Raw genomic sequence first — 144,179 nt, forward strand, 5'->3', positions numbered from 1 at the left:
GCGTATTAACTACGATGTTAAGCTTCTAACTGGAAAAAGAAGAATTAACTCGTTGCTGGAGTTATCGCATAATTTAATAACAGCGATATAAAGCTATTTGTATTAGCTTCGTGTACATTCGCTTTCTTAAATGAAATTACGAGCACACTTATGCTCTTGACAAGTGCGTGTTCGCTCGTATTTATAGCGTGTGTTATAAGTTTATAATATATGGAGAATCTCGCCGTTCCCAAGTCGTACGTAATACGACTGTAATCTCTTGCTTCGTTATGGATCGTTTCCAAATTAATTCACTTTTACGCTCGAAAAACATTAAATCAAAATCGGCAAATTTCATTCGCGATTAACCTTTCGCTTGATAATGTCACGCACATGGCATGGATTACGATTTCGATTATACATAAAACAGGAAAGTTTAGTTTAAACCGCGACTTTAGTTTCAATTTCGTAGTTCGAGAATTGTGTTCAAGGGAAAATAAATCGGAAATTGTAAACGTCTGCCACGTGAAAAGAAGAATATCCATGGTCGATGCGCGAAAACACGTTGCGATTTTGCGAAAATCTTTGTCAGCGATCGGCAAATTTTTAGCCACTCGAACGACCTCGTTATGATATCAATTAGTTTGTTTAATTGACGTTTCATTGTACATCTGTCAACGTATCAATCAACGTATCAGCGGCAATGCATAACCGATCGATCCTCCATCTGGTTCCATTGTTCTCGATACGCGATTTCAGTTACACAGCTCTTTCTTAACAAACATTTCTATCCTGACGTCGTAACTTGTTAACGTGGCTCCGTTCCAACTTGTTCGTCCTTTCTCGCCAATCTTTTGTCGCTTTTTTAATTCTAGCCAGTCAATATGGTCAGCGTATTTGACACAGAAGACGCTCTTACGTAATGTTAATCGAGTTCCTTTCTTTCACCTACCTTTACATCCGGAGAAAGGAATTAGCTGAAAAACTGATACAGACGCGTCAACGATAACGAGAGAGAGAGAGTTGCATTTGCGATTGTTCTGAATAATTCCGGAGAAGATGATTTAACATTTTCACGCAATCTAAACGGTAACATTGAAAATTGCAATGTTTTAAATATCATTCGCAAGTAAAATTGGAATTTGAAGAGGACGAGCTATCGAAAGTGTACTGTTTGAAAATAAACGAAGCAATTATGGCAGATTTTGAATAACGTAACCAGATATACAGCTCGACTATGTTAATTACTGCGAAGATAAATATCGTGTATTTTGTTTTAATTTGAAATTTTAGTCGATCTTCGGGGTGTCGCGAATCTATAGCCAGCTCGCATTATTTATTCACTCGGTGTATTAATTTGGAACGAGGCCAAAAAGGGTCTACGAAACAAGTAGCCTTAAAATTACAAAATAAATTCTTTATTTCCCGCTATGCTGCAATCTGATAAAGCATAAATATTTAGCGAACGAGTGCCTCGAGCGATAAAATGGCTTTTGATAAAAAGAGAAACTTCAAAGTTGCCGCTACGTCGCCTGTCGGCTTTTACACGGAATAATACGTTCGGATGAAAAAATTGGACATTTTAGGTATATTCGATGTATCTGAACGCATTGAAATTAGAATAAAAAGAACCGTCGACAGAGAGGATTTATTAATATTTACCACGAGAGACGCTAATTCGGAATAAATGAAAGAATAATTCCTATGATAGTCTACTTTGAGCGTGAAATACGTGTTCTCACGTGCAGCCATCGCCTCTCTGCTTAAAATCTTAAACAGCTTTGCGTTGTTCAAAGAGCTATGTTTTATTTGGCGTTTAGAATTTTAGAGTCGGCAAGACGTTTATATATTCTGTGTGAGCGTAATCGAAAATACGTGTGGTGGTACGGTGTGCAAGAAACCGCTATTAAACAACAGACTGAAAATTATGTGCGTATCGTGGCGCACATTGCCTAAAACTGGGTCCTTGGCTAATTGCCCATCCTGGTCGGCTAGGTCAACGCAAAGAAATAAAAAGGAAAAGGTAGAGACAAAAAAAAAATTCTAATTATTCATAAACTTAGCCACAAATTGCCAAATACAAGCTACGATTACTTCCACCTACTTATCTAATTAATTTTTGGATTTTATCCAAATATCATCTCGTTGCTCGAAGAATTTATCGAAGCGGATATCGATCGTATCGAACATGGTACTTCATACAACTCGTGGTAATTTATGCGAGTAAAATAATTTACTTCGATTCGTTCGGATATGTTTCTTAAAATTTGTATTTTATTTTACCCGGTTTGCCTGGGTTCGCGGAAAAATAAAATTCCATTATTTTCACTAATTTCCTTTGTTATTGATTTATCAACGTATACGTTGAAACTTGCGCCGGACTCCACGCATTATCCAGCAAAACTTTTCGTTTACCATGCGATCCTTGCTCCTCTAAACCGATCGCTTTACTTTCTTATTCGCCTAATTCCAGTCTCCCTTTTGTCGTCAAAGTTCGCTCAAATATATGGAAAAGTGAAACAGCTACTCGTGGAAGAACGGAGAGCGCTGGAAAGCAGAGAGAAAAGCAGCGCGAGGCTGAAAGATGGGGCGGCGTGCAGTGGTCGGTGGTAAACGTGGAAGCGAGAATCGAGGAATCGTTGAAAAGCGTGAAAGATTCGATTTGAAATATCCACGAGGCATCGATACACAACGCGTTTAGTAGAGCACGTGGTGGCCCGTGCCGAACGGACGAAGAAACCGAGTGGACGAAGCTTAAGAGGCCGATCTGCGCAAGCACAGGTGCAAGTTCGAGGGTATAAAGAGGAGAAGCTGGAGCTCGCTGCGCGCACTTTGTGCTTCATCTGTCCGTCAATCGCGTCGTGCGCTCGTTCGCTGTTTGTGATCAGCCCGCTCGATTCGTCTTTTTTTTTCTCTTCCACTCGATCGCGAATCGGCCAAGTTGCAGCTTCTCCTCGTTGTCTTTGTCATCGTCGCAGCATCGCCTTGTCGTCGTTGTCGCCCTCGTGTGTTGACTCCTTCGTTTCATCGCGACTTCCACTTCGACGATCCAGCTCGTCTCATCCAGGTAGGTGCAGAGAATACTTTTATCGAAGCTTTTGAGGGACGTTCGTTCGATGCTTTCGCGTGGAAATCGCGCAAACGATTCGAATTTCCAGACATTTGAAATCGTACGCGGATCAGTGATTTTGTGGTTCCGAGTGATACAACGGGGAAAATAGGTTTATCCTAGTTTCGCACGATCGGCGGAGAGAGTGACGTTGAAGAAATCGAGGAAGCGGAGGGATTATAGTCGGGGAAAGATTTCTCGAACGGTTTTAACGTGGTGATACGTTTGTTGGTAAAGAATGGAAGCTAGTTTTATCTTTTGTTGAACGCAGCGGAATTAATTTGATTTATTACCGAGCTCGTTTTGAATCGAAAGGTGAGAATAGCGTTAGGATAGCCGTAGAAATGGACGTTGAGTAGCGAGCAAAGACAGGAAGATATTTGAAAAGCGTTTAGGATAACAGACGGACATGTTCTTGCGTTATATTCGATCGAGACGAGCTAAACTTATAATAAGTCTTATCCTGCTGTTTCTTACATGTTATATACACGCCGGTGAATTATTACTTTGATATTTAAACGGTTCTTTACCGTACTTGAAGTAATTGTATACCTTTTCCATGCGAGCGAGTATACTCGTCAAACATAGTTGAGTGGTCTTGAGATTACTTTATTGCGAAGAAAATTGAAGAACTCTGCAACGTTAAAGCGCATTCCACACAATTTAACCTTGCAATTGGTTAATTAGCCGGTTTATTAAGTCGAGAAATCATGTTTGCTGCGTGACGGTAGTTTCGTTTAAAAATTCTGATGTTTCCTACTTTAAGGAAAAAGTCTTTTTCGACGAATCGAAGGAATTTTAAATTCAAGAAGCGTAGTTTCTTAATACAAAAATTTATTGAAATTAAACGAATCGGTGGCATTTGACGATATCGACGTAACGATAAAATTAGAGGATTCTGAACTTTGTTTGGAAACACGAAAATTCGCTATCGTCGCCGAAGGCTTTTAAGCTTCTAGAAAGCCACGTAACTTCCATATTTTGTCAAAAATTTTGCGATCCTTTCAACCTTCCACGCATACTCGAACACCTGAAACCACCAAAGCCACTTATCGCCTTTGCCATTTCGAACCTTCGATTATGGCAAATACTCCAGTTTGAAAGTTGTCTTAGAGCGGCGAAATATTGGAGCAAGTTAACGCGTTTGAAAATTCTGCGTACTTCGAGCTAATGGTCGTCTTTGCCGGAGTTGCGCCGCAATGAGCACAGCGATCGCTTCCGGTGATTCTTTTCCGGTCATCGGGGAAGTCTCGTTCTATTCGAAGCTATCGTGGTAAACGAAGCGTTGATTTTCTGATTATCAGATTTAGTTTCACCGGTTTTCCAACGACTGCACAGTCGATTAGCTTCACTGTCCTTCTTTAAATCGAAGAATTACAGTCGTCAAGATGAGAACGTTCGTTAGTTCAGGGTTTCTGAGACGATTAATTTTACCGTGTTTTATATCTTCCTTTCTTCCCCCTGAATAAATTTCATTCTTACGAACGAGAAGCTGAATCTCGAAATTTAAGCCAAAACTTTCATTTAACTGGAAAGGATTTCACATTTATTTGATAACTTATGGGCCATTTAAAGTCTTGAACATCGTATACTGCTATTTAATAGTTAACGATTTATTGTCCATGTATAAATTTTATATCGCTTTGGAAATTGTTAATAAAGGTGTTTATTTTATATAAAATATAAACGTCACGTTTGATATTCAAAAACTTATTGACTTTATCAAGCTATCGATCGCCATCGATGACAATATTTTATAAGTACATAGGATTATTTCCTTGCAATATCTCAGCGAGAATCCATTTCCAGTTTTTCAATAAACGTTGTTTCTATTACGTTTAATGATACGATACTATCGTGCGTGTGGATAATAACGAACAGAGAACAATGGAACGCGTTTTTGCAATCGCACTTATTAAAGCATGATTGTCAATAAATATCAAACGGCGATATTCTATTATGAGATGAGTATTATCCAGTTACGTCGCAGTAGTGGATCAAAGAGATACAATTTTCTACGATGTTCACTGATGAGACAGTCACGCTATTAATTTTTACCGAAGCTATAATTTTCTCGTATTATCAAGAAGATATTTGCTTGGTATTTATTAAAAATATATTATTAGAATTTTCTATTAGAAGCGTTGTGTTAATGACGTTAGAAATTTATAATATGGAAAGATGCACTTTCTTGCGACGTCTAACGGAAGAAAAAGGTGCTGAAGTAACAAGATTGAAGCGTCATAGTGAATTCCAGTCAGGTAGTAACAATCTAATAGTTGAGAAAGTAGTTTCAACGAAAAGAAAAAAAAAAAAAAGGAAAATAGGACAGCATCGAATTAACATATTTATTATCAGCAAAATTTCATGTTTAGTTCTAATAAAGCTGTGCATATCACTGAAGATAATTGGAGATTAGGCTGAATTCATAAACTGGATAAAGTATAAAATACTAAATATGAAAAGTAAATATATAATATCATTAAAGTTTCATTTTTTAGAAGCATCTGGCTTACGTAACGCAACTTTCAAAATATTGGACATCTCGTTTATGCGGATGATGATATAGTTATTTTAAATAGCGCATAAATTTATGTAACGCAAGGATGCACTTTCCCGTGACATTTAATAAAGAGCGAAGATGGCGAAGCGGAAGTATTCTTGTTAATTTTAGTAAAACTATAGGCACTCTATGAGAAAAATAGCTGATTCGAATATTCCTTTGATTTTAACAAAAGCACGTAAAATCCATGTAGAAACGGGGTCATCGTGAAATACGAATATTTAGAAGGAAAAATAATCGTAAATTCGTACGCTAAACTGCTCTTAGGCCAAAGTGTACGTACTGCTGTATCTCCGGCTGATCATAATTATGCTTACATTATAGAGCTTTCTTATAGAAGCGGCCTAGAAAGATAAGAAGAATATATCGTAGATAATATAGTAAATACGTTATTTTCAATTTTTCCATATTTTTTGATACGGCCGTAGTAATTTTAATTCGCGTTATCCGTTATCCAATAAAACACATGACAGTTCGATAAGCATGATGTACGTACAAACTGATACTTTATTTTTCGCGTAAGTCGTTAAAACCTGTGATCAATATAAACGTAGAATTAATTCACGTAATTTCTAATATAATTTCGATAAAACGATAATGACGTTTAACAATCGGATAACAGATTTAATTAAACTGATTCATCGCAATCCCCAAACAGGAAATATAAATATTCCCACTACTAAAATTTCATTAATTTAATCGTCATTATATTTTGTGTCTATAGTCGTTTTAAACAAATCTACACAAATATTTCGCACATTATCGGAAATAATTATATTATTTCAGCAGTTTCTATCGCGATCGTGCAAACATTCTGTTAACATTTTGTAAAATTATTAACGAAATCGCATCTCGCTCGCATATTTATCGTGTCGTACACTTGGCGAACACGAAGGTAACATGGTCGATCTCCGTGACGATAATCTTGGCCGAGATATAAAAGTTCGATAAGGGAACGCCACTTTGACGTTGTCTGTTATGCAGCTTATCAATTTAATCTTACTTAATTCTTTCTCCCCGCTTTTTTCTGCTGGCTCTGCCCCGTTCTCCTCGCCACGATGCACAATATCGCGAAGGTATAAATGGCCGATGGTTGGACGTCATGCGCTGCGTTCTTTGTTTCCACCCCTTCCATCGTTCTGCAGCTTTTCCAAGTTTCATTGAGCGCGTGGCTCAGGTACAGTGGGGTTTATTCCCCGACTTCCGTTGCAAGATAATAATTTAACTCCCCGGATGCATTTGCGTCTGGCTGCAGCGAATAAAAAGTGAAATTCGGCGGCAAAGTGTGAGCACGACGCGGAGTCCCCCGCGGCATCAACCGACAGAATTGCTCCGGTCCGTGGAACAGTCGACCATCGGAGAAACCTCGGCCGCTGTAAATCAACTCTGCCCGACATACAACCGAGAAATTTTTTCCGCAAATGGAAAATCTATCCGAGTGGCGAAATTAAAGGCAGTATCCCTCTGGTTAGCGTGCGAATTTCGAGGATTTTTCCAGCGATCTCACGAGATTTTTTGTAATCTTTCGACGTTTCGCAGCAGCAAATTGCGATATTTCCGTGGCGTGCAGTTGCCGCTCGTTTCGAATCCGTTTAGTGCAACGTCGATGTCGCGGTTCGTTTTGAAAAATGAAAGTGGAATTGGTGTTAGGTTCTTGTTTTTGATCGCAGAAATTTCTCGATATTCGTTGCGTGGTTCATCCCTTTTGAGTTTGAGAAGACGTATCGTGGTGGGTTTTAAAAGATCAGAATTTCTATTATCATCCATCTCTTCTTCCAGCGGAAGCAGAATTTGAATCGAGCGAAGTAGGTCGTAGAGAAGGAAATTTTGTAGCAAGTTACTTCAAGTTTTTTCCAATATATTATTTCGATGTGGGAGGAATTTAATTCGAGTTACACCTTGCTGGAAGTGGAATACGAGTTCGATGTATATTTCGAGTAGAAAGGGTCGACATTTTCGACGTAACAAAACGGAAACTCGCATCTACGCTAAACAGCTAACAATATAAAAATATCAATAATTTTGCAATTATTATTTCAACATCTTTTATATTTTAATCCTCGACCACGAGTAATATCAATCTGAGTTGTTGATTCTATATCTGTAAAGTAAATTTGCATGCTAAGTACACTTTGGATTCCAAATTTTGGAGTTTCATCGATATCTCTCAATGTCCACATTACAGATCATACATATTTTTTAATTTAATGAATCAATTTTAAATTCTTATTAAATAGAGCGTAATACACAAACGATCTGTTCGTTTGTTCATTGTTAGAGGAACGACGATTATACAATATTGTTTCGTTAATTAGTAGACTACTTTCTAACGTGTGTAACATGTATAAGAGTATCTAGAACGAAGCGTGTCTTTGTATATTACAAGCTGGACACCTTTTCCCACGACGTAATACTTCATTATGAATAGAATACTCTATTACCCGAACATTGTTATCTGAATTTGTTAGACCATTATTTAAACACGTTTTTTTCTCCTATAGTAGAAGACACGGTACGTTGTATTCTCTGTATTATACACATAATATATATTTTACTCGCTGTCTCTGGAAAAGATGATACGAATGAGTAATAAAATAAAGTGAAAAATGATTCTATGAACATAATGTAATAAATGCACACGTACGGACTCCGATGTAATTTTATAAAATGTTATTACATCTGACAAGAGCGATATATCGCAGAACGGACGACTATTAACAAAGTGATAAAAAAAGTCATTAATATTCTAAACTTTCTTTTGTCCATTACATACTGCGTTTAACTCTGTAGATAAACGTGACTAATATTATCTGGTAATGATATTCGAATTCCTGTGAATTCTACGATCGCCATAGGTACAGCTCATTCCGTGTACATAAATGCGAATTGGTCGCGGAAATAATGATCCAGTGAAACGAAGCAATCGTTTTACGCAAACATGTTCGAAAATCGAAGGGGACCGTGGCATTCTGTAACAGCTGCGTGTAACGCTGTCGCCTCAATTGTGTTAAAAGTGTTACGTTAATTACTTTCGTATTATACTATGCGCCGCTATGCTAAATCTCTTTTGTAACATATTTACTCTCTTTCCACAATTTCGTTTACTCTACTCATTTAATATTCGAATTATTTTTCTAAAAGAAAATCAATTTTCCGACGATTAATTGTGAAAATAATTGCAAAAGGTATTAGTAAATTGTTGCTTGTAGATATTGAAATAAAAAACGTTTGAAATAAATTTTTATTAAAATATTATTCTCGTAATAGGTATTCTGCGCGTAATTGCTGAATGCTGTTAAATGGAAATAATTTTGAAAAATTAAACTTCGGATACTGCTGTTTTATCGATGACTCGGAAAACATAACGTGGGGAAACGAGAATATCGATACCCGAGTATATCATATTCCAGAACAGTCTGGAATTCAATCACAATATTGAATAAAAATATAAAAAATATATTTGTCAGAAAGAAGAAGGTAAATTCATAATTTGTATCCTTCTTTTTCAATGTGGATTTATAATTTTAATATTAGTCATCTCTTTGTGCGGAAAGATTAATGTAATACTTAATAGGTTTTTATCTTTTCTCCAGCTAACAATTGCAGAAAGATTGAGAACAAGTAAAAGAAGTATTCTTATACGAAACCCTATATTTGCTACGGTTTTTAAAAAGTGCCTCCTCTGTCCTCCGTCTTCTTATTTTAAAAATCCTATTAATGACATGACTGTGCGACGAGAATGCAAAGGTTCTTCTTAGCGAGCAACTTCTTCCGTTGTATGACGATTATTCCTACTTGCCGATGATCATTGTTAAATACTTACTAAAAGTAAGACTTTGAGTACATAATCGGATAACTTTTAAATGGCGCGGTTTCTATACGACCAGCGATTCGTATGTTCGACGATATGCCAAAGTATCTTCCAAACGTATTTTCTTTGCCATGATGTTTCGAATCCGCTGTACTTTGAGGATTCAGACAAGATAAGATCCGAGGCTTTTGTAAATTTCTTCATTCTAAAATGTTATTAAAATTCTTATTTCTTTTATTTTTATTAAAACTTCCAGATATCTACAATATTTTACGAACGTCAACTTGCTTAATTATCTTGGCGTAATTTAATCATACAATTGAATAAATTTAAATTTAATAAATCGTCAAATTCAAATTGTAAATATATCGTTAAAATAAGATGCAGCTATTCATCCGTTTTAATTATAAAACTTGTATCTGTTGAGTTTTCCCGAGGAGACTGCGGAAAATTTCAAGCGATCGTTTCTTGTGTACGTTCTAACAATTGTTCCGTTGTATCTGGTTTAGTTAAACGATACACACAGTGTCGTTCAATTAACTCGGGACGATAGAATCCATAGAATTTAAGTGAGAGAAGGGAAAGAGAGAGCGACGTGTGACGCTAATGTTCAGACGTTCTCTACAACTACCGAGGATCAGCATGAGCCGATATAACGTTGCTCGTTCAAAATTGACACGATTCGCTAACTATACGCGTCGAAGTTTTCACGCGTTCCACGTTGAAGACTAAACAGTTGTCTCGTTCATAACTACGTATGAATTTCATTCTGGTTTTCCACTGGATCGAATGTAACTGTGAATTGCAAACTGTTACGATAGCCGAAGGAGGTTTATGCAACGAATTCTGCGAAATGTACTGGAACGATAGTGAAATTGTTAACCCCTTCGGAAGAGATTGGTTTTATGCCATATATCAACATCGACGAAGTATTTAAAGTGATAAAGCATGTTCTCAGCTTGAACAGGTTTTTGGTCCCTCCGTGAAGATCGCGAATAAATAATGTAAGAGTAATGTTGGAAAGCGGAACACCGATGGTAAGTATAAAATATTTGGGGCTCTGTGTACCTTGGTCCGAGTAACAACTATTCTCTAGAAATCCAAATTAAGAAGAGAACGTTACCGTTACCTCTTCTATCCCTTTGTTAACGCACGTATGTGCATGATTGTTACGGACGTATTTTATATCAAAAGAAAATACAGGAATTACTATAATTTAAGGATCGAATCGTTCGCCTTTTAAATCAAACGTATACTTCGACTTTAACATTTGCATAGGCGACAAGGCAATTAGAAATTTGATATTAATAATTAATATTAGAATTTTTATCATTTGAAAATCAGGGATAATAAGTTTACAGCGTATAGTGGATTTTATCGACGACAACTGCAATTACAGAACTATCAGATCACAAAGGGTTGCAGAGCTGAAATATCTATGTCGTATCCTTCACTGCAACGAAACAAGGAATGACCTCATTCTACTCGCTTCTACTATTTCTGATTAGTGTAAGTTTACGTTACAGTATCGATAACAAGGCTGGATCTAACTAAAATTTAACTAAAATAGATTATAATAATGTAAAATAATTCTTTTATTCCCAATAAACTTGATATCATTCACTTGATACCGTTAAATTCGCCGAATCTTGTTTCTTTATCGGTAGAGTAAATTATTAATATTCCATTTTCGTAATAAAACTAACTTTGATGATACTCCCTGTTCTCTTCATATAATGTTATCCGTTTTACGAATTTACAACGAGATCAATTCCACGGTAGTACACGCCATGAAAGTCTAGCGCAGTTTTTTTTCGCCTGTTTCGAATGGAAATTCGAGTCCACCTGCGAAGGTGGCTATAACCAGGATGGCTAAAGTTTCCTTCAATTTGCCGAAACGGCGATTACAGCCTGGCAGAGTGTCGTTTAGCTGCTACGATCAGTTGAACTACACACTGATTGCACGTACAAATATACAATTAAGGGTTCATTTGAGAGGCAAGGCCCGCGAGATTCGGGTGAACATTTTGTTAATTGACTATCGGACCGACCAGAATAGAGGCAAAGTTAACGGGAAAATATCCAGGAAAAGTTGGTTCGAGCCGTGACTGCCTGATACGAATCCGACTCGAGAAGCTGGATATTAAATTAGGTGTCGTGGTAGGTAGATTGTTGCGCTTAACACGTTTAAAGGCTTCAGCACGCTTTATCTTAATTTTCTTTTTTACTATTTCATAAACTTTTATTTACCTAACTGTTCGAAAGTTTTCTTTGTGCTATCTTCATTTTATCACGTTAATCATCAGATTACTTAAATTATCGTGCCACTTGTTTGCCATAATTGGAAAGCCAATTCTCACGTTTAGAGTTCAAATATTTCCAAATTGTAAACAAAAATAAAAAAGAAAAAGATAAATATCTTAGATCGTAAAAGACTGAAATTCTATTCCACGTTTTTATTAAGCTATCCTGATAATCATATCATTGTTATTGCACATTAACTTCTGATACACTAAACCCGATTCTCCGGTAGTGTAACCGATTGCTTTTCTTCCTCGTGTGGGTTGCGGTGGGTAGGTCGACACGACGTGACGAGACATCTGTCCCGATGCCTCCGGGATGATTTATCCGCAGGAAGGCCAGATCTGCCCTCGAGGATATATCTCGGTAAGACGGATGGCTTGATCGCCATAAATGTTGGATTACAATGAAGGACTTAGTGTAAATAAACCCTGGCCGATATAACGTGATTATTTCTTTTCTCAATTAACGAGAAAATATTAGCTTCGATTTAGATTCCATCACGCAACTCAAAATGAAATTTAAGCTCATGAAAATTTTTAATGATTTCGATGTATCGGTAAGAAACTTCCTTACGAAACTTCCTTGGTGTACGATATTTCATTCATAAACTAGAAAATATTTCATTAACATAGATCGATATCTGTAACATACGATGTCTCTAATTATCATCGATCTGATACTTCGAATATTCCACCATAATTTCCATCCTACTGCTTATATCGAACTTCTAGTTGTTAATTTAATAGCAATTTCGAAATTTCATTAAGGACGAATTAATTTACTACATTTACTCCACAAAAGCAAGTTTCTTTGAAATTATAAAAATGGCTCGCATACTTTAAATATAATTACTGGTCCAAAAATAATTGAAGAATGTTGGAAAGATCGGTTGTCGTTAGTTATCGACAGAAGCAACCGAAAATTCATGCTTATTTGACGCGTATTAATAAATGGAAATAAATCATAATCCAAGAAGTTATAAACGCGAAAGAATCTTGGCCGCAGGGACGGTTCAAAAGTGATTTCGAATATTATCTCACCATGGAACTAGCTAGCTAGCTAAATTCTAACGCATGAGCGATTTCGTAACCGAGCGTCTTCACGTACCAAAGCATTTTGGAAGAAGTCTCGAAGTTTCATAAATCTTGCCACGAAAGTTGTGAAAGTTCGCTCTTTAAATCTAGACCGGGTAATTTTTTAAATAGAGATTCCTTTGGCGGAGTGTTCTTCGCTTTAAAAAATGCCCGACATTTTTATCTGTAACCTCTAGTCACATTCTTTTGCCACAATTTAACGTTACGAGGATCGATTGATAATAAGAGGTTTTACCTGGACGATAGAATCGTGTCGAAAGACGCGTACGTGTCATAGAGAGAAGATAAATGATAATGCGTCCACTAAAAATGTTTGGATTTTAAAAAGTGTCAACAAAAGTTTAAAGAAACTATTATAAAAACTTTAGACTTGCATCGGACGACAAACAACAAACGCTACAACCAACATTTTGCAACAGGGGTGAAATCTGCTACACCTGACACCGAGTGCTAGCATCCTTTGCGTTCTACGTGATATATTACGAAGCCAGCAAGAGATCGAACCGTTTGTATCCTCCATAAATTACCGGCGGTTTGCTCTCCAAGTTTTCTAACAGATGCAAGCTACTTGAGAAATCTTTGTCGGAACTCGTTCTTTACACGCGTGGCGACAGCCGATGCTATTAATATTGGATAATATGGGCAACAATATGTCGCCTTTTTCAATTCTATTTCCGCGAAACTATAACAGCTATGTTTGTGAACACGTTAACTGGAAGGGGAGCGATATGAAATAAACCGCGGAAGTTGTAAAAGAAGCAAAATGAGAGAATTTGTACGGTTCCATTTTGGTCGTTTATCACTCTGTATTTATAAAATCGTGAATCATGTTTATACATAGTGAATCGTGTAAACGCGTCACAGCTAATATCGTGTTAAACTAATTGTGATTAAGGCTCATCTATCAAACTAATTTTCATTCCATAGTAATCTCGTATGTTAATTTACTTTAATTCAGAATCTACTCCGGTTTGCAATTCGCGCCGTATTGAAATTTCATCGTAGGTCCAGGTATATACGGAAATCTTTGACTGAATATAAATGGCCAAAGGGAATAGAGTGCTCACTGAATGGGACCCTGGCTGGTCGTTAAAGCGTAGCCGTTTCTAAACAGCGAAACTCGTCGACTTGTGATTAGCGAGACGACGCAGGATTCCAGTCAACTGCAGGGGAAGAACGTGATTGCGTTATCTTTTTTGCCAATTTTTTCAATGGCCCGTTTTTCTCCTCTCATTGTCAGACGATGCCCTTAAGGAGGACGGCCGTTCTCGTGCGAATATTGCTGCTTGCAGTTGCTTCATGCGATTGCTACTTGTTTCGAACTCGGTTGCTACGAAGTTGAACGAAGTTAATTGTATCGGGATTACGCGGCGAAGCGCTTGCCGTTTCGTAGCGCATTCTTCTTTGCCATTTCAATGTGTTTGTGCATTTAGTACATCTGATGACGATATCGCTGGTGAAAATTGGCAATTGTTTAGTAACCAACGATAGTGATATTTATGCGATTTAATTTGGTTAATAAGCTCCTTAATAATTGAACATCGATGGGATAAAATTCGATGCCTATAATATTAGTCTGCTAATATTCTAATTTCGCAGGGGATCCAATATTTACGTATATACGTTTCAGAAGAGTTTTGCCAATTGAGAAAATTTATTCGTTGTAGATTCACGATGACGTTCTTCTTAGTTCGTAAAACAAAGCTTCATTTAAAAAAGAACGAGAATTTCATTTCCTGCAGCCTAAAATAACGAAGAGGTCACAGTTGATTTTAGCTATCTTTATATTTCGTACTTCTTTCCATATTATGATGCAGAATATTTCAAATTGACCTATAAATGCACCGAATCATAAAACACATGAATAACATGAAAAGACAATTTTATTAAAATATGCGATATAATTTTATAAAAATATTCTTTAGTTTCTTTAGTAAATTAAAAAAAGGAGGATTGAACACGAAGAATACCAAACAAAGAAATTGTATTTTAATCAAATTACAGTCTCATTTTTTCCCTTTTTCTTTTTTCGGATTCTCTAATGAATATTCAATCGATCCGGTTTTCATCTTTCAATATACGTGTCTCCCAGTTAGATCAAAACTGCAACTCGCATTTGCTCAGTCAATTGTCATCAATTACATTCAATTATCTGCAATAATTAATAATTATATACCTAAATGAACTAATATGCAAAACCACAGTAACACGTTACTATTGCTGTACCTGTGTATGTGTATTCTCGTTTTAATTTCGAAACTGAATTATTATATGCATTTTTTAAAATGGAAGAGCTATTATATAGATTTGTATTAATTATGCACATACGTATGTATTGTAGTGTGAGTTATAGAACTGATTTCACCGGGAAATGACGTATAATACAGAAATTCATAAGGTTTCACGTTTATTATGATGAAAATGACGAGATGAATATATTCACCTATACATATATCTATAGATGTATCGTTTATAATATATTAAATTTGGCAAATAAATTGACTCGGAATAAGATTACAAATTTCATCGTAGCTTTAGCTAGAAAATAAAACAACAATGCGCTATTGTTACGCGATGATGTAAAATTTCCTACGCAAACTAGAATTCATAAAATTTCGGAAGTTTTCAGTAGAAAGTAGTTCAGCGTAGATTAAAATATATTTTATGGATAAAATTCTTTCGCAATTTAATTATCGATGATTCGCAAGATCGCCTTTAATCTTCAAATTCTACGTTGAATGTATCCGGTGCAAATTTTTTTTCAGTTAAAAAAAGAAAAAGTTGCCGAGTCATTTTCTAAAGTATCGATGACCTCGAGGTAACTCCTTGCCGGGTTGTTAACCTGCACTTTATCACTTTCACTTTGCTCTACGAACTTTCCTAAATCTCCTCAATATCGAAATCTATGAACTTTAAGTTGAAAACTTTCGACGATTTTCCATTACCCTGCATCAACAACTTCAGAAATTATTTTCTTCAACTTGCATCCTACTGAAAAAGAAACACTTCCTTTTACTTTTAACTTATTTTATTCGTCGTTACTAAGCTGTAGAAGCACGTTCTTCAAACCAGGTACGTCTTTATTTGAAGTAATAATATTTTTTAGATACGACTATATCATCGTTCATTTATTCGTGACATATGTATCTTGAAGATCACGCGGCAGGCAATTCATCTGGTTCTTTAAAATACGTTAACAGCTTGCTTGTACTTTATTCAGCTCGATAAGATAGAAGCAGCGAGCGCAACACGTGTTCCATTATACCCCTTTATCTAGGGGATGCATATAAGCCACCATACTAGATAAATACCATCAGTCACTTGTGGTGAATGTAATTTAGGTATTGAAAAACAATGATTGATCGTCAGCTTTGCCACAGAGAAAATAAGCTTCTGTCAGCGGAGAAAGAACGATTTCAACTTCCACAGAATCTCCCTCTAACGTTATTTCTGTATGGTAGTTACATTATTAAACTTTTATCTTCTTCCCTATATAAAAGAATTTCTTTTCGTGAAAATTGAGTTTCTCCTTTACATAGAGAGATCGATTTGTTTGACACATTTAGCCATAATTTTTCTACTAAATGTAGTAGGATCAGCTTCTAACGCTAACAGTTTGTGCTGCGCTTACTATATGTAACGTTGCATTATACGAGATAACGTTATCATTGCTTATTGTCATACTTTATGCGTCGTGCTTTCATGTACTTCGCCATAACGTTATTTATTATCTTTAAATTCAACGTTTCTTTAGCATCGATTGACAGAGAAAAGCGAAACTTCAACTGTAATAATGCTTCATCCGACATGGTTCCGACATGGAATTACAAATGTTTGACCGAAATAATCCAAACGGAATTTCATTAATAATTTCCACGTTATCGAAACCTGTCTGGTTTATCATTTTCTCTAATGCTACGCGCAATGACACAAATAACCTGTTTCTCAGAGTTCGTGTCCAGTCAATTCCATTAATTGCTGTAACTAATGAAGGGTTGCTTCCTGTTTGTCACGTTTCAAAACGGAATTAGAACGCAGCGACTTCGCCAAATACGTTTGCCAGCGAAATGACAATTTGAGGATCTGGCTGATGAAACGACGTTAATTGCGTCGTGGTACGTGTTTGTAGGGTTTTTACCTTTAGAGACAGTTGTGAATCGTTCTGTGATTACGCTTGATCGAGGTACTTTTTCGACGATTCGATACAATATTCTTGATATAAGTAATATCAGAGCAAATGACAGGGACAAGCTAATAGCCGATGATGTTATTTGATCTGAACTAATCAAACTCCGCAAATCTCCAGCTCTAAGAAGCGTCTAGGGAATTCGAATTTTGCTATTGTTAGTTCACTCAGCTTCCCTGTGATTCGTATGATTTCACAGTTGGCATTTTGTAGTTATCGAATCAATTGTATTCGATAGCTGTATCTGTTTGACTGAATTCTATTACCTCGTAATCATGGCTATTAATTATCCAATGATCACAAGCATCATTCATTCCACAAATTATTTTATAATCGTAGTCGTTAATTATTAATCACATTGAATTCTGCTTAATCATATCAAGCATTATGCGTATATGTATTTGAGATTTAGTAAAATAAAAGTATTACTTCGGATAAATAATTAATTAATTATCATTAAATGTTATTTAACGCTAACAAACAAAAAGTCCACATAAAGGAAAGGTAAAAGAAATGGAAGACGGAATTCTTTTAATCGATATATTTGATAATCTAATTATCCAAAATTAAAATAATTGGCATTTTTTAAACAGCATCTTTGAAGGAGTCGATTAGATCGTAAACGACAGAGAATTAATAGTTATATATGTGATTGATACAAATAAAATTTACGAAGATGGCAGAACCTACTTGATACAGTCCATTTTGGTACAAATGAATAATGACCGGTAGATGTGAAATTTGCAATGGCTTTTCGCGGGTGCCCTGGTTTTATAAGCTTTTACCATAAAAATTGAAAATTCCTTTCTGTGTATTATGTATACTTTTACCATAACGACACCTTTTAACCGGCACTTTATGGGCATTAAGCAACACTTTGCTCATAGCATTTAGATAGATCATCGATAAAATATCGCGGTATATATGCCACAAACATAGACTTATTTTATCAAGATAAAGTGCGTGAAATAAATGGAACAAGGGATGAACGTTTTCCGATTTCTCAATTTTATTATCTCTTTTAACGCAACAACAACGGTTCACGTTGTTAAGAGGGAGAAAGAGAGATCTGAACGGTATCGATGTTTCACACTTCACGGTTTCAGATAGCCAGCGACGGTGAAAAGTTTATACTGCATTAATGACTTGGCGCACATCGTAGTTAAAAATAATTAAACACCACGATCGATAAAGCAAGCCAACGTGTAATAAATGCACGGGCGGCCATCAAAATTCTTGGACCTATTTAAAATACAGCACAATATCGAGGTTTATCCTAGCCGCGGTCCTCGATATACCGGATACGCTTAATTTCGCTAATTAACGACGTATGTACAAGCTGATTAATTTCTCCACGGTGTTATCCGGACTGTCTGGTTTTAAAACAATTATGTCTAATTATGCCGGCAATTATCGTATCGCGTATATACGATGTTTCAACGGCGGACGTTTTATTCGATTACTCGGATTTGTTTTCGATTCTTTGGAAAATGTGAGAATTTCTTGTAACATCTGCTTCACGATAAGAGAATAATTTCTTTCCTAACGAATAATTTCTAAAAAAAAAGTATTTTCCCAAAACGGAGTTAAAAATTTAAATATACCTCGTAGACTGTTAAACAAATATAAGGGAGGCGACTAAATCAGGATAAAATTACGCCATTCCGCTTTAAACGAAGTCATGGTTTAACGAAACTGTTCAAGCCCTAAGGTGGAAAACAATAATTGTAGCCGAATCGCATTCAACCATTAAACGTAATTACCCTTGCTGTTTTTTTCGTATAAAGTGGAAGTTTCAATAGCATTTTAGAAGTTTAACCGAGATAACAGTTGTATCAACAGGTTTCCGCGTTGCATTCAGCACTTTCGTCTCCCGTACCTATGTTGTATCATATAAATGGCGAGCAGTTTAAATCATTCTGATTTTAATATAATACAACGCGAAGATAAATTGAAAAAGGTTCTTAAATCGTATAAAAAAGTATGAATAGTTAATATTTTATACAGCTACATATAAGAGTTTGTAGTACATTACTTTTGAAGGTATTAAGCGTTCCCAATACCTAATGTCAGGAAAATGTGACCAAGCATCGTCGTACATAAATCATGTCTACGTTTTACGAACGTAAAGAAAGTGTTGTAGGAGTATCTATAAAATTTTTGTGAAGCATTTTAGGAGGCGTGTTTGCAAAAGCCATTTTCATCTGTTGAGTTCTCCCAACGTATTACATCATATATTTTGGCCGTATATTTTATAGTTATTTTACGTGTCGTATTATCCTTTTATTATTCGTTATGAAAGTTTAGCGAAAATAACTGGACTATGGAACGCAGAAGCCAATGAATTCGGGTAAACAAGCATAAACAAATTTTCATCAACTTGCTATCGTTTGATCGCAACGTAACAGCGTCTGCTCTCTATTGATTTGAATATGAAACGTTTAATTCTAAATATTTGACTTGCTTCGACGATTTTACTTGTTTGCCAATAAAAACAAAACCGAAATAAAATACTTTGGATTAAAGGAAAATAAATTGCGTTTTTTTATAATTAGAGGTTTCAGAATTTCCATAAAGTGACGGAATAAATACGATTTTCGCGTATAACACAACTTTTCTGCGTTATATCTGTCAATTCCATTTGTGAATTATTAAGCAAAACAAAATTATTGCGAGGAAGATGAAATATTGCGAAAAAATTACTTTTCTTTAATATAATCTATTTTTCACCGAGCACACAACCCAACTATACTGCAGCCCGTGTTTTTCTTTTAAATGGAATTATGAGAGGAATCAATTTTGTTTATTTTTCGTTATATAACGTAAAAGTATAAAAGTACGTTTATTACACGCATGTTCCAGTTTATTAAAATCGCGTAGTGAAATCAGCATGGTTTGAAAGCACACACTGAGAATTCTTGGAAAAATATAAAGCTTACCACGGGGAAACGCAATTATATATCATTGATTTAAGAATATATTAAATATATTAAACTTTGTCACACACGTTCTACTTTGCATTACATTTACTCTACATTTACATTGCATTTGAATCGAAAGGTAATATCCTGTTCTATTTTCATGATTTTTGGGATTCATATACCAAATGCAGTTATGCATGAAATAATTTCGCCTCTATGCAAAATTGGAAACCAGTGCGTCACAAATGCTTCAGGCTAGAATTTCGAAAGAGACATTTTAATTTTATCGACATGTCAATTTTTATAAGCCTGATATTTTTTGCCACGCTCGTCCCATTATTTTATATTCTTGAAAATTCACTCTTATAACCGGTAGTAGAATATAATAATTTCTCATATTGAAAATCTTAAGGATAAAATTTTTTATAAAAATAATTACGACTAAAAATATACGTGACGACCCCCTGGAAAAAGCTCTGCGACCCCTTTGGGGATCGTGACTCTCAGGTTGCGAATCCAGGTTATATGGAAACCAATCTTTCTATACACATTCCTTTCATCGTTTATGGTATTTGCTCGTATAAATTTTTTCAATAAAAATGTAACCGCCGCAGCTTTCAATGAAATACTATGAATATTATAAAACACGTATCGCTTTGATAACATAAAGGACGTCTCGTTAAAATGTCGAATATTACAAATAATTAAGTTAATTACTTTAAGACGATAAAAGTATTTGCAGTATCGCAGCATCTACCTTTTGAAAGGATAATAGACGAATTCAGCATAGAATTTGTATGAAAATCTTGGGACCTTCGAATATAGATATTCGAAGATGGAATATTATGCCAAAGTAATGGCCAGAGTGGGAATAGAGGCCGCGAATTCCGCGAGTACTTTAAATTCCTTCGATATATGACATTTTCGCTTTCGACAAAATTTGCTCCTCTAATCAATTTAACGAAATTTTCACGAAGTTGTAGGGGTGAAGTTAAAGTTCTCAATTTTCGTAAAATTGTAACCGGAGTTAGAGACCACGATCATCCGCTAACACGTTATCTTTGTTAAAATGTTAAAATTCAATTCGAAGAGCTAAACGGCGGTTCATTTAAATATATAATTAAATTTGACTGATCTTTACTGAACATTTTTTCAAAGATCGCTTTGTAATCTCTCTTTCGCGCAACGCTGAACTTTGTATTCTGTTCATCCTTAAAAATTAACTTCTTTTACAATTTCTTTTTACGTCGGTCATTCTACATCGTAAAAAGACGAATATTCGTCTGAACGAGCATCAAACATGGCGTTGCTCTCCTTTAAAAGTAACAAAAGCGACGTGGAAAATAAGATTCTGGTCGCGTTTCTGAAAGCATCGTTCAATAACAGAGCCAAGGCACAATTGATTGTTATAACAGAGGCTACAGTATAACATTAACTTCGTTAGATGCTGTACAATTGTAATGCAATCTATGTAACTCCTATGTCAAACGATCACGAACATTGAATTGATAATAAGCTCTTAAGCCTGTCTAATATTAGATTAAAAGCAATCGAGAGATGGCGCAACGTACTTCGTGCATCTTTATTGCACTCTAGCTCCACAATAAAGAGGAAAACGTAGGTTGCAGAATGAATGCAACGTAAAAAGGTATACAAGTGGTATTCTTAATTATTCAATTGATGGTTGCGCTCCATCTCTCAATTGAAATCTTTGTCCATGAAATGGAAAGTTGTTGCACAATCAAACGGGTACAATTTACATGTACGTATGTACAATCTGTTAGATTATTGTTCATGAACGGAATGTTCGTCGGGGAATTTGTACAACAGGAGATTCAGTTTTATGCATATGCGGTATTGTCATTGGCGCATCTAAAAAACGAGAATAAAAATCGGTAGTTTGCGGCAGTGGTATTCGAAATCACACTGTTGTCCATTTTTAAGCGATGTTGTAGAACTGACCAACATTTTCTCTGTCGTTCTGAGCGTAGAAAAAAATATCGGTCGAATAAAAGCAGTCAATCAAATCGATGAACGTTGCAAACTGCGAACTACAGTGAAATGGAAAAATAAAAGAACCTACGACACGAACACGAGTGACCGATCGTTTTTTCGTATTAATTTCTTTATTACGATGAATATTTCATATCGAAGCTGTACGACAAACATACGCATCTTTATTTTCCGTAATAGACCGATAGGGATGAAAGTTCTATGCAGAAGTTCTAAATCGATCTTCGAGTTTAGCTTTCCTATATGATTATCGACAAATTATTTTGCTACGAACTTTTGACACACTTTTCTGCCTGGGATATTTACAAGGTAAAACAGATTTAAACCGTTCTGACTAAAAATGCTTTCAGTCCTGAATATAGAATGATGTTAATGATTCACACACAAAGGGTGGAAAAGTTAAAAAATATAGTAGACAAATCTGATAACTGATTAGGGGAAGTTACGATTCGAACGAACATTTTTTAAACTTCAAGTTCCATCGGTAGACTTGTACGTATTTTAGAACATTAGGGGTAAACGAACTGTTATTTTTATAAAAAGGAGTGACTTTGAGTAAAAAATTTATGTTTGCGAATCATCCACTCTGTCCACTGATCGCTGTACACGATCAAAACCTTGCATTGTAATTCTCTCCTGCAGGAAAACTCCGGAGAGTTAATGGTTCGTGGAAACTAACAGATTTGTTCAAGAACTTACCATTTTAGCATAATCAATCTTAATCTTCGCTTTATCTCTACAAAACAAAAAACCATTCCAATTTTTCCCAGTCTTAATTAAGATATTCTTTGTGCTCCGTCTTTTCAACTTTTCTTTATCAATCGTACTTCGTCACATTTTAGTATGACTCTTTCAACTTCCAAGATATTCTTCACAAACAATCTTCAACTTCTTCGTCTATCTCCACCTGGTTCTCTCGCGTTTCCCCAAACCAGAGAAATATTTAATTAAAAATCTCCAACTCTAATCAGATCGTTCTTATATCCTTATTATTGTAAATTATTTGAGATGAAGATTCCATCGGGACGGTTTATAATTTTATTGAAATAAAACGGCTTGTTTTTGGGGGTAGAACCATTCCTACAATAGCGTTTTCGTACACTTCAATTTCTTGTTATTCGTGAAATTAAATAACGTTTAAGAAATTACGATAATTTCTAACACGCCCCCCCCCCGGCAAAATGATAGCCTTTTTCACACTGGACGGACCAACTGCAAGAACATTTAAAGGCCTCTGTAATTACAGAAGCGAGCCACGGAAGCGAGGAGTTAGAATACCGGCAGAGATTCATCCTTTTTGTCGCGTGAGCGAATTGTTCGGAGGTCGTGGGGAAATTGTACGCTTTGCATCTGACAAGAAGAGATCTCGAGGTATACATAACGACCGCGTTTAAACGAGTTTTAGCACGGCATTAAAGCTTGGAAATAAGAAAGAAAGCTAGTAACGTTTGCTTCTCAAAAACAAACAGTGATCGATTTACGAGACGCTTGTGTTCAAGATTTCGGTAATCTTTATTCTTTCCTCGTATAAACTTCCTCGTGAACGACGTTCCCTTGACGTATATGATCCAGGCGACTCCAAGACTACTAAAATTAACGAACGTGATAGGATGGTGTAAAAGAAAAACATTTTTCTTTTACATGGTACATACCAGTCCATATCGAGTACAAGTATTCTTTTTATTCCGAAAAAAAACGATATTTAGCAACCTGCAACTAGTCGATAATTATTTCATAAAGTGACAGACGAATTATAAGAAACTTGGGATCGTTGTTTTTATTCTGGATCGTGCGAACAAAGTAGCGGTGGACGCCTTAGAGGTTGGAGAAACGCCACAGCATCCCGGTATTGTGTCGGAGACATGGCCTGGGTCAATGAAGGTACAAAGGACAAGGCAGTTACTCTTTGAAGGTTGCCGACTAATTTAACGGTCGAACCTCGTTGAGATATACCTCGATCGATCATTAGGTGCAGAGACCGCCGTTTGTTGCGAGAGTCGTGGTTCGTTTGTGCAACAATGCACAATGTAGACCAACGTTCTGACCATTCCTGGTCAGCAGACGTTACAGCATAGTTTCAATTGCTTAGAAATCCTCCCTGGGATTTCAATGCACAACGGAAGCTTAGAAACTTGTTCCCGTTAGGATACCATCCCGAGCAAGACACCCGTGACAGCGCCAATAATTAATTTCGAGCGTTGCGTTCGAACAATGACACTTCCGCTTTGCCAAAGAACTTTCGATGCTGCCAATAAAACATGTCTCGCGTCGTTGCCTCTGGTTGTAAGTAGAGATTCGCATGTCTCATTTTTGCTGCGAGATAGAGTATGTGCTGTTCGTTGAGTATTTTCGAGATAATTTTTTCTTTTTAACAGCGAACAGATGGTTTTGCAAAAGATGGAAAGATGAAAAGACTCGTCACTTTTGTATCGAATGATAAATGATAGAAATTTCTTCGAATAAAACTCGCCAAACTGGAACCGAGAATCGAAACGATCCGCGTAGAATTTTCCGCTGCCACTTTAAAATTTTTAATCTCCAAACGATGGAAACGTTAAATGTAATATACATTTCATGCAAATCAAACGTATGGTTATAATTCCGGGAAATTCGAAACTCTAGGCTTTTGTGCTCAACTTTTAACTAGGTACTTAACCAAAGCGTTTCTGTTTAGAAATTTCACAGAAATTTTACGGTTCCTCGCCTTTATTTCCTTCGTGACGCTAGCTAATTCGCCTGTGTCATGGCTCTGCGAATCGTGATTAATGGCGCTGACTGCTTTATCTCCATAATCGCGATTAGCATAATTATCTGCGCGGCAGAATGTTCACGCGCTAGATTTTCGTGCAAATCTGATCGACCAACTATGTCAGTCACGTGCATAGTATCTGTATCTTGGATATGTTCTTGCCCCATCATCGGTAAATGACTTAGAATGTTCGTTGTCTTGTAGCTCTCTTTCAGAATAATAATCGATAAGGAAGTAGAATGTCTAGATAAGTGATTAGTGCAAAATTAAAATGAAGATGAGGGAATGATGAAAGAGCGTGTACTTCTTTAGAATTAGGTTTAGCATAATTCCTATTTGTATCGTTTAGGACCGTGACAAGGCTCGTTTCATAGTCAGTCGGTTAAAGTATTTTTGGGATATGATACGTAATATCATAGACAAAGGATATCGTATGAATGTTGGTTCACAAACTAATCTCATTCGGGTAAAAGCCATAGCAATGCTCTATTGTGTAAATGATTTTATTCATTCCTATTATTTGAAACAAAATACTATTGTAACTGGTAAAATAACATTTCTATCGTACCTTTATTTTCGTAAAGTATCGTATCTTGAAATTAGATTTAATCGTATTATTCTTACGTAGCATGTTTCGTTTCGATTATTTGTAATTCTTATTTGTTTGTAAATCGACGTTGTTAAAAGCTTGCCGTCTCTATGGGGACAGTATTGATTTTATTTTGCATTAATAAATATTCGATGTATCATATACTGTAATTACCATTTTTTTGATAGAGTTTTAAGAAAATAACTTTGAGGGGAATTTTTTAGCGATATCTACCAACAAATTCTCACAACTAGTGAATTTTCGTACATCCATGATGCTTAAATCAGAAGTAAACAAGGTTAAAAAGGCTTCTATCGTTATTTCAGAAATCGAGGGCTTACACTTCCTTTAAACTGTATTTGACAGCGTTGAGGAGAAAAATGCGGTAAAGTGCTTGAGCTGCGAGATATTAAACATTTCTGTCTAACAGAGATTTCCAGAAAAGTTATATAAATGCTTTAGGTAAGAGCAAACTGGCTCTCAAAAATAGCTTCTTTGAACTAAGCCTTTGTTTGAATTATACCCGGGACTGGGTTTGACAGAACTGATTTGTGACCTCCTATGTTTAGGATCTTTTTATTCGTATTTAAAAATGTACCGTCTAAGGAGTACTTTTTATTATCATGTTTTAAATATAACAAAGTAACATCGTACGATAAAAAGTTATAATAATCTCAAACGATTAACAAAATGTCCCCGAAACTGAATAAATACTTGGAACATTTAGCCTTTTACTTCTTTCGAATATTTTTATTTTAGGATATTCGATTGAGCACATTTTTTATGTTCAAGATATTTTTCCTTTGAACATCCAAATCGTTTGAACACTATGGTTTACAATGTGATCATCGGGGATAAAATCGAAATATTTTACAGTAAGGATTATTTATCATTCGCATCATTTGGCAATTCAATACGCCAGAGAAGTAAGCATTTAAATTTAGCCCAAAATCAACCTATTGATTTTTACTTTTTGTGTTGTAAAGTTGTTTATATTATACTATGCGGATGTAACAATATAGTCCATAAAGTTATTGACATTTTATTATTTCACCTCAACAATTGCATATCGTTTTTCGTTTAATCGTTCACTGTTCAAATAACAACGACCATCGGTCAAATAAAGAAGGTATAAAATATACGTGCGATTGGAATTTACTGGAATTCGAATAATCGCCAGTGATGCTTCGGCGTTGCATTTCAAGCTTTCTAATATTTTTACCAATTTTTATTGATCGATGGTGTCGTTTGACGCAAGTATGAACAATAATGCAATTTTGCAAACGTGCCATTGAATAAATTACCGGGAAATTGATAGTCAGGAGGGAACGCGTGGATTATGTGCCGCAATGGATTTTCCGCCCCTCAGAGGGAATTTTATTCTTTTCAATCCTTACTGAAATCCACGTGAATATTCTTGGATCATGATTGCTTTGAAATTTAAATAACATTAAGAGCTCTATCTATGAAAACATCTTTTTTCTCGCGCATGGTTCACCAATAAATCGAACGCGTAGAATAGAATCTTTTTCGTGTTCAACTTCCCTTTTGAGGAAATCGATTTTAAACATAGAAACGCGCGCACTCTGTCAGAATTCAGTGGATTTTGCCACAGCTGTCTACCATGCAAAGGAAACAGCTTGCAAGTAGCAAAGAGTGCCATATATCTTCTCTTTTTTTTTTTTTTTTTTTTGAGAAACTACCAAGGTATACAAATTTGTTCTTTATATAAAAAAAATAAAATTGTTAAATTGTATTAATCGTAACATGGTTCGATAAGTTTACAATCACCGTGGCAAACGGGAGTGTGCACCAACCGATAAGATTGATGAAAGAATACAGTGGAATTCAATGCACAGATCTACTTCATTAAGAAGGTATCAGGTCCGTGGAAGTTCCATTTTTCCAATATTTTCAAAAGGTAGCACCCGCTAAGTGATAATATCTACGTATTCAGCGTGGAGGGAGGAACGAAAGAAAATTAGAAAATTGGAAAACTATAGAATTAAAAGCGACGCAACGAACGTGTCACCTCAGCGGCGTGCAAACTTTATAAGAGTAGTTCGATGAAATTTGATACGGTTGTTCAATCAAGTTTAGCTTCGCGATGAAAGCGAGCTTATTCTTTTCTAGCGGGAAAGCGAAAGCTTCGCTTATATTTCTTTATAAAACGAATATTATACTATTTATTACCATCCTATATGTAATAAAGGATGATATAACGTAAAAACTGCGCATGTTTTTGTTCTCTGTTTTGTGAACAATATCGATATTAGTAAATTCCATCGGAACACGAGATCGAATACGATGGCCGTAAGGTGCGAAACTTTTCTACGATTTGAATGAATAATTAAATCGATCTGCGTGCCAACGAATCTTTGGCGGTGCTATCACGCAAGTTTTCGGAAAGTTAGATTGCAAGCTTTAAATTGAAAGTGTATCGGTTGCAGAGCGACGAAGACGAAACGCAATCGGCCGAAATAATTAAATAAGGCGGTCGTTCTTCACTCGTACTTGGTGCGCGCAACGAAACTCCGCTGGAGCGCCGACTGGTTAATTTCTGGATAATTAATTTCTTCCAGCGACGACAACGAGTTCGAAACGCGTTTCGCTAATTAGTATCTTGCTTTAGACTTTCTCGATTATCGTTTGTAAATCAACAGTTTTCTCGAGCCTGTAACTGATCAATCAGCCGGGCCGTGTAATTTACCTTCTCTTCCCAGGAGCGTGTCTCGTAAAGTTAAATTTTGTAACTTTGTTACTGTCTTGTTTAAAAGTTGGGAAGCTAATCTCTAGTCAAACCTTCTCGTTGAAGCATTATTTTGTCGTTAAATTGTAAAGTAGTAGTGTTTCGTAACAGGTTTAAAATAAGATAATTTCCCTCTCATTTCCGATCATAATGCTGTCTTTTTATATCTTGAGTAGAAAATAAACTTACATTTCTAACCCTCGATAAGTATCGTTGAGTCATAAACGACCGCTATGGTTCATTTTATTTAAATTTGTATTTTTCGCTTTGGACGACAAAGATCATTGATAGTCATCGTTATATAGAGCATAAAATACAAGCTAAAATTAGGTATCCTATAATGTAGTAACGTTTAATTGAACCTATCAGGTGGTCGCTAATAACGCAAGCTAGAGTTAAGGTAGATTTTTAGGATTACAGTTGTGTTTTTTTTTTTATTTAATTCTTCTCATTCACAATTTGTCCAATTTGGACATTTGGTAGAATTTTTTTAACCGTTTGATTATCATGTGGGTGGCTACTACCAGCGGGATACCATCTTCGTGTTAGAAAATCAGTTGTGTGTGACGTATAAGTGAAATATACTTTCCAGTAGCAAAGCATTAATTTTTATTTAACACGTTAGCGATGTAAAATCTTAAAAATCACTTGTTACTGAGATACGAGTGATTGCCTTGCACTTTATTTAATGTTACATTGTTATTTTAGCTCATTCAGAAGTAACATGCTGGGTTGTTATCAACCTCTGTGGTAAGATCCCGGCATAAATTTTCTTTATCAGATGACCTCGTAAAACAGAAATCTAAGGCCATTAAATTAGGTGCCGTTGTCGGGAAATTAAAAGTACTAGCCTGTTCCATCGAACGACCTATAAAAAATGCCACTGTAATATGTATGCTCCTAATCCATAGCACGTAATGAATTCATTTCGCACATTAAGAAAATGTTACGATATAAATGGTCATTAGCGCGTATAAATTATGTAAACGAGGCTTCATCGTGCAAAGAAATGATACTTTCCACCTTAATTAATCACTGTAACTTCATGTAAGAAAACATTTTTTGTAGGTATTTCTTCGATATATTTTTTTCATTAAGAATTATCACTCTCTTCTCATTTATATCACCAGTTCCAGTGTTGCAGGATGCTTTGTATATCACATGTATATTTCGAGACATTTTCTCCACTCAGGATTATAATTTTTCGAGTAAAAATTTTCAGGTAGCTACGCACGTTTACGCTATTTACGAAATTGCTTCTTTCCGGTTTAAGTCCAAATCACTGTTCTTATATTTATGAACACTCTTGCGCGTAACGTAAATATATATTCAAGGGGGGATAGAAATATATATCCTACGTTATTGTTACTCGCGTCGCGTCAAGGGAACCATCATTTTTATATAACTATAAATTTACATTCTTCAGTTTCACTCCTGACGCTTCTCCCAAAGGGCGATATATTTTTACACCATCTGTTTCTCAATGAAGAAATATGATTGAATAAAATCTTTGTTTATCTCTTAATCGGTCGATTTCATGTACGTATTTCCTGTATATTTTACTGTAGGTTATAACCTTGTCCTTGTTAATTTGATGAATATTTATTTACATAGTAATACGTCTTCGCACGTATGGTAATACGTTCCTCCTATCAACTATCGAAGTAGTTATGTAACACTAATTCGTCCTACAAAATTCGATCATATATCATCATTAGCCGCGAAAGTGAGGTTTATCTCCTCGGAAGTAACACGAATTACGATACACGTAGCCAAACGTAATAACTTATTTACACAGTATATCGTACTCTTGTGATATTCCTTAATAGACAAATACATAGAAGCAATTAACGTTATACGCAATGATGCAAAAATATTTATAAATAGATGTATACTATCTGTGACATGATTAAAAACATTTACTGGAACAGCGTCTATATCGGGTTAAGGGTAGCATTTACAAGGGAATAATTTTTTAAATCTCGGAATGAACGATCAACCGCAGCATGAAAACTGCATGGCACGTACAAATTCCCGTTCATCATCGAGCTGCAGTATAAACGACAATCCCATTTCTTACCGCCTCTGGAACATCGTGGAAGGAGAATCGAGGGAAGTTTGGTAGGATAGCCTCACGGTCGGGGGCGAAACAACCGAAATCGTTAGCTCTCGTTTGCACGTAAATCTTGTGCAGCTGTCGCCTGGTTGCCAGTGAAAAGAGAACCCTTAACGCAGATTCGCAGTTATCCTTCGACACTTGGTGATGCCGTAGCGCTGTGCCAGCGAGACACGGTCGCCCCGGATAAACGCAGCGAATCGCAGGGCCATAATTTAGTAAGCTTCTTAACTCAGAGCCAAGGAGCACGTGCACTTTATTCACCGTCGTGTCGTTGCCAGCTCGGCTGGTGACCGATAAACACGGCACGATTCAAATGAAACTTCCGGCTTCGTTTGTGTAGAACGACAACGATTGGGCTCGTGCTCTCTCGGTCGCTCCATTTAAGGCCAATCGCTATTCCTGCGACGCTTTAATACCCTCAATGAGAGCTAATGCCATTCCGCGAAACGAAAAATGCTTCCCTCTCTCGGGGTTACGCCTCGAGGACGATGAATACGCGTGCGTTGTTTCAGCATTTTCGTTCCCTTGTTTTCGCTGATGCCATTTTTTAAAACGACCGTACAGATTATACGGGCTTCTAGAAACAAGAAATTCTAGATTTGAACGACAGATTCAGAATTTGAGAAGCTTGTTGGAAAAATCGTTCGTTGTACAAATTAGTGTAGGAATCGTTCATCGACGATGATCAGTGAAGGATACATTGACGACGTCGATTGTACGAATACTTCGTTGTTCGAAAGATCGTACTGAATTAATGAAAAGTCTGCGAATTGCGTTCAAGATATAATTTTTATACAGTTTCATCTTTTTTCTTTTTTCTTATCGAAACGTTAAAACAGATAGGTTTTATAGTTCTCGCTTTTTAAACAGCACATCATTAGCTGTTAATAGCTTTTGCGGAAACTAGTGATTGCAAAGTTTCACCATCTTCTTATTTTGTAACTGTCAGCTGCCAATATCACGACCGCCTCGTGTAAACAACTTTCAATTCTTTTATCGCTCAAGGGATTTCTTTAGCCGAGAAGCAATCCCTATAAAATTGTTTATGAGGACACAATAGGAGAACGATATCTAAAAAAATATCATATGTAATTTTTATTATGTTGTTAAATAAATCATAATAATAATCTTGGAAAGTGCACGCGCTTCCCTCCACAGAACGGATTTGCGAAAATGAAACAGATACGATATAATTTTTATTCTCCTATAACAGACCTATGATGCTTCCATAACTCCGATATTTATCAGCAATGGCGTTAGACTAACGCATTAAAAAGTCAAACTAATTTTTCTTCCGCTAGGATCGAAGGTGCAGTATATTGAAACCACTAGAGATTTGCTTTGAAATATCGTTTTCATGCGAGAAACCAGCGGATACTTCGAGCTAAGACATTCTTCTACATGTAGAGAAAATGAAGTTCTATCATTCACATAAATGCGTTGATAAAGACTTTCATCTCTTCACTGTCTGCAGATTCTTTTAATAACTAGAATATGAGTTCTTCACTTGGCATATTTATGAAGACATATAACGTGAAGATTTATTCAAAATTATTACTTTTTCGCGACTACGTATTAGCTCGTTCACATTTATACATACATCTATCTATTCCTGTGAAATTTATAATAAAATGCGATCAATCCTATGCAATCAAACTAATCCCATATCACTAGGAGTATGGCTCGTGATATTACGAACTTCTGCCATCTACATACTTCCTAAATTGTTCAATTATTTTTAAACTCTGATTTTCACTACTTAATTCGTCTCGCTAATCTAACTTCACCATTCTGCCAATCCCATACGAGTCGTAGAAACGTCCCATATCGCAGGATATGTTTGAAACGAGTAAGGAGTATAAATTCACGTTGTCGCTTGACCATGTAGACAAATCATAAAACGTTCGTTAACGCAATCCAAACTGGAAATGAAATTGCTCGGAACGTTTTGCTTATTTTGTTTGTCGAGTATTAATGGCCGTCGATGATTTATTCGACACGCTATGGAATCCAGTTCTCATAAGGATCGTCTTGCGACCCCTTTCGTGTTCCTTTTCGCTTTCCCAGTTTATACGATACCTGTTTGAAGAAGAAAGAACCTACGACGCAAAGCTATTTTATTAACGACAACGTTTCTTCCTCTAAGAATAAGTTTCCATCTTATTCCAATTGTAATAATCAGTAGGATAGGGGAGAACCGTAGCTCCACGAGACTTTCATATTTTTTATCGTCTGCAAGAGACGCAATTTAATTTGCACTTTCATTCCTTTGCGAGCGTTAGTAAGACGTAGCATGGAATAAGAGGCTTTCTCGTTTGAAATTTTTCATTTGTCGCTCGAACTGGAGGCACGATCGTGAAAACTGTCCCGTCGAACACAACGGAAAGTGTAGGTAGCTCCGTGAAAATTCTGCGAAATGCTCTTTCTCCTTACACGCACAACGATTATCGTCGGGAAAATTGAAATTCTAATAGTCTCGTCGCGACAAATATCCGCGTCGTACCTAAGTATCGACGCGAGATTTTCGTTTTAAGAGGCATTGCAAAGTTCCTAGCTCGCGCGCAGTGCGAGATTAAATTGCTGAAATTGATTACCATCGACGAGATTGAAAGTTCCAGGGAATTCGTTCCGTATAAACGAAGATTTGCGTGGTTTTAATGCAAATGTAATGGAAAAGTGTTCGCTTCGTATACGACACTAGCAATTATTCGTATCGTGTAATTATCGCCAGAAAAAATTAAAATATAACAATTTTGTTTCGTATCGATGAAAGTTTATGACATACTAACTATTAATACATAATTTTGATTTTAACATTTATACGAACGAAAAGTTTGCGTATTGCGATTAAGCAGCTTATATCGGGGTTGTAACTAAGGATAATTAAAACGTAATACGTAGCTTGAACATTAAAAATACATTTGATTTAATCGACGGTATTTAGATATAAAATTAATTGTGTACGAAATTTTGTTTTTACCTCTACTATATAAAAAGAGCGTGAAAAGTATTAAATGTGATATTTTAAAAGGGACTATTACAAGCTATAATTCTTTATTAAAAATTAATTTTTTAAACCAATGTACATTAAAGTTACGTATAAATATTTAAACGTTTATTTTATAAATGCAAAGAAGAAAAAGTTCCATTAAATTTGGAAGCGATGAAGCATACTAGGTTCAAATAAAACTTTTTCTATTTTCTTTACTCAAGTAAACTCACTGTTAATGAAAAACAAATTGATCCGGATTTCCTAGTTTTCTCATTAAATCGTATTTATCGACATTTCGCGGTAAACTAGCGATATCCGTGACGTTAATTTTAAAACGAAAACATTAAACATATCCACGCGCTCCATACTTGTGTGTTTTGTGAAAATTTTGTTATACCAAGTCCACAGTCGTATACGAAGTCGCGGGGGTGAACATACATGGCGTACTTAACGCATATTTCCTTAAAAATGAATAAAACAAGTGTACCTGTAATTTCCATATGTATGCGATAAAAATTAAATCACATTAATAACTCAGTAGCACAAGGAAATATACGGAATCGAAAAATTTCACTTTAGACTTCCCGTCTTGTATTTTATTATTTTTTAGCGATTTCGCATATGCCTTTGGATTTTCCGCATGACGCAACGAAACTATAGAGACAATACGATCATTCTAGTGATAACGGCCATGCATTCTACACTAAATTGAACACGATTTTAATTAAACACTGAAAGCTACTGATGAAAGAAATAGATCATGCGTTATGCATCTCTTGCTAGATACGGACACAATTAATAAAGAAGACAGGAAACATATTTTAATATTTTCTACCCGAATCCATATGGTAAAATTTTATTTTTTCCCATTTATTTTTTGACATCAAAAAAAAAAAAGGAAGTAAAAAAGAAATAAAAAAATAACTTTTACGTTGTATCGCTCTACTTTAATTTCTACAACGTTATCCAATATGTATAACCCTCTAACCGTTTGCTTTGATCGACATTGCAAGCCGCACGCATTATCGTTTTTCCGTTTCGCGGACTTTGCGTAGAAAATCCATAATACAGTTCGACCTTTATAGCTCTAACTCTCTCGACCCACCATTATATCTTTCATTGCTCGTTATAATATCCATACAGGTGGCGTGACACACCTTGCGAGCGAATCATCGTGCGACTTTTGATCGGCAAAATTTTATTTCTCCGAGATATTTTATTCCCTGAGATATGTAAATCGTATTACTAGTGGCATAGAAATACGTGTACGTATATTTACGTATTTGCGCCTCTCGTCCAGTTTCGACGGTTCGTACGGTGATCGAGGAAAGAAGTTGGAAGTGGAAGAAATTGGAATCTTTATTCGCTTAAGGATTTCTTTCAAAGAAATACTATTGTAAATCCTACGCCGTAGAACTTGTGGCAATAAAGAAAGAATGTTAAAAAGTAATCCCGAAATATATGGCTCGTTTGAAAATTTCTTCGAACGAAGTATAGCAGTAACAGCAGCTCTGGATTTTTTAGTGCAACGGATATTCATTTGCCGTATGAACCGCTCCGGTGATAGATTCTTCACATGAAAACGATAAAAAGAAGTTCATACAAACACGTAAAACTATTTCATCCTGTTTTCGAGTTATGGCGTGTTTCTTCTTAAACGAACTGTATCTGCATACCTACACAAGAGGTCTTCGAAATGATCTCTTTTGCATTCGAACACGAGACAAGATTGGAAACGTTTTATCAATCTGTTAGACTCTCCATTTTTCTACGTATTATTCGCTAGATATTGGGTTCTATTTGTAAGTGAATAGGTGAAATTACTTCAACTATTTCCACCTTTCGATAGAATTATTCCAATATAAAACTCGCTATAACTCGCACAAACAAGATCGAACAGAGTATACGTTTCTACGAACTTTTCTTATTGCTTTCGTGTCCAGAATCCATGGCCGTATCGGTTGCCCGATACTGCGGCACACTCTGTATATGTATATTAAACAGCAAATAATTTCACCAAGTTTAGCAAAGAGAAACGTCATCTTCTATCAAGATAATGCATACCCCTATACAGGTGTCATATCTTAAAATACAATTTATTACCTCAGCAACGTTATTTGCCAGATTTATATACTTATCGCTGATTCCCATCTATTCTGAGAATTGAAAAAATTCCTCCGGGAAGAAATTCTCGTCAAGAGAGATTATTATTATTTACTATTAGTATTATTTACTATTAGAGATATGTTATATACTATTAATTAGAATTTTACGATGACGGTAATATTAGAAAATAAAAAAATAGTTTACAAATAATATTACCATTTGGAACCTTTCTGACTCTGGTATTAAATATTTGTATATAAAAATGTTCCACCATGTATAATGCGTCATTTGCTTTTATTCAAAATAACAGGGCAGTACGTTTACTTTTTGGTTGTAATAATACTGGAATTAATAATAACGTGAACTCCCATTTGGTAATTACGAGTTTCTGCCAAGTTGCGCCATAACTATACCGGGATTAGGTACTTTTGCCCTCCACCGAGAAATATTTTAATCCAGAGATTTGAATAATGAGTCGTAAGGCTAATTTGAAACTAAATTTTTATATCAATCGTTGTACAGCAACGTAAAACGTTACTCGATGGGAAACTTTATTTGCTTTGTTTTAATAAATATCGTAGGAAATAAACACGCGTATCCTAAAATGAAAGTGACTCGTCGGATGAAAGTACAACTAGTCGTTGCGTTTTCTACTTAGAAAATTATCTATATCTATCTTTATCGTAACTTATCTATTATATTTCTCTTTCGATTGATGACACAGTATGTCCCTACGTTACTTTATCTTGTAATTGCTCCACCAATAAAATTCCATATCCAGTGGGCTAAAAATAAACTATACCCTTTCAATCTTTCACGGTCGCGTCTTTATTTAGCGATAAAGGTTTACGATATGCAGATTTAATACCTAGTTTGTCAAATCGTAAAGGAGCCTTCGATATTAATTATAATATTAATTACACGTATCGACGTATGATGCAGGTTTCCATTGAAAATACGAACAAACAAGCTCTTTTGATAACTTACGTTTCAACAAGTCTATAATCGATATCGTGCCATTTTACTCATATCCATTCGAAGCTCTAAAATATTTTATTCGACGCATCAATTTCAGTAACAAAAAAGCAGCAAATAAAAAGCGAATAAATGAACTTAAAAAAAAAGTGTAGAAAATAGTCCAATATAGCAGCCAAGTTATAGTACATCCCACGAGAATCATTGAGATGGTTTTTTTTTTTATTGGAGATCCACGTATATACATGTGTATCTCATCAAATCTGTACAATATTTAGCGTATTGACAGGTTGATATATTGGCAGGAGCAGATAACAAGACTGCAACGTAGGAGCTGGTTTCACGTATATTTTACGTTGCTAGAGAATCGAGGTTGTTCATAGTGTTAGTGGAAACAATGGACTTAAAGCTTACTCTGGATCTTTGTGTTGCATCGCCATATTGTCTGACTGCCTTATCTTGCAGACGTCGCCGAATTTCAAGCACAACAATTTATCGGCTTATTATCTCTTTTACTTCACGCTTCATTTTTTGCTTATAACGTGTATTGAAAGCTTTTATCGATTTGCGATAATTATAATTATTAAAAGTTTTCTCTTTTCTCCGTGTTTTTATTTTTATTTGTTTGTTTGTTTTTTTTTTTTTTTTTGTGGAAGAACTTTCACATTGTTATCAAGTTTCACAGTTATTGACCAGAATTGACTGGAAGTGCAATGAATAGCTTGACTGAAAACATTTTTTCACGAAGTAATTTTTTTCAATTAAATTTCTGTACGGCTGCTGGGGGATCGAGAATAAAAGAACAAACATTGTTTCAAAGTATCTGTTATTTTACACACGGCATAAACGGGAGAAAACTTCAACTATACAAGTGCGCTTGCATCCAAGCAAATTGATTATTTACAATTTTAATTGACCCGACATAATACACACGAACAAACTACGCTGTTTACCGACTTGTTAATTAATCAATTTGAAAAAAACTGGTGTACAGGAATCGACACAAACTATTTCAGTTTACAGTCAAGTTCGATCAATGGGGAAATTGCCTACAAGTTAACCAGTTCCAAGTCGTGGCGAGCTGTTTGCAAACCGGCAACACTTGCACGGCCAATAATAGCGACTAGAAGTTGCCATTAAACTATCCGAACGATGGCAGAAATTCGCTAACCGTTCGACTTCAACAAAGTTCGCGGTCAATTTACTTATTATCAAATTAGAAGATAATGTATCATACACCATCAACGGTGAAAGGAGCTCTTAGATCGTAAAATCTTCGCTAGTGTTGATTGGCAAATTGATAAACGACGAGTTACATGGAAACGTTCACGAGCACGGACATTTTCAAATGAAAAGATTACCGTGCAACGTTAATCACTTTAAAGATTGACGTCAACATTCACCTTGACGCGATACCACCTTCTAATGATATACAGTTATACACGATTACAATGTTGGCTGTAGCTACTTTCTTGTGGCTCTTTTCAATAGATAGCTATCAGGGCTGATTACTTGTTATTATTTTTTATTTATTACAAATCATACGACGATTAATAATATTCACATCGTACTGAATGATCGTTGCTCGGATTTTCTAGCGCGAGTTAACCACGAACGTCCTTATTATATAATAGGTGGTAATTGGATTACGAGGTTAATTGATCTCTGCTTTCTCTAAACTGAATATCACACGCGCAAATTACAGTGAACGATGATTGAACATTACGAGAAAATGGTAATAAGAAACGCCAGAAGAAAAACCAATAGAGAAAGGAAAAAGTTTCCATTCTTAAAATAGGGGATTTATGGTTTACGCTTTAAAACGTAAATACAGAATTGCTTTGACTTTGATCAATGTCAAAGATTCTAATTTTATCTTGATAAATTCTAAAATATCTTACTGTAGAAATGATTATCGATACTCGCATATTTTCTACGTATAACAAATTAAGACACTATAAGTCATGAATGAAAGATGAATACGATAAATATCGTAGAAGCTATTTCGACGAGTTTATTATCATAAACTACTAGATATTCACTGAAGAGGCTGGAGAAAATAGTCAATAAAATATGTATACGTGAGATTCAAGGAAGCCGGTAACCATAAACGTAACAAATTTATTCAGCACACGTGATAACTTGACGGATGATGAAAATTATGTTTCCCAACCAGGCAGTAGATTTTTCCCTAATTGCTTAATATGTTTACGACAAAGCATTCAGATATACTTCGATTCTTCTTAAATACGTCAGAGGTTGATCAAATATTCGATAAAAGAGAATTACCATCGTATTTTACATAGGAATGCGTAATCGCCGTAGGCACATAAGAGTTTCCGAACCTCGATGGAATCGTTATTAATACGGTTAATATTATACCGCAAGTAAAATTCGATGGTCGATGGCACCAAGTACATAGGATTCGACGAAAAGGGAAAGAACAGGCTCCAAGCAACGTTTCGTTCCGTGTGAATCACTTGAGCATAATTTACGTCACGTTACGGTCAATAATACATTCCTGATGTTTGCAGATATCTTAAATTACATCTACAGTATTATTGTGGCATTATAGCGAAATGTACGTCATTAAACGCTCAAATAGACACGTTATCTTCGGTAAGGAAAGGCTTTTAAATCTTATTATATAAAGGGTTGCCTTCTGTGAGTATGTCAGTCATTTCGGCTTGGGGCAAAAGGAAGGACCAACAGTTTTTTTTCCAAAATTTCTCCAACGAATAAACGTAAGACCACGTCTCGTAAAATAAGAGTTGAACAATTTATAAACTGCTCGTTAAAGTTCTCGTATCTCGCTTAAAATAATCAGGAGACGATTCATTTGGTCGAATTTTTCTTTTTTCTTGAACAAACATGTTCGATGCTTTCGTTGTAAAGATATCGCTGCTTTGCTTTGACAGTGACACAACTCAGGAAAGTTCATATTTGCTTTCAGTGAAAAGGACAATTCTACCTTATGTTTCTACTTTTATCATGTAAAACGATGTATCTATAATTCCATTAGTTCCGCGTCAGGGGGAAAAATGATCACTTAAGCCGCCATCAATCTGGCTTTAGTTTTGCTCCAAGGCCAGTAGGTAACAACACTGGCACATCTTCAGTTGTTTTGTGACGCTACAAGTGGAAGGTATCGTTTTCGCGAATAGTGATGTATCTCATGTTAAGTTAGCCTTATAATGTCGTTGAAATGACTGGCGAAGATTTCTTGCTAAATTTTTAAACGCATTCGCTCTAGACTTTATATTTTTCGAGCTGCGTTACCGTTAAATCAAAGCAGCCATATACAAGCATAAATTAGACACTTTAGATATCAGGGCAATTATTTGCAATTATTTCAATTCCTTTATTAGTAGAATATATCAGCACCACTACGATAGTGGATAATTGTTGAATATCGAATATGAATATTTTAGTAACAATGAATAATTTTCTCAATTAAAAATTCAAACGTCTGAAGAATTCTCATCATTACGTGAAGTAGGTCGCATGTCTAAGAAGGCTCGTTAGCGAATCGAAGGACTGTCACGAAAATAAGATTCGAAAGTTTTTAATTATTGTCCAGATATCGGAAAACACCTGTCGATGTACCTGAATTAAGCTGACTTTGTGTCTTCACGACGGCCTTGTAAATATCGAGGCGTTGTACAAAGCAGCTCGATAAAAAGCAAGCCGCGGTTACTTTTTACTGACGAGATAAAATAAGGGTCGGTCGCTCGAGACAATCGACCCTGATCGTCATTCGATCGGAGAATGAATATTAACATGACACACACGAACGTACGGACACGCTTAACAACTCCCTTGTTCCTCTCTGTTGCAGATTGACAAGATGCCACTGTCAGAGTTCCGTAAAACGAAATTACTCTACGTTTTCAACACCTTTTTCGGTGAGTACACTGCGTTTTATCTTGATAGCCTTCGTACTTTGTGTCGATTGTATAAAATCTTAATTTTCCACGGTGTCAATTTGAAAGATCCTCGTCGATTATCCTCGTAGTTAAGTTTTATTCTGTTTTATGCTTATCGCTGTATTATCTTCGCCTATCGTTGAGCCGTCTCATTGATATCGAGCAATCTGTTTACAAAAGAAGCTCTTAGCTCTTAGTCTTTGCGTTAGAATGACAAATTTTAATTAATTTGTTGCGTCCCGTACTGTGCGTATAGTCTGACGTAAAACCTGGTCGACAATCTAGCAAGATGTTTGCTGTCAAAATTTCAAATCAATTTATTTCAAAGCCACGTTTAAAATTCATTTTCATTTACATTCGCTCCGAGGTGATCGCCGTCTAGTACAAAGAACAAATCAATACGTTCCACGTTTCTTCCAAAGCAAATTTATCAGATAACAGCTTTAATTGGATTTTTCCCCAACTAGAAACACTAAAAAAAAAAAAAAGAGAGAGAGCAAAGATCGGGGAAAATCCGTTTAAACGAATTCATTCCACGCATTCCACGTTCAAAGTTCTCCCCGATATCAAACATGATCGTTAAGCTTCCGAGTAATCCGATTTCATGCCGATCATCACGCATCCCTAACGGTACCTAATTGTGCCAAGAAAATTTCATGGCCACCTTATCAGAACCAACGTTCACGACCATCAACCACAAGACCGGTATAGTTAAGCTTTCATCGCGAATCGGTTACGATTTTTCCCCAAGAAGCGTCGTCAGTTGCCTGGTAACGAAATAACAAAACCGATTGTCGTTCCCTGGATCTTAACGCGTTTCTCGTAGCTCTTCCACGAATCGAGTCGGGTCAGCTAACAATCTTCTTCCATTGGTGGCCCCTTTCGGGGCTATCGCGGAGAGCAGCGCGAACATTCACGCTGCTTCCAGCGAAATGAAATACGGTCCGGAAAGGTTGGAGGAGGAAGAGTAGACGACATCCTCTCGAGGGTATTTTTGGGGGCTGAAAACGGAATCAAGGCTATACAGGGCCGTTTTGTTCGGTCTCTCTATGGCACCTATGTGTTGGAGTGGTTGAGCAAAAGTGAGTCAGGCTGGACACCTATTTATGGTATGAACAGGAGCAGATAAACAATGGACGCGGTTAAGGGGGATGTCTTGTCGCGTTGAAATTACACGTTCACCGTATACGCCTATCGTACCGCAGCAATGTTTCTATGTTCGTCGTATGTGTAACTCGCGGGCAATCATTCATACGACTTATTCGCAGTTCTGTGTATTTTCGAGAAAGGCCATTCACGTAGACGCATTCAAGCGCCAAAATTTCTGACAGAGTATCTTCCAGCGTTAAAGTTTCGAAAGTACCTTTGCATGTGTATATAACACATAGATACTTCTCACGGATGATGACAGTGTGGCGGATGGGAATAATAGACTGACGTAAATTTCACGCGTAATTAGAGAACGAAACTTGCGAATAGAATCGGTAAGTGTGGTTACGTGCGCATCGGGAACTGCGTTAGCACGATCAGTCGCGCTATGCGACGATGAGGCTGCCTGTGTGGAGCGTGTGGAGGTCACAGGCGTGTACACGCTTCGTGGCCCTCATTAGCCCCTTACTTTCTTCCCTTCTTTGACCGTCGATCGACTGCTAAACATATCCTGCGGGGCTGTTCTTCGTTGTCGATACGGTATTTCACCGTGACCCAGAGAAGCCATGAACGGTGCGATGAATTGCGAATCTTCGTTTGAAAACTAGTGGTTTATACGTATGCAGCCAAATCACCCGATTTTGCCATGATTGATTTGATCTGATCGTGACAATAAATATATTAATTCGACAGGCTGCTTTGCGATAATAAATCTTTACGTAATTTACGATTCCCCTGTGTTTCGTGAAATAATTCTCTCTGGACTTTTCTAATTATCGAGATAAAAATTTAGATATATTCTTCCTTGAGAGAACTGTTGTTTCGTGTGTGATTCGGTAGAATTGTCTTTTCCTAAGGTTCGTACAATCGCTGTAGATTATAGTACATATTGCAAATTCTACGTTATTCGGGAAATTGTTTAAATACAGAGCAGCGAAATAATAACGAAAGGTTGACGAGAATTATTGCACGATATTCCGATACTAGGTCAAAACGTAGCGTAGAAGCTATATTAGACAGATACACGTGCCTCCTAATCAATTTAACATCAGATAAAAGATCCCCATAGTTTAGCGTAGTACGGAACCACCAGATATCTAGCGTGTTCCCAATCGTTTGTTCTGCTAAATTATTTCATCGTGACCTCGGTAAAAATTGACTGCCGTCGGGTTTCGCAATTGTATATTTTACATCGTCGAATCGTAATCACTATTTGATAAGACGAGGCAAAACCACACGGAAGAGAATATAAACAAAGAGCAGGAAAAATAGAAGAAAGCGAGAAGAAGAAGAAGAAAAATGGAGACGGAAGGGAACAGTAGGCGAAATAAGTAGAAAAGCATCGGAAGAGAGAGGGTTCACTCGGCAAAATTGGAATTAATAAACGGCATGAATCCCGGAGGAATCTAAGGATAGTAGGTGACACCTGAAAAGGGGCAGAAAAGTCGACTTGCGAAATTGGGTCGACTTTGCGAAAACTAATGACGTCCGATTCAAACGTCGCGAGAACGACAACGACCTTGCTCTGAGCGATGAATGGCACGATCGACGAGAGACCTTTCCACCGGTCTAACGTCAGATCTTGCACACAGCTCTTGCTGGATACAGGCCAAAATACCATCCCTCTGGCTACCCTTATCTTATTCATACCCATATTTCATTACATCGATTCCTTGTCACGTGTTCTGCCTACGTGATCGAGCCCCTTTTCCCCTGTGAAAAGTTTTCAACGAGGCACGGGAAGGTTTTGTTTCGATCATCGACGCGTGCGAAACGATAAGCTGACGAGGCTAACGCTACCCCAAATGGCCAGTGTCAACTTAATGCGGCAATGCCTTTGACACTATCCTGACATAAACGTTGAACGTTCCACTACCCTTTTTTTCCCTTGGTCTCGTGCCAGATACCAACTATGTACTTCTTTCTCACCTTGTCCTTCCCTTCTGTCTGCCCAATTTCTGAGAAGATCCAGTCATGTCGTATATAGAGGATAGTAATGGCTCGCTCTGACTGTACCAGTCGAACGAACTACGAGCTACGTTGTAGTTGTTCGCGATAGCTTCGAGCTTTCATTGATCAAAGATTAATGGAGTGGACAGAGTCGGATCGGAAGGGAATTTTCGCTATTTTGTTATCTTACTTTCTACTGAAAATAACATTTATATCTATACTTTCTTTCTATGTTCCTAGATTTCAATCAAAGTGGTGCGATTGATAAGAAGGATCTAGATCTTGCTATACAAGTAAGCATTCGATATTTTATTATTTAGTCATTTTCAGCTTTGACCGTCGAAGAAACGATACAGTTAATTAAAGAGTAATGTTGAGATATAGTAACAAATATTCGACTCTTTCGTAGAGACAGCAGTTACATTTTTCAAACTTATTTCATATTTTAGAAAACGATATTTACACGATTCTTTTCACTTTGTTTTAGCGAATCAATGAAAACAGAGGTTGGTCTGCCGATAATCCCAAAGCTCAAAGTATAAGGGATACTTTGCTTAAAATGTGGGATAATTTGAGGCAAGGAGCTGATACAGATCAAGACGGTCAGGTAAACGAATTCCTATCGAATATAAAATTTACTGTAGTTGTCCTGGTCTTCTATCTCAATTATATTTTAAAGATTTAATTACACGCGTTTCGTTTGATCTCGTCGAGTGATGTAAAATTGTTGAAATTCCAGTGGAACTTTGCTGTACGGTATTCGAAAGAAACGACTCAAAGCTGCTTTTGTTAGAAGATCCGAGCAGAAACATCTGACTCATACTTTCTGTTTCTCCTGTTTATTTCAGGTTAGTCGAGATGAATGGTTTTCACTGTGGGAAGAATACGCAAAAAATCCATCGAACCCATCCGAATGGCAACAAGCATACATGTCTGTGACGTTCCAGTTGTTCGATGCATCTGGTAAGTTTATCATACTTTCAGTTCCCAGAATGATGAAAAAAAATTCGGATACACTTTTTCCAATATCTTCAGAAATTTCGTTAAATATTTATGAAAGAATTTCGCAACCATGCCATACTGAAACTTTCAAAATAATAAATGATGATCAATACAAAAATATTCGGAGCTTGTTTACCAAGTCCTGCGATATTGAATTTCAGAAATACCTTCGCTTCTTACATACGAGTATACTGATTTCATTTTATATATTTATTTACAAATGATAGAGCAAAAAACTATGATTATTTAACTAGAACTATTTCTTAATAAATTAATATATTACAACTAGAGCAACTCGTAACGACCAACGACAACGACAACCTTTTCCAACAAAACCTCCCTTTTTAACGATTTCCGTGCTCCCATCACACGCACGTTTTTACAGTCGTTCAGGACCAAATATGATCACGTTGGCCTATCCAGGTACCCCTTTTCCGAAAGGACCACGGGCATGTCGATGGGCCCGATGATCCATGGGGATTTCCCATCCCTTCAGCATTTTCCTCTTTTACTTGCATTGTACTCCGTACTTCCTACAAGTTGATCGAGTTTTACATGATTATTTCACGACACTACGTATTACGCTCTTTTTTATATTGATCTATCCACTTGAAAAAAAATCTGGCGCAAGTAAAGAACGTTCTAAGAAAGTTTTACGTAGCTATAAGGTATTTGTCGCTTAGAAATAAACGAATCTTGTAACGTTACTTTAATGCCACTTTCAATGAGCAAATTGACGACTAACCAAAAGAATGTGCCGTTTTCTGTTGGTCAGGTGACAAATCGATCGACGAGAACGAATTCTGTAACGTGTGCAGATACCACGGTGTCGCAGAGGCTGAGGCCAGGGAGGCTTTCAAAAAATTAGGAGTCGTAAGTGAAAATCACGCGACAGATTCGTACAAAGGATACGACGCTCAGGGGCGGAACATTAATTCCATTGAATCGTTTCTCTTTGTACAGGGAAAGGAAATTACCTGGGATAAATTCACCAACCTCTGGAAGCAATATTTCTCCTCGGACGAGCCGACCGCAGCCGGAAACTTTATTTTCGGAAAAACTTCCTTCTAACTCGCTTTGCCTCGCGGAAAACCGACCGACGTACATAAATATATACTATACTCCCTTGCGTCGCATTCTACTCTTCATTCAACTGATTTCTCACGGTCAATTTACTCGAGCCCCAGATTACGAGACAAGCCAAGCTCTTTTTGTTCGACAACGAATAATAAAATGCAAATATTTAATTTCTTAAAAACCATTCGTAGGATTACCATCATCTGCACAGATCGATTGTTCTTTCATTTCCTCCTTTCTTCTTTTGACGATTGTAAATAATCGTCTGCGCGATTCCAATTCACGAATCAAGATGCGTTTGACAAATAAATATCATTTCGTTGGCGCAACAGCGAAACTCCTCTTACCGCGCGCGATACGCTCACGGTAATTAAAATATAATCTCATTGTATGTTTGTATCTGTAGCGTATTTAAATGTAAGGAAAACGAACTATAATGATCGTGACCTGTGCAAGTCTCCTTCACGTCCAGTGGCAAGATCGTTGTGCTTTCGAAGCGGTGAAAAATCGAACGATCGATTTTCGTTCGACTCTGGCAAACAAAATATCTCCCTCCATTGTTAAACAGACGGTATTTTCAGAGTTTAAAAACGAAATTTGTTCAGAACAAAAGATACCCGCATATATATATATATATATAAAAATATAAAATAGTTCCAGCGTTTTCGTGTAACGTTGAAGAAGAGATCGACGTGGAACAGTGTTAAAAATAATTAAAAAGAAAAAAAAAATGAATATGTCTTCTTGTAATCATTGGCAGAAATAAACTAGAGACGGATTAATCAAACAAACGTTGGCTTAATTATCGTGTAAGGAATATCACTGAGATGAAGTATTATATTTTAAACGAGTTTCAATATTGCCCTAAATGTGTCTTGTATAGACATTATATACGCTGTTATACCGAGGAATAAAAGATACACACGTATATCAACAGAAATATACACTTATATATATATACATGTGTATGTGTATGTATATATGTGTATATATATTTGAATGACAGTTTTCAATAAATTATATTCAATAAATATAATTATGAGGTTTTTAAAATTTAATCGATGTTGGCTCGACGATGCAGAATCGAAGAATTAAACAATACCGGTACGTATTTGAGTTTTAAGCCATTTAGTCTTCTATTGCCCGATACTTTGACATTATGTTATTGTACAGTTTCCTCTGTATTATCTTCAATTCTTTAAATAACATTTCCAAAGTCGATGTTATTGAATAGACATTAAGGAGAAAAAATGTTCGACATATGCAACAAAATAATAGCTATAATATTAATAATAATTTAATGGGCACTAGGAGTTTAACGAATTTGAGTAAAATTTCAAATATTCGCGTTCGTATTTGTACACATGCTTTAACTACAAATTTAATATTTTCATATTTTCTATCTGAATTAACAGTTCGTCGGAACCTTTCATTTAAGCGAAATTGTGAAAATAAAGAAAAAACATGAACGTGTATATGAATACGATTGTGAGACGTTTAGTTACATCTTTGAAAACTTTCTTGTGCTTGAAAGTATTGAACAGCAACGTTGTTCCGCGACTTAATATAGTCTGTCATGTAACTCTGAATGTACAATAAAAGAAAGTTGAAAACGATAACACGGCAATTGATTTCCTCGATTTTCAATCAACACGAAATACATACAATGAATAACATATTATTAAACCTTATCGTTATTCGTGTTAGTTATTAATGCAAAGTAATTAATTTTTTTTCTTGGAATATTTAAAATATATACGTAAAATTTCTTATAAATGAAGCTATAATTGATCATTTTTCATGACAAAATAAACAGAATGCAAATCACATTTTTTTTTCAAAATTTCAAGAAGGAAAAAGGCAACAAATGGGACAAAAACGATAAACAATATAAAAGAACGAAGATACGTCGCATAATTTGCATCGAATGTGTTAATGACTCGTCTGACACTTTATCAACAAGTGCACAAGCACGCCTTAAAGCCGGTTCACTTGAAGATGAAGATTGCAATAAAAACCAAAGAAAAAAAGACAGAAATGTAGCAGATTTTGCCGCCAATAATCATCTTCTGTTTATTATGCCATTAGTTAAAACCAGATCCCGATACATGGCATTACAATAAACATTATTGTTATTGAAACGCTATTTGTTATAGACTATCGTACTAAGAATGAGTCGAGACGTTGCAAGAAGGTGCAAATTGCCTCGTAGGTGATTTACATTGTACGGGGGAGTGGTGTTACAGGAGCGACAGAACGAGTGTTCTATTCGTATGCGTATCGCTGCAAAATTTTCAAATACTCGTCATAAATTTCACCGTAGAAGGCATGACGGTGTTGTAAAATTCGCTTTGGCGCTTGCTTTCATTATCAGTCACTGCCCGTTGAAAATACGCGTGCAAATACACGCGTCGAAGTGTTGTGAACATATAGAGTCGGGCATAATCTGTTACAGGCAACCGCACTATACACGACGATAAATCGTGACCTATTGTTTAATAAAGCGATTGTTCTAACGAAAGAGAATAATCGACGAAAAAAGACAAAAGCCGTCGCTAAATTTTTTGTCACGAATTTTATTAGACAAACGATAATTATGACAGCCGATTATCGCCAACACGTGTGATACTGTTGTTCGACATATAGCTTATATGTAGATATTAATGGTGTTACTGACTGTCTGTGAAACGTGTCGATAACGATACCAGCAATGTTATGTAAAAACTAAATGCACATTAGCTCTTTAAATAAACATGTATATGGACTTTAATTCTATAATGAATTATTATTCCCATTACGTCTTGTTTGTATTTCGTTAGCATAATCTCCCTGGTGTAATATAATGTTGTGGTTGTGGTAGATCTTTGTGATGTAAGATACATCTTTCAGGCGTGAGAGAAAGATGGCTTTACATATATAAATTTGTTTAATACGTTAATACAAAGGGATTATAGTATTATTTGCCGTAATATACAGGTAAAATAGATATAAAGGTTAAGGTGCGTGTGTGTAGATGGTAGAACTTAGCAGAAGTATTATTTTTCTCGAATTAGATTTGAAAACGCTGACACACGATTAAATAATATAAACGAATGTCGTAATTTTTATATTACGAATAAAAATATGAAAATTCTAACTACAAATCTACCACAGCCATAGCATTCTAATTTAAGATCATGGTCTTAGATCATTAAATATCTTACAAACGTTACTTTATTTTCGTCCTTACCTTACTGAAGAAATTAATGAATGGATGGAAAATATAAAAATTTAAACTTTAGATCGATCATTTTTATATAATACGCATTCTACGAATGTCATCTCACTTTCTGCTTTAAACAGCAATAATATACTTGTTTCAACTCGTTCCAATAAAAAAAATAATGGTACATGACGCACGATTACCGCCAAACTGAAAAATACAGAATGATAAAACGATTAATCGATGTCATAAGACGTTTCGTTCGATTCTCAACCATGTTAACAGTTTACAAGCATTCGAAATGGTAACGCAGCACCATCTCACTACAATACAGTGTTCGAAGTTTCATAATCTCATTCGGTGGGAAGATTTGAAAACGAGATATGCAGGAAAATTCGGTAAGTCCTTCGTATTATATATTTTTACTTGTTCATCTTGGCTAATGATTAACATTTCACTTACGCTGTTAATACATTACCTAGCATTTTAAACATTACGTAATGTTCTATTTCTAACCTCAATGTTTCCCGTTTCGGGTCGAACCACTCACAATACAGATAGTATTTTAATTGCGAATCGGTTTCGCCCATATCTTATCGTTAACTGCCATCAGATAAACGATAAATTTTATGTACTATCTTCGCGGATGAGAGCTCAGTATCATTCAAACTGCAGGAAGACTCACTATGGTTGACCTAATCACTACATGCATTGCATATTACACTGAAGCCTTACAGCCTTACATGATCTTCTATTTACGCAATATTATCTTTCAATGCAAGCTGTAACTTTAACCAATGTTAGGGTGAATAGTATAGGTAAATGTAGTGAGTGAAAAGTGTATTGCATGATCCTAACGCGTTGATTGTTCGTTTGAAGTTACTGCCCTGTATTGTGATACAAGTCGAGGCATAATGTAAGTATTATGATTAAGTGTGTTTTCGTGAGACTTTTTATCAGTAACTTATTAATCATTCCAAGATGTCCATTGAGAATTTATATACTTGTAAATTTTCTAAGATGGATACATTCATATAGGTTTCTTAGTATTAACGAATGAGAAGATTATCAAAATTGTGTATGTGTAATCTAACTTTTAGAAATTTCATATTTTATAATCTAACGCATCTGTGTTCAAAGAAATGTATACTAAAAAGGGGGAAAAAGTAAGCTGCCTGAAATAAAATGTTCACAGTGTTACTATTTTTACTAATGTTAATAATCAATATTTTTGTAGTTTAATGTTAACTTTTAGTCATACATATACTAATATATAATTTTCAAATATAAGTTGTATACATTTTATATCAGAGAATATCTTTACATTTTTTTTTCCTTAGTTTTTCTCTGAATCAGAGAATATTGGATGTTATTGCATTAAATAGAATAACCTCTTTGCAGGTTGGATTACACTAATGAGTTAGAATTGCAAAAAGAAGCAGACGAAGTGGAACAACTTGCTATGACTTCCTTAGGAAGACTAATATTTGTAGATTTACATTGTAGACATTCAAACTCTTTATCTTCAGATAAACCATCTGTAGATGTTGTTGATTCCTTATCACTTGCTTTTGAAAACCTTTTTTATATGCCATTTGACATTATTGAAAATTATAGTAATACTCTCCATACACTGGATATTAGTCATAATAAGTTTAGTAGGTATGTATTATTTGACATATTTATGCGTGTAATACAATTGTACATGCATAAATTAATGTTCAAGTTTAAGTGATCAAAAGCCATACAATCAAATGAGATTTCTTTTCCTGTTACGCTTTTAGAAATTTACAATTTTTGGCAGAATTTGAAAATTTAACATCTTTAAACCTAGACCATAATAACATAGATGATCACACAGTTTTTCCACATATGCCAAAACTTCAGCTTCTGTGGTTAAATCATAATAATATAGAAGAATTGTACCCATTTGTTAAGAATCTCTATGAGAGTATACCCAACCTCAGATATTTGTGCCTTATGGGAAACAAGGCAGCACCAAGTTATTTAAATGGTGGTACCTTTTATGACTATCTTCAGTACAGGTATGAACATAAAAAAATTAGAAATATATCAACTGCTTTAATAATAACATAAATAATAATCACATACGTTGAATATATGCTGATTACATATACTTTACTGTTATAAATATTTTTATAAAAAAAAGGTTATACGTCATATCTTGGTTCCCTCATTTGGTACATCTGGATGATAGAGCTGTGACTCCAGAACAACGACAGGAGGCAAAAAGACTTTTCAAGCGACCACTGTTAGAGAATCTAACTGAAAATGCTCCTCTTCCAGAATGCATTAAACATCTACACAACAAAATTGCAAATATATTTTCAAAACCTACACTGCCTTATAAGTCGAAACCAAGAGGTACAAACTTTGTTGTTTAAGACAGTATTATCTTAGTAATATGGTCTTGCTTGAAAGCTGTTCATTTTTGTCACAGTAAAAAATATTTGTGGGATGGTAGATATACATTTTTTATATTACATAGGAACAAATACACAGAAGCAACCACATAGGGCAGTAACAAAACAAGTGTATTGTATAATTTAATACAGTATAGAAGAAATTGCGTACATATATTAATCTTTTTCGTACTTGGATCTAATTAATACGATTGGCTTCTTTACATAGAAAAAAATAACTTTACAATGCATACGAACTCAACAAGGATGTATTTAATTATACAATAATTGTTATTAATTAATAGAACTGAACTACTATTCAGGAACTACATACGTTTAATTTTGCAATAACTTTTTGTAAATGTTATGTTACGTACTTATATAACGCATATACTTGTATTTTTTCAGAAATATTTTATACCAATGTCTATAATAAATAAAAATAAAAGTCTTCATTATGAAACTATATACAGCCTGTTTTTAATCAATAGCTTTCTATTTATCCCAATCGTTTGTTTTTCAAAATAATTTTTAGAACATTTTAACAATTTAACTTGTTTATTATTTAATGTTTTTGTATAATTCATATTTTGTTTTCTTCATTTTTTAGCCCTTCTTGTTGAATCTTTATTCAATCAGATACGTTTAAATATATGAATATCATGAACTTAAACAATTCTGTTCCTTTTGTTATATACATCTTCCAATGATTACATTTGAAGGAATTAATGTTCTAAAATTTATTTATTAAAATATCCATGAGACGTTCCTGTTTCCATTCCATATACAAGTATTCGAAGATTATATATTAACCATAAAACGCCTCAAATTTCTGATACAGATTTACGGTACACCGTATTTCATAATATCACATAATATAATTAATGTTATGATTAAATATGTGAAAAAAATAATATCATCAAATATTCTATTTTTCAGACGACGCATTTTGATTAAAGTTTCAATTTCACGAAGCTTCTTCTATGACGGAAGATTTTACCGATTTGTGAAATAATTTTTAATTAATTTCGTTATCTGTGAAATAATTTGTAAGCGACGATGCCGATCTATATTTAACTCCTCATTATATGTGATGAATAATCGAAACAATGTATATGTATGCGCATGTAATTAGTAATAATTAATAATAGGAAGTAGAAAGATAATAGGAATTTGCTAATGAATTTCGACGATTTTAAATACTATCTGTATTTAATTTTGCATGAAATCTTGCACATTCGATATGACGTATATCTCGATAAGAATTTTGTTCCAAAACTTTTTGATTATGAACCCTTTGAGTGCGATCGTTTCGAGATTAATTCGATATTCGTTCCTTAATAGGAAACGTTGCTCAGACGGTCGTAAACATGTGTAAGATAAGAAAGTTTATTGAACGTGTTGGGATAAGTCGTAAATTCCATTTTACGCCAGAATATATTGCAAATAAACGGTGACTTGATAAAGCATACAGTAATATCATGTGGCAAATTAAAGCATTGTAACTTCAATAAATCACGACAAAATGTTTCTCTTCCTTCATTACGATGACTTTACGAGTCAAATATAAGCATCGTTCAATTTTCTAAATTGTTTCTTTTCTAACAGTCTATGACATTATAATAAAAATCTACTCGATATACATAATTTACGATGTACATATTATATTCACATTCGTTTTATTATAAATACACTAATAATAAGACAATTATGAAAATCGTAACATTATATGTTACAAAATTTTATGTATACAAATTTTTCACGGAATCAACAAACAATTAGTACCTTTTTTCTGAACTGAAAAAATAATTGAAATAACGAACTATGTCAAGTTTTTTTTTTTTTTTTGGAAGCTATCTTCATCTTAAGTTTAATCTCTTATCTATCGCCGATACCGATATTTGTATCATATCGTAAATTGTTTCAGCGATTACGAATGGGAACCACCGATATTACACGACATGTCAATTCATTACTTGCAAACATTATTGGAAAATGTCGATTTGCCTGCGATTTCAAACACGTAAGATCACGCATATTTTTTCCCCCCATTGCAATTTTGTCATCTGTTATATCGGATTAAATTTAGCTGAAAAGTTACATATAGGGGAAGCACGAATTTTTTTCACTTAAAAAAATGTGTAAGTGTTCAGTTTGGTATAGCAGACGGTAACGTTCTGTATCTACGAGTAAACGCATTATCAACGCTAAATAATGTAATAAAAAATTGTAGGCACCGTGTTCCACGCTATACATTTAAAATATATCTTTTCCCTTATGAACCTTATGAATTGATTTCTTTAATTTCCCGATTTTTTGAAAATATCGAAGCTCGAACTAAATTAAAAAAAGTAATGCATTTTATTAATAGGACGTAAGGCACAACTTGTATGGTTACATAAACTTTTACAAATTTACGTTAACTATCGATAATACTTCAGGCGTATGTGTATCGTTTAAATAGTGTTCAACGGATTGATATTTGGTAATACGAAAATTATTCCGTGGAAACTGTTAATCATTCCTATTTTTTAAAATGGGGGTATGGTGTATTTTTGATTTGCCAGTTCCGGGGCGTAATCCTTCCACAGCGAAAGATCTACCGACGGAATGTTGTCGCAAATCGTGATAGGATTACTGAAATTAATGAAAAGACTTATTGGATGGGGCAGTTACGAGGCGTATCGTGATATAGAAATAGAAAACTTACGATGCAGATACTTGCTGGAAGCCTCTTAGTTGCATGCTTGTGATGTGATCGCCGTTATCGCAGAATAATCTTGATATACTGGCCTTTCGAATCTCGTTCAATTGCTCTGCAAAAGCATAGAAGTCGCACACTTGTAAGTCTTTGAAAAATCTTTTTCTCAAAATTGAGAATCTTTATCTATTAGCTGCGAAATAGTGAAGTTGACGAGAACATGAAACATTTACCTATAGTGAACGCTGATTGGTGGTCACCTCTTTCGTACCAATAACGATCACCCACTCGTGTTTTATAGAATTGTCTGGTAAGGATACACAAGAACGTAGGACCGGAAAGTGTACCCGGCACATGTTCTTCCAATGATCCTCCGACAGTTAGTTCGACGTCATCAGGACTGGGATACAATTCAGACAACTTTGCTACGTTCTATGAATAGAGAAATTATCGTATATATTTGTTACATGATAATATCATTCCAATATCAATTCACAATGATAATTGTCATCATCGTGACTCTTTATTAGAATTTATCACGGCTTCGTTATATAATACGTGTAATTCATCGTGAACTTCTGCCCTATTACGCGATAGAAATGCAAAGAAAAATAGCGTAAAATCCTACTATGAACTGTGTAACAAATAAATTATCTTGGATCTTGATTTTAGTTATAGCTGTTCTCTGTAAGACTGAACAAATGATGTTGCACGATTGTTTCGTAATTCCGGTAGTCTCGTTAAAATATACTTATTCCGATGAGAAGCGAACACACGTTTATTTCATCTACAAACAACGAATATTTCCTACATTTCCATCTAATATTTGCGTTTCATCGTATTTCGGAAGTTTCCAGCCAAACTTATTGACATTTTTGGATCTTCTCTTTGGAAAATATGTACCTACCGAGGGAGAAATATAATCTGTGAAGTCAGTGAAGTATTTCGCTCTGGGTAGACCGCAGTATTCGCGGTAGCTGTTGTACGACGCGAGGCCGTGATCGCGATCCCTTTGAATATCTGTCGCGCGAAGGTCAGATCCCAGTGGTCTGTCGTTTCTGAATAAGAATTCCGTGATCTGAAATATGTGGAAGTTGAAAGGTTTGACTTATCTTGATTGAGATTCGTTTAAACGTTTCATGTACCTCCGCGTCAAAGAATTGATCGCTGGCTTTTTCTGGCTGATAAGACATGCCTCTTGTCAAATCGTCCATATTGTCGCATTCCTCGATAATTCCTGGTCTGTTGAAGTGATCGCTCAGCCTCAAGGCATCGTTTGAAAATCGCTGCTCGTTCACCAAGCTGAGATTCGCGAAACGAGTAAAACAAAATTTTCTTCTTAATCTTGTTCGCTTTCCAATGAATTTATTTTGTTCCAATCCGATTGGAATATCGTTATACTAACTGTGATAATACTACTGAACTTACTTGAGGTAGCCGGCGATAAGGGAATGGAAATATCTAAAAGCTGCGTTCGAATGTTCGTTCAGAACACTTGGATTTACATTTTTATCATAGTCGTTTACATAGCCCTTGGTATTGTATAAAATCTTATTACCATACGTGGCCTGAATGCCTAGATACGCGATATTTACGTAATATTAATTATCGAATAAACAGATATTTATTAATGTAACGAACATGTAACGTTACCTAAAAATATTGGCAACCATTCGTAATAGGAAATGTGTTGATGTTCTGCAATTACAATACGCCGCGCCTCTTGGAATATCGTCTCATCCGTCCAATGTGGATTTAAACGAGCTAAAGCATCAGCGACGCGATTATGCTCCCTAAGCAGTATTATTTGCAAAATAGTCAGCTGGGGATTCTGATTAACTCGCGTGTCTCCTGAAATAAAAATCGAATCGTTCGTTAATAACGAATAACGACGATACATGAAACACGTCTGGCATGTTATTAACTATAAGCGGAATGTTTTAATACGCGTTGAGTCACGACCCAAAGTAAATAATACAATAACAGGGCAAAGAGGATAAATAAAAATGCCAAATCTTCTAATTATAGCGTTATTTGGCTAATATCAAACAATAGCATTTTCGAAAACGACTTATATAAGAAATACATACTGCAGTTACCACTTATGAAACCAATTTAACAAGGAAATCTTTGTTTTAGAAAGAACAGCATGTCAATGTAGTACAATACAGTTATCACCTAAAGGAAGAATTTTAAATAACTATAAACGCTTATGTTCGTCTAATAAAAATGTCAAACGCGATAAAGAAAGGGTATATTTAATTGCAAAAAAAAAAAAATGGATTTAAAGAATGTAATAAATAATCAACGGTGCCAATTACACCGTACAGCTGTCTAGGAAAATATTTTACTCAAGTAACAAGAACCACTTTCACTAATATCATATTGATAGTTATGAATTATGAACTCATAAACGCTGGTAATCCCAAGATAATTAATTACATCTGCACTTTAATTATTAAATGCGATATACTAGATTTTCAAGATAACAAGTTTACCATCGAACTATGTATGTAATATTTTTTCTTTCATTAACCAATGCCCACTTAATAATTAGTGGCTATAAATTTCTTTATCTGCGAAAGGTATCTTTTAATCAGAACGTTGCCTCGTATAACGCTGTCGCTCAAAACTTGGCCATTAGTCAATGCTTAACGGTACTTGACGTATTAAAGATTATGTTTAATGGTCAGTGAGACAACCTGTTCGAGTAGTTAACAGTTTTAGTGCATAAGCGAATGATAAGACGAGCGACACGTGAGCGTTCAGATTGAATATGAAATTACCCGAGTACAACGTGTCATTGAACGTGATAACAAAATGTTAATGAATTTTATTCTTATATTACACAATTAACGCTATCGACCATTTTACATTTTAATCGCTACGAGAAAATAATTATTATAATCATTTGTTATTTGTTGTACAGACATCGGTATAATATGACCATTAAGCGTTTTAATTGAAAGCTGTCAGTGATTTTTTAATGAAAATAATTTCTTCGTTTTGTGATAACCGATTGCGTACCGATTTCTTGTCTATTAGTCATGGACATTCGATCGCAAATATTCATTGCGATCGTATCGCCGCAGCGTGATTTCGTCGATGCTTACCAGCCTGATAGCAAATTTCGTTAGGATCGGTAGTTTCACAAAGCTGGCTCTTGTTGGTTGCCATAGGTGGCCATTCTCTGTTGCGTCGTATCTCGACGTTCATGCGGCCGCCGACACCGGCTCGCAGACTAGTCGCCAGCTGATCACTGGATCCATAAACCAGAGAGAGGTCCAAGAAATGCGTTACGACGGTTAACTGAAAGATTTATTTTACGACATTCTGAAATTCCACGGGGGACCGAGTAGAACGGGCGCTTAAAGAAAAGAATTAAAACGAGTTTTCTGAGAAAAGAAGTTTAAAGTTTCTTTAACCAAACGTTACAGCCGCTGTGGTCGGATAAATTAAAAAAAATTGCAATTTCGAGGTTCGTGAGTTTAGAGGAATTTATTTTTTTTTTTTTTTTTTTTTAAGACAAACTTGATTTTAATCCAAAAATTAGTTTCCCTCTTCTTTCATTTTTCGTTTCTTCAATTCCTGTATCCTTAATCAGATACATATCGTATTACGCTTGAATCATCGACGGTAGAATCAAAATAATTTGTAGACCGTGAATGATAGTGTGGCACGGTGTATCGGTAATCGATAGAATGATTGATACGTCCGTTCGAGTAGACAACTAACGCTTTCGTATTTATGTTTATGCGAACTGATTATGTTTCTCGATATTTTCACGAATCGAACACGTCGTTTTGTATTCCCGAGGATTACTCTCGATTTCCGCGGATGAGGTAATAAATGAAGCAACGAACCACCAGACCTATCAAGTGTAAGAAATAGCAAACCTGTTCTGCTGGTTTGTATCGAGATGCACAACTGCGGTCAAGGTCGGTTGTACTACGAACGAAGTTGAGACATCTTATATTGGCCTTGCTGTAGGTGGAATCATCGTAAGGTATAATTATGGGATAGCATTGACCGTGAAGCAACAACGGGTCTACCAATTGGCCATCCTCGGTACAGCATTGCGTGGTGTGTGGTTCTGTTGCATAAAAGTTGGTTAAAAGTAAGGCAATTGGATATCGATAAGGTCGACATAATTTTGAAATATTCTATTAATATTTCCTATACGTAAAAAAGCTACTATGAAAAACGTGTGATGATAAAAAATTTTTAATATTTTTCCTGTACGATACTTCTCGGCTTATTCCCGTCCTTTTTCTTTTTGCGATTTAACCGTGCGTTAATATTAGAACGTAATTTAGTCGCAATGTTTTAGATTAGGCGCCTACGCACGCTTTTAAATGTCGGAAAGCACTCTATCGAAATGTAACGTTTAACTTGAAACCAGTTTTAAGAACGATTTAATAAGCCGTGATCTATCGCCGATTAATCGATACCTTTGCTTGATAATTAACATTTAAATGTTCGTTTACTAGAATTTTATTTCAATGACTGAAGTTTCAGCAAGGTAAAGGCAAACATGGAAATGAAAAGTGGACTTATGACGAAAAGAGATGATAAGAAAGTTGAAATTTACTTGATTGAGTAGTTCCGTCGATCATAGCCATGTCGTGAGTAATAATTTGTCCCCATTGCATCGCTACCAGCGTCCATACGTGATCATCGATATCGACTTTGGGAAATAACGTATAGCTAACCAATCGAGAAAGTGGTAATTCTGCTCCAGTTACTGATTTCGTGGGCGATCGTATTCCTGCATAAATTAAACGTTTAATAGCGACTATGGTATAGTAACAGAAAGCGCACGAAGGTGATATATGTATGCGTGTAATACGAATTCCTTGCTTTTGGGATTTCATTCGATTCGTATCGTTGGCAAAATCGAACGCAAGCTTCGTCGTATTAACTTTCACGTAATTTTTAATTGACAAACATTCTCGATATTTTGCGTCCAATTTCTGTCAATGTATTTCTATACAGACTTTCTTGCCTCTAGTCGTTATTTCTTTCGCGATACTCGATATCCTCTTTTAACTAACGTTTTTCAAACCTCGTACCACGTATGTAATCTTACAAATAAATATAAGTTTGAAAAAGAATAATAGAGAAAAGAAGGGCAACGCAAGACGGGGAGGAACGACGAGAAGGAAGCACAGCAAGGAGGCAAAAGCCCAAAAGTTGCAATAGTTTTTAGTCATTAGTTTTTAGTTTCTAGAGATAGAATAATTAAGGCAGTGGAATATAACAGAGTGGATAAGAGGGGAGGTAAATATACAGGGTGGTTGGTAACTGTGGTTGGTAAAATCGACTTTGAATTTTCGCTCGGTACGCGTGCACTTTATCATGAAAAATTAAAAAAAAGAAATTTTTTACTCTATATTTTCGACTTCTTTTTTCGCGTAGAATCACCCCCTTTCCGCTTGTACCACCAGTTACCAACCACCCTGTATAAGAAGCGAAATAGGCATAAGAGATGTGAAACCGAAAGTTCGTCCAAAGCCGAAAGGCACGGACTAAGCAATAACAAATAATAATAATAATAATAAATATAAGTTTGAAGAATATAAAAGTTTAATAACTATAATAAAGTTAGATAAACCTAAGGACTCACGAACGTGTATTTACGAGCGTGTCGTAACTAGCAGGTGTCGCGAATACTTTTTCATTTAGACACGAACGATCGTAAAACACTGTGACTTAATTAGTCGCTTCGGCGTGGATAACACAGATCGCGCACATTCTAATTCCGTTTTGGAAAGTCGAACAATTGCAAAACTTGTTTGTCGCGAAATCACAGTGTTCACCAACGATTGTGTAATAAAGCGGGATGCGGTCCATTCGTCATTCTTGCATTGGTATTTCCAACACATCACGATTTGATATTTCCTTGTACAGTTATTTCCCCATCCGCCAGCCGAGAATGTTAAAACTGTCGTCGTAAAGGTTAATATCGTTATCCTATATGATATTCTTAAGCAATTTTATCGGATTAGCGTGTAAGAAACGTCGTCCCTGCGAAGCTTAAATTTTACGAAATAGCACGCTGATCGTTAAATTCTCTCCTTTGATCAACGGCTACTAAACGATTAATAATTACGATAGAATGAGGAATTGCTATGATACGCGAGTATCGAATCCTAGCGATCTGTCCATAACGGAAATAACAACTTGATTTTGATGGAAAGAGTCGGTAGCACGTGGTAGTTTTCACGTAACAAAAATGTGATAGGGCTATAAATTAGATACGATACGAATCTAATTTCCTGTTACATAAATTTCACTTGGATGTTTAGTTAAAATATTTCATCACGCGGATAGATAAGGCAGCAAGCATTTATTCGACTGTCGAAAATGAAAGGGTAGCGATAAAAGTGTATGAAAGTTTCATACGTTCGTGCGTATCGATATACGTTGTAAAGTTTATAAACGAGAAGGAGAACTAGTTCCTACTTAAGCGTGCCAATCACATTTGCTGCGTTTATATCGTTGAAATCGAAACAAGCTTGTGTGAAAGTCGCTATTTGTCATGGGAGACGTCGTTGAACGTCAACCGTAGGAACAACAGGAAATTTCATTGCCCATGTACCGAATTATGCGTATAAAAAAGAAAGAAATTCCATAATGCAATGCGATATTTCCATTTTTGATAGAAGCAAACTATATCACGTGGTTTATGTTCGACACGCTACTAATTCGTCGTATTCGACGATAATGACAGGTTTACAGCTGAATTCTGTAATGAAGATAATTACTAGAAGCAAAGTGTCAACGTTGTTGTTATTACACTATACAAAATTATTTGTTTACAATTCTCAATGAGAGTTGATTGTGAAATACATCCAAATAAAAAAAAAAAACTATACAAAATTAGAGCCTGTTTTCACTTGCCCTGATCAATGGTACAATCAATCAATGGAAGCAATAACAACATTTTTTTTCATGAAACAATGTCAGGTTTTTTTTTTTAAGGATAAAAATAATCAACGCCTAATAATCCAATTTATTATAGAAGTTTGTTAATTCCGTCGATAACGTGCAACAATCTCGAAATCGAAGCAAAAACTAAATAATAAATAAGTTGTTTTCGATTTTATCTCGGTTTATTTACATTCATGCCAATGCTATACCATAGAACTATATGCTATAATTTTGCAAGAAAATATTAGAAAACAGTATAAGCACGTTACATAGTTGGACTTTTTACTTTTTGCGTCATGCTCGTTTCTACATATAAAAAAGTGCACTTATCTGAAATCTCACCTTCCATATCCGAGCAATCGCTAGTGAATTTGTTTACCTGTCCGAACGCGTTATTTGTAGAATAATCGAGGTTGCCAAGTATAATACGGGTTTGTTTCCTCATAAATCTTGGTAGAAGGTAATCCTGACGTAATTGATTCAAATTAACATCGAAATAACGATATTACTCCAGATTCTGTAGGTGTCTGGTATCAAAGATTACTATGACTATGCGGATCAAGTTCAAATGGCTGAAGGAATTCGGATCGTAATTTCCTATTTCTTTTTTTTTTTTTTTATCTTCATACGCGATAAAAATCTATTCACGGAAGGATATCGTTGATCCGAGGAAATCGCAGATTTTGTATCACGATCCACGTCGGCGTGGAATAATTTCGTTGAGTCTTTTGCTCGTTTCGTTACAAAGCGAAGTGAAGCATGACCGCTGGAAGGAATCGTACCGATCGACGTCAGTTTCGAAAAAAATTGCTGAGAATTCGCCTCGACTCCAAGTTCTGCGAAGCATTACGTCGATGGAAATCAAGTAGCACGATATTTCGACGATTTAATCATCAGGAAGTTGTACGATTCTCCGAATTGTATTTTCATTTGTACCTCGCCAACTATATACTTACGTAATTCTGTCATATTTTTGTGTGCGTGAGAAAGTATCTTAAAAGCGTAAACACAAAGGAAAGGAACGCACGAGAAGAGATATTTAGCAAAAGACAACTTACGTAACGTAATTGGTTAAAAAATGTGACAGAAGAAGGTGTTTCAATTTCGTCGAAACCTTCTCACAGTCGTCAGGGATCTTTTTATTTGAAACACGCCTTACCACGTTTAACAGGGGAAATCGACGAACAGTGGAGGAAAAAGCACTCGTTATGGTAGCGCAATAAGCGGATCGTCGTGAATAATTGTTCGTAGTTATTAAGTAAAATGTCGACTGACGGCGTGCGTCAGAACGAATTAAATCGAGCTGTAGACAGTGAAAGTGACGTTCGCTGAATTTTATATCGATTACGGAAGTACATTTTTTTCTCTATAAATCAGGGAAATAGCGATACAAACGATTGAATAACGCATAAATATAAACGGGCGAAAGGCGCGTTTAAATTTAATTTAACGGTTCGTTCAACGATTTTATCCGATGTTACGTGTCATATATCTTTTTTTCGTTTTTATAGAGCGCACGAAATCGCGACGCGAAGAATTTAACGAAGACAAATAGCTGGAACGAAGAAGTGGAATCGTTGCGAGTTAAATCTCATTCGTTCTTACCATCTCCGTAATTTGGTGGCAATAGCCGGCCGTATCTCGTATTTGCCATACCCCACGTGGGATTCCTTAGATTGTTGCAAGAGCCATCGTACGTTCGATATCTCGCTTTTTCGCAGACGCGCGGGAAAGCATCTCCGCACCTGATCTCTCGATGAATATCAAACGTCGTGTTTCGTCCAATGTCGAACGATACGCTTAAATCGTACGGATAAAGTTACTCTTACGCCAACAAAACACGAACTTAGTTCCATTTATACGCATACTATAATCGTTAACGATCTGTTTGATACGTACCTACTCTGTGGGAAACTAGAGGAATATATATGGGAAGAATAAGGAAATGAATCATACGCATTTTCAAAACCGTTCGTGTAACTAAAGGTGTAGGTTGTTTCCGATCCTTCCAAATCCGACAGTTTCTCCTTGTTTCCTGAAAGAAAGATGAGATACCGATTAGAAATTGAATTGGCTAATACGTAGGTTACGTGACTCTGTAGATCCCTGGATTTTATTTTTCATGACTACTTTAAATTAGTTAACGCGATCCATTTGGATTTAACATTAATTAGTACGTTACGTAAACCTCGACTGTAGCGTTAGTTGATTTTACACGATACAGCGAGACACGAAAATTGTCTGCGTACCGCCGTTACGTGCACTTGCTTCAAGAATTCCTTCCAAAATAAGAAAGGAGAAAATGGAAATATTATAACGCGCTAAACACCCGCGTTCGCGTACCGTGTGAGTTACCGATTGCCAGTGACCCGCGGCATTTGCCGGAAGTACAATTTTCAATAAAGAAATCAAGATATTTTCCGATACGATCGAGATAAACGCACAGAATCGAACGATCGTTCCGCGATAATTTTACTTGGCAGTTTCAGCCATATCTAGATCGAGAACACGAATTTTACATTAGCCAATACGTATCATGCGCGTTCTATATTCGCCAGTGTTTCTAGCCCATTCAACGCTATAATGCCTAATTAATACTCTGGTTGATATAGCCCTATTGATCAATTAATATCCTGTGCATTGGCCATCTCTGTGTTGATCTGAGAGCGTGTTGTAATTAAATCGTGCCTTTCGATCCGCTAACTTGTTTCCCAGCTCGTTTACCCGGAACCTCGGTAACCAGTGCGTAACAGTGATCATTCTAATCAGGATAAAGGGATTTATTAATACCAGCTTTATCGTCTTCTTCGCATATCCACATGTATCAGGCGTAGGTAATCCCGTTTTCTCACGATCAAGATGCCACACATGGATCAGCGTTCGATTTCTACCTATTTCTACTTACTCCGATGTATGCAAGTACTTGTTCGATGACTGGCGGATTTTTTACGCGTTTATCTCGCGCATAACATCGAGCCGGCAACTTGCGCTACATGGAAAATCGTAGGGATTCAATGTCGACGTAATAGATCGTGAAACACGCTCGTTGCTACGGCCCGATGCCTTTCACCGCTTTTAGCCGCAACGATAAATGTTATACCAACGAGACAGATCTTATCGATGCTGGCGCAGCCAACTCGGCAAATGAACGAACCTAGTCAACTGCGTACGTTGACTATAGGGCACTTGCTAAACTCTTGGCCGAATTTGAATTTCAATCAGCGCAGCAAGTATCGCTTTGGACGCTGGCCAAATTGCTCGCGCCCTGTTATTTACACCGTTGTGGATGCTGCACCGCTGTCCCGTGTCCCGGCAACGGTTTTGTAAGTAGCGTTTTGATTTGTCAGCAGCGGGTCGCGTGAATCTGCTCCTTCGCTGGTAATATCGAGTTACGCGTTAAGGATATCGCGACGTAAATATTATAGGAACGATACTTTCGCTTGTGACCACAGAAAAGGTTTCTCGAAAAAAATTACCGATATTCCGGCATACCACGATACTTAAGGAGACAATCGTTTTCTATCCGGCCAGCGGTTTCTTGTTTTTAACTTCCACTTGTTGCACAATGAACACGTTGCCCTAGTTCCTTTCGCTGCATGATCTTATCCTTTGCCTTGATTTATCAACGCTTTGATTGCCGTTCGAGAAAGCAGACGCAATGTACGAAGAAAACGCCTAACGTTTTAAAGGAACGCGTACAAGCGTGTCGTTTTTGCCCTCCTTCTTCCCGTGTTCCTGTCCCTTGGCCCGATTCACGATGTCGCTTTAATTGATTATTAGGAAAAGCTGAAACCTCGTAGAGACGTAAAAACACGCCGAGCATTGAGAAACGCGCATAAATGTTTAGCGTGTATCTAATATTCCAAGAAGTAGAATGTCGCTTCATTAGGCAGACACGCCATATAATTTGCCTGACCATATACGTATTATGAATTGCGGTCAATTTAAGTATAAGTATACGTTACGATAAATTTGGGTTAATTCCGATATCGATCCAGGTTTTTTCTTTGCGCTGTACGCGTGCTCTTGATTATCGGTATTTTATTCGAAAGTATCACGGACCAAGTATCGATTAGTTATCGAATAACCATTCGACGCAGCAGGAATTTGTATTAGCATCTACATACGAATGCCGTTATTAATGTTTGCAATGTTATGTAGCGTATAATATATTCGATGTTTTCTTCATTTTCTACTCTCTTATTGCCTTTGTCGATAATATTTCAGCTTCTGCTTGATATTATTATTTTAAAGAATTTTTTGCGAACAAGTTAATTTGATTTAACAAGATTTCCTATATTTTTTTTTTTAATCTCAATGCCTGATTATTTGCTATTTGCTAGTAATTCTTTCTGCATCTTTGTTCCGGGAAATATAAGAAATTAATGCATAAAAGAAAATGCTTGGCATTGCGAAGCACGTGCACTCAAGTGTTTAGTTTCTTTTGTCAGTTTAGAATTCCTATCGTTTAATGTACAACACTTGGTTGTAATAAATAGCACGTGGTTTTTAAATATTTGAAAGTGTCGATAAAACGTCGTGTCAATTTGTAGTAACTCGTGAAAGGATCGCAGCGCAAATATAGGTTTACGATGCTAAATTGCGCTCATTGTGCGTCTAAAAAGTGACTATCGTTTGAGTTATTACGATCGCAAGCTGGTGATTTTAAATGGTTGAGAAAATGTCGCGAGAACTGTATCGAAGAGCCTTACCTGTATTTTCTGAGAATTTCTCATCTCCGGACGTGATATTCTTGCCATTCACTACGCTTGCTTCTTTTGTTACTAACAGAACGAGGAAAGTTGTTACAGTCCGCCATTCTCTTCGTCCCTTCATGTTTCTGAAATATAGGTCGAGATCGTATTAAGAAATTAAGTAACTGGAAGTTGAAAAATATGAAAAATTTCCATCAATTAATATACTCGTTCAAAGTATCTCTTAATTCTCAACTATGTAGTAAATAAAATAATATCTAAGTAATCTAAACTTTTATCGAACATCGATATGATCAAACGATAAACGAGATATCGAATTTCCTCTACGAACCTTGGTTATTTTCGAGGCAACTGGTTTAAGACAAGCTTAGTTGATAGTTTTCAACAGGATTCGGTACGGTTGCGGTGGAAAAACGCTGTCTGAATATAAGCGGAACGTTCTACTTTCAGGATAGCAAGATGCTTATACGTATACTTAGATATACGCATAAATGTATTTCTTTACTTTATCTTTCTACGTTTGTTTAACAAATATTTTTCCAGTTTTACCAGCTACAGCATAAACGAACCGACTGAAACGGAATAATAAAATCTACTCTTTTCAAAGAATTGAACAATAAATTATGACAACGTCGATATTTCGACATGCATCATATATATATACATATATAAAAGTTGAATTTCTTGAATGGAGAAATTATTAATATTACACGATTAAAATGTACGAAAATTTAATAGACCTATAAGGAATATTTATGGCATTTGAATCGTTTTATTCAAAACGGTAAACGCTTTTCATAAATATTAAAAGATACAGACGTTACTCTTGTTTTCACTTGTCTCGTGAAATGTGGTTTTTAAAAGTTTACGTCGTGTTCCTCTCAGTTATTTCAGATCCGATTCGCTACCGAATGCATGCTATTTCAATGCGCTTATCTCGCCTTATACATACTTCTTTTATTAATAAAAAGAAAAAGACACCTTCGAAGGTAACGCGTGTAGTGCCTGAGACGCGTTTAGGTGCATCTTGTCGCGAATATATGCGTTCCAGACGTACGTTCAAATCATGCACGACTATACCTTGCATGTAAATAAGTAAGCCAATTACACTTTGCACGATCTTGCATATTCTCCTGCCATTCTATGAAACCGTAGTAGCTTCCCATTTTTTTTTTTTTTTTTGAAAATCGAACATTTAGAAATTGCTGCTGGATTGTTGTAGGATTGCCGTTCGAGTACGTAGGAAGAGTAATCCGAATGTGCATGTTAATGTACGTAGAGACTGACTTAAATTGCTGCGAAATAAAATAAACGACGAATTGTGAAATTTGTCAATAATTAAAATTTTCTTCCAAGTTTTCGTCCAATCTGTAAGTACCACGCGAAATAACTTGAGAGATTTTTAACGTAGTCGTATTTTATGTCACGTATCTATATGAGGTTGAAAAACTGGTTTCATTAATATTGTAATATATCTCAGTTTACGTGACGGAAATAATTACGAGATTTCAACCTACTAACCAACTGAATATGTATCCTAATTACGGATACACGCGCTTACATTGTTTACGTTTCTGAAAAAGATAGAATATATCGCTATATCCAATTAGAGCTCTTTTATCATCCAAATCTACGGAATAGAATTTTAGAATTCCTTTGTAATTTGAAAAATATTTCGTTCGTTAATTCTTATGTATTGACATTCTTATAAATATCATTCTTAATATCGCGTAACTTTATAACGCAGAGAAGTCGGATTTTCTTTCTTCGACGATATCCTTCGACGGACGAGTGAAAATTTTTCTCAATCGCCACAGTTTGGACAAACACGATTTGCTACTCAAATATCACACGCATATTTACGTGTTTTATTACAATCAATTATATTGCACATCAACGAATCACGATAACGCGTATTTGGAAAACGAACGATATACAGCTTATGATACTGGATGTAACTGCGGAACAAGATCGTATCGTTTAGGTATAATCATCCTCTGTTAGGCTTCCTACATTCAAGAAGAGATCTCTTTCTCTCTCTATTTTTCTCTCTGTGTATTATATTAGGTTGTCGAAGAAGTTTCTTTCGTTTTATAAGGAAATAATAGACGCACAATGTTTTTTCTTTTATATTAGTTTATTGAATTATGCACGAACGTAAGAATAGAAATAGAAAGAAATGGATCATACCTACTTCGATAAAATAATATAAAACAGAAATTGTCGTTTATCCATTATCAGCTGATGAAGCGAAAGAAACTTTTCGGACAACCTAATACTTAGCACGCGACGAAAATACCGACCGATTCTCTATTCTCGCTTTCATATTGAGCACTTTTCTATCGAAACAAAGTTGCGTAGCTGACCAATTTTGCAGTGACGGTGCACGAGAAACTCGGCAACTTGTGCGCAACGTGCCGCGAACGCCTTCCGGTTGCATGTCACCAATTTTTTCGTGAATTTCTATCGGAACGTTCGTATATCTTTCGATTGTACAAATGTATTCGATTGGTTTGAAGCTGCAAATTTAAAAGCCTGTAATCTAATATCATTCCCATCGATTTGGATACCGAAACTAGCGAGAATGGTCATCATAGAGCGACTACAAATGAGGAGAAATATTTCATTTGATTATGTGTAATTGATCGCGTTACTGTACATTTTACAGGAAATGCGAAGCTGTATTACGTCAATAATGATCGCAGAGTGGAGTACAAATCATTAGGATTTAAAGGATTTTTTATAATTTTCTACAATTTGTATAATTTAAAAGAAAAGACGGAAGAGGTAACAACAACAACAAGCGATCTCTGCTATAGGAATTCCCTGGTTCTTTTTGTTGACTCACTGTTTTGGCAATGCCATGCCGAAGCGAAACCTGTTCTTCATTTATGGAACTCGATCGTTACGGGTTTCTTTTTTTTTCTAATTGTTTTTTCTAATCGATTTGCCGTCTGATTGATGAAACCAGAGGTGAACTGACAAGGTAATTGCGACCAGGTAATTTGTATCACGCAACTGGACACGCTAAATTACCGCAGTTGATTCGTAATCCGACTTACTGTTTCTACGATGAGAAATGCCGCCTCAATTTGTTTGCCCAGACTTCGGAAGGCACCGCGAAGTTGCACTACTAAAACGAACGACGGCGGTAACGTCATTATGAAAATTATGCAGGAAAACATTTGCCGAGTCAGAAGTCGGAACGAAATCGAAGCGTGAAACGTCCCCGAGGATTGTGAGGCATTGCCAAAGAAAAGAAACGCGATGCTCTTACGTGGAAAAACGATGAATCGTTCGTTGCATTTATTATCGGATAAATCGCGTGAATTTGACTCGTTAAATTATGTTTGCGCGCAACGTTCCAACTTTGTAACGCGATCGTTGATAAATTACGTGACTTCGTCGGAGTCAACGTACGTTACTTTGTGCAGCAACTGCGTCTAAGATATAAGCACAAACCATGTCCAACCTGTGTACAAATACTTGGTACGTTTCATCGACTAACAGAGTTACGGCAAAAAAGAAAAACATTTTCTGCTAATTCATAAATATATCAAGCATATTGTAAATTAGTTACGTTTTAAATAAGCGTCGCGAAAGATAAATCTTCGACTTAACTGTAGAAGCACGACGCTGCCACGCGCGCCGGCAAATTCCACTTTCTTCGCTCGCTTTTCCGCGAGGAAATTTGCCACGCGTTTTCACGCTAATTAACAGCTCAACAGTTATGAAGTTGCATTCGGCGTAATTGCGTGATTACGTAAAGCGATTTCCATTGCCGTGAAGGTTACGAGTTTCACGCCTATTATCATCGTGTTTCAATCAATGTCGTATTCGTGATTCGGCAACGTCCGGCCGTGGAACATGTAAATGTAGTATTTTTCACGTTTCGTGAATTTTTCTGAATCGTTCTAACTTTCTGATTAATTAACGTCGCAACGATACGAAACAGGAAGGCAGAATAAGAAAGCCGATCGCTGATTCACTGTTTCCGTCCACTGGCATTGTGCAATCGCTTTATCGATATCCTCAGAGGAAGTCACGAAATCCTCGAGTACTTTTGACTTATTCAGAAGCAAAAGGAAGTGGACTGTTAAAGCAAGAGAACCATTTTCCGAGGTATACACGTATTGTGGAAAGTCGACGGCATACCGTAGAATCTTTGATACGAAAAGTGGGATAAAAGCTGAAAGGAGTCTTTTGAAATTGTGCAAAGCATCGCGATGAGACGCAAATTCTTCAGCCGTTGCGAACGTATCGTGCGCGACGTAATGCTGTCATTTAAAAATTCCAAGATTTAATAATTCGCCGATGGTTTCGATAGCGTGAATTTTTCAAATACCATATTACGTTCCGATGGTAGAAACAGAAACGATGACTTGTTGGAAAGGATGTTGCGCGAAATAGGCCTGTGATGTTAGAAATTTGCATCGAGGCGATGTGGTTTCTTAATCGTCTACCTAAAAGGGATTGCAAAATTGAGGAGTTCCATGTGTGTTAGAAACTTTGTATGAATTGGCAACCTTGTAATATTAATATCTCTGTTATTGAAATAAATTATTGTAATTATTATAATTGGAATAAATTATAATAAATTGTTTAAGGATGAAGGACGCGAATCGGTGTCCTCGATTCGTGATCTAACTCTTCCACGAAGAATATAAACGTTTTCATTAGATAGAAGGTAAATACAATTCGAAAGATAAAGTACGAAAAGTTGGAGTAAATTAAAAGTAAGAGCGATTTTTCCTCCGAAGCTTCTTCCGCATTGCAAAATAGTACGTTTATCTGATAATAGAGTAATCTCGAACTACTCGCTCGACGCGCATAGAGTAGTACGAATTCCTAAGTGAAACGAAAAGTATTCTTTTCCACGAAGATTTACAAGCAATTTTCCTGCCACCAACAATTATACTTAACTCGTGCATTATCAAGAGTTACAACTATCGCTTCTGATAAACGCGTCACGCAAATTCACGCGATGAAGATTAATTGCATAACCTTAATTTTGCATTCATCGATCAAACGAAAGTCTCTGTTCTCTATCTGTTGCGATAAGAGAGACTACTCTCGCGAAAGAATTAACAATTTGATCATTTCTAGCTGCCAGCGACTTTACGATTATCAGTTGATTACGCAATAGTAAAGCTAAATTCCTTTCTTATCTCTCAATGATAACGCTTCGTATTATTATTATTATTATTATATATCGGAGCTTTAATCGCTTGAAAGTATCGGAAAGAGTTGCCGATTCTCTTCGTACAGGGCAAAATACAAAATCTCGTCTTCGACAACCTACGCTTTCTAACAGATGTTCGACGAATCGAAACTTTACACTTGCAGGTGTAAAAATCTTCGGACAATCCACTGCTGGTTATCCATTTAATCGAGAAGATAATTAAAAGATCCGATCTCGTGGCTTGTCTGCCCGAAACCATGCAACTAATTATATACTTGTCGTTACGAGCAATTACATTCGCCTACCAGCCAGCTCACCGCAACATCGACCTGTTTGCCCGAATAAAAGCATTCAGCAGCTCGTGTAACGATGAAACGACTAATTACAGGTCGTCTTATTGTTAATTGATCCACATCGACTACGCGATTATCACGAGGTATAAGTACGCTTGTTTTCGTTTATCGTTTAATTAGAAATTCAGAAGAAAAAGCAAGCTAGGAGCTGGCCATTTCCCACTCAGATTTAATCTCGCGATGTCCATCAACGAAGACCAACGAGGAGGTAGCGACCAAATGAAAATCCAGATATCATTTACGCCACGCCTATACGACCAACAACCAACGACGGTAAAATTGAAGAGCGCTCGTATTTTTACGTATCGATCAGTTTCCATTGTTACGAACGAGTTTTGCCGATAACATAAACGAGTCTGGTTTCAAAACCGCGATAAACGGCAAATGATGTCTGATGGCAGATCGAGGATCCACCTGGTGAATTTTCTGCGGTCGGAAATCAGAATGGGGTTCTTCGATGAGAAACGAGGTATCCATCACTGATACGCGATACGTGGCGCGATTTGTGTCCCAGTTTTTTTTTTCCTTTCTGCTGGAAATTTCACGATTTCCCGTCCGTGTGACACTTAATTACGAAAGGATGTAATTACAAGTTGACAAACTATCGATGGAAACCGTTGTCACCGATCGTACCTGTTCTTTTCAGGTGGCTACACGTCCTCAGCTCGAAGCTCTTACTTAAGCTGGAAATGGATGTAAGTTGCGATTTAATTGCTTGGTGTCCGCAGTCCTGCTGTTTGTCGCTTTGCGTCTTTGTGTCAGTATCGAATAATTTTGAAACAGAGAGCTGAAATTGAACGTAATAGCCGACCGTTCTTTCTAAGTTCTGACGCGTTATTTGTTTAACGATCGTTGAAACGTCCGTGAACAAAGTGAGGATTTTTGAAATAGAAATACCATCGTAATTTCCAAAAGTCACAATTCTCGCAGCTATGTGGCTGTCGCGTTTTTATATTCGACTATTACTCATTCGACTCTTGCAAAATTTCTACTCGAATCGAATCTCAGCATTAGTATGAATCATCGATGGTTAATTTCACCTTCGAAGGAGGCGCTCTGACGATTCGTAATATTGGATTTTGTTTTCGATCGTCTGCTAACTGATTCTTAGAACTCCGGAATAGTCGTAACAGCTATTACAGAAAATGCAAATTATGTAAAGTTCGCGTAATCGCTTCTCGAAATTCGCCGTATATAATTTAGTCTCATCGTTTAAAGGCTAACAACTTTCACACTCGATCGACCACCTTCGAAAAACGAGACATATGTATAATAGAGCACGAATATCATTGGTCGTTCACGTGTAACATCCCGGAACTAACGTGAATTATCAAAGCATTTTCAAAAACAACTTTCACGGAGGCTCGACCTTCGTATCGTACGGAGAAAAGAACACGTTCTATGTTAATTTGAAAGCCGCTCTAGGAATAAAATTCTAAAATCAACGCGAGGTACTGTCGCTAGAAAACCAATAGTTTCTTCTATAGAAAGACTAATCTCCTGTCAAATCCTATTAACTACGCTTACGACACTGAAACTAATAGAAAAATGATTAAAACGTACGCGTACTATTGCGTAAATATTTTCACAATAACTTTATACCTATTTCGTCACAATATCGTTCGAACAACAGTCAACGAGCAGAACGAGCAAGACGCGTGTCCAGACGGTGAACGTGGAATTTCCTTAATGACAACTGCTCTGCGAAGATCAAAGAAATGCTAATTCGCTGGTATAATAGGAAGAGAAAGTAGAGATATGTTTGGCTATAACTTCGACCACAGAAAATGAAGTGCAATCCTGTGGTTAATTATTTCACCTGTTTTTTACCTTTTGTTCTTTTTTACGATAATTATACAAACAGATGCGTAGGAAACTAATTTATGCGGTGCAAGTCCGTTGGACGAATCGGTGCTTTCCACTTGCTTCAAATAACTCAAACGCTAAATGTAAATTTAAGCCGAGTCAGATAGGTAGCGACTAGTAGATTAAGCACGTAACTGGTAATTGCAAATTGGGAATTAGAAATTATTTATTTTTCCGCGAATCTTGTGCGTTGTTGGTAAAATGAAAAATATGAAAATACGATAAGCAAGAGTTCGTTGATACATTTGTATAATTGCAATCGTGATGGACGTTATAATGAATAATAGACCAATGAAACGGAGTGGATACATATCAAAAGAGGGAAGCGATGAAAAGTAATTAATGTTCCAAGTACGTACGGTATGACAGTTTGAAATATCATTCTTCAAGTAGTATTTTACGGACATTACATTTTCACGGGTATTCGTATTTCGGCGTAAACTTTTGTTCCTACTTAACGACAAATTTATTACGCAATTTTGGATGCCCATTTGAAATAATATATATTCTCAGAAGAGTACAAATCCTTTGCTTGACTAATTAATTAATTCACGATAACAGTAATCTTCTTTATTCATCTGATATTGTTAGATTATATCCCCTCAATTGAAATATTGATCTTGCAATTTTATGTAAATCAAATATATATATATATACGCAGAAACTAGATGTTTAATTAAATCAGCCAACCCTAATGTTTTGATGGAAATTTGAAATTTTGATAGAAACATTTAATTACCATATAAGAAATACGTTTGTAGTTGAGCGCGTTTCCTCTACGATTGCGATCATGAAACCGAACGATGCATTAAAAGTAGACATGCAACGAATCGACGCGACGCTAATTACAAGTGTAGGAAACGAATTACGAATGTTACACGAGTCATACAAATTTCCTATTATATGGTAACAAAAATTGGGCGGGACGTAGAATTATTGCGTACGCACAATCGCGTTTATTGTATTATAAATTGCTCTACACTCGTTTCTCATTATGTTATACCTTATGAGCAGTAACACACGCTTAGGATTCAAGAAGCTTGAAACTTTCCGAGACCTTATTACAATGTTACGAGTTATACGAATCACAATTGACTCTTACAGTGTCATTTTCTAGAGTCGTCTTGTAAATTGATCGTTACACGAATATAAATAAATTGCGGAAGAAATTCGAATAGCTAGGAAAGAAATTACAACTCGGTATAACACGAGACTTGCTTTTACAATTTTTCTAATATCCAATTCTCTTGGGGATATCGTTATTCTTGTATTTCACTTTTAAGAGAGAAGATAGGAAATAACCTGGTCAAAGAATAATTTGAGCAAATACGACTAAGGCGTCGAGTGGAATGCACTCATAGTTCAGCTTCGGCATTGTTTAACCTTTAATTGCTAGAATCTTGGCACGGTAGCTGCCGAAATGGCAAGTCCAAGGCGTTTTCTCTAGTATCAAGTATACACTCGGAACGAGAAGGTTCTTTTGCGCCGTTTCATCGGTCTTGCTTAACAAACGCGCTTACTAAACTCTGATAAAAATAAAGGCGAATGTCTGGAACGTTTTTCAAGTACGCGAAATGCTGGAAGTAAAGAAAGAGTTTGTAACGTTTCATTGAACAGACGTATTACTTACACGAGATCGAAGTTTCCAAGCTAAACAAATATTTCATTTGTGAAGTGCTTTCATTTATCTAGTGGTTGTTTACTTGAAATAAATAGGTCTTTGATTCAACACGTCTGATTTCACATTAGAAAGTAAATGACTGTAAATTTACCAGTCGTTCTGTGTTCCTTTCAATAGGTTGTCAGCTTCTTGTAATTATACGAGGTCGTGTGATGCAATAACACGACAAGGATGAGGGAATCATTTACTAGGAAAAAAAAAAGTAAATGTAAAATAAACCTGTCGCTTGACATCGTTGGGACGTTCTTAGGTTTTCCCTATTCACTCGGAGCAACTCTTTCCAACGCCAATTTAATTATTCTGCTCAAACGTAAAAACACTTATACGACGAATCTTTGATACAAGATCAAGCAAAATTACTAAAAGTATAATAAATTAGAAAATAAGAGAGAAATCTGAATGAAAAGACGCGTACTACGTTCGAACGCCAGAAGGAAAGCTCTACCCTCTATTTCGAAAACAAGTAAATTCCACCTGATCGAAGCTTCCACTAAAAGATACGCAGACGAGAGATCGATCTTGAAAAGCAGTAGCGTAAAATCCACCGAAACGATCGATTTTATCCATCGTATTAGCAACTTTAATACTCGAGAAAGACAATTTGCAAAGGAAAAGTGGTCGCATCGGTATCGAAAGTCGAAATACTATTGATTCACACAGGTACAATGAATAATCGGTCGATCCGTACGGATCTGCGGTCGCGTAATTGACAGAAAATGAAACTTGAGACCCACCAGAAGATTTTTGGCTGCTCGAAAACACCGAACTTTCCAGGCCAGCTGGAACCTCATTCGAGACGCACAAAATCGGTAATATTGGAGCGGAACTTCACTTCATACGCGGTTTCTGCCAATTCTCGGCCAATATTCCAAACACGTGTTGGCAGGACGACTGAACGAGTGCGAGATATGAGCCGAACTTTATAAATGGTGGGAGAAAGTGCAGGAGTTACGATCGTAGATCGGTAGGTACCCCACGCTGTCAAAAGCTCTCGGTCTACAAAGATTTTTAGCACCGCTCGAACCGTATACCAGTCCAATGATTAATACTCGTGTTTAGAAAGGATCACAGTTTCTTGTGATATTATTTCTTAAACAGATCGCATTGTAAAAACGCTGAATAATGTAACGATTGACTTTTCGACTGCGCGCTATCGCTCGATTTTTGCCAGGATAAAGGCGCGGACCAAAGAATTCCTTCGTACCGCTTGTTCTTTGAACGTTCTTTTGTTCGTTACTTTTTTAGGCAAAAAAAAGGTTCTACCAAGGCTGCTGAAAAATTGCCGACGTTAATTCAAGCAATGATATTTAAAACCGGTAGGTACTTGGAGAGGCGATTGTACGCTGTACGATCGTAATATGTTCCCGCCAATTTCAGTCATCGTTTGCAACAAATGTTTTACAATTACAATGCGAATGCTGTAAGAACTTACAAGCTTCGCGTTTTCAAAGGGTCAATCGATTAACTGCGGCGTAAGGGTTCGCTCGATCGATGATCATATTTGGAGAAAAATCTTATCTAACTATCGTTGGAAAGATTACAATTTTGAAAATATGATTATTCATATTTAACAGCGGAAATAGTAACTAAAATGTAAAACGAAAACTGATATAAATGTTACAGGTTTCGTACGCCCTCGACTCGCTGGCAGTGCATGGAAGGATATACGAGACACCTTAGAAGCATGTTAATTGGCAATTTCAGCCGGATATAAATTAATCAAAAGGTAGATTTTAAGGTGGATAAAAAAATGACGCTTTTGTTGACAAATATGCTCTACGACGATAATCGAAGCGAAGATTGCAACGATAACAGAGAAAACGTCGGGGTTACTGTGCGAAGGAGAAGTCGTATAATAACATTCCGTTTTAACAAGACGATAAACATATTTATCCGCGGAGAATCGTATAAAATTTTCTGTTATTGCGAAACGTGGAAATCCAGTCGACTGTATTGGAAATCTCTATTAAAGTATAATGGGGTTGTTTGTTACGCGGTTAGATCGGCACGATATATCAGAGAGAATCGTAAATTTAAAAAATGTCCAATGTATATGTATGCTCGATGTAAAATTCATACGTTCGTTATTTAATATGTGGTAAAGATGAACTCACCTTATTGTTCCCCTGTCGACTATGCTGAGAAAAAAAGACGCGATCGCTCGAGCAATTCCCTTTCGTCTTAGGATTTACTTCTTCTCGTATAAGAGCCGATATCCTCGCTTTAACAATTGAACGTAATAATAATCGATCTAAAGAGAAATTGAGGGAATAGAAACGAGCCGGTTGTAGAAACGACGTTCCTTCCGCGCTTCTCATCTCCCGCGATTTCCACTTTTGTGAAAATCGTTTTCGCTTTGAATCAATTTATAGTCCCTATACCAGTCGTAAACATATGCACGTGGTGGTGGTATTTTAGCGAGACAGAGATGCGATCGTAGTTCTCAGATATCCATACTTACCACTTCTCGTACGAACTGGCTACGGATTTTGGGAATTGACAGATCGTCCTTGATACGAACAAGCTCTCATGCGATAAACGATGGTTAGTATTGTGGCGTGTCTTGTGTGTCCGAGCACGTGAATATTTCGTTTGTAACTGATATCTCGATTCGTTGCACGAATCTTAGTTTCACGTTGTATTAACACTCTGAATGAGTAAACTGACCTGGAACGTGTAGCGCAACTGTAAAATGAACCAAACCGAGGAAGCTTATCTAGCATGTAACGAATAATAAGCAATGCAAAATAATGTAGAAGATAAAAAAGTATTAGATAAATTTGTACATTTTTTATTCGAACTATCGTTACTCTATTATCTAAATTACGGTAACAATGGCATTAACGTGGATGATTGTCTAAGTTGCGATACAGAATGTCTATTACTATCTTCGAAGTATGCTTCCATTATTAAATTAAAACATACGCGATCGATAATATTTTGCGCGACGGCGATTTCTTTCCGACTTCTGCCACTGTTTCGTAATTTATTCGCTATGTGTTCCCCGTAAACTAAAAATTCATCTCGTTCTGTACTAGTTTCTGTCTTTATACATTTTATAGTTTCCCTCTCATTGCCGATGTTTTTAACGCAATTTATTTTCGGTTTTGGAAATAGGAACTTGGATTTCTGAAGTGCCGTGAACATACCTGGATTTTCTCTGTAAATCGTTTTTACGGAGACAGAGTCGACGTTACTCGATAGTTCATCCTCTTGAACCTTGTCCTTCTATAAACAGCAATAATGGTATTCTAACTATTCTAGGAAGAAGAGGCTTGTGACGGAAGAGGAGTAGGAGGAGATAACGCATATTTTATTCTTGAAAAATTAAGCGAATTCCTTTATCTTTCTAGATACACACAAAAAGTAATTAATCGCATTAAAAATCCTTCGGAAAAATAAATATCCCCAAACGTTAAATTCTATTTATTCCTTCCTTACCTTTGTTTCGCAAAAATCAAACTAAGTAATTCTTAAATACACATACTTCAACATGTTGCAGTAGAAACAACAATGGTTTGTATCCGAACCATGTTGCTCTCCGATAGAATCCATTTTTGTTCAAATTCGATGATCTTTTGCGTTCTCTTCGGAACTGACACCTTAGATTGGCAATTTTTTTTCCACTTCGCTGACGTTAATTTCGTGTTTACTTGATAAATGCTCTATCGCGTCACTGTTTGCCTTTCGATCTCTATACTGTTCACTCTTTATATTACATAAACACCCTTTTAACTGCAGATCCTTGATAAACGATAGAACCTTTTTATTCGTCCACATGGTAAACTGTCTCCACAGATATTTCGTAAAATGGTGGACTGTTTGCCTAGATACTACGTGAAATTAGTGGACTGTTTGCCTAGATATTACGTGAAATTAGTGGACTGTTTCCGTACATACTGAGTGCAAATAGTAGACTCTTTTCGCATGTAGCCGGTCGCTATTCCCTTGCCCTGTACTTCCATCATAAACAAACCATTGTTTCAGTGACTGTGTACGGTTTACGAATTATACCGCTCCTGTATCTTATTCGTGCACGCATGTTCGCAAAAACTTTACAGCTAAGTCTGCCACACTGATGGGCGATGATTGTCCGCAGACGCGTATCGCAGCCAATCAGCGTCTGTCTATCAATGGATTTTCTACGAACAATAGATGCCGATTGGCTGAGACACGTAATCTGCAGTTAGTTTTTCGTCGAGGTAGACTTAGGTTAAGGTTAAGCGACGAATCTCGTCTAGGCTTAAGCCTAGTCCTGATGTACAAACAATATTTTATCCCTAACCCGCATACATAGTTCGTGGACAAAAGTATGTGTACGCGTGTATGTACATCGTCCTGGCTGTCAACCTGCAATGTACGTAGACCGTCTACGGACAATGTGTGTTAGCCTAAACTGGATTTTATGAATAATTGTTTGCAGAATCCTTACAAACTGTTTACAGACTGTATCGATTTGTGGCGTCTAGGCTTGCGATAAAGTACCGTTGCTACTTTTAACGTCGAATTGCCAACGTAATATATATTCCGTTGTTTTAACAAAATAGTGGTATCCTTTGTTCAAAAGTAATGGTTTTCCGCGACTCGTATCTCGATATATTCCAATCTATGTATATTACAACATGTATATTCAGTCGCAATATATATTTTGTTGCTTTGAAAGATAGTGGTATCGTTTGTACGAGAGTAATGATTATTCCATGAGTCATATTTCTCAATGGGTACATACCTATATGTGTATTACTAAATGTATATATTGTACGCATATGTAAGTATACGTCCGTGGAAAAATATCCATTCTGCTGATGCATGCAACACACGAATATGAGAATTATATAAAAAAGGAAGAATGCAAGTAATAACAAAATATAAAAATACCGACACATTAGGATAAGATCTTTTATTTTCGAAATTTGCAATACGATTAATCCCGTTCTTAATCAATTCAAACTTTGAATCGTATTGAATTCCGTAAGTACAATTAATTCTAATTACGTACGAAACGTTCAACAATATTATTCTCTTCTTAATAACTAATCAGTCATACTCCGTATACTCCTAAAAGTACTTCAGTCGTTACAGTCATGCAAATCAACGTGAACGCTGAGCAGAGTTTCATTAAAATTCATTTTCGGTAACAATAAGCATGATTAGGAGAAAAAAAGTTGCGAGCAAATTCGAAGAACGCGAGAGATTTGAAATGGCAGGCAATCGTTGTAAATATCAAGAACTATGCGTATAATCTTCTCGTATAACATAATCGATATTCGACAGTACCGGTGTTATCGGCTTGAGCGAAAGACTCTAGAGTAATTCAAACTCATCGACGAATGCTTTAAACCAAGATTTGTAAACAATGAATCTATCGATCTAAAAACGATGCAGCCGTAAGAATTATCATGCGAAATAAAAAAGGATGTAATTAAACTTTAGCTAATATATTATAGTAATATATTACTTAAAAAGTTTGATTACACGATATATTTCCTTAAAAGTATTATACAATATCCTAAATCTTATTTCACGATATGAGTAAAAATCTCGCACTACATAGTTAGAAAGACATTGTGCACCAAGTGTATTGCTATTCTTTTGTAATTACAAAACGGTCTCGCATTTTCTGTACTTTCGTTCCGCAACGCTTCGATCCTATCATAAACACGTTAAAACCCCTGAAACACTACTTCATCCAATACATCTAGTAGAAGAGTACTAGGTTATAATATCGATTATTCTCCCAGGACTTATTGCTCGTTCTGATTCTCACCTTTCCGTATTTTAATCAATCCAATTAAACTTACACCTATCGTGTTACGATATCGCTCGTCGTCTTTTCCTTTCTTCCTATGTAAATGAGTGCGATGATTCGATTAATTTGAAATTATTGGAGTGTTTTACTTGATATATTCGATCTGCTCTACGTCATTCCCTTAATATTCTATCGTGTTACTCCATCGTGGTATCACGTTATACTTCTATTTTTAGAGAGTTTGTTCGTTAAAAGTTTGAAGCGTATGTAGAGGCAAATTAACCTTGACGCTGATAACACTATAAACGTCGGTCCTCGGAACGCTATAGGGGCACCAAGAGTCCTTGTCAAGAAGAGTAGTAAACGAATAGAATTACATGAAGTACATTTGTTGCTATGCAAATAAACTGCGATAAAAATTTTAACTTGGCTAAAACGATATTTGTCGAATATTCTTTTCACTCGAGTTTTCGAATATTCCTACGTTTTCTAGAAACAACTAAATCCAACGAGGCTCTCTTACCACATGATACAATTCGCATCACACGATAGATTAGCCAAAGCGTGTCTAATAATCTGAATATTAATTTCCTATTGGTTTAACAAACATCACTTTAGCCAGGCAACACCTTTAAAAATTTGTATTTAGCTCAAGGGCTCCTAAACGATTGTTAGCTTCAGGCCCCCAAAGACTAAAATCCGCCACTGCATGCATGAATAGCTAGATATCGTACAATGTTTAGAAATGGAATAATGCTTTGCTAGCAAATATATGAACTTACCAAAAAGTATGATTCTTTGAGAGCTGGGAGTTTTTTGATGATGTAGTCGAACAATATGGAAATTATCTTATTTTTAATAAAGTAGCATTAGTTGCTACTAGTTAATTAATAGTGGAATTTAATCAATATTCTAATTAAAAGCCTAGTTCAAAAAATTGCTAATAAATAAACTGTCTTCGATATCGTGATAAAACGAAGAAAGAATATTTGATCTTATTTTCCAATAATTTCCATGATTGTATTAAGATTAATTACCTTTAATAATATATACGTTAAAATAAGAGTATATATGTAAAGTAGAAATATTACCTCATACTAAAAAAAATGCGGCCTCGAAGTATATATTCAGACTTTGAACTATTTTCTGATTGCAAATCGACTTGAACTTCTTAACGCCAGATCATTTAAAAAATAGAACGTCAAATCGCAATGGGTTCGAGTTTGGTAAACAGAAAAACTCGCTCATACATTCATTTGCATATCTCATAGAACATTCAAGATATCATGCCGCTCTGGTTTACAAAAATAAACTTCATCTGTAGCGTTTGCATGTGAAAACATGCGAAAAAAGAACGATATAAAAGCCGAATTCCTGGCTTTTTTACTTTTTTATCATAAAGAGGGATAAATTGCAAAGAACCGACAAATAAAACACGAACGCAACAAATAAAGCACGAACTCATCGAACAGCCAGGAGCGATTTACCATGACGCTAATGGCACTATATGCATCGGGACCTAGAACACTATCAGCTTGTCAAAAAGATCGATAAATGATTATTAGAATTATATAAAATACATTTGCTAGCGTGCAAAGAATGGAATAAAAATTTTCGCTTGTCCCGAATATTCGGATGCCCATCAAGCACTCGAGTTATAAAAGATTTTTGCGTTTTCTAAAATACGGATCCGACGAGACTCGCTTACCATGTAACTTTTGAAACGCTGTTTTGGAGTGGCCATTGCAGTGTGCGTATTTCGATTAGTGCGTACAAAGTCAATAATCACCGTCCAAATGAATATATTTCGACAGATTAGCCAAAGGATCTCTAGACATAAATATTAATTTTCTACTAGGTTAACAAACGTCGATCTAGCCAGGTTACACTTTCTCAAATTTGGTTTAGCACAGGAATCCTAACATAATTATTAGCTTCAAATCACTAAAAAGGGAATCAAATACGTCACTGCGAGCAGCATGATCCGTGAACATCCGTCGCTAAGAACCAAACATACTCGTAAGCGTAGGTTTAACAAGGTTAGCGTATCTACGACTTCTAGGTTTTTATGCGCGTGCATTCTCGTGTAATGATAGATAACTCCGTCCCACGTTATTCCTAAATTATTCTAAAACGCCTTGCCGTAAGATTTAAATGTCTATCTGAAATCTGAAGTCATTTCCCCTCTATCGAACGGCAGTTGTTTTTCTATTATTCTTTCCTCTCGATCGACTTCACATATCATAGCACAGCCTCCGTAGCGTGCCCACTTAATCGACTAGTCACGTCTATTTGATGCATCTTGTTTTACAGTATTGTTTATTTGTTTAATCAATTTTCACGTAGTGTGCATGCTACTAAATTGTCTTATTTCCCTTCATCGTGCCCGTTGTTCGATCGCACTGGTACACGCAGTTCTTCAGCAAAAACTCTCTGTCTCTTTTTCTTTATCTCGATCGCGTTGATAACATCACATCGAGATTAGGATCATCAAGTCAGTCGCCGGTATTCTCTTGTGACCTCTATATTACGCCCGTCCCGCGATCCGGGCAAATCGATGCGGCAATGTGACCAGCCAATTAAGAGGGAAAGTTCAACGATAAGCCTTGGCTCTTTCTGCCCAGGCAAATAAGTCCACGCTGGGGATCGCTTCAAACATCGTACAGGATCTCAACTCGTTTCTGATGAAAAATGTAAAAAATGCATACGTTACTTGTTTGTCGAGCGTTGCACAAGCTAAACTCCAGACTTTGACAATACGTTATTCTTTTATGACACTATCTTGAACTCGTAAAATATACTTAGTAAAATAATTGGTTATCAACTTACCCTGCTTGTGGTCGGAGGAATACATTCGGTTGCATTTCTGTGATGTTGTTACCATTATCGCAGAATATTCTTGCTAATGTTACATTGCGTATTTCTGCCAATTGTTCTGTAATGTAAATTTCAGCGCACTTAAAATTTGTCCTTTTATAATTATATTAAGCGTTTACGATGATTTTAAAAAAATGATTTCTTACCAACTGTGAAAGGTTGTGGCTGATTTACAGAATCGTAGAAATATCTGTCGGTGCGACGAGTTCTGGAAAATTGTTCGGAGATCAAACAACGGAAAGTTACACCTAATAATCCGTCCTCCGTTGGTCTCTCAGCCATACCACCAATGATAAGATCAACGTCATCTGGATGGGCGTAAATTGTGCGCAATTTCTTCGTCATCTGTTAACAGAATAAACAACAAATGTTTAAAAAGTTCAAGTAATTTGGAAGTTGAAATATTTCTTCCTTGTTTTCTTCTTTTCCCAAAAGGTTTTATATTTAGAAAAATTTCATTAAATTTCATTAAGATAATGAATATATATGAAGCGTAAAAATTTTGTTGGCATATTTACCTCCATTGGAATGTAGTCTAGGAAATCATCGAAGCTCTTCGCAGCTGGAAGGCCGCAATATTTGCGGTAATGATTATATCCGGGTAAACCGTGATCACGGCCACGCTGAATATCCAAGCTGATAGCATCTAAACCTAGGCTGTCCTGATTTGTAGCGAACAGTTTGCTTGTTACCTACAAAACACAAATAATTTGTTCTCATTGACTTGGTTTTGTACATTAAATTTTCGGCTTTGGATAGTTTATTTTTTATCGTTTTAAAATCGATGGTTAGATCGACTAGACTAGAGGAAGAGCGCATACTCACGTCTTCAATTATGCTGACATCCATCTTCTGACTGGACTGAGTAGCCATACCACGCAGTAAACCATCGAATATTTCATGCGACTCGATTATATTTGGTTTATAAAAATATTCCGCCAATGAAACTGTTTTGTTGATCTGACGTTTATTGTCTGTCAAGCTGTAACATAAAACCGTAAATAAAACCGTTAATATGCTCGTTATGCCTTGACTCTGATAAAATATTATTAGATTAAGTATTTAATGATCCTTTTATCTCCAACTAGTTCCTTATCGTTAACTAGCTACGTTTTCTTGTATTCGCTATTTTCCTGTATCTACGTATCTGTGCAATAAACAATATAATCGCTTAACGAGTAGGACGTAGATCCCGCTACATTAGAATAACTAACGATGTTCGACCGTTCGCGGAGACGCGATCGCGAAGAAACGCGCCAACGAGAGTCGTAAATTCCCGTTACGATTTGATAATCGATGCCACGAACTGGTCGATCCCCTATTTCAGTTAGGATAATGGAGGTGGTTGAATCGATGATAACACTTACATAACGAATTAAAACACGCACTTAATTTCAACAACTTTGTAGGTGTAAGTAGTATATAGTAGTATATAGTAAGTTAAACTGATGACTGATCAATGAACGGGAAACCGTCAAGAGATGGTGACTGATCTAAGTATGAAAAACCAATGAAATTCGGTGACGATGTTGTCGCGGAAAGTTCTTGATGGGTGTGTCTAGCGTAGGGGACCATCGGATTCGTTGATGGCAATTTTGGACAGGAAAGTGAGGGCAACTGTCATTGCTTCTAATTGAATAAGAAAAATCAAATGGGGTACATTGCCCGTGGGTGGTATTGTACATGGGAAAACCGCTTTCCCGTGTTTTCTCGGAATGAACAATAAATCTAACGAATACTTCAACTTAAAAGATACTTGTGTGGTCTGGAGGACTTTAATTATAAAAATGCGAAGATTTATGATAAAGTCCTTAAGATTATCGAGGAGCCGCAATCTGGCTGCCATCTCGGTCGAGGTATGAGATGTGGTTTGCGTAGGGAGTCATCAGACGTAACGAATGATGAAACCTTTCAATTTCTTAACCGAAGCATAATATCTGTTCTTGGATTCATGGATCTGAATAATATAATCGGCATCGTACGAATGACGATTACACATTCGATTCATTTTAAAATACAATATCGACTCACCTAATCTTTCCTTGTAACAAGGAATTCATAAAACGCAGAGCTGCTGTCGCGACTTCGTTACTGACTGCTGGCTCATCCTCGGAGTTGTAGTTACGGCTGTAGCTATTTCCAACGGCGAGACCAATCGCCCGAGTGTATCTCTTGCCCAGTAATATCGGCAGCCACTCTTTATACGTGATATGCTGAATTTCAGCAATTACTATACGCCTGGCTTCCTGATACAGCGTCTCATCTGACCAGTGAGGATTCAGCTCGGCGAGCTTTCTGGCGATTCTGTTGTGTTCACGGTGCCAGATAGTGTGTATCGCAGCCAATTGTGGATGCGTATTTACACGATTATCACCTATAGCGAAGAAGTATTTTAGTAGCAGAAGTACTTTGCAAAATATGTAGTTTCGTGACATGATCGATACTGATTGTACGAACGATTCGTTGTTATTTTTTATCGCAGATCGAATACAAAGTACGAATAATTACCAGAATCGTAACACCCATTCTTGCATTCTGAAGAGTTTTCAGCAATTGGCAAGAAATCGTGGTCGTTGCCCCTGTGAACGCGCAGCCGACCTCCTTCGAACTCACGAAGCTCGCGAGATTTCTTCAACGTAGAACCATAGATCGTAGAACCATCCAAGAAGTGACTCGCTTGATTCATCTATCATTGAAAATCACACTGTTGCATCTGGTACCTTCTAACGATTTATATACAGCATTTAATGGAAAAGTTAATTTACCTGTTCTATAGGTCCGAAAGTACAGTCTGACTTAAGGACCGGCAACGATCGCACGTAATTCATGCATCGCACGTAATGTTGGCCATAGACGGGATCTCGATCAGGTACTATAATCGCAGAACAATCAGGATGCATGTATCGAGGAGACAAGGCGTTCCCGTCTGATCGACAGCATGAGATCGGTTTTCCCGACGATACTGTAAATAACAGTAAATCAAATGAGAACTTAAACGAATATTTTAGTTACAGTTATAGAAAATACATGCGTTTAGTCTGAGAGTTACAAATTTACCGTAACTAAGAATGTGTTGCAATTTTAAGATTAATAGAACATAATAGAATGGATATTAACATATAATACGTATTACGGTATTTTCAGTGCGGTATAAATTAATACATCGAGCTCATCGATTAATCTTATGTTAGTCTCGTTGATGCGAGGTACACCGCTTTGTAAATTTTTCCTACCGTTTTAAAACTCGATTTCCTAACTTTATAGAACTACATGCTAGATCTTAGGTCTTCATGCTCTTAAAATTACTTATGCACGAAGGAAATATTATTAAAATCTTCTTTCATCGTCTCTCGAATTTTATCATTTTTATCGTAATAAATATATTCTTCGTCTTAAATATCGTCTGAAACACTTACCCATCTTACGCATTGGAGTATACGAAATATCATTCGTGATAAATTGCGTCCATTGTACGACCGTCAACGTTCTGCTGACATCCGATTGATCGTTGGGTGTGGATAAAGCCACGCTTACGCTTCTAGCACCTGGCAGCGGCTTTCTCGTTTGTCCCATGCGTCTCGGTTCTTGAATTCCTGGTCGCCAAATGAAGCATTAGCCTCGCGTTTTTTCTCGCGATATGTCGTCAAATCGGAGTAATACCACAGTTACGTTTCGCAAAATGATGTTCGAATCTACCAACCGGCACCGATATCGTACAAATTTGCTCGTTTCTGAACGGTATCGATCGACGAACAACGAAGCCGAAACGATGAAATAGTTGCATTCGAGACATTACGATTACTCCGATTTCGACAAGGTTTTGCATGTGAGCTTCGCCTATGCATGTGAAAATAGTGTTCGTACAGCGCGAGAGCGAGAGACTGATTCGCGACTGGTTTAACAATGCCTGATTCTGTATACCGAAATCGAGCTTTCAAATCCCTGCATACGAGAATCCCAAGCCTAACCGCGCCTATAAAACCTGCCTCAACTTGCGACCAATTCGTCAGAGACCAATCAGTAGATGACATCATGGAGTCTTCTGTCTACCGATCTATTCAACGACAATTGCTTTTCAACCGCGAACCGTTTCACCAGAATGTTCGTTTTTTTCTTCGTTTTCGTTATCACGCACGTCCCAGCAGCCCTGATTGATCTCTGGATCTACTAAGATGCGGCAGCTCTCGCGCTGCAGAGCAGCAGTACAAAATACTTGTCTTCTACTTATTTTGCTCGACATGACGTTCTGATGCGTTATCGACGAAAACACGCGCGCTGAGAACGAATTAAAAAAGAGAAACCGGCTCACATTCGATTCTCTGTTACGACTACTGATTCTTTAGTTTTGCTTATTTATTGTTCTTAGAACGATCACGTCGAGAACGCTCGCAGAAGGAATCAAGTGACTTATCTAGGTGATAGGCTGATGAAGGTGCCCAAGTGAGAAAATCAAACTGGGAGCGATCGTCTCAACGTCCTATCGTGCATTCTGTATACCGCGTATCTCTTAGCTCTTTGATGTGCGATACATCGTGTCCATATTCTTTACGTCTTTAGATAAAAACTTTGATAAATACCAAGATCGTCAACGATACGTTCAATATACTACGTTTCACCCTATCACAAGATCCTAGAACCGCGAATGACTCCCAATTCTCATTCGCTTGTCTCGGACACCTTTAACGAGACCCGTATACCGCAATCAACAGAAAATATTTGAACTAGTGTTACAATAATAAATATGATACATTATTAGGTATATCCGAATTAGATTACATACACATTCTACTGCTGGATAGAATCTCCCGACCGGGGCACCCTATTGTAGGCAGTATTATTCACTGCTACACTCAGGCATTTTATGCTCTATGTGCCTTATCGCACAACAACTGTAATGCAAATCACAGAATATAATTTGTTAAGCCAATCGACGAACGTTTTTTTTTCTGTTTTCCATCCATTAGCGCCCAGGGATCAGAGAGTGTGTTCGTTTTCATATTTACATATACACAAATGAGATATAATATATAGATTCTTTAAGCTTTGCTTTGCGTCTGTCATCTGTGTGATAAATATGTATGGGTGTATGATTTTCCTGTTTCGTTGTTTGTGATCGTATATAATTGTGCAAGGTGTCATTGTGAGGACTAGGTGGGTTAGTGGGTCGAGGCTGGTAACTCGCGTGCACCACCACGCAATTTGTAACGATTTCCAGTCGTCAACAGGAAACGGTCGCCCGTTTTCCTTCGTTTTATCACAGAGTTTACCAATTTTTCGACTTTGCTCGACATCAACGGCCGACGAATGAAAGGAAGAGTTTTGAGAATGCAACGAACATGAGATGCGATGATACCATTCTACGTGTATCCTTGGTAAATGTAACGTGTCTTGTCTAAAAAGCGAGCAATTATGCAAGAAGCCTGTTTGGAAACGAAGTATAGTGACAGTCCTGCGGTCGATTGAAATTCAATTAATTGTGGCGGAATTTTTAATTCGCCCTAAGAATTATGTAAGAAATCCAGTGTAATGTCCAAGGTGTCCTAGAATTATCGTCGTAAAATTAATCAAAATTACTTATATGGAAATATAAGAGCAACGTCCTTGAATTATTCTGCAGAAACGCGTGACGGCGAAGGTTCGAGTACAGCGAAGCGAGATGCACAAGGTACTTCGCGCGTTTATACCACGTACGTCTCTCGTCTCTTCTTGGTAAGCCTCGAGAATTTATCGTATTACCGTTCCTGTTCGTGCTATTTTATTAGACGTTTATACTACCGTGTCCCGACCGAAAATAGGGAAAATAACGAAGTTTACCACGCTACACGAAATGTTCAATATTGTAACGAATATGACAAAAGCGTAGACCTTTGGAAGAAGGAATTCTTTAGAAATTCTCGTACGCTTTGTACGTACGTTAACGCGTTCCAGAAATATGAGGTCACGCTCCGACTTTACCTCAAGTTTTGACTACTCTTCTTCTTCTAAGTTTAAAATAATTTTTGCTAAATTAAAAATTTAAAATTAGAATAATAGTTGCGTGGAGAATATACAACGACATTGTGCGCGCGTAAAAGAAACTTTACTCGAGTGTAACAGCCAAAATTGTAAGTTTCCGTACATTTTTTTTCTACGCGAATAAAAGAATCAGTCGTTGAAAGCTTCATTAATCCAAAGTATACTTTTCTTCGCAAATTCTACCGAAACAGCGATTTTTGTCCGTAAAATATTCAGTTTCCGAACGCATTTGCAGAAAACAGTTTGCTCGACAGAAATTGCTTGAAGCGAAGCGTTCGCGCGTAATCTTTTATTGCTTTCTTGCAGTATCGTGCAATTTGTCAGCGTTATATGTATATGTTGATAACTACCAAAGTACCGAACATACAATTTGTGTATTATTGCACGACATTTCTAATTTGTTTATACGTATGACTGTACCGATGTAAACCGAAAGTCAAGTCGATAGGCAGACAGAAATAAAGATATACTAAAACATTTCTAGGACACCATGTACACGTTCCAGCGTTACAGCCAAATTGCACAGTTTCGTCTTCTTCATGGACGTTCGTAAAGACGATCAGATATGCGGCACGTGCACGGGGACCGATACATCCCACGACGCAACAGATGAAAGTGATACATTCCGCAAGACGAAAGATGAAAATGCCACATTTCGCAAACACAAAAGATGAAAACGACACATCCCACGTCGCAAGATGCGTGTCCAGCTTATATAATATGTATACTTGGCTAACTGCATCTCGCATTTATGCAGACAAATACTACTCCGTTTCGTTGGTAAGTTTAATGGAAGCGACTGCGCATCGCGTACCATTGGAAAACGTGGTGGAAAGTATTCTTGGATCGTCGGCCGTTTCGACGCATACCAGATACAAAATGAGATCGTTTCTCGAAGAATCTACCACGAGAAATCCGGCAACGAGAAGAAACGATCACATAGATAGACGACAGAGGAATCAGGACGGATGCGTGAGAGGAGAAGAAGGAAGCGCCAAGCGACCAGAGGCTGCAAATAATTGTACCATTATTATTCCACACAAATAGGCCACGAAACACGGTATGGTGAAGCCAAAATATATCTCGAACTGTTCTTTTGTCTATTTCCGGTATATCTCGTCCGTTCGAAAGCCCGAGCAGCGTACGAATGTTAAAGACAAGAGAAAAGGACGCGTGTCGCGCTAATAACCGAAATCGTGAGAGCCAATCGAAAAACCGACGATTTAAACAGGGCCGACGTAACAATTCGAACGTAGCGGCGATCGCGATCGTACGAAATTCTCGCGACTTTCCATCGCACAAAATGGGGACTATGTATAACGAAATATGATAGACAAGTCCTTCTATTTTTTTTTCTTTCTCTATTGATAGTCACATGGTAGGAAAAATCCTTACCATCAAAATATTGGGGGAAGAGAATTCTGGTGTACGCGGTCATCGCACTACCCCAGCTTGGATTTTCGACGTTGTTGCAAGCACCGTCGATGCTTCGGTACTTGGCCGTGAGATCGCAAATCGGGTGTCGCAACGTCGGACAAGCTGAGTCCAACGGTGTCCCCTGAAGCGACAGCGTTGATATGTAACGAGCGCAATCATCTTTCTCCAAACCAAATCTGTAACAAACGCCAGTTGTTTCTTATAAATATATTAAGTACGCGGTAGTAGAATGTGGACAGACGTCCACGGACTTGTTTACTATCCGTCATAATAACATGCTATTAAACCAGATATTATCATCTATAATTTATAGAATGCTTAAGGTATTACCATTATTGATCTTTGTAATAAGACAGACAACGTTCTATCGAAGATTTCGTACTTCAGAGGTATGTTGTGGTAATATTCAGACGAATTCTTGCGAGCTTAATATTATAACGATACGTAATACATTAACCCTTTGCGATCCTACGTCGAGCCAACTTCGATATTCTATTTCGTTCGATTTTAATTATAATTTAACATAGAGAGCGAACCCTTAATCCTTACGTGTCGTGAATTAACTGGACAATTGAGACAAAACTTGAAATGCAATTTGGATCACAAAGGGGTAAAGACGTGTAAATTGCTACATTAAAGATAGTTCTTCACTCACAAGAATTGGATTCACTCGGCGAGAATAAGTTTTAAACTTTATATCAGAGTACATCGAATATCTTAATCGACAATTTTCTTGCAAACTAATAATGTTGATTGTAAAAAGGCCAAGGTATTTAACCCCTGCTTGAATTCTCCCGTTAATGTGACGTTCAAGTACATAGAGATTTACTTGAAACGTTTCATATTACATGGAATAAAAATAGAAATAAATTTTTGTTGGCAACTCCCATTTTCATATTTTTCTTGAATTGCAAATAAATCTCCTCTCGTTCGTTGCATTCAAAGAAAATATGTTTAAGGACAAAATTGCACCTGCATCTTCTTAAAATCAATGTTCACATTAATATGCATCGTATAAAGATCAGCGATGTTAGGTGAATTTACAATAATAAGATTAAAAGTGCAGAAAAAATTGAGAGAAAGGTGAATGTTCTGCTGATATTCAAATTAAAAAGTATTTGCAGTCATAGCTATTCCAATTCTCTTTAAAGATGAAGAATGGACTGCTGTTGGGAGTTCAGAAGATGGTTTCAATTGGTTTGTTCGTTCAAAACCATCTTCTGATATCTCGATAGTAAACAACTTTCCAAATGATCTTTTTATTGTGCAAAAAGGCATTCTTATTAATCCAACGTTGCAAGCAGAGTATCAAAATAAAATAAGACTCGGATTAATAGTTTAATTGCAAATACAACGAGAACTTTCGTTAGAAGACCAAGCGATAAACGATACAAATTTACAAGTATTTTGTTAATAGTTTTCAATAGAAAAATTGTAGCGAGATATTTAAATCTAAATTCTTCGATTGTACTAAGAAGAATTCATATCTTTAGCTTTTACACCACTTGGTATTGCACCGTTTCGATAGTAATAGAAATTACGATAGTAATATTTGATTTGATCGTATTATGACGTGAAAATACGATACAGGAAGATACAATGTTATTTATTTACTCGGACTATGTAACTAAAATAAAAAATTATTTTAAGATATCCCACTGGACTTATTTCGATCTCAGACTATGGTGTATAGAATATGTTATGTTTACTTTGCATCCCAGATAATGGGTATGTATTCAATGAAATGAAATGCAAACAATTACCGTACACAGATAGCAGAGTAAAATTCAATATTCGATAAACCATTGTATACCATACGTATATACCAAGTGTTCAAACAGTACGAAACCATTTTCCTTCTAAAAATAATCTTCCTTTTGCACAATTTCCTCCTTTTTCCAGATAATATAGCAAATACAGTGATTCTTTACGAAGGAAATCCACTTTAACGAAAGGTTCAGCGTTGAAAAGTAAGGAGCAGCGGATATAATGGCTGAAGGCAAAAAATAAGTTTAACGTGTTTGAAAAAATTCAGAGATTGAAACAGCGATATAAAATTTCAGCTCCAGCTAAACGTCCTACGCAACCACTTGACCCGAACCTCGTTCGGAAAATCTGCGGAAGATCGACTCGTCGTGGTCCTACCTTTCAAACTGCCAAAGGCCTCGACTGATCGATAGACACTGAACGAGGGCAAAGCCGTGATTTATTTAGAGGGAACGTTTCAAACACTTTTCAACGCTGAATTCATGCACAAGTGGTCTTTCACCAGTAACGAAACATCCTGCGGAGTCGTAACAGTCAATCGAAAGGAGTTTTGACCTAAGAGGTGTATGTTACCTGCGACAGTTCTGATGAAGGAGATAGGACGAAGCTTTCATCGCCACAATGGCGTCGAGGCCTCTCTCGAAAGCATCCTCGGAAGGATATGAATCAAGGAATTGTTTTCCAGCCGGCGTGTGAGCCATCAATTCGACGCCAGCATTCGCGATATTCCTTTCGAGGGTGCTCATACGATCGATCAAGCTTTGCGCGAAAGTGATCGAGTTGTTCAAGACCGCCTCGTCAATGTGAGGGTAACGTCGATTATGGAAACGACCTGTGTCTACGACGCCGCCCTCGTAAGGGTCGTTCGACATCGGCAAACCTGAAAGGATACCTTTAAAAACGTCGGTGAAATGGGTTCAGTCAATTGAACTGTGTTGGTCGCGACTTAACGGGTTGAAGCTTTAATTTAAGATGCAAGATTTTCAACGAATTTCTTATCGAATACACGTAAGGAGGAAAAGTACATTATATATTTCTCCTGTGTTTTTTCTTTTTCTGCAGAATTTTGCAAATATAATAAACTACGTAGGTGTAATCGTTAGAGAGGCTGTTTATGTTCTGATAATATTTACGTGTGGCATGATCATGTATCTTCTTTTTTGTAATCGTGAAGAGATCTAATGTAGAAGATACGAACGGTACAGAAAGAATTATTTGTTGATAAAATATTGTATTACATAAAAAAGATTGGAATAACGAAGTTGAGTAATCTTTAATTTTTCAAAGGTTTTCCAAATAATTAACATTTAGACGTATAGACTATAGAACACGTATAAATTGATCTCCTGACGTAACTTTTATATATAGACTCGATAGAATCTCAAAACTGTAAAACACGGATATAATTTACTGCGATTATTGCGTTCATTATATATTTGTTTAGAAATAGAGTAGAAGGATAGAATCGTTATTTGTTAAAATGCTTATAAATTTATTTTAAAAAGAAAGTTCGTTAAAACCAATAAAAAGCGTTGCAACTGCTCGATAATAGTAACTTCGTAAATGCATATTAAAACACCATAGGTAGTTTTATATAAGAAAAATTATGAAGACAATGGTTAAAAATGTTTAAGTATTAAATTTAATGTACGTTGAACTAAACATTTGTCTGTAATAAGTGATCTTACCTAAAAATCAAATATTCGATCAAACAGCAATAGCTGTAAAATTATTAAATACAACTCTGTACTTATGTTTCGATAATGTTTAAAAAATGCAGTTCACAACAGCATTGATCAATTTTGTTAAAATATATTTACAAGACATTCGCCTATGGGCTTAGGTAGGCTCTAAGTATAGTCGTACTGTTCGACGTTGGCGATAATCGAGGACAAAATTCACCACCGAAGGTATTGGTTACTCGATCAGAGGATCAAAATTTTCTTCGTCGACGAAAAGAACAAAAGGTAGAAAAAAACTGTGGACGACCTACCTGTGTAACTGGCAAGGTAGTTCTGCACAGACATCGGCAATTTATAGGCACCGATCGCGTGCGAATTCCCAAGGAATCCCATGGTTTGCAGAGAGACCCAGAGAATCGCCAAGGTAGCCACGGAACCCGCCATTAGTCCTCCAGCTGCACAGAACCAAACGATCTTTCGTTATTTATTTGCTGCAAAAACTTCTTGACCGATGATTCAACGCATATACGATCGTATTTACAAAACTAACTGAAAACACTGCTTTTTTTTTATTGCGAAAATACGTTGCAAAATGGTCAGTCGAGTAATTTCGTGCAACAGGGTGTTTACATTTAGACCAATAAATCTCGTTTATTGCAATAGCTTAATAGTTTAAGGTTCGTTGTAGAGATTAATTGATCGATTGGTTGAAACGGTTCTGGCAAATTGCCGTTCTTATGAGATTGTCACTGTCCAGTTCTTCTGTATTTCGTAGACGTGATTCGATTGAACGTATAATTTCAGCTTGACAATCGTATGTTGAGATTGCGCGCAGATATTTTTTATATACGCGATATAAAGACCAATGTCGTCAAAAGTTAATTGAATTCGCAAAATATATTAATAACTACAGTTTTAGAAATTACTTACTTCGTCTCCCTTTTCTTTTTTGTTTAAGATAAGGAAATAAAGATTGAAGGGGCATTGACGTCATTGATAGTGAGGTTATCAAAAGATGTACGCCGCTTAATTCTGCGTAAACACGTACGCACGAAGCGAAACTCGAAGCTGTCGGCATAATTATAGAATCTTATTTTCTATATTAATTTTCAGTTGTTACGAGCTCCAATGAGCGTCTTTTTTTATAACATATGATAAGAGACTGAAATTATACGTCAAAACTTGATCATCAAATACGCTATAAATATCAAGCAAAATAGGCGACACGAACAAAATGATCTCGATATGCTACCAATTCTGTGGCTCAAATAGTCAGACGAAACCTCGAGGTTCGATCTGTCTGTCGAATTGAAACGCTCGAAGATCCTATCGATTAAAAAAATTAAATTGTCAATCCGTTTTATTTAAGATTATCTTGCGTCTACTATTATTCTATCTAGTTGCTACGACTTGCTTGTAAATATATAAATAGGTTTAAAAAATTAAAGAGAAAAACAAATCGTTATCAGATTTCTTATCAACGCCACGATGATGTACATAAAGTTTTCGTTTACAAGAAAATATAAACAAAAAACGATAGTAATTCTGGAAATGTTACTTACGACTTTTGAAATGAACCGTGCAAACACCTTCGTGATGAAACCATAAATGATTGTATAAAACGACCGGTTACTTTGAAACATACAGATTTCCTAAGACATCAAAGTCTTCTAATTTATTTAAGTTCGCCAAACTCGTTCAAACGTTCGCTGTTTCCACTAGCGATGATTTTCAAAGAAAAGAACGAGACGCGCACACTGCTACGCCTCTACTGTCAATTTTGTTCGCTTTACTATTCACATAAAATCGATGCATCGACTGTCTAGCCGGCTTGTTTTCCTAGAACTACCATTGGAACATTTTTTTCTTTTCTATTTATACCATAGAGAAGATCGACGTGTAAGATTTATGTGTTTGATTACACGTTTATCAGGAAAGTGTAGGTTCGAGATTTGTGAGATAAATACTGCGTTTATTTTCCAGTGGAGCATTTTTCATGCCACGTTATTTCCAAGACTACGCAGTCCGATTCCTAATTGCACAGTTTCTACGTTCTTGATACTTCCTTGACTTTAATGACGCTTCATAATCGACATACATACGAAACAACAATCGCAAATCTGTGGCGCCTTTATTCTATTTGCGTCCAGTATTTTGCTAATGTATTTTCATAGCTTCGAGCCGTTACACATCCTATTATTTTCCATCTTTTCATTTATCTTCCTGCCGTTTCGTAATCTACAGGTGATCCGACTCGAACGAAAATAGAATCCGAGCAACGTGTTACGATTATAACGCTTCCAAATTGTTATAATTGCGACTACGATAGAATCGTGCTGGGATGATGATATTGATAACATTACCGATCAATGATTCATTCACGAGTGACTACGTGATTAGCATAATATGCATATACAAAAGGTTAGAACGATAAGTGTACAAATGCAGTCGTACAGAATCATATATGTACGTAAGTAGAATTTTTGGCAATAATTATTTAGAAGTATCATCGCCTCACCGATTTGTGGATTTTTTAATATCTTCTACAGATCAACATTTTCAACAATTTTTTCCCGCGCATATAATTCCCCGCTCAGCCTTAGTCTCCGAGATATTCATGAAAATATTTTTGCGTTGTAACCTTGATACGCGTTGGATGTCGCTTAGGTTTGGGTTAGACTTATCTACAGACATAATTACATATACACATTATATGCCTGGGTCGCGATGAATTTACATATCTCAAGTTTCAATTTGTGAAAGGCAGATAAGAAAGAAATGCGACTGTAGTTAACGTTGCCTCGTACCTAACCCGAACTTAATCCGATATACATCATTATGCTGGCTAGCGGTTAAAAAAGTTTTCATGTAATTTCCATCCGGTAATTTCAAGTGAAATGAAGAAGCCCGATGACCTCTGTGACCTCCTTGATTTAAGTTTAGGTTAAACTTTTTACTCCGCTCGAATATCCATTATGCGTAACTAAAAATCTTCTCTTGACTCATTCTGTGTTTACAGACAGATTGAAACGCGAGATTGTAAACTCATGGCGTTGTAAACACGTAATATAATCATGCCGGGTATCTACATAAGTCTAATGGAAACCCTAAACGGCACTCAACGCGCATCAAAGTAAAGATATCAAAAATATTTTCATGTATATGTGGAAAGTTGTTGAAAATGTTGATTTCTACGACATATTCAAGAATCATCGAAGTCGGTGAGGTTCTAAATAATTGCAGAATTTTTTTTTATATAATTTATAGATACTTTAAATGTTTACGCGCTTTCGACACTTTCGTCATAATATTTATGTATGTCTTAAAAAAACAGGAAATGTTCTACAACCGCATACTGATCTTGAGAAAGACGAAGAAACATCTCGAAACAAATAAAAATCTAAAATTATTCCCTTCGATTTTCACTGTCGAACGTGGTGCGTGGCAATAAATTGTATTTTACATATAATGTTTGAAGAACAAAAGAAGTGTTGAAGTTTAACGCTAAACCAATTATCCAATGTATCTTTCATTTCATATCTTCAAAGTAAATACTTTTATGTCGATTTGTATTTACTAATACCTAAACAATACAAGAATACTCGTATTATATCTTTTACGATATACTGGAACAATGTGTATTTTTCAACCTACTGATATCGCTGCTATCATCAAGATATCAATTATCCTAGAATGGAATTAACCCATTATAAAACCAGAGCGGAATTTACCATTCAGCCGTATTATGTATATAAATTGCACACAATAAGCATCGATCAATAATCGATAACACGCACCGATGAAACGTATCTGCTCGTTATACTTGTAGCGATAACACGGACAAATCTGAACGATTATAAAAATAAAAAGAAACGATTATAAAAACGAAAATAAAAAGAACGATTATAAAAATAAAAAAAATAAAAAGAAAGTATAAAATTTATCATTTTTCGTAAAACATCGATAGAAAACGATATTGACATAATGGATTACTTTCATAGGTATGGATCTACTTGATGATTTTGTCTTCTTATTCAGATCATACGGATGCTAATTCACGCATTTGCGTAGACAACTTGCACGGTTTTCACTTTCACTTTATACTTCACGGTTCTAACGTCTGGCTCTCACTACTCTTGTATAGCAACAACTACTTTTTCTAGGACAGCCACAGCTGGTAAGATTGAAATAACACGTTCCGTGTACGAAGAAGATGTAAAAAATGTAGAATAAAGGTTAGACATCTTCTCGTGCGAACGCCTAAACGCCTTAAGTCTTTCATAAACAATTGACAGATAAAAGTAAATTTTCTCCGAAGAAAGAAGGCAAATATTGAACTTCCGTGACTATGAATGAGCTACATTACAAATTCTATTTTCTTATTCTGCCACGCGTTAAACATAGGAAAAATATATGATTGCGATGAATGGGTACGAAGAAATGCAAACCAAATCCTATTTCTAAGCCAAAATAAACCAAGATACATACATCGGACGTAAATTTGAAACGTTACGTGTAACTGGTACCGATTCAATTTCGATATCTCGCTTCTCTTTCAGGAAATAGCAATCTTTTACTGGAACAGCGTTATAAATAAGCGTAAATTGAGCATTTTCCAGAATGAACGATCTAGCTGTTTCTTTAAGATAGAATTCCAAAAATAGTTTAACATAAATACCATAATCCAGATGAAAGAGCAGTGAAAAACCTGAAATCAACCATCTTCTATCTCGCTACTATCGCTAATACTGTTCGCTACTATAGTCATTTCGTAAAACGCAAGTAAAATATCAAAGATCTCCGCCGTACGTATACATCCAAATTATTATCTAATCGCCTCTATTTTCCTGTTCGTGCCAATGTAAACTCTGAAAACATGTACCATGGACCATGCACCATGGTACTTCTGAAGGAAACTATATTCGATCCTTTTCCTTCTCTCCTATCTCACTCTTTAAACGCAGATATATCCTTATCGTTAAAATAACTTTTCAACGAAAGTAGTCGGGTTTAAATTTAGCATTGTCATAGTACAGAATGATTCATTCGAGGCTACGCACCCTCGCCCTCACGAAAACAAAAATAGAGTCGAACTCGGAAGTGCTGTTTGGAATCGAGCCACCCTGTACCTCCGCGTTTCGATTCACAACACGGGACGGTCAGAAAAGTGACTCACGAGCCAGATACGATTAGGCAGACTCACCTTTCGTTCTTTTCGTCGGTTGCCCCGACCTTTAAGAAAATTTCGCGAGATATTTATAACTTGCGAGATGCCTCGTATTCCAGTAAAACGCGATCTCCACGCCTGTTTCCCGTCAAACGTTTTAAAATCGAGTCTCGTTACGTCATAGCACCTCGTGTTACAGCGAGTAAATATTGAAAATATCTGACAATAATTGCGTTATAACGAACCACAAGCTCTATGCATACAGTTACCGTTTTGCTATTAAGTAATTTACATTAATTCCCGAGATGGTATTGTATAACGCATTTGAGATAACTCGTTTGTATTGCTCGACACATCGAATCCAGCGTATTCTACGACGTATCCGGCGTGATGAATATTGAACAACAACCGGCACAAATATTTTTCTTACATGCAAATTACCGAACCGAGCTGAACCGTCATAATCTCTTTATTCATTCGTTTTCCTTCTTTTATCATACTTCGAAAAAGTTTGTAATTCGATCACTATTAAACATATAGAATGTGTTGAAAATTCGAAGTTCCAAGGATAAACGAACAAACAAATGTAATGCCTACTTGATATTACTACATCTTGCAATTATTCGTGTCACGTAAAGCCTCAATCATGTAATTACTTTGAGCAACACTGCTGTTGTAGTACTTGACGATTCGTTCATTAAACGTAATAAAAATTATCTTCATTTGCTTGAAATATTAGTAACGGATTTTTCATATTTTTTATTATCTACAATTACTATAATCGCCCATTGAAAGAGATATTGTATGTTTACCTTGTATGAATAGTATTGTACGTGTATCTAGATTTCTATATAATCTACTAAAGATACTTATTCTTTTGAACAGAGCACTTCTTATTCCTATACAGATAAGAACTACGTATTATCCAAGTACAAAAAATATCTAAAGCTTGAGAAAAGGATCAAGCAAAACAAACGATACTATGAAGTAGATTACGATTGGAATAGATCTCACGTTTTAATGATATCAACAGGGAAATACGCAAGATAATTGAAAACAGTAATTTGTTAGGTTCGAATGAATAATTACGTACTATCGCTGACTAGCTTTTGAATATTAATATTAAGAGAAATTAATTTTCAGAATCATTGGAAATTTCTAAAAAATGCAATGGAAGAATACATACCTAGTCGAATAAAAACAAGTCATAGGTAACGTGGTAAAGACCACCTGTTAAGATATTCTTTTCATTGCATGTCTGTGTATCGCATTGAAATTGCTTGGCTACATATTTACTAATGCAAAATGAACGTCAGGAGTATTACAAAATTTTTTGCTTAAATATCTTCTCCTATATACTTTTTTCATATTTCAAATTATATTCTTGCACATGCGTATATATAATAATGACAGACTGCACATATTTTTCATTCAACATTTCATTAATTTATATGGTCTGTACGTTGTAAAATTAATACTTAAAACATTTTGTCTTTACTACTGCTTCGTACCAAAATAGATATTTCATGGATAAAATATTTAGTCGTTTCTACAGTTCATCTTGTAAAAATATTTTGCAAATCTTTTACACTACTCCGCATTTCTTTTACCACATTTTTCTGTTATCCAATAGTGTACACCAATAAATTTCTTCCTACGTATTTTATTTTTCTCCAAAATTATTTTCACTCTCTGAAAATAACATGGCAATTCACTTCTCGGCTGAGTGTTCCACTTAATGGCAACATGTCACTGTTTTTATTACGTTTAAACTAGTTAAACAGATAATTAAAAAGATTGTTAAATAGTCAGCTAATTTTGAAACAGTTCAATAATTAGATAATTTTAAGACAGATAGTCAAATGATCGTAATAGAATATGTTATATCTCATACTGAATTAAGCAAAAGATTTCAATTTTATTGCGTAATTAGTCACAATATTTTCCTGCGAGTGAGTCATACGAGTCAAAGATCTTATTTTCTACGTCATATTTCGTATTACGTTAAAATCCTACAGCCATAACATTGATAAACAATCGAGTGTTTTAAAAATTCGTAGCTTGACCTAGATAACACCGCTGATAAGAGCAATCAATATTACTATTCATTTTCATCCAGCAGGCTTACGTCTTAATACGTATTCGACATATTCTAGATAAATTGATATTCCATTTTTACTTGTTATAACAACGTAAGTCATACTGATAGCCAATTTACCATTTTGGTGACTTGCATTCAATAATATGATGGCAGTGATTGTTAAAATAACGTAAGCGCAAGATGAGTGTAAATTGTGAAGAGTGCAATTCCCTAGAAAATAATTATATTCTATACAAATGCCATATTGCTAAGAACTATGTCTCAAACCGCAAGAACTATCTACACTGGTTACACCTGTCTGAATTTCTTCACGCAAGAAGCATACTGAAGTCATAATTTAAAACTTGAAATAAGAGCATCGATTGATTTGGCCGCAGCTAAGATCTATACGCTTTGGCCATCTCCTTTGGTATCTCCTTTTAGATCTGCGGAAATTTCTGTTTCCTGGTTAATTTTATGACCTTGCTATGTATATACATATATCTTTCGCCGATAGTACCTAAAATGCTATTTACAATTTTCGTTCGTTTTTGCATTAAAGGCCGCAAAAGAATCACTAAGAGCCATACAAATATCTTATATGCAGTACAATACATACTATGTATGTATATCGGCTAATAAGAATCGTTTATGATCGTCGGATATGAAAAATGTGAGTAACACAACATTACCGGACACGTGATCCATGGGCTTCTCCAATCCATGCATCGTATAGGCCCAACGATTGTTGTCAGCCGGCACAACGAGGAACATTTTCAACACGCAAAAGCGAGACAGCTGTGTTCGCGTTAGAAACGATACTTTCCACACATTCAACGCGAACCTTTGATAATTCTCGCGCCAACACGAATCCGATTAATTACTCGACGAATTGAAAATATCTCTCTTTCGATACAATGTCAAGTTCAACGAATTAGAGGGATTTCGTTCATAAACTTTCTACGATAGATTCTCGTTGAAAGCTGCTCGTACAGGTGCGTTCACCTCTGACAACTCACACGAGTGAAAAAAATATTTGCGGACGCGCTGCGCTCATGAAAACTAGCTGCCGAAGATGAACCGAAGATTGAACGGTATACAAGTTGGCGAAGGAAACTGAACGCGAGCACGACACCGCGCTGCAGACTGCACAATTCTCTCTATCGTCTCTCTCTTTTCTATGTTGCCCCCTCTCATGTGCCCGCTTACCACATTCAGAATCTTACACACTCTCAAAGTGTTCCATCTTTCTCATTCACACTCCATACGAGCGTCTCTCTCTCTCTCTCTCGCTCCTTCAGAGTTTCTATACGTTGGACTACACGAGAACGTTTCTTACAGTGGATTAATGTGAAGCTCTTTCATTTGTCGAAAGCAACGCATCTAGTTAAACGCTCGTCTTGCTCCGAAGTTCATATATTTATGGGAATTTTGTCCTTTTTTTCCTTCGCGAAACGTTCAATACTCTCGCAACAGGCTCGCACTATTTTCGTTTCATTCGCTCGTACAGGCGCGCGTCTCTCTCTTGTTTGCTCGTTCAAGCGCGTGCATTAAGGTGTGTACACACTGATAAGATGACTGCACTATGCAAGCTTGTGCTCCTAAAAATAGTATAAATTATAAATCAAAAATTTTCTCACACTCTACGATGCTATTAGTTATAATGCATAATTGTATCCCGTTTAATGTTTCGTGCGATAGATAATGCAGGATTGTTTGCGCGTTATGTAACTGCGCATGTACCTTCACGACAAATTCATGGCATCCTCCTCTTACACTCAGCAACTTATGTGACTTTTTTGCTTTTTTCATTCTGCGTTCCATGCATTTAGACTGTCTTACTCTCACCTCCGTTGGTATACCGCACACGTTTATACTACGTACGTCTTTATATGCCTCTTTTTTTCCTAAGAAAAATTTCGTGCTCCTACTATCTTTCTTTACCTTAACGATCTTCGCAAGATCTATCTTGTATACAAAACCGTGCATAAATCTCTTTCAATTCTTCCTTAACCCCTCTCTCGCTCCCTCTCTCTCTCTCTCTCTCTCTCTCTCTCTCTCTCTCTCTTTCTCCCTTCTCATACACATACGTGCGCGCAAACGACACACGTACAATAACACAACCTTGCACATTTTATCATGCTTCCACTCGTTCGCTTGTGTACTTCGATTTCTTTCCTACGCACGGTACACGGCGATGATCAACTCCCACCACTGCTATACCTGAGCTCATCTATCTGTACGTTGCGTATTTCCATCTTTGTTTAACTACAATCTCTTGATTTTTCTATTGCTTTCTCCCTCGTACATACATTACGGTACAACATAAATTTTCCGTCTTCGTTTTGCTAGCGCTAGTCATTCTCTTGATTTTACGACTTGCCCGTGTAAGTGTGTATGTGTTTACTCGCTCGCTCGTTCATTCGCCAGACCCCACTATCAGGATAGGGTCACCTTATTCGGTCGAAGAAAAAGACTTCTATCACTCGATGAACACGTGCTCGTTCGGCTTCCCCACCGCTCGTTTCTCGCTGCATGCCAACTCGTAAGCGTGTTCCAGCCGTTCCAGGTTATCGCTGGCCGATTCTTCGTCGCATGATTTTCTGTTTACTAAACGGGGATGTGGAAACACGTGTTCCGTATGATATGACGTCTTCGAAAAACGATTCGAATCCCTAATAATTGAGAATATTCTCGCGTGTCATCGATCGATGTTGGGTACGCAAGTAAAGTAGCGATAGTCGATATCTTTCTTGCTTCGTGAAATTGAGAGCGGCTTTCACGTGGTCGTTGTTATTGCGACTTCTCGAGTTTCAGCTTAGCTGAAGCACTCGAGTTTTTATAAACTTAATAGTTTATCGGTTTTTGTTTGAAAACAAAGTCGTGAAAAATTACAACTTCCATAAGTTATCTTTCAACATGACACGAAATCAAAAGTTTGCTGGTAAATGTTTGTTGGTATGCTTTCAATTTGTGCGAAAATACCGTTAAACGCAAGCTGACCATTCATTCTTTCAGTTAGAAATTTGTTTGCGTTCGACTGATGAATTGAAAATTTCTTGAGTCCCGTTAGAAACAAGAATTTGTATATTCACGACAGTTACTGGCAATAAATCGTTGATTTATAATAAATGGAGGATTATTCATCGTGGTCAGATGACCATTAACCTCCTACGCCCTGTATTAAATTTATTTCGTTGCAACGTAAATTCCTAGAAAATTTTTCAGCAGAAATACATATTTCAGATTCGTGCAGAAATGTTAGCATTGTCCTGTATTCAATTATCATAAATCGATTCACTTCTCTCATGATTTCCTTAATTTCCCATATTTAAAAATACATACATGTTTGTTTGAAAAGATGTTTGCATTCAGTGCAAAATTCACCGAGGCATTTATGGATACAAAAGGTAGACGATATTGTAAATCCAGGAACTCTATCTCTGTCTATAATTGTCCTTTTTCTTATCTGTAAGGTACCCTCCAAACCCTTAAACCGTATATGGCACGTTTATGGATCCTACCAACAACCCAGTACTTTTCCACTGCTTTCACTGTGGCCTTCCTGTCCTGCGCAGTACCGATATTTACACAAGGGAACAACATGTAGATAGACGAATAAATACCTATTATATAAATCGATGTATTAGGTTGTCCCAAAAGTTCCCAAATAATATAAGTCCCACAAGTATTATAAAACAAAACATGTTGTGTACCTATTATTTCCTTACAAAACCTACTACTCATTCTACATACGATACAATGGTTACAGTCAATAGTAAATAATAAATCTAATATTTCTTATTTCGATCTTATTATACTCTTCTTGTACAAGATTGATAGATTGTGCTATTTGTTACGTGAAAAAAAAATTGTTTTGTAAAATTACTTCTCGTATACATTATACGTGTATTTTAATAATTATACATAGATAACCTAATATTGCAGAAAAACGTGTGATATTTATTAAAGAAAAATTTCGTTTACGAAAATCGAAAAATATATGATGATTGAACTATTATCGTTGGGCTGTCACACGAATTAAGAATAAGGATTAAGGACTGTGTTACCGGATCAATGCGTCTAATGGACGAGCGCAGTTATAAGTAAGAGAGTGTTAAATCAATTGGAACTGAAATAAGTACAGTCATGAATCACGAGTGTATCTATCAATTGAACTCTTGGTACAAAGGCTACGGCAATGACGTTCAATTAAGAAAATTGAGAAATTTATGGAATCGTTGGTCAAGAGTATTTGTAATCAAACAAGAACAACAACTAGTTTAACGGAAGTTCATACTCAAACTGTAAATGAATTTTATAAAAGCATATCCTACGTTTCGTTACTTGAAAAACGAGACTATTTCATTTTGAAAATATCGTCATTTGATATTTTAAAAGTTATCCTTGAAAATATCATAAAACGTTTTCGCATGTACTCGCGAGATCGTTATACCGCTTTTAGGACTCCTCTTGGCACTTCCTTCTTCGATAACTTATTAACAGTCGAAATACAGAGAACGACTAAGATCCACCGAATGCAAAGAATATGTTATGAATATGATCAATTTTATCTCGAAAATTATATGTACATTTGAGAGATTTACCAATTAATTTTAATTCTTTGCGTTAATTTTTTATATTCAATGGAAGTCTACTTTCTGTGAAAGCGATATCTGAAATAGAAATCTTGCACATTTTCCGTTCGAATAACCTAGCTTCTAATCCCACACCTATTAATATTAATAGGGAAATTACAGCGACATCAAAATCGATGACTGAAAACTGAAACAACTATGTGGATTACGTGATCTCCTTTATCGACGTGAAATTTTCTATAAAAATGATCAAATCAACTTTCATTTCTCGAATTTCACTTCAAACAATTTATATAATGAAAATAAATTGTAAAAGTATACAGATTTCTATCGGGTTGATTCTGTTTCGATTTTTCAACGCTTCTCAACGACTCTCGTGATTCTAGACTCTTCGAAAAAATTGAGAATTATTATTATGTATTTTAAATCTTCAGTCAAAGATTAATATTGAACTTTATGTTTAAAACTTACATGTTTGCCCTTTCATATTATTAAACGAGACTTTTAACCTTCTGTTTCTGACGTCAAAACATCCTTATCGGAAGTTTAACGTCGGAGTATTGATTAGAAATTCGGAGCAAGTGCAGATGCAGCAACTTGATATTCCACGATCTGTGACCATTTCTGATCTCAGTAGCATACTTTTTATATATAAAGTTAAGATTTTAATTATTATGTCGAATAAATAAAACTAAAGTAACAAGGGTCGACTGATCGAATGTTATTGGTAATATAGGTATTCCTTTATCAATATTTACAGTGTAAGTTTTCGAGATTTTTTTATGTAAACATGTGCACGCGTTATTACCAAATATCTGATTTTTGTATATTATCATATAAATCCACGAAGATATGTTACGGTAAATAATTTCTAAATGTAGGAAGCTGTATTAATACGTCAAATACTATCAATTAATACTTAATGGTAGAATAATACATTAATACAATCAAATTTGAAATCTGAAGACGTATTTTAATGTAGCTAAAACTAAATAATTGAGAATATAAACTCACGCGTGACAAAAAGGATGTACGTAATTGAGACGTATATTTGAGCGTGTTTATTAAGAAGATTAGAATTTTATTGTTCCGATTGTAAGATGTAGTAAGGTACTAAACTTTGCCGTATAGGTTTCAGAACTCCTCGCTTCTAAACAAAGTTGTTTGAATACACGAAAGTCTGTTGACGTAGGAGAGATCAAATGTCAAACCCATAAATATCTTGAGTTAAATGCAAACGTTTTTTCTTTCAAGTAATTCTTACAAACTGATCTGTAGTAATACGTATATGAATGATAAAAATTAAGAAGAAAAAGTAAAAGAAAAAGAAAAAAAACGTTGTCCTATCAACAATTAACCGACATATCTTATCACTTAGTAACTAGTAACACTTTCTTGATTGCGACATGTTGACCAACCTTTTAAATGTTCACTATCCCTATAGTAAAGTTAAACATCGTAACATCTGCTTATGTCAATAAACGCAGACAATATACATACTCATTTCTATCCACATCCACTTGTCATTACGGTTACATCGATTCGAAAAAAGCTTTTAACGACTACCCGACCTACCGTCATAAAATTGCAATTTCGCATCTATCTATTTCCTTAATTATCTGTTTTATCACGTCATATTCTCCAAACCGGGAGAACGCTGTTTTAGAAATATACTTTCCACATAATCAAATTTGCACTATCTATAAAGTTTATATTAAACAAATATTCCAAAAATGACACTAAAAAATAGAATTAAAATTAGAAAAAGTGCTACACTTTGCGTATGAACGTAACGAAGTTTCGCGCTTTCAGTGTGAATTCTTTTTTTTAATGGTTGCTCCCACTTTCTGCATAATTCAATGGCTACGTTAATGGCGACATTACAACTAATCGTAACTTACCTAAATATGACTTCTTGAAATGATCGACTCGCAAGTTTTCATACAGGAAGGTGAACACGTCCACGCCCATTTTTCCGTTTGAAAATAGAATAGTTGGGCTGCTGGAGCCCTACGCTAATTTTAACTTTTTGGAAAATTGGCGAACAACAACAGAGCTAATCTTCCGTGCGATCGATAAAACGTTTTTCGGACGCGACTCGAAAATTCTTGACCACTATTTACCAACTGATTACTGGACTAATTATTCGGAACGGTCGATAGGAAAGAGAATCGGTAAGTGACAACCAGAGGAACGTTGAATTTAAAAAATAAATAATCAACAAACTCTCACAGATTGGGCGTGCTTCCTGTACGATCGACTACCCGAATTCGACTCTCCCGGTGGAATACTGCTAATCCCCTCTACCCCGCCGAGAACGTCCTCCTGCAGGGCGCATGCGCTTGTCCCTATGGAACTACAGTATGCGTCTATGTTCATGCGTACCAACAATAACAGGCCATTGTGCAGACGGCGATAAATGTTCGATTCGATTTCTCGTTTCGCAGGCTTTCAAACGGATTAATTAGGTACGTTAAAACGCGAACACTTGCAAACGATCGTACTAGCGATGACTTTAAGCAACGATTAAAGTCTTGCATTGTGGTAAAATTGAAACTTGCATTATGGAAACTTGAAATGAAATCTTGCAATTTAAAATTTGGTAATGTCAATTTGATAATGTCAATCATAGAACAGTGTTTATGGATTCTTGTCGAACTAAAAGCGTTTAGAAATCGATTTGTTTTGTTGTTTGCCTGACACAGTTTGAAGCGGTTCGAACGCATCGCTAATTGTAAAGCATCATGGACCATGACTTATTTAATAGAGTTGAGGATCGCATTTTAACTACAGTATTAAACTTGTAAAGAGCTCAAATGTTGTTTATTAATTTCAAGACAAACTTCGTTTAAAAGGTATTCTAATTTCTTAAGAACTCTTCCAATTTAAATACAACAATCACGTCAACAAAATTTTTTTACAGGACTTCAAGGTCAGAGTTGTTTTCTGGAGAGAGTAAGATTTGTAGAATATACGCTTTCGTGCGACAATAATCTATTATGTATTTGAAAACAGAACTTTTTATGCGTTAACTCTTCGTGAAGTGTTTAATTGCACTATTCTATGTAGATAACTTAAGTCTGCGCGTCAATTACAAGCAACAGAATCAGAAAAAACGTAGAGAAAAAACAGAAATATCCGTACTATGCGCTATGGCCTACATTCTATTGAAACGTCTGACTAAATGAAAAATTCGCATTCCTCGGTGAAATTTCCATTTTGTTCGAGTTCCTGCATTTCTCGAATTCCTTCCATACGATTGTAAAAATGAAAAATATAAGTTCGCTATTTTCCAGGTGGCGTGCTTGTTGTAGTGCAGAGGATAGTTCGAACGAAAACGAACCACGATTGTTCTACCTGTATTGCTCGTTCTTCCACCTCGTCATGAAAGCCAGTAAAAACCGTACAGTGGGGAGCGGAATAGCGAACTCGGCCGTTTCCCTAGGAAGGTAGGGGAACGGGAGGAGACGAACCATACGAAGATCGTACGGAATGGTTATCCGTCACGCGTGTATCACGTGCTCGTTCGACCGGCCGGCATCTTTACCGTTTCTTGTCTGCATCCATCGCTGAATTTCTTGTGCGCTCAAACGAAATTTTCAAATCTGCCTTGTTTTTATCGAAACGCACGAAAAAGGTCGAACGATTGATAACGGTTGTTTAAATAAAACTATATTCGAGGTAATTTTTTAGTATGTACATAATTTGAAAAAGCGTGCGCGTTCTATTTCTAACGAACCTTGAGATAACCAAAATTCAGATACATATTGCAAATATAGACATCGTAGTATAATCATAACCACCAGTACACCGACGACTGACTCATGGTTAACGAATTCCTTTTCTGTATCTGAGTTTAAATCTAGTTTTTTTTACAATGCCATTCTGTCGTTAAGGTTGTCACGTAGTCAAACTCGAAAATGGTATCCCGCTGGGGGTAACCATCCACGTGTTATTTAGCAATTAAGTTAGAAAAGTTTACCAAATGTTTAGCTGGACAAATTGTAAAGTACAAATTAAATAAACAAAAAAGAAGGTTGTCACCGGTCAGCTGATCATTAATGAAATAGATATATATATAAAATTGACTTTTTGGTAATTAATTTGACGTTGAAATTTTATCATTATATATATATATCTTATAATAAACTTTACCGAGTTGCAAAAATAACATAGAAAATAAGCTTCTGATTTATCTCGTGTATTATAAATCTGTATAACATATTTCTACAGGAAAACACGTACGATAATATGTGCATATTTAGTCATCTATGTCGAAGTTGTATCGACGTTTACTTTTAAAAACGTTATGTAAAGTACACTGCGTGTAACTACTTAACAAGGCCAAAAGATTACGGCAGTATCATAGCGAGGAACTTTAGATCGAGTTCAGAAGAAGCTCGAAGAAATATAGTTGCGATTAGCTAATCAGTGCGGTTTACGACTGTCACAAGACATTTCCTGCTTGTACATTGTAAAACTGGCACGTGACAAATATTACAAACACATAGCTCAAGCCGTTTTATTATTGTTCGTTCGTCATAGCTGAGATCTATTCACCTTGCATAACGTGTTGGTATTTTCCGATTTTTAGTCCATTGCGCAAGCCGTAAGATCTTGTGAAATTAAATCGTTTGAAAAATGAAACGATACAAGTATATTTCCAACTGATATTACGAAAAATGTAACGAACGCAAAACGAGATCTCAAGAAAAGACCAATCTACCTTAATCCATTTTTACACAAATATATTATTTAGGTAATAACGTCGTTCTTAAGAGACAATTAATAAAGAAGCATTATTTCCAAGCTTAAGATAAAGCTTTCTCGAAACTAAAGTTTTATCGTACATTTAAATGGGTTCGTTACAATGTCGTTTAACATGAATCATCAAATTGTGACGAAACTGTTATAAAAATTTTTCAATCGAATATTACGGTTGCTTACGTAGAGAACACATAACGGGAAATATGCCTATTAAGCGAATAGTTAATTGACATAAATGGAGAACTATCCTCTCTTCGATCGAACGATGTTTGCAAAGAATTCAGTTACTTCCAGGCACATGTTATATGCATTACGTCTGTTTAATCATTCTGTAACAAATACCGTAGGCTAGATGTATGTGTAGACGTTCACCGTCTACCTGGCCTTATTTTCAACCGCGTTATTTTTAGTAACTGGAACGGGTTAAACTTTGTTAATTTATCGATAATCATTTAATTTGACGAGAGAATGAAAACCTTTGACCAAATGTAGAATTTTATAATGCATCGATGTATCTGTTATTCAAATAAAAATTTCGACGGACAGTCAGATAAAATCTCTACGAGTTCGAATTTGTTTAATTATCATTTAAGAATATTATACGAGCATTAGCATCGCTGTTTTATTATTTCAGGTAAAATTAAGAGAGCAGATAATAATTGTAATAACCTTATCATGTATGCTCTTGCCGTTGTTTTCATTTGATTTCATTGAATATAATTATCATTGTTATTGCAAGATAATCAAGACTATTATCTCTGGGCCAATTGAGTCACCTTGTTAATTTCTAATAGAAGCATTATCGCATAAAACAATAAACAATTATCGTTGAAAACGAAGACTATGTTTATGTCTTATTGATACATCTCGTTGTTAAACTGGTAGAAACATCAGAATACTCGGATGTTTTCAAAGTACGAATTGACGCTGGCGGTAATGTATTCTGTTGTTTGCCCGCGTTTATCGAGAAGCATTCTGTTCACTATTGCATAACAATGTGCGATGACGACCGAGAAAATGCCATGAACGCGTCACCTATTATTTACAGCATAAAACTGAACACCATACTGCTCGTTCGATAAAAGCGAATACAATACTTTTAGCGGGAATATTTGATTTGAGAATGAATGCGAAAACGTATATTCGAACGTGATTGCGTGGAAATTCCACGTTCTAGGTCACCGAAGCCCAAAACAGGAAACAATCGAAGGAAAGTAATCCTTCCATCGAGTTATGAAAAGGTTGTACGAGTAGCGAAACGTGATTACAATCGACGATATAATTCGAACATTAATATTTTAAGCATCGCGTGATAAAAACGAAGTAACAGAAACAGAAACGTGACTAGAAATCATCTTTACAAGCTTTTGTACCCGTTCGATGGTTCTAGCTTCGATTACGATTCATTCGATCGTGACACGTCTTTCATCTACGGTATTGAACTTTACTTGACTTTCAGATCATTATTCGTAATTGTTCGTACTCTGATATCAAATCGACGTAGATCTTCGATTAAATCGACGTTACGAAATTTCTTTGCTTAAAAATAAATAAATTTTGGTTTACAAATTGAACTACACCCGTGAAAATGATTGTACAATATTATATAAATACGTTTCATCGTAAAAGACAAGACGATAGCGATGTAGAATTGTTTAAACGTGATTAATCGCATTATTCCTAAACAGGAGAACATAAGATATATCGTCATTCATAATGAAACTGTAATGTATCGTATTCCGTTATCAACGTTCACCGTTGCTTTACTGTTTTTTTAAAAATAACTATTAAATCTAGGTCACTCGACGATCACTGCAAAATTGATATTCGCATTCCTATTACCGCCCACGAATAGTCTAGCACGGTTTTGTCGCTCAGACATACAACTTTCTTCTCAACTTAAGAGGGATCTGCTTTCACCGACCGAAAAATTTGCCCATTAAAAGCCGCATTACGAAGAAACGATATATATCAAACTTAAAGCAAAGTCGAAAATTTAGTTCGTCGCGCTTTCTATAACCGGTATTGTGTTTCCTATGTCACCATCTTAACCAACCAAGAATGACAAATATTTTTGTACGATATAGGAACAGGTGTGTCACGAGCGAACACGCGGGTACATGATTCAACATCGTATACATACAATATAAAATATAAAGCAATATCGATCGCAAATAAACTTTTCTTGCACTCGGGACGAAATGGGGGAAAATCGGGACGAAATTTCAATCGCACATCGATGGACCGATCGAGAGGTGACAGGAGACGCGGATCGTCATCTTGTAATGTCGCGTAAAACTTACGATAATAAACAATACGACGACGATGATAATACGATACGTCGATAGTTCCTCTAAGTTTGTATAATTTCGATTTACCGCCAGGGGAGGATTTTTCAAAAGCGCGGGAAACATCCAGTCGATGGCGAATCGATCTAATCCGAGCAAAAGTGCCGAGGCGATCGCGTTAAAATTCAGGGACGAATTATAAAAAGGGTACTCACAGTCGTACGATAACGATGAGCTTTGAAAGGAAAATCTTGGCGATTGGTTCACGACGACGTGCTCATCTGCGCCACCGATTTCAGCCACCTTGATAAGCTTCTATTAGACTGCAGCTCGTATTCGCGCCACCTCTAGTGCGCCTCTGGCTGATCCTCGCTTTTCAACTGCAACTATATACGAAGACGAGCTCTATCGGCCAACAAGTGATTCTAGATAGCGGGGCCTCTGCCTGACACTCTCATTGGTTATTGGATCGTGTACTTACTCGTCTTTTAGCGTGATCGTCGCGGGGTCGTCGCTGGGTCGTCGCGGGGTCGTTCCGGGTCGATCTCCACCCCGGGTAGAAAGTTCATGTACATCGAGGAATTCAACGATCGCCTTACCATCCACGTTCATGGCTCTTCGTCTTCTGTTTGCGTACTTCCATACGGTAGTCGAACCCTTGTCGCTCGAACCATGCTAAGCTGGTGCTCGTGAGCGAGGGAGAGACGGTGAACTTGAACTTTGCTTCAGGATCTCGAGACTCGTTTTCGGCGATGTAACATGAAATAACATCAACTATTTTTTCGCTCGTTTGCTCGGTGGTACGAATCGCAGGGATAAAAGATCGCTGGCCGATAGATAGTGACAACGTATCTGTATGAACGCAAACTACGTACATGATATTGATACGACGCTAGACGTTTTTATAATTTTTTATCGGCCAACATTTCGCACAATGATGTTTTCATGGTCGTAAGGAGGAAAGTGTGCAAATAGTTCTATATTTCTTCTGTTTGCTAATCATTCTGGAAAATACGTCTAATTTATTCGCCTATCGCATACACGAGGAAAGGATCGCGGTTACGAAATTGAAAATTTGAATTAACAGTATTTTACTTCTACGATTTATCGTATCTTTTATCGACATGTTTCAGCTCCACGAAATTAACGTGTCGGTTTTAGGATTGGAATTTTAATGACGAATGTTGTATATATTTTGTGCCATTTTTATTACAATATCCTTGTATGTGTATACTTCTCTGTTGAAATACGCGTGTTATTCCTCGAAAGGTAGGTTATTCCTCGATGAATTGTTTCCTTGTGGTGTAGAGAGTTCTCCTAAAGATGAAAACAGAATAAAAAATATATAGCGTCTTGTATTCTAGCTTGGATTTATATCAGTTACAAAAAATCGTAAATATACCTATGATGTGTACATAGACGAGAAGTACGTGACGAGTGGATACAATAAACGTATGAAATACATTGACTTTTTGTGCAATACTTTCGATGTATATCAACAAAGAAGCAAATTAATTGAAATGTCAATTATAACGATGTAATTAATACACTATCTGTAACTGCACATTGGATAAGTATGTAAGTAAATAAATCTGCTTTGACTCTTCGATTTCGATTAGCGACAACAACAAAGACGAACGGCATAACAAAATAAAACGACAGATCGTGTCAAAACACTGCGCAATTCGAGCAAGCTAGAATACAGTCCGCGATAAAAAAAATAGTACACTCTATAAAGTTTGTAATAGCGTGGAACGGTACAGAAAGAGTATAGAAAATATTTGTATACGTATTTAGCTATGGATTAATACGACGATAAATGTATTTATTCTAGCATGTAATTATTGTCCTTTGATTCTTAGACTTTTATGAAAGACCAACCCGATAAAATAATAGGAAATATCGCTTCTCGTTTGAACGCGAGCAAGTGACAAATTCTGCAATAAGAAAATTTACAATATAGCCTAGAGAGATATTATACGCAGTTTGTAGAAAATGGAGAAAGGCTAACGGGTACTTAACATCGTCGAAAGAAAGCTACTCTGTCTCAAGGATAGCTAAAGCTGTCGATAGAAGTCGAAAAGTTATTCGTTTACTTCGAAGTGCATGGAATTGCATGGCGAAGAAGACGTACGGTGGGCGATCTGAAGTTTTAACAGCATCGAACTCATCGTTATCGATGACAGCAAGGCAGATTGCCGAAGTTGCTGGGATAAAACCGAATGTCATAAATGTCCAAGTGTCTTCCAGTATTCTGAGACAACGCGAGCCAGCGTCGTTCGGCGTGCTTTCAGGCGAGCAAGGGCATTAATTAAAGCGGAGTAGGAGAAAGATAGGCGACTGTTACTTCATATTATACAAACAGACGGCCTGTTTTGTTGTCCGTCGATTTATTTACGCCGGGAAGCCGCGTACGGGCGACGAACTGACTGAGACGGGTGACTGAGACCGACAGGAAAAGTATTTGAAACGGAAGAAACTGCAAAGGAAACCTCCTCCGACAGAGGTAAATCAAAAGACGAGATTGCAGTTTGTGAACATACGCATTGGGAAGGGAAATATTTTAAATTTTGATTTTTACTGGCTGTACCCCGAAATAGAACGCGAAAACATAGAGTGGTCGATGCTGCTCGACTGGCTCCTATATCCTGTTTCTTCAGGCTTGCAGGGTTGCATAGTCCCTCAATAACACGTTTGCTACAGTCAGACTTCTACTCGAACTTTTCCAAACAACTATCTTATCTAATGCGTCTCTTCCATATCGCACGACCACGTAGGAAATATCATTGCAGGTCGCAACATCGGAATATCTTCTGACATGTTCTTCCTTCCAGCGGGAATACACGAAGCCGGTTTTCTACAGGTTATGAGCTTCAGAAGACAGATCGATTCCTCGAGGCGAAGATATCTGAAACTTTCCAATCATCCGCGATAATATCCAATACAGGATTTTCTACCGAAATTAAATGCTTCTCGTGCAAAATAAGGACACGTTGCAAGCCAATCTGACAACTTCATAAAATCACCAATGACAAATAATAACAAAAATGTAGAGACAGTTGAGTCGAACAACATCGATACCGATAACATCAAATGCTTCCTTAAATGCTTCCACTTCTAACATCGCAATTCAACCAGAGTCTTCCCAACAAACGGAGATTACAAATACAGGTACATATTAAAAGAGCATTATATCTATATATACGGAGCATCAATTGTTCTCAATAATCCTGCAGATAATCCAGTGCAAACAAATTCAAACACCGCCTTATCAAAGAGCGGTATTAGACAGTACTTTTAAGAAAGTAAACAAACGTAGGAAACTTTCCAAGGATGCCATTAAGCATATCAGCGTTATGATTAGACGAGCAGAAAGCAAGATTAAAGATCTTTAATTAAATATTCTTATGGATCTCGTTCGGTCAACCACTTTTTTGGAAAATTCATTTGGAGCTGAAGTAGCTCAGGAGCATACGACATTAATTACGTATCGGTACTAATTAAAACGTTAATCGAGGTTTACCCTGTACCAAAGGAACGAAGTATCAAAAATAGAATTTAACTGTCTAATACTTTCAGTGTCTGACGATAATGATTGACGATATATCATGTTGCTCCACGCTCGGTATCAACACGTTGTGAATGTGAACCTGGCCTTAAAGAATCTCTCTCTGCTGTCATACATTATATCTAAGTTATTACATATTAATTATTAATCACGCTATCAATTACGCTAACGACTATCGTACAATGGAACGTATAAATGGCCTTTTACCCCATTTACCTCAACTACTAGTCTTGCTGAATAAATATCAATCTGATATAGTTTGGTTGCAAGAAAGCAACTTTAAGCTCGCCATCAGACGATTCAAATCGAAGATTATAATTCATTTGTCATTAATCGTAACTCTCAAATCGTTAGTGCAGATGCAGCTATGTCGATTAAGAGTTCCTTAATTACCGAAAAATTGCAAATCACCTCTAATACGAAAATAGTAACAATTACAGTACGTACGTATTCCTAATAGTTACCGATTAAATCTAATAAAAAATTAAATAAAAAAAAGAACGTTCACGTAACAGCGACTTTTTAGGTTATGTTGAACGTTAAAAATTTGATTTCTAAGATACAAGTATGTAATTAACGCTTTAGTATCTATTTCTGGTAATGAAGTTAATATCTAGCTCCGGTGTCGACGGCTTAAACGACAGCTAGCGCCTGATAATATACATACGTATATACAATAGTTGCGCATGCACTCGCAACATATTTTCGCTTGTACAAATTTTTTAATATCATCAGCGAGGATAGCAACCGTTATCGGAAAATAATAATTAAGAATCACAATATCAAAGTATTTTTTAGACGATTCGAATGGTTTTAAACGATTATTGATAAATCTATCGATCGAGTGAAATTTTCGAAAAAATTACGATTGCCCGATTTTTCTAATAAATATTTCGCACTTCCAAATATTTACTTTCTATCGTATTTCTAAGAAACGTTGCCTCACGAAGCATGCAATATCGCCTCTTAGTCTTATCGTTTCTCATTTAAGGATCATTTTCGTAACCTTAGAAATAGATAAATCGTGATGCAACGTTTATTAAATACGATCAGCCGTCTGACTGACATTTTATAATATTTATAGTTTTCTTTGAAATGAAAAATTCAACAGTTTTTACTAAATAAATAGATACTTTTGTGAGAAAAGTGAAAAGTGCTTTTGTAAGAAGCTTCGAGAAAAGTATATTGACGAAGGGGAGGGGGGTACGTATTAAGCATACGTGCTTGGCTTATCTTTGAGAAATTACCAGAAAATACATGTATATGTATATTTACGTGTCGAAGTGATCGTGTTTAATGGCGAATAATAAGAAGCAAGCTGGAATCTTCTGAATATATAAAGGGGGCAACGGACAGGAGGTGTAAACGTGTGCATACTATTAAATTATTTATATTCATTGTATCGTTATATTAATATTATAAATCCATTTCAAGTCTGTTTTCTCCAAGCAGAGACTTGTAATTAAATAAATATGTAGAAATTCTGGCGTGTTAATTTTGTATTGTCTTATATTTTCTGTTTCTGTGCAGATTGTAATTATAATAATAATAATTGTAATAAATTGATTTACTTATTTTATTTAAATTTCAAAATTAAAAGTTTAGATTTATAAAAATGTATCATTATTTATTTATATTTTATCATGTACCAAATAGGATGCTGTTTCTAATTCATTAAGCGAAATATTTGTTGTTCGTTATACTGCGAGCCACGAGATTTCGTTTGCTAGATCATTCTCAATTACATATATAAATCGAATCATGGAAGTAGCGCCACGTGTAGATAATAAGAGTTTATCATTAACTCGTAGTAAATAAGTATGCAAATAGATTAAAATTGAATTACGACAGCAATAGATTATGTCGATACCACAAGAAATTCGATTTTGAGTCGAGCAAATCTCAGCGGACCCTCTGATTTTGTCGATGATAATTAATTTTGAAAGTACAATTATATCAATTAAACGAAATCAAGCGACTATCGAAATACGACAATGACAAATTTTTCATATTTTTCATCCAATTCTTCCTGGCCGTAAATTTTGCTAGTAATAATTGTCAAAGCATTGTAAATCTTTGAAACTTGGTTTTCTAATTATTGTTATTTAGACGTGCGTGTGATCGTATCGTTATATACATTTACATCATGGACGAGGTACAACATTTTGTTTGTGTTACCGTGTACGATACTCTTTCGTTGAAGGTCTTTTCACAGATGATATGTTAGATCGATATGGTCAAGTGTTAATAATTATAATTAGAAAATAAGGTAAGAGACACGCAAATGTCAGAACTCGAAACAGCACTGGTAAGACTTCCCCTGGCGTAGGAGTTCCATTTGATTCTCTCTGCATAGCAGTACAGTGGGCATTAAGGGGCCGGGATCTCCAGATCCTAAATCAAGTATTATAGTTGCCTAATTTCTACACATACCTAGTCTGTGGTGTTATCTCCAATTATCTTTCGAATGTTTTTCGTAAAAATTGATTCTACAATCGATAATTTATTAAATTATTATAATTAAATATTCTGAATAATTAACAATGTATAAATTCTTCTGATTAGATATTATGTTACATGAAAATTAGTATCATTTTTATTTGCTTTTCGTTCTGCATGAAATATCGCATGGAATATCATGTTAAAATATAACAAGATAAAATATACATAGTAACAACTAATTGACACTGAGGCGTGACATTTGTAATCGAACGTATTATTTGCTCGTATTGCGGATTATTAATTACAAATTACATTACCTGTCACATAATTTAATTATTTGATTATGCATTAGCTACGAAATGGATACATAGACAGTTATGACTAAAATGATAATTACACTTGCAATTTGCAAAAAGTATGTATTATAAGAAAAGATAAATTGTACCATGTATAACGGACTTTTATATTGGAAATTAATTTGTTTCATTTATTTCACTTATCTTCATTTATTTCAAAACTTATATCATATTAAATTATTGGAACGATGGCCAATCTTTTTCTACAAACCATCTTCTGAAATTAGAAGCAAGTATCGAAATTATTTTTCGAATATTCATATCGCACGGTATAATTTTAATAATGAGAGAGCATCTCGTTGCTAGCCTTACTTAGCTTTTCGAATTTACGGCCGAAAATACGTAGAATCAGATCTGAATCGTCTTGAAACGTTGCATATTTAAATACTATTTTTCAACTGTATATTTTTTACTACATGTTTTTTGTTAACTTAGTCATTAACTTAGACCTTGCAGTAAACAGCGAGTGTTATTACATCACCTTGCAAAATAATTATTACTCTATGCAAATGCGTATTTGAAAAAGAAATTTAAAAAAAAAACTAATCTTTAAAGAACTAAATTAAGTTTCTTTTTAATTCGTCTCTCAAAATCATTAAATCTCTCCTCGTCAAATTTGTTTCTATCTTCTATCGTTTTAACACTGCGGTTTGTTGAAGTTGCATAGGATGCTCCGTGTACTATATATTGCGATTACTTAGAAGTACGACCTCCTCGCCAATTTCGATGACCTATGTTGTTTTGGTCGTCGCTCTGAACAACTTCTCCCTATACGTGTTACCATCGCTCGGTCTCAGTTTCCGAAATATTCAGAAGGAACTTGTTAAACTTTACGAATACGTCTGTACAATTTTGATCAGAAGTTGGAAATATTTTTGCCATCGTACCATCGTCAAAATTATGTTGTCGTTGGAATAAAAGCTCCGCTACGTATCCCATATCAGGTTGTCATTCGTTCGTATTTTTCCGGATTTGTCCTAGTTATTAATGTGTCCGGGGCAAGTTTCTGTAGCGATCAGGGTTTCCCGATACTCGATCGTTGTCCAAACCTCATCCTTGTCATCATGCTATATGTACGTTGCACGCGGTGATCTGACACGTGTCAGACGCACTATACTAGTACACTAGATAGCAACGCATTTGTTTTCCTAGCGGTGATCTTCAAGTGTCGCGTTCGCATCAGACGCATCAGAAGCAGTCTAAATGCAAACGCAGTGCTATCCGGCCATAATTTATTTATAATTTACGAAAGTTTTTATCTTGCGATATCGGACCTGATCTAAAAAAAATAGTGAAAAGTGTCTGGGTTTGAAATGGAAAAGTCCGAGATTCCAATGCACTCTACCTTAGATCAATGATTCTATAAATGGCAACCATAATCCTACATAATGTGACGTGCGAGTCCCATAACGAGGAACATTATAATATATTGGGTTGACAACTAAGTGATTGCGGATTTTGTCATTAGATGGTATAGACAAAATCCGCGATCACTTAGTTGCCAATCCGATATATTATGATATCTCGTACCTGGCCGCGCAATTTCTGTATTCTGCGCGTACGCCCTAGTGTCCGGATCAACAAAATTAGTCTCATGGATACGGTGACATGTTTACAACCCTTGGGATTGAAACAGCTGCAAAATCTACGAGATTCCGATACCACCGTCGTATGCGATTTAACGCACCTTCGCACGACGCTAATTGTAAATAAGATCTCGGCATGTCTGTTCGCAACTGGCCCGATAAATAGTCGTTTACTCGACCGCTCAAAGTCTACTGTGCATTTTCGAACCACCTGTTACGGAATATCCCAATTTTTAAACCATATTATCAATTAACACGCTTTCCGAGTTCCGATTTTTCTTGTAAAATATGTTCTTCCAACATTTAAACGTTAGTTTTTCACGATCAAATTTCATTGGTTTACCGCGCTTCTCACAATTCATCGCGACGCGAATTACTTTCGATCAGAATCTGTACCAACTTATCGTAATTGTTACGTACAAATGTAGAAACTCGTATGATTTTATCTTAAATCGAACAGAAGATTTTTGTACACGCAAGAAGAAGTTGCTTGGAATAATGGCACGGGCAATACGTTCTAAGCTTGTCGAGATGAACGAGAAGGCCAAACTACCTCATCCTCCTCCTGTCGTGCACATGCGTTTTAATTTCGACGATTTATTATTTATTATCGCTACGTTTTAACGAGTATACTAATAAACTTATATTTAACTTGTTGCGTCTAGAGTTAAATCAATGACAAATTGAAAGTGCGTCAAACCACGAAACCATTCTATATGCAAATTAATAATGGTCTTGACCATTATTTTTCAAGAGATTTTCAATACTTTGGTCGAGTCTTGAATAGAACTGTCCAAGCTGTCCTGGAATTCATCACCACCTCGTGAATCTTGCACCGGCCTTACGAATATCTGTAGTTTCGCGAAGATCCAAGTGAGGATTTGACCTTGTAACGGTGGATGCACGTTCGATGATAGGTTTTTGTATCTTTCTTTTTAGGTTACTACACGAAGACCCTGACAAATTCAGATTCGACGATGTCTTGACTCAACGATCCAATTGTTCACTTTGAACCGTATCGTTAATTGTATTACTTGAATAAAAATACAGGTGAAACAGTCGTCGATCTTTCGTACGTTTAGCTAGTGTTTTACCACTTACGTTATGAATCAAATAGCTGAGTTGATGGGAAAATTTATGTCAGCCGCGGTTTAATTATTCACCTCGGTTTTTTCCATCTTCTTTGTAAATAACCTCTCTTGTAAGAAGATTAGGAGTGTGTATGCAAAATATACGACCGTATCAGCGAAAAAAGAAACGATGCAGAGATTCAGCGATCGTCAAACAAAGAGACGGAATTTTCCCTAGTGTGTTTTTAATTATTAACGCTTGACGAATTTAAAGAAACGTTGTCGAAAGTTTCCCAAAGGATTAGGAAACAAATTAGTTCGTATAGTACACGCGATACGTCTGTATATCGTTGTTCATCTTGATAAGCTTGAATGACGAATAGTATTCTGACGAACAATTCCGACTGATGTTTAAATGTACGTCATAGGAAATTGTTCTCGAAAATTTGAAAAATTAGTAGAAGACCTCTGAAATGCGATGTTTCGCTATTACGTGAATCATTTGGAAAGCACTAATTACGTTACTACCGGTAAAGCAGTTTAATTTTCTGATGGAAACGAACGATTTGTCCAATTGTCCTTTGATTAATACGAGGATACCGATAAGTCGTATAACTTTGTTGCAGTGTTCGTGGAATGCTGCATGCATATACGAAGTTTATGTCGTATAAATAAAGCAAGAAAGTTGGAATTGAAAGAAACATTCGATATGAAATTTTTGTCTTATCTCATTTCGTAGATACTTATCTTGGATAATTGTTAAATTTACTGCAGATAGCGCAGTGTCAAGTTATGTTGTTGTTTATCTATGAGAACGAAGCTAATTACATAGATATTTTCGTATTTTTCATATACTTTGCTTTAATTTCGTAAGGTTAGGTAACATTGTCGTTAATCTCTCTATTTAGCAACTAAACATTTTTATCAGTTCGGCGAATTTTTCCAACATTAAAGTTACAGCGTTTGTTACGAAAGGACGTTTTTTGGTAAGAAAACAAGGAAGAAACTATCGCATTTTTAACGCGTCCAAAGCAAAAGCGCGCAAGAATAAAAGCGGTAAAATCGTATCAATCGTGGAAAATCATCCAATTCTGCTTCAATTGCGTTCTTTTATATTATATAAAATCTTTTCGACGATACAGCTCATTTTCGCTAAACAGTATTTTTCACTAGAAAATTATCGCGTTACGTTTAGTCATTAAGTAGTCTTCTACGATGAATCAAAATATAACTTCGAACTTCGTTTAACAGTTCCAAAGCAAAGAACGCTTCTTTGTCCCTCTCTAATTCCTATAACGTTATCAAAAATTGACCACGACCTCTGGAAGACCATATTTACACTTACAATTCGTAGCAACGTGAACAAGTCGAGCGATAAAGAGCATCGCTTTCGCATCGACGTTGCTAGTATTATTTTAGTAATTGTTTCTTAATATCCTGTTAATATCGGTGTTACTAAGGATAATCGGCGTGCCAATTGGATACGAACGAGTAGACGGGAAAAAATACTCTGCATCCTGGATACAGGTGGTGGACAGTTTTGAAATAGGAAAAATAAAGATGTTGAGAAGGCGAAACACGATGGCGGATCGACCGATGTGTCAGTGCGGGTGGAATTGAATCTTTTTTGTCTATCGCTCGTACGATTCCCCTCGACAACCTGTTTCGCCCCACCAGGGTCGAATTTACATATATGTCGCAGGTGACTTTTGCGTTTGTCTGATTTTAGCGCGAATTGTAGTTTCGCGGCAGGCATGTGCAGTGCGTGCAGCTGAAATTACGCTCAGTTTCTCCGTTTCTTCACGGTGCACGTTGCAGTTGCTACAAGCGCGCGATCATCGCCTCTTTTCCGCTTTGTTTTTTCCTCCCTTTCTTTTCTTACCTCCCTTTTCCTCCGTTTTATCCTTCGTTTTCTCTGTTTTCCTAAGGGAAAAGAAACAGAGAAATCGTCGTTCGCCGCGACGATTTCGCGCGTGTGTGTAACAGAGAAAGAGAGTTCTCCCCTTTGACAGCTGTTTCGCTAACTGATTGGCTCAAGACACAAAATCACAGGAGGCGGAGGAAAACAGGATATTTAATGAATCCGTCGATGAAGTGCAGCGGTAAGTTTGTAAAGCAGTTGTATTTGTGTTTTTTTTTTTTTCTTTTTTGATGAGACGAGATATTTTTACTACTTTCTTTCTCTTTTGCCGTTTTATCAATGTCGGATTTTCAATCGCGTTTTAATCGAAAATTCTAACGTTTATGAAAATTAATATCAGATTAAACAATCTGAAATAAACGCAGCGCCACATACCTATGCGACTGTCGTTGGTTCAGCGACTTTTCCAATTTCGAATTAACCGTAACGGATAATTAAACGAATTCACGATCGCCGTCCTCGCCATTCATCGGATTGAGAAATTGTACGATTTTTCCAATTTTTTGTGCATAGCACATAGCACGAATCTTTTTTTGCATATCGGGCGGAAAATCGACCGAGGACCTAACTCGTGCCGCAAATTCACACGTCAGTGAAAAACTAGTAAAAGAATTTAATTTTGGAAATATGAAAATGTGGGAACGGTGTCGTAAACGTTGTACAGAAAAGTTAGCGAGGAATTAACACGTGAATAATATTTTTCCTTCCGTTTATCACATTTGTCATGAACCAGACTGAAAAGCGAAGAAATCACGTATTGCGCGCGACACGAATTATTTCAAAAGTCACGTAAAACTGTAACTTTCTCGCTTTTGTTGGGTTTGATTCGAGACATCTACCTGAATCAATACACAAAGCGTTGCTTCTACACCAAAGATCGTATCACGGATTGAAGTATGACTAGTAAATACCTTGTTATTGCTATTCCAAGATTGTAGTAATTATCGTAATTTTAAAAACCTAGACTATATGGATTATATTTAAATTTCAAATGATCTATCAGTCGATTCAACCGATTCAATGACATATTTACTTTTATACGGATTAATTCTCAAACCTGTTTCGATTACCGCTCATCAATTAACTCGTGTAACTACTTTACGCAATCACTCGATCCTGGAATTTAATGTCGATGCTGTGATAACATAAACAAAGAAACGATCGCGAAAACACAATGGCATTAGAAAACTATAAACTTCATTGAGATATAGAGAGATCTCGTACAAGTCCGATGATCTCGAGCGCATTTACTCCAACGCCTTTTCTCTTTCTTTTTCGCTATATTTCTTTCTTCTACCGATATTTTCTTCAAATATTATACAAATAATATAAAACCTTAACCGAAAGTGTACGAACTCGTATCTGCCAATGTTATCCCAACGTTGGTCAAACGTCGTTTCGTCGTAATATCTTCCGTTTAATTTACACGTTCGCTGACATTTTTCATTAGATTGTTTGATAGTTTAGAGTTTAACGTGATCTTTTGCGAAAGCGTCACGGCCGTGTCGCTTCAAAATATACCGTGCACTGCTCGAGAAAAGTTCCGCGGGAGGAATTCGGCGCCGCCGATTGGATATTTCTGACAGACTCGACACGATCATAAAGATAAGCACACGCATTGGCCAAAAGTGTCATATACGCAAATAAAAGGATATAACAACGCGTGACGGTGAGCGATAGCGAACAATATCTCCCTTGCCTGTGTGTCGCACCGCGAAACTTCTTTCCAGCAACGCACTCTACGTACCTGTGATTACAATATTCAAATATTATTATCTGATCGATTACCTGACAATAATCATTGCGATTACGAAACTGAAGCAGCACATATACGTACGTACCGATAACTAGGTGATAATCATTTGCATATGATAAATGCCCCAGCAATAGAAGGATAGTAGGTTTATTAATATTTATTTTCATAGAACATGACGCTACTTCCCCTTGCGGTATCACGGAATTTTCCTTCATTATCGAATGCACCTAACAGATTTACGGTTTCCCAATGCACTGTACGTAGCTATGTATATTTGCTTCATGGCAACCAGATGGAATACTCCGAGCTGCACGTTTATAGCGTCTAATTGCACGAAGTTAAAAAATGAAACTGAGAAACGAATTGCTGGTTAATTGTTTACCAACAACGTTTATTTGACTCTGTCGACACGAAAGACGACATGGGGATAAATATCTTATTGCGACTGCTACTTGGGAAATGCTCGTTCGAACGACCGGTTTTTCATTGTATATGTAACATGTTAACAAATAATTTTCATAAACAAGCATAAGCGATAGACCGACACACGTACCCTGGACGAATCGTTACGAAAATATTTTTCAAAATTTCCTGATAATTAATCCGCATCCCGTATTCCAGTTCTTATCACACGTGTATCATAAAAATACGTGCCGAGTTGTTTTCGAGACGACGAACGTGTTAAATCGATATTTTGATTTTTATACCACGTGTACTCTCACTTTCACGGAATATGAGAAACGCGTTAGATTTGAAAATATTAACAAATATACGTACTTAGATCGTCCGAGAATTTTTAACTCGAATTATAATTGTTTCGTAGACAGCGTGAAAAACAGAAGTTCCTAACAATAATTCATAATATTTTAATACACGTGACGCGAGATTATTTTTATACCTTTAAATTTTTATATCTGCTTTCAGGGACACGTCGATCATCCGATCGTCCGAGAATTTTTAATTCGAATTATATCAAATAAATTATAATTGTTTCGTAGACAGCGTGAAAAACAGAAATCCCTAACACTAATTCATAATATTTTAACACACGTGACGCGAGATTATTTTTGTACCTTTAAATTTTTATATCTGCTTTCAGGGGCATGTCAATCATAATTAAAATTGCTTATTCGCGTAATTAATATGGTTCATTGTTCTTCCATTCAATGCCGTGAAACAAGATGTTAAATGTCATAACTATGTATATATTCCTTTAAATGAAAACATTTATTCGTTCCTTTCTCGTTCGATAAGCTCTACTTACTATCGCGTCACATTTTTTAAACGTGATATAGTATATAAAAATTGCTGCATCGAAGAGTATTTCCCAATATCCTAATTATGAAAAATAATGTATAGCAAAATACTGTATAAGTACTAATTATAGATAACTATTAACGTAATACCAATATAAATACTGAAATATCGTACAACATGTTTTGATTTTAATAGACGAGTAATTGACCAAAGTAAAGTTTCATAATAAACGTACATTTGCAAGATGATAAAAATAAAAGTAAAATAAATTATAGAAGAAGAAACGAATGAATAAGAAATATGAAAATAGAATCTATGTATGTGCGGACGTGTAATACACACGCAATACGATATACAAGAATTTGGAAGATTTCAAACACTATGTGTTTATAGATTTTTTCTACAGACACATGGGATTAACGAGCTACCACCAGTGTAAACAAATATTCTGCTTCAATTACTGTTGTATTTGCTAATTCTTCAGTTAGACTTTCTCGGCCATCGTCTCACCATTAAATCTAGTCATTGTCGAACGTATTACAGTGTAATAGTGATCAATTTTACATTTCACTACGTGCTATCAGCTGCAAGTTGCTTGCATTTTCTTTTCTTACTCGAATAAATGTCATTTTTATATGATATGATTCTATCGTACTTTAATTGCGTTCGCAAATATTTTTTGTCAAACTTTTCGCAATTGATCGCTGTAAATCGTAATTTATAATAAAGTGGCGAGTGAAACATCTTTGGTGAAAATCTGTCTCTCGTTGACGATAATTCGATTATTGCGATAATAAATATTACCTATTGCCAGCCTGTAACGTAAACGTTTACACAAATCGTGTTTAACAAGGACAAATACCGTGAAATTAAAGTAACTAAGTACTGATTAAATATCATAAAACGTAACTAACGTCAAATTTATAAATTGTCAAACTCTATGTTTGTAAACGTTCGTTTACAGAGAGAATACAACCCTAAGCAATCCATTTTTTTTTAAATCGTTCAATTACCAACTTTGAACATTAATAGTAATAATTTATTTTGCTAAACGTATTACGTGAATGATGGTGTTTAAACGATTCTTCGATTTGCTTTCAGTGTTTAGCTACAAATATTTGCGATGTACGTTATTTAGCTGCTTTACAACGTTAATATAATAATATACAAAACTTATTGCGGAAGATCAATAATCGTGTACTGTGTGTCTTGCTATAGGTGAAGACGTAAAGTCCGAGGAGTCTGGTCCCGTAGATTTCGAACGAGCAATAACTAATGCCGGTAAGCATATATCGATATTTTTATACCGCGCTCTCACTTAAAACAACGTCTTACGCTTTATCAATCGCTATCGCGCGTTTCAAATTCAAAAAAGGAAACGCGTAAAAATTCCAGACGGCCTAATAGCTTATTTTGCTTTTATCTTTCAAAACTATTAAATCCTGAACGATGCATATACACGTATATAATTACCGAAACAACTATACAAATTACAAAAAGGAAATAAACGTTCCTGAGTGACGTTCCAAGAGCTTTGAGCTGTTCGTTTTCTCAAAGAATTTTTATCTTTTTTTCCCTTCGTAACATCTACCAAATAAACGAACAAAACGATGCTCCTCGATGTAAAGATATTTCACATCGAAACGAGCATCTTTTTTAAGGATAAAGAACAGCAAACGGTCAGAAATATCATATATATATATATATGTATATATATGTATATATATATATTATATATATATATTATATATATATGATATTATATATATTATATATATATTATATATATATAAATATATATATAAATATTATATTATATATATATATTATATATGTATGTATTATTATATATGTACATATATATATATATATATATATAGAGAGAGAGAGAGAGAGAGAGAGAGAGAGAGGGAGAGAGAGATAGAAATCCGACTTAGAATCGAATCCAATCGAATGACTTTCCTTGGAATCTTTCATCGATCGAATGACGTCTGGCATTCTTCCATGTACACGCAAAATTTTTCGACAGGCTATGGAAAATTCAACTACTTGTTGCTGTTGGCCGTGTTGCCCGCTAGTTTCTCCAGTATTTTCTCGTCATCGGCGATGTCGTACGTGTTACCATCGGCCGAGTGCGACTTGAGGCTCACCATGTTCGACAAGGGTCTACTCAACTCGATGACGTTCGCAGGTGGTATATTCATTTATTGGCGTAATCACGTAACCGCGACTGTAATTACAGGTTGAGCTTAAGACACAGAGAGTCAAAGCGCGCATTTGGTACGCTTCGAGTTTCTGGTTAGAACACACATGGTGTACGCTACGGACTCGTTAGGGAATGTATTTGTACGAGTACGGACATGGTAATTAAATGACACACTCTTGTACTTCATCGTGCATTGGTTACGTGGTCCGCGTGGGCAACGATCTCGAGTGACGATTTTCAAGCGACGAGAAATCGCGTTCGAGATCGACGAGCGATCGTTCGACTCGTAATTTAAAATTGCTTCCGTCTTTATTTCTACTGTAACGTAATTTAGATTGTCGATTGTTTGCCAGGTAAGAGAGCAAGACTTTGAAAAGGTCTGTTTATCGGATTTAAGATGTTGGGAATTTTTTTGAAGAAAAAGAGAGTGGATTATTTTATGACCTGTTTAAGATTATTGCAAATTAAAAGTCTAAACCGCACTGTTTACCGCATTGGTTACCTTATGATTCATTCGAATCAGAAACGAAGAGATACTTTACGAGTTTCTAATTTTTAATCTCCGTTATACATCCGAACATAATATTTTCCAGTAACGGAATTTTCCCTTTCAAATATGTACATGTTTTATTAGCGTTCGTACGCAGAGTGTACTCTCTTCTTTATTCGATCGAGCGAATTCCAATTATAAAAATTTGCTACGAAACTAACGACACGATCGAAGAACTCGAAAGATGTAAGCGCAAGAGAATTGGCAAAAGTGCAGGGTGTTGGAAAAGCCACCACAGTCACAGACGTCGAAAAATAAAAACATGATCTAAAGCGCGTCGATCCCTGTGATGCTGGCAACGACAGTAGAGAAACCGTAAATATACTGATGCAATGAAATGATTTCATTGCGATAAAAACGATAATAACGACGACTTTACGCAAATGGAAATAACAAACAAAAGTGGTAAGGAAGAGATTCCTTCTCGTACCGAAGCATTCGTGACGTTCAAAAAAGGGCTTGGATAATCGAAATGGAAAAAGAATGTAACTCTATGCAGTTTCTTGCGTTGAAACAATTCTATGACTTAGCAACTAAAAAGATATTGGATCCATAAATACTTAAAGAAACTATCAATTAATCCTAAACTGTGTTTGAATAAATGAAATTTCATATCCAGGAAAGTGATTGTTCTATTATCGGGAAATTTCATTATCGAAGCAGTTTTGTCACTGCTAAGGAACCGATAAGGAAGACCGTACAATTTTTACAAAAGGAATCGAACAGCATAAGACGCGGTATTCTGAGAAAATAAAATTTTTGACAGCTTATCGTTTCTTTATTGTATTAATTAATAACTTGTTGATAATGCCACGCACAACATCACCTTTAATAAAACTCTCTAACGGAGAAGCTTGATATCAGTATACTGCGAAGAACTTGATATCATGACAACGATAGGAACAGGTAAAAGAGATATGAGAATTTATGAAAACGGAAAGTCCCACGGAAAGATCAATGTTTATATCAAACATAACCAATATGATTTACGATGCATAATATCCGCATCTGTGTTTCTGGAACAATTCCAATAGCTTTTGTTTAGAACGATATCTTTCATCGGGAAACAACATCCTTCGTTTCTGATTCATTTTCGAATAAGGAGATTATTCATTTTTATCGTATCACGATTTACATCAAAATTTATATCGAATTGCATTAATTATTACTTTCGTCGTAACAAGTAACTTTAGGATTTAATCAATCACGTACATACATTTTATTCCTATGGGGAATAATTTGTTAAACATATGCTTATGTATATTCTTTGAAAGTCAGTTTCGAAATTCTTTTCTTTTCGCCTAACCGTTCAAATTACTGTGAATATAATGAACAAACGTAATATGATTCATATCGATAAAGTGCGTATCATAAAATCAACCGAGAAATCCAACTACCCAACTATCGTTGAAAATTTGGCTGGTTTCAGGTATGATCAGCACCTCATTTTTCTGGGGATTTATGACCGATACGTTTGGTCGTAAGAAGATAATGTTTTACGGTTACATGGTCGCCGGAATCATGAGTTTGACGGCTTGTTTCTCGCATACTTCGTGGCTTTTAATTTTGTTCAAGTTTCTCGATGGCGTAATGTAAGTTGATGCAACGATCATTTCAATGAAATCATTGATACTTCGATCGCTACGATTCGTATCTACCTTTACGTTAACTAACTACGTTGAACTAAGACATAGCTTAAGACAGAATTACAAATCTACTAATACCATTGGCGATGCGTATGGCAGCTAAAATTGATTCTTTCAAAAAATATCAAATTTTGATAATAATTTTTGCACGCTTGCAGCATGTCCGGCCCGTATGCCGCTCTTATGTCTTATCTGGCAGAAGTTCACAACGATGCGCAGCGATCTCGAACCTATATGTGGTTAGGGGTGTTTTTCTCGCTTGGAAATATTTCTCTACCATGTGAGTAGCCTTTAATCGCGATATCCTGCTCTCATATTTTTCTAATGTGTTTACATAGCTGTGGAAATTACTCCTTTTGACCATTGAAGCGATTCATCGTAGGAAAATTACGATACGCTCATATAGCGATGTTTCTCTGATCTCTGTATCAACTGATATTAAAATGACGAGCGATTAACGAATAGACGACACCGAATGTCTATAAGATAGAAGAATATTCTATGTGTCGACTGGGATAAACTCTTTAATGTCTTTAATATAGATGTTCAATTTCATTTCTTATTTTACTTTACGTTCGTCCGCATAAAACAGGGAAAATATTTGGTTTCAGGCATCGCCTGGTTAATCATACCGCAAAAATGGACCATTAACATTTGGACCGGGGTCGTAAAGATCAGTTCATGGCGCGTGTTCTTGGCGATTTGTTCGTTGCCAGAGTTTCTTGCCTGCTTAGCGATCTTCGCATTCCCCGAGAGCCCGCGTTTTCTTTTGCTGAAAGGCAGGAGAGAAGAGGCTCTTGAAGTTTTCAGGAAGATATACTCGGTGAACACCGGCAAGGATCCGGACACATATCCAGTAAGCAATGTTCGATATTTCAGTGTTCTCCACGAAAAATTGCAAATTGCACTTCGAAACAATCCAATTACACTCGTTATATTTCCACTCATGCTCGCTCCTTGCATAACATTAACGTGATCATTCATTCGTTCATTTTTGATACCAAATCCAATTCGAAATGACCTTCATTTTCAGATAAAAGATATCGACGACGAGTATTCCGTTGAGCTGGCGAGTAACAGTAAGATAAAGGACAAGTTACGTTCCTGCTGGCAACAGATCAAACCACTCTTTCTATCACCAAACATCTTCAAACTGATCGCAATCGGCATGATTCAACTGGGTGCCACGATAGGGTTAGTTAGATCAACTGAACTTTTCTTGAAACATATTTTCATTGTCGCTGACTCTTTGAATTCTTTATATCATGTCGAATATATCTCAAGAGTCAACGTTCATCAGTGACTTTAATCATAGTAGAAACGAAAAACGTTGACCAACGAGGAAATTTCAATTTATAGATCGAATTCGATTAGACTATGGATGCCACAATTATTCACAATGATGGAACAATTCAAGAATGACGATTCGAAATACGAATATTCGAGCTCGCAGCCGCGCTTCTGTTACATGTTAGGCCAACAAGGGGCCAATCATAGTTTCTCAACGAGTTTTGTAAACGAAACTCTAAATGCTGTCCACACATGCGTACCGGTATTACGTTATTTACATACAAATACGATAAATCATTCCTTGTTTGCACACATTTCTTTGTTTTTTACATTGCGATGCTGTAAATTAAGATTGTACAACGTACATCGTTGCTTGTTACGCGTACTTACGAAGGATTTATTAATTCTCTCTTTTGGCTTTTGTTTCTATACGTTGAAGATTTCAATCATTTTTTACGCGTGCTTTATTTCAGATGGATTTGAACTCGAAAGTATTCATTAATTCTATCGTAATTGCGGTTACCGGTGTAATAGGATATACTTTGGCAGGCACGCTCATTACTGTAGTAGGGAAAAAGAAACTTATAGGTGAGATATCTACGCTGCACATAAATTTTGTACAGGAACGTACAGGAAAATATTGATCTTCGTAATAATTTACGATTTCTATTTATTGCAGCAACTTGTTTCGTTGTAGCAGCTGCTTGTTGTGGCTCGCTTTACTGGGCTGAAGACACTAACAGTATTCTTGGTTTGTGTTCAGTTTTCGTAGCCATGTCGAGTATAGGTGGTGCTTGTGTCGTAAACGTAATCGTCGATAATTTCCCGACGTGTTTAAGGTACAAAGATATATCATTTTCTACTAATTTCTTTATTCTACGTGTCAAGTATCTTATCGTTTATTTAATACTTCTCTTCAGGACTATGGCAGTTAGTCTAACTATGATGGTAGGCAGAATTGGGGCGGTCATAGGTAATTTACTATTTCCAGTGCTGTTTGACTTGTCCTGCTTGGGCCCCTTCATTATGATTGGCTCTGCCTCTCTAGGTAAAATCACCTAAATCCTTTGGTATATGAATAATAAAATAATGTCACGACATAATATTCTTATATGCACATTGCACACAAATTTAATTTTTCAGTATCGGCATTACTAGTGACCATCCTCCCACGGAAAAAATCGCAGAAGAATAAGCCAAAGCAAATTGCCTGACGAAAATCTGTATGGTTAAAATGTAATCAGCTAATAGTAGCTGAAAGAATCGCTTGTAAATACACACCCTGTGTCTGGTCGTTGGTCAATTGTAATTTTCGGTGCATGATTTTTCATCATGTAAATATGTAAATACAATACAATTACACTCATGTAGCATAAGGTAACCTCATCACTATATACGTATGCGTGTAACCCAAACACTTCGCAAGACAAGTGCATGGCCTAAGTGACGTTTTTAATAAATATTATGATTGCATGACGTAATATAATTTTAAAACACCCTTTATCCTCGAGATTTAATAACCTCGCCCGTCAATAAATCATTAGATTAACTCGCAATTAATGTCGTTAATTCGCAAAATAATTATTGAATATCGTAAAATTCAGAGGCGATGTAACGAAAAGAAGCAATATTCGTAATTGCTCGCTTTCCTCTGAATTTACTTTCTTAATTCTTATTATCTTAGTATTAACAGTCATAAGTATCGTACGCAATTGAAAAAACTACATCTTTAAAATCAGAGACTTACTAACAGTCAGTTCGATCTTCTAATCACGTAAAAGATAATTAAAAAATTATTTTCAAGCAAAAAATGTTTTAACACGTTCAAAATATAAAAAGTGGTGTGAATAGAATTTTGCTATATTACGTATTAATTACATTAATATTACTCACTATTTGTTAAAAATGTATCTCACGTACTAAATAAATTGTAGAATACTAAATAAATATTACCAATTATACAGAAAAAGAAAAAAACTGACGCATAAATACGTTTGCTTGTGTTAAAATAAATCAAACGTTACCAAACGTCCATGAAAAGCTTTCAGATTCATCGTCTGTGACATCCCCTACTGCTTCGAAGTTTCCCTAGCGATCAAACAATAATCTGCACAAAAAGAGGACAAATCATAAATGTAAAATAAATATATAAGGACAAATTATTTAAAGATGAAACGATGATTAAGGTTAAATTGCGTTTCGGAAGCTCGTTATACGAGCTACCGGTTACCGGTAATTGTCGGTAAAATGTGACAATCGAAAAGATCAAAAGAAAAAAAGTAATAGGTTATAGTAAACTATTGCATAAACCGCGAGCGTTAATTGAACGAAGTTAAGACTAACGTGCGTTTAAACGATGAATAAGTATAAAGGTACGTGTAGTACGTACTGTGGAGTAATACTAAACACGTTTTATTGTTATGATCACAACACTAGAATGGCCATCACGCTGCAGTTTGCTCAGCAATACAAATATATATAGTACATATGTACGATTTCAGAAAAGTTGTTTCTTTCTATCAAATAAACAAACATATATTCAGTGGTTATCATATTTAATTACCTTCACTGTGTTTTTGTGATTTCTCTGGAAATTAAAATTACCGAATTTACTAATGACGTATCTACAAACTATAAAAAAATATTTATAAAGAAATGACTTTCCACACGCACATAGACATTAAAATAGTGTATGCGCAAATTATTTCATCTCTTGCAATTTTTCAATCAACTGCGCGCATCTGATTCGAAAACTTTCGACTTCGACGCACTTCTTAAAATTCCCTAGAGCACTACCGAAAACTACGTGAGTTGCTGTTATTTGCAGGATGTAAATATGTTTAAACGAATTCTTTATACTACGAATGAATTATTGAGATTACAATAAAAATGTTAATGGAACTAACGAAATATTTTCGTAAACGGATTAGTGAGTCGTTATTGAACGTTTTAAAGGGAATTTAACCTGCTGCAACGTACAGCGCTCTATTGAATAAAGTGACAGTGTCAGTAATGGAGAAAGTGGACGTGATGTGAAAGGCTTCGAAGTTCCTTTGCCGCTTCGTAGATTTTTAGGCCGATACAGAATCATGGAAGAAGTGTTTCAGAACGGGAATTATCAGAGGGAGTCAAACGCAAACATGACTACTATGGAGACACAAAAGGAGGTAAGAAACTCTTCGAATAGTTGACCATTTCAATTCGTCCGCCAAATCAATACGTCGTTCGAAGCTATAATTTTTAAACACGTTCTTATTTGAACGGGTTTCTAGGTATTATGATTATCGTAATATTTGTGCAAAGTTAAATTACTGTGAAATTATATTTGTTTAAGTTAAAGAAGCATTAGATAATTGCACAGAATACGTATGTATATTGCGAAAGAATCGAAGTGACGCGCAGTGATTCTCATGTTTTGTTATTGTTGTTCTAAATTTCTTATTTTTTTATTGACCTTATTTTCTAGTTTTGCTTTTAATAACTTATATCTATGTTTTGACTATTGTTTAATTTATGCTACATTTTTTTAATATGTCAAATTTTCTAGTACACCTTCGTTGTATAAATTAGCTTTAAACAATTTTTATAAATTTGTGTTACTTAAACGTATAATATGTATAAAATAAATGATACTAGATCGCTTAAAAGAAATTACTTGCATTATTACAGTAGAAAATACAGATTTCTTAATTTATTTGAAGAAGCATCAAAGTAGGTCATGAATTATCCGTTTGAGTACCACTATACTAGTGTTGGCGGTATCTACATACGCGTTTGTGAAAGATATTTAAACCTATGATGTCTTGAATTAGCATGCAACCAATTTAAATTCAGATATTATTGCAAGATATTATTTTATTGAGTAATTAATGATAATAATGCAAATTATAAAATTTTTTATTTTTAATTTTGAAACTTAATAAATATAAAATAGTTCATTTGTTTTCCTTGTATTAATTGAATATGATTTAATTTTGATTCTTAATATTAAAAATAAATTGTGTTATTAATATTTGTTAATAATTGTTTACATAGGTTTTATTTATTTGTACTTGTCATTTTTCTTTAAATCTACTTTCATAAATTATATAATATAAAAAATAAAACAGTTGTATTTTTATACCTTAAATTCATTATTTATGTTCTATATTAGGATGTATTGCTTGATCACATGGAAATCTCTATAGTTGAAACCGAAAAGCGTGCAAATGGAGCATTGAATTTAAGAGAGTTTTATACAGTCTACCTCATTGAGACTAAGTAAGTGAACCTATTATTCTTTACTTAATAAAGTTAAAATGTGGATGTTTCAAGCTTGTGTACATTTAATTTTAAATTGTCTCTCTTTGCAAAAGTTACTTTAACATCTATGAAATATATACATATATATTAAATATTATTGTAGAATTACAGATCCAGGCTTTAAAGGTGCACTCACCAAAATAAGTTCTCTATGGCGTCGATACACAGAATTTGAACTACTCCGAGCTTATTTGGAAATTTCCTATCCATATATTGTACTGCCTCCATTACCAGAAAAAAAAGTTTTATATGCATGGCAAAAGGTTACCACTGATACATTCGATCCAGATTTTGTTGACAGACGAAGAGTTGGTCTTGAGGTATACTATTTACATTTACTCGTTGCTTCTTTATTTGAAAATATGTATTTGATATTTATAACAAATGTATTTCTAAGAATTTCCTATTGAGGGTAGCCTCGCATCCTATATTGTCTCGTGATGAGCATTTCATGGGATTTTTGCAACAAAAGGATGGTTGGAGGGAAAGCATTAAAGAAACAGGTACATTCTGTCAAAGAAGTATCTATCTTATTATCTATTTATATCATTATTTATTTATACATTTATAATGAGTGTTGTAATTATTAATGTTTTATGATAGGTTATTTGCAATTAGTAGAATCAAAATTAAAGGCACTGAGCGTAGCAGTGCGATTAAGGAAACCAGATAAGCGATTTGAAACAATCAAAAACTATGGAATTGAACTTCAGGTATGTTCAGCATTGAGAAAAAGTAAACTTTTATAGTAGTACGTATCCATTTAATATTTCAGAATAATTTATGTAATGTTCTTCGAGTACGTGCGCGACTTGTAGAAAAACAACACAGTTTGTACAAATTACATGCAAATTATGGTCGTGTATTTAGTGAATGGAGTGCCATAGAAAGAGAAATGGGTGATGGGCTACAGGTATTCAATTTTATATATATTATAAATATTTCTTAACATTTATATCTTTAGAAACATTATAATTACCAATTTTTGCAAGAAATTTCTAAATGATAAAACATAATGGAATTATGCTACAAGTATATATATTGCAAAGCGCACTGCATTACAGCACCTGTTTTCTTAGAAATCGGGTCACTACTTGGATTCATTAGCAGCTACGATAGATACAACCCTCGAAGAAGAGGAACTAATAGCAGATCAGTTGAAAGAATGGTTGTTTGGTGCTTCTGCGTTACAAGCAGTTGTTAAACGAAGAGAAGCTTTACAGTTAACCAAAGATGAAGCTCATGATGCTCTAACCACAGCGTTTGAACAAAAAGAAAAAATTATACAAGGTTTTAAATTATACTAAGTACTATTACCATTCAATTTACAAATATGGGAATTTTTAGAGCTAATGCAGTTTATTATTGCAGGTAAATCTGGTTTAATGTCAAGATTATTTGTATCTGTGGATACAGAAGAAGTTCGTGAATTAAAAATGCTACAGTTAGAACAAAGGATTGCACAACACGAAGAAGCGGTCAAGCGGGTGGATGAAGATTTAAAGTAATATATTTTAATCAAATATTTTACACATACTTATAGCATGTAAAAAGTATACTATGAAACTATGTATAATACATTTCTCTATATTTTACATGTAATGTTTTTAGGTCTTTCTCTATTAAAGCAATGATGGACATTGAAAGATTTCAACACCAAAAGGTGGTAGATTTAAAAGAAATTTTGGCAGCTTACTGCATTTTACAATTTAAACTTGCTAGAAAGGTAACATTTTTGCATATTATTATTTAACTAATTTACTACCCATCTTTGTACAGATGAATCAATGTTTTTATAAATAATTACAGGGATTGCAAGCTTGGCAGCATATCAAGGGTTGTCTGGAAAGTATGCCATAAAAATCTTTTCTTATTGAAACTGACAAAGAACAATAATTGTTCCACATCTTTCGTGCGATATACATTCCTATAATTGTAAGCTCACTCATACTGTACGCTTATTATTACATCAATGTACAAGATTGTTTTTATTATTTAATGTTAGACTAGATAATATTATATATACATATATATTATATATACACACAATTCATGTTGGATATATACATAGTTATGTGAAACATTATTTAATATTTATATGTATTTAGTATGTTCTTGTTGTATGTGTAAGATACAATTAAGCAATTATGTGAATGTTTAGGCAGTACTTAAGGGTTGTCATAAGTAAAGATCTGTGTGATTTATATATAATATAAATCACCAAGTGAAATCCCTAGAATGTTAGTTATGAAAGTTGGAAAAATCGTTGCTGTAACTTTTTATACACTGTCTTATATCTGCTCAATAGGCTTGAATTTCATTGACGTCGATTAAATCCCGGATTGTATCTCATTTATCGATACAATTGTTGCATTTATTTTTCGTAATACTTAGGAGCCTTAATCTCATTGATAAATGATACAAATTTAAGATTTGAAATACTATTTTCTACGTCTGAATAACTATGTTTTCTACGTATATACCTGGTTCGGTATATTATAGTACGGTAGTTTAAATTGTATATTAATTTTTCTCTTCTTCTGTTTTTCAGTTTTCAATAGAATTTATTTAGGTCATACATTTTGCAATGTACTCTGCATCTAAAATCAATGGATGTCTATTATACCAATGTTAAAGTTTTATAGTAATTCCTCTATAACAATAACAATTTTCTTGATTTCTTGTCTTACTCGATAAAGAAAACAATTTTTTCTTGATTTAGCTTCCTAAATTTTATTTCAATTAGGTGTAATCAATATGTTTAAAGGTACATCACACAACATATGTACGTTATACGTATGTTTGCTCATTAATACTCCTTAAAATCAATAATATAATTTAAATAACACTAAATATGATAAATTATATATTTTTTTTCATTAAATATCTAATATATACAATATTTATAACGAATAATTAATGTTGTTTGTAATGAACAATTAGCTTGAACAAAATTTATTGTAATACTTTTGGCGACAATTAATTGTACAAGAAATTCCTAGTAATTTAAATAAAATATATGAGACAACATTATGATCTTTTATTGCTACGAAATATCTTGCTAATGGAAGTATTTATTGTTATCTCTATTATACGTTTTGAATGTTATAAAATCAAGTTGTTTCGAGATATAAAGAGAGAAATTGAAGAAAAGGTTGTGAATTAATTGGAAGACAAATAAGTTAATTGGACAGTTTATTACGTGTGCGCCGGTATAGAAATATTATACAAATTCGAAGACGATTCGAATAGATTACGAAAATGTTAGGTCTACGGTGTTCTCCCTTTCAAAACATGTACATTACGAGAGGAGCGGTGATGGAACGATTCTATACAAACATCTAAACGAATCACCACTAAAACGAACCACTAATTAGCGACAACGAGGTTAGGGTCAGGAGGAAGGGGAGGGTTAGAGGCGATATTTACAATACAATTCAGTGCGTTTCCGTGTTCACATGAAGTTTCGCACACTTTGGTATTAATCGAATGTACATATGTACCTGCGTTTACAATATGATTTGTTACAACATAAATCAGGGGGTAATGCGCTATCGTCAATGTTACTTGCATTTTTTATGTTTTTTTTTTAATCCTTTATACATAACTCGGCTATTCGTGTAATCAATATTATGAATTAGCTGCGTCTGACGGTACATCATGATTCAAATTTATATGTAGTGGACACAACTATATTTACAGTGTGACAGTCGTTCACTTCTGTTTCACAACAACGCGGACGAAGGAACAGAGTTGGAAAGTACGATATAACCTGTTTTCTTATTTTGTAATAGATAATACAATAGATATTAAAAATAAACTTTGTCATATTTGGAAATTTTTAATTGTTGCAAATAGTGTCAACGATAAGTTGTACGAGTTGGAATAAAAATGGCTGATAATCAGTAAATCATGTAGGTAAGTGTATAGATACATATTTCTTGCAACCGATAAAATACATTTTATTTGAATGAATGTTTGTCACCGATAGTCTTAGAAGTTCTTTCAAGTATGATTTAGGTAATTAAAAAGTTATACACAATAAATAAGGTATTATGTAATAAATTTTAAAGTAACTTGCTTTTTTGATATATCGATTTGGTTAGATCGATCGACAAATATTATTTTGTTTGTTACGTAAAATTTGTGATCGAGGAATTTGTAATGGTTCCTCCTAGTCTTTCTGTTGCAGAAATTAATGTTTAATAATTATTCCGTTGCTTAAAATAATTTATGTCGTAAAAAGTGTACCGCAATTCAAAAGAAGAAAGATTATATTACTAGAAGAAAGCTATCGAAGTAAACATTTTATCTATCAGTGTAAATTCTTCCACGTCAATTCTTACTTTTTATATACGGCGATTTACAAATTTGTCCAACTCTGTTGATGACACTGCTTCGTCCTTTTCTTTTCGTTTTCGTCTTTCTATCGTGATAAAAGCATTCTTTGGTCGTTCGAACTGGCTGAAATGACATTCGGAAAAAAAGCTATCGCGGACAATTGAATCATCATTCCTCAATGAAATTACTGTACTTGGGCGCAGAACAGAGTTTCAGATACACCTTTGACCACTTTTAATCGATTCATTCAATTCCAAAGCATTAATATCTTTCGATGTTAATGCGATACCTTGACCTAAGAAAATGTGTTATACTTATTGCACCCCTTCACCCATGAACAATACACTGAAATTGCATAAAGAATAAACAAACGAATTAATCGCCTTTCCAATTTATTAAATAGTTAAATAATCCTATGTACCTAAACGATAATTAATAAATACACTTTTCATATTCATCATGAAATTCGTCGATCACAATTTTATCAATTCAATACAATTTCAGTGCATAAGGGTGAATTTCGTTCAAAGACATCGATACAATGGTAAAATCAACTCGACATACAATCAGTTTGATCGTCTTTTATTGCAATCTCCTTTCGCATGCTTTAGAAATGACAATAATCATGATAAAATTTCTCCTTAATTCGCAATTATTCGATTACTCACTGTCAGTTTCGCGAAGAAATCGATTTTTTACACGGGTGTATTTCATTCGAAAATATTGGCGCAGTATTTCACATACTTTGTTCGCCTGTTCCGTTAAATATCATTACCGTTCCGTAACAAACGAGCAATTATTCCAATCGACAAATCCGCTCGTCGATATCGTTCATGAATCATTATACATATCCTACCTGAGATTTCTCGCGAACGAATGCGTTCATTACGTATCGAATTTTTCTCGTTCACGACACAAATGTTTAATTACGAAATATCGAGCACGAAACTACGATCGGATAAAATAATACATACTTACGTTAAATAATGATTAAGTTTATTTATTCGCTCTAAAAATTAATCAGAGTTCTTCGGATACGTATTTCTTTTTTTACAGATCGTACAGTAATTTTCGATTGTTTCTGTCGACACAACAATAGCAATTTAAATAACTGTTCTCTCGTTCCGCTGTTTTAAGCTCATGTTTCTGCAAATCATATCGTTCCTCTAATTTGCTTGTTTCTATCGAAAACGACAATATCTCTTAACCCTTACGCGTGGAAATTCAAATTTGTCTTTTAATCGATCGACGGTAATTTCGAAAAACAATCGATAATGATAATAATAATAATAATAATAATACTAATCAAACGCAACATTTCTGTCGAATTCTTCTAATTCAAAACTTTCCACGCAACGTGACAGTCGCGTGGTCGATCAATAATTTTAACGTTAGCCTTATCGAAGGATTCAGTTAATCTATGGCTAGGTTACCCTGGCACGTCGTTAAACCGAATTTTTACACCAATTCGTCTCACAAGGGATGATTTTCTCTCGATTAAACAACGTTTCACACGCGTTCTTCTCCGATTATAAAATTAAGCGCGAAAGGGTCAGGTTTCCTTGCACAAAAAGCCGCAATTTAATAACGCAAATTTCGTTTCGTTTCCAGCCATCCGTAATCGTCCTATTTGTTCTCGCAGACTACGATTCTCTTCAAGCACTTATTGAAAGAAGACCACGAAGAAAGCGGACACTTTCGTTCTGGCCACACTGCACAACACTATGGACTTCCTGTATCGTGATGAAGAGAGTCACTGTCACTTTCGAGGTAAGTTACATAGCTATCCGTGCTATCAGGGTGTTGCCCCATGTCTGGGCCGCCGCTACTGGGATGGTGTGGGCCGGGGGGTGGCAAAGAACCACCACCCCCGCCGCCTCCGCCATCGTTCATCGGTCCACCAAGCATGCCTGGCGGTGGTAATTGTGGTGGTCCGCTGTGAAGATCGTAACCATGCATCTGAAATGAATTATATTAATCGCCTATGGATATATCGCATCGTGCAACACGTTACTGCACATGTTCGCTTCGATATAGGAATATGCCATTCGCTCCTAAACGCTATCGACGTTCGTAGACGATACCAGATCGATACCAGATACTTTTTCTTTATTTGAAATATGTCTACGATAATTACCTGCGACACCAGATGATGAAAAGAAGGAGTATTAGGATCCAACCTCTCCAAATCGGTGTGTAAGGCGAAATCCGAAAGGGCTTTCCACGGTGGTTGATAAGCTTGAACTTCTAGCGGTGTCATGCCTATAGAACTCTCGTGTCTTACGGGACTGCTAGCCACCATAGGAATTCCGTGCATCCCACCGAAGCCTAATTTACGGCCATCCTGAAATATAGAACATCTTCGTTCGTTAAATCGTGGTTTGAAGTACGACAACGAATAGAAACGATACATCGTGGATCGGCGCGCTTTAAACATTCGTCTTTATCGAAAGCGATAATAGCGAAATGCGAAAACTCGAATGCCAACCTTTTCCTGCATCTGTTGTTTCATGGCGATCGTCTTCTTCTTATCCTTGCACCGTTTGTTCTGGAACCATACCCTTATCACGCGTGGACTCAACCCCGTCATCTCCACCAATTGTTCCTTCATCAACGCGTCCGGCCGCGGATTCGCGGCGTAGCAAGTTCTAAGTGTGTGTAGTTGCTTTTCGTTTAGAACAGTGCGAACTCTGGTTGGTTTGCCGTCAGAACCGCCGCCGCTTTTATGGCCGCCCGATCCTCGAGTACCACCCACGCCAGCTTTGTGCGACCCGCTTTCAGACCCGGAATCTACGAACAAATCAACGTCACGATTACTCACCTCGATTTTTCCGGCCTCTATTTTTCTACCGCAGTTTCGCTTAGTTTTTTCCTTCTCTCTCGCTTTCGTCACTGTACCAAGCACAATTTTCGAAATTTTTATCGTAATTTTTATACATATACCTACTTTCGTATCGTTTAGATAAATACATTTTTCTATCGTAAGCGTCGTGGTCGTTACGAATAAATCGAATCGCGTTCACGTATCGTTGGTAGATCGAA

General features: G+C 35.9%; 7 protein-coding genes, 4 long non-coding RNA genes and 1 pseudogene across 24 annotated transcripts in view; 7 read left to right on the plus strand and 5 right to left on the minus strand.

Moving 5' to 3' along the window:
* Window positions 1–2,790: 2,790 nt before the first annotated feature.
* LOC100748331 (calexcitin-2) lies at window positions 2,791–46,979 on the plus strand. 3 transcript variants are annotated; one of them, XM_012383625.3, is made up of 8 exons: window positions 30,465–30,472; window positions 36,491–36,496; window positions 40,098–40,164; window positions 43,525–43,577; window positions 43,772–43,891; window positions 44,133–44,247; window positions 45,062–45,159; window positions 45,250–46,979. In XM_012383625.3, the coding sequence occupies exons 3-8, from the start codon at window positions 40,107–40,109 to the stop codon at window positions 45,355–45,357; spliced, it is 552 nt and encodes a 183-aa protein (XP_012239048.1). In that variant the 5' UTR covers window positions 30,465–30,472; window positions 36,491–36,496; window positions 40,098–40,106; the 3' UTR covers window positions 45,358–46,979. The 3 variants fall into 3 exon arrangements, with proteins under 3 accessions (XP_003488051.1, XP_012239048.1, XP_012239049.1); XM_003488003.4 differs by lacking the exons at window positions 30,465–30,472; window positions 36,491–36,496 and adding an exon at window positions 2,791–3,046; XM_012383626.3 differs by lacking the exons at window positions 30,465–30,472; window positions 36,491–36,496 and adding an exon at window positions 39,381–39,404.
* Window positions 46,980–48,811: 1,832 nt separating this feature from the next.
* Window positions 48,812–51,456, plus strand: LOC100741459 (leucine-rich melanocyte differentiation-associated protein). 2 transcript variants are annotated; one of them, XM_012383452.3, is made up of 5 exons: window positions 48,812–48,963; window positions 49,967–50,227; window positions 50,350–50,610; window positions 50,736–50,950; window positions 51,075–51,456. In XM_012383452.3, exons 2-5 carry the CDS (start codon window positions 50,028–50,030, stop codon window positions 51,134–51,136), a joined length of 738 nt encoding a protein of 245 aa, XP_012238875.1. In that variant the 5' UTR covers window positions 48,812–48,963; window positions 49,967–50,027; the 3' UTR covers window positions 51,137–51,456. The 2 variants fall into 2 exon arrangements, with proteins under 2 accessions (XP_012238875.1, XP_012238874.1); XM_012383451.3 differs by lacking the exon at window positions 48,812–48,963 and adding an exon at window positions 49,021–49,481.
* A 1,364-nt stretch (window positions 51,457–52,820) lies between these two features.
* Window positions 52,821–77,044, minus strand: LOC100740135 (peroxidase). 4 transcript variants are annotated; one of them, XM_024366360.2, is made up of 15 exons: window positions 76,881–77,044; window positions 76,534–76,640; window positions 65,335–65,462; window positions 62,522–62,657; window positions 62,228–62,421; window positions 58,281–58,457; window positions 57,586–57,782; window positions 56,803–56,998; window positions 55,343–55,540; window positions 55,118–55,265; window positions 54,835–54,991; window positions 54,597–54,767; window positions 53,923–54,121; window positions 53,699–53,804; window positions 52,821–53,625 (listed from the first exon to the last, which is right to left on the minus strand). In XM_024366360.2, exons 3-15 carry the CDS (start codon window positions 65,456–65,458, stop codon window positions 53,520–53,522), a joined length of 2,109 nt encoding a protein of 702 aa, XP_024222128.1. In that variant the 5' UTR covers window positions 65,459–65,462; window positions 76,534–76,640; window positions 76,881–77,044; the 3' UTR covers window positions 52,821–53,519. The 4 variants fall into 4 exon arrangements, with proteins under 4 accessions (XP_024222128.1, XP_012238866.1, XP_012238871.1 ...); XM_012383443.3 differs by lacking the exon at window positions 76,534–76,640; XM_012383448.3 differs by lacking the exons at window positions 76,534–76,640; window positions 76,881–77,044 and adding an exon at window positions 75,154–75,334.
* Window positions 76,919–78,229, minus strand: LOC112212543 (annotated as a pseudogene).
* On the plus strand, window positions 77,523–78,881 carry LOC117151447. Its single transcript, XR_004461386.1, has 2 exons — window positions 77,523–77,611; window positions 77,684–78,881. It is a non-coding gene; the product is annotated as an uncharacterized LOC117151447 (long non-coding RNA).
* Window positions 78,882–79,856: 975 nt separating this feature from the next.
* On the minus strand, window positions 79,857–113,662 carry LOC100742380 (peroxidase). 6 transcript variants are annotated; one of them, XM_012383441.3, is made up of 14 exons: window positions 113,328–113,662; window positions 113,062–113,232; window positions 94,258–94,401; window positions 92,838–93,144; window positions 90,456–90,673; window positions 86,462–86,638; window positions 85,811–86,007; window positions 85,554–85,731; window positions 85,077–85,419; window positions 83,871–84,027; window positions 83,564–83,737; window positions 83,192–83,390; window positions 82,998–83,103; window positions 79,857–82,849 (listed from the first exon to the last, which is right to left on the minus strand). In XM_012383441.3, exons 3-14 carry the CDS (start codon window positions 94,388–94,390, stop codon window positions 82,762–82,764), a joined length of 2,277 nt encoding a protein of 758 aa, XP_012238864.1. In that variant the 5' UTR covers window positions 94,391–94,401; window positions 113,062–113,232; window positions 113,328–113,662; the 3' UTR covers window positions 79,857–82,761. The 6 variants fall into 6 exon arrangements, with proteins under 6 accessions (XP_012238864.1, XP_012238863.1, XP_003488087.1 ...); XM_012383440.3 differs by having other exon boundaries at window positions 92,838–93,156; window positions 113,328–113,660; XM_003488039.4 differs by lacking the exons at window positions 113,062–113,232; window positions 113,328–113,662 and adding an exon at window positions 107,693–108,080 and having other exon boundaries at window positions 92,838–93,156.
* LOC112212544 lies at window positions 97,844–99,846 on the plus strand. Its single transcript, XR_002946366.2, has 2 exons — window positions 97,844–97,947; window positions 98,110–99,846. It is a non-coding gene; the product is annotated as an uncharacterized LOC112212544 (long non-coding RNA).
* LOC117151448 lies at window positions 108,177–108,980 on the plus strand. The gene is made up of 3 exons (XR_004461387.1): window positions 108,177–108,259; window positions 108,497–108,646; window positions 108,715–108,980. It is a non-coding gene; the product is annotated as an uncharacterized LOC117151448 (long non-coding RNA).
* Window positions 113,663–123,145: 9,483 nt separating the features above from the next.
* Window positions 123,146–134,209, plus strand: LOC100748812 (synaptic vesicle glycoprotein 2C). Of its 3 annotated transcripts, none has more exons than XM_003488093.4 (12): window positions 123,146–123,970; window positions 128,021–128,083; window positions 128,832–128,993; window positions 130,988–131,150; window positions 131,363–131,484; window positions 131,816–132,060; window positions 132,238–132,398; window positions 132,564–132,756; window positions 132,968–133,082; window positions 133,174–133,333; window positions 133,415–133,542; window positions 133,638–134,209. In XM_003488093.4, exons 1-12 carry the CDS (start codon window positions 123,946–123,948, stop codon window positions 133,706–133,708), a joined length of 1,608 nt encoding a protein of 535 aa, XP_003488141.1. In that variant the 5' UTR covers window positions 123,146–123,945; the 3' UTR covers window positions 133,709–134,209. The 3 variants fall into 3 exon arrangements, with proteins under 3 accessions (XP_003488141.1, XP_012238872.1, XP_024222131.1); XM_012383449.3 differs by lacking the exon at window positions 123,146–123,970 and adding an exon at window positions 127,432–127,927; XM_024366363.2 differs by lacking the exons at window positions 123,146–123,970; window positions 128,021–128,083; window positions 128,832–128,993 and adding an exon at window positions 129,000–129,165.
* On the minus strand, window positions 133,144–135,183 carry LOC105680521. Its single transcript, XR_001102150.3, has 3 exons — window positions 134,884–135,183; window positions 134,519–134,601; window positions 133,144–133,559 (listed from the first exon to the last, which is right to left on the minus strand). It is a non-coding gene; the product is annotated as an uncharacterized LOC105680521 (long non-coding RNA).
* Window positions 135,184–135,442: 259 nt separating this feature from the next.
* Window positions 135,443–139,432, plus strand: LOC100744485 (sorting nexin-4). Its single transcript, XM_003488057.4, has 10 exons — window positions 135,443–135,661; window positions 136,648–136,754; window positions 136,900–137,116; window positions 137,194–137,299; window positions 137,400–137,509; window positions 137,572–137,709; window positions 137,876–138,086; window positions 138,168–138,300; window positions 138,408–138,522; window positions 138,606–139,432. Exons 1-10 carry the CDS (start codon window positions 135,584–135,586, stop codon window positions 138,654–138,656), a joined length of 1,266 nt encoding a protein of 421 aa, XP_003488105.1. The 5' UTR covers window positions 135,443–135,583; the 3' UTR covers window positions 138,657–139,432.
* Window positions 139,433–139,974: 542 nt separating this feature from the next.
* LOC100748926 (insulin gene enhancer protein ISL-1) overlaps window positions 139,975–144,179 on the minus strand; it is a 34,917-nt gene continuing 30,712 nt past the window's right edge. Inside the window, exons 4-6 of the mRNA XM_003488094.4 lie at window positions 143,626–143,927; window positions 143,275–143,481; window positions 139,975–143,096 (exon numbers count right to left, since the gene is read on the minus strand). Coding sequence (XP_003488142.1) covers window positions 142,860–143,096; window positions 143,275–143,481; window positions 143,626–143,927 — 746 coding nt within the window. The 3' untranslated portion in view covers window positions 139,975–142,859. The remainder of the gene's footprint in view (window positions 143,097–143,274; window positions 143,482–143,625; window positions 143,928–144,179) is intronic.

This window comes from Bombus impatiens, unplaced genomic scaffold, assembly GCF_000188095.3.
Source record: "Bombus impatiens unplaced genomic scaffold, BIMP_2.2 scf_0217, whole genome shotgun sequence".
NCBI classification, from domain to species: Eukaryota; Metazoa; Arthropoda; class Insecta; order Hymenoptera; family Apidae; genus Bombus; species Bombus impatiens.

Excerpts from the sequence above, each read along its gene's own strand:
- LOC100748331 (XM_003488003.4), top strand. The coding sequence starts at position 40,107 with ATGCCACTGTCAGAGTTCCGTAAAACGAAATTACTCTACGTTTTCAAC. Across the intron at positions 43,578-43,771 it reads ATCTAGATCTTGCTATACAA|CGAATCAATGAAAACAGAGG; the intron begins GTAAGCATTCGA and ends ACTTTGTTTTAG. Across the intron at positions 44,248-45,061 it reads CCAGTTGTTCGATGCATCTG|GTGACAAATCGATCGACGAG; the intron begins GTAAGTTTATCA and ends TCTGTTGGTCAG.
- LOC100741459 (XM_012383451.3), top strand. Across the intron at positions 50,228-50,349 it reads AGTCATAATAAGTTTAGTAG|AAATTTACAATTTTTGGCAG; the intron begins GTATGTATTATT and ends TTACGCTTTTAG. Across the intron at positions 50,951-51,074 it reads TTATAAGTCGAAACCAAGAG|GAACAAATACACAGAAGCAA; the intron begins GTACAAACTTTG and ends TATATTACATAG.
- LOC100740135 (XM_012383442.3), bottom strand. The coding sequence starts at position 68,226 with ATGAAGAACAGGTTTCGCTTCGGCATGGCATTGCCAAAACA. Across the intron at positions 57,783-58,280 it reads CGACGGAACTACTCAATCAA|AACCACACACCACGCAATGC; the intron begins GTAAATTTCAAC and ends TTTATGCAACAG. Across the intron at positions 55,266-55,342 it reads ATGGTTGCCAATATTTTTAG|GCATTCAGGCCACGTATGGT; the intron begins GTAACGTTACAT and ends TCGCGTATCTAG.
- LOC100742380 (XM_012383439.3), bottom strand. The coding sequence starts at position 101,967 with ATGTTCCTCGTTGTGCCGGCTGACAACAATCGTTGGGCCTATACGATG. Across the intron at positions 90,674-92,837 it reads CTTCATCAGAACTGTCGCAG|ATTTGGTTTGGAGAAAGATG; the intron begins GTAACATACACC and ends CGTTTGTTACAG. Across the intron at positions 86,639-90,455 it reads CTTCCCCCAATATTTTGATG|GAATTCAAGAACCGAGACGC; the intron begins GTAAGGATTTTT and ends TTTGGCGACCAG.
- LOC100748812 (XM_012383449.3), top strand. The coding sequence starts at position 127,867 with ATGATGGTGTTTAAACGATTCTTCGATTTGCTTTCAGTGTTTAGCTAC. Across the intron at positions 127,928-128,020 it reads TAGCTACAAATATTTGCGAT|GTGAAGACGTAAAGTCCGAG; the intron begins GTACGTTATTTA and ends GTCTTGCTATAG. Across the intron at positions 133,083-133,173 it reads AGGGAAAAAGAAACTTATAG|CAACTTGTTTCGTTGTAGCA; the intron begins GTGAGATATCTA and ends TATTTATTGCAG.
- LOC100744485 (XM_003488057.4), top strand. The coding sequence starts at position 135,584 with ATGGAAGAAGTGTTTCAGAACGGGAATTATCAGAGGGAGTCAAACGCA. Across the intron at positions 137,300-137,399 it reads GGAAAGCATTAAAGAAACAG|GTTATTTGCAATTAGTAGAA; the intron begins GTACATTCTGTC and ends GTTTTATGATAG. Across the intron at positions 138,301-138,407 it reads CGGGTGGATGAAGATTTAAA|GTCTTTCTCTATTAAAGCAA; the intron begins GTAATATATTTT and ends TAATGTTTTTAG.